This window comes from Genypterus blacodes, unplaced genomic scaffold, assembly GCF_046128005.1.
Source record: "Genypterus blacodes isolate CSIRO-AG114 ecotype Tasmania unplaced genomic scaffold, CSIRO-AGI_Gbla_v1 ptg000067l_1, whole genome shotgun sequence".
Lineage (NCBI taxonomy): Eukaryota > Metazoa > Chordata > Actinopteri > Ophidiiformes > Ophidiidae > Genypterus > Genypterus blacodes.
The window spans coordinates 10,127,223-10,271,401 of record NW_027466879.1 but is presented as its reverse complement, the minus strand read 5'-3'; the positions used below and the strand labels follow the sequence as shown (position 1 = coordinate 10,271,401).

The following is a 144,179-nucleotide window of genomic DNA, read 5'->3' as shown; positions in this document are numbered from 1 at the left end:
AAGTATTACGGATAAAATTCATCATCAATAAAAATACTCCCTCTCAGTGGTCAATTAATCCTAATTAACACATTAATTGTAACTGACATATTTTATGCATTGATATTGAATAATGCCCAAATTGCACACAAAATCTTTCCTGCAAACAGCGTGAATTACCTCACACCGTCAGATTTACAGGTCAGCTGAATGCTTACATGCTTCTACAACAGATGAGAAAAAATTCTCAGACCTATTTTCCTTTTTTAAAACTCCTGAGGTCATTTTTGACTTGATAAAACCGATTAAGAACAATCAGTGTACAACCACGAGAACAACTAAAAACCTTTTAAAGTGGAGTTTCATCAATATCTGTAACTATGAAGCAAAGGAAAGAAAAACAGGCTTTATAAACGAGAGAAGAAAAGCACACGTGAAGATGGAGAGCTGCTGTATGTTGTGACGTGCATTGTTTGTGAAAGAGAGAAACAGATTGGCCCTTTCTTTGGCAATACAAATAAAACTCTAAAAAGGCCCATCTGCCTTATTGAATTGCAACACACCCAACACACACTCGCCCCAACCTGTGCTCCATATTAAATATCACACACACAAACACACATCCGCACACATGCATACGCTGAAGGGCTACTCCACAGCTGTGTTTCCTCATTCATAAATGTCACTGACACTGTGCTTAGTATGATAAATCCCAAATGTGTCCCTCATTTGCATAATAAATTATCAACATGCAGGATCAGAGGTTAACAAAAATGACTTGTATCCAGCCGAATGGAAAAGAAGAAGTTGAAGCTCGCCAAAGTACAGCAAAGACCTCTACATTTGATCTTGAGTGTGCTTGTAGGTAGTATCTTCTTCCCTGTGATGCCATCAGACAGTGAGACATGACCAAATTACTAATCGGAGAGAAAGAATGGTGCTAAATATAACGATGTGATAGCAAATCAATCCATGAAATGTCCTGTGCGGCACAACTTGTCTCTTTTTTGATTAATTGAACGCAACTACTGTCTTTGCTTTAATACTGCGGAGGGAGCAGCACCTGGAGGAGACGACGGCGGCGCTGAACACGCTCAGTACAATACATTCTGTCTGAGTTATGGACATACACAAAGGATCAATACACACTCATCAATTAAAAAACTGAACTTTGCTGCCAGGGAATACAAAGACTTCTGGCAAAAAAACAAACAACCCAGCCTGTCATTTATTAATTGTAGTAAATGCTTAATTAAAAGTCCGACTGATTGATTAAGTAATATTTCATAGGTATTATTAACTGATTGAAGTTGCATCACCTCATATATAACAAAGACTAAAGATTATAAGCACAATATATTTTCATGTCATATACGTGCTGTTTTCCTATTTTGCATATCGATTTAAGGAAAATTAATTCTCCTCTTTTTCCTCAATGAGAATTCCAGAATCAATGAATATGCAAATACGCCCCTGCCCCTGTCTGGTTATACATTCTTTACATGATAAAGCTGAAACAGCAATACATCCACACACACACACACACACACACACACACACACACACACAGATCTAAAAGAAGTCACCCATCCTGTCAAGCCAATTCATCACCAAGATTGGTTTCCACTGATTTGGGGGTTTTTGATGTCAGAAACTGCGCTCGCATCTGCAGATTAGCATCAGATTCCTGCAGAGCAATGTGAAACCCCTTTTTCACTTGTCTGCTCTTCCCTGATGACAATGAAATGAGCATCAAAGTCAAAGGAAACTGTCCCCCGATTTCCTTTCTTTAGCTAGCTTTCTTTAGCTTTAGCTAGAGTCGCGAGAAACTGCTTCTCATCCTATAAACTTCAACCAATACAAGAAGATTTGCATCAACTCGAGCATGGTTACATTGCCGTTAGCGTTAGTGATGCAACTCAGCAGCATTGAGCCTGTAAAACACCAGTATGTTTGCCAACAGTGGCTAATGGCTGCAAAATGTATGCTACATAAGCTACATACATCTTTGTTTATCTTTTGTGTCTTTTGGTGGTAATTATGTAGTTATCCTTGATAATGTGTTTCATTATTTCACAAATAGACGCAAACAGATGTTGAATTAAATAATTAATTTGTTCTGAATTCCTCTCCACTTGCGAGCTGCCCTCCCATATTTTGCTTCTATCTCCGTCTCTGCAGATGTTTCTCCATTCTTTGTTCATCTTCAGGGCATTCTGGTGCCATTTCCTTCGTAAACATCTTATTTTCAATACAATAATAGTGTCCTCCCTACAGTGGTTAGCGCTTGCTGAATTAATGCTACTGTCTAAATTAATGCCATATGCAAATTTCTGCTTAAACAAAAATAAGTCATTAATCATTTTAATACGCTTATTGGGAGTAATGTGGCTCTCATTCTTTCTGTCTCTCTGCCACTGGTGTGTGTTTGTATGTGTGTGTCTACTGTATAGACAACATAAGGTGGCCCCTACACACACTCCCACTTACTTTTACAGTTACGTTTGCATTCATTTCAAGGTGACTTGAGTGTCATTCTCCTCTACATATTTACAAAATAAATTTTTTAACATATCTATTATTCAAAACTAAAATCGATGATACACACTCCAATATGAAGGTGTTTTTGAACAGACAGCTATAGCGACTTCAACCCCGTTTTCCATTTCTTTAAGGTACATTTACCTTAAGATCTGTCCTCTCTACCAGAAGGATAACCGATTGTGCTTCGGACTTTTAAGCATCATTAATTTTTTTTTTCATTTCAAAATCACAAAGCAATGGTGGGTAGAGACTGATGAGACGAGCCAAATAGAGGCACCTTGGTGGGCCTCATTTCCTGAGTGTATGAAACACTTTCCTTCTCCTTGAACCATTACATCTCATTTTGTTGCCCATCTCAAGGTCCCCGACCACTGAATGATGTCATCTCTGGCTCTGTGGCCATGGACAGACCCCAAAGTCAGCCAAGCGTGCCACCACATCTGCTTTAATCCACCTCGCCATAAAAGAAGAACACAATTATTCATAAGATTTCTGCTTATTTCCATAATGAAGGGGTTAATTATTCTCATGAGACGCCCCAACGCTCTTGTCTTGAGCGTCCGGGACACAGCTGTACGTCTGCAAGCTAAATCATGCGCTAAATATGTCACCTAGAATCAAAGCCATTTGGCCAGGGCTGGCGGTGGGCTGTTGGAAGTGCGGCGGCCCGGGCGGAGGCTGGCTGTAGGTGTGTTGGACGGGAGTGGGGGTGGGTGGATATCAGTCATTACCCACTGGCCCGGACAAGATGCAGCAAGTCAAGCAGAGCTCCAACTGTGTCTTAAAGATCAGCTGGACAATAAAATTTTACGCAGCCATGAACAACAGGAGCATATTTCTCTTTAAGTACGGCATCAGATGTGTATGATGATCAGTTTTACGAGACATGTTTTACCTGTCGTAGGCACGTGAGTCAAACTGCTTGCCTTCATAAAAAATGTGTGGAAATTTGATTGTCACCTATTTTACAGCCAAATTAACCGATCATTTACAGTTGTATGACTTTAAGTGACCCCTATGTATTAGTAAGTCAAAATGGCTTCAACCAGACCTGGACGTTTGCCATGTTCTCCGACTTTACTTTTGGATCAGATCACAGTTAGCCAGGTGTAAAGTGCAGTCCATACATCAGGGACACATTTGTGGGATAAGATCCTCTCAGAAGTGGAAAACATCACCTTGTCTGGTCTTTACAGCTCCACTTGGTCTCATTCATGAAGTTATTTTGAATCAGGAGCATAGAAAATAATGGGAGTGTGATCTCATATGTGAAATGTTCCTGATTCCTGACACAATTTCATGCAGCTCCTTTAATTTAGCCATATGCTTCTTATTCAGCTCCCTGATGCATTTTCTCCCATCATTAACCTTGGAGGTACGTTATATATTATTAAATGTTGGCCTCCGATGTCATATTTTCGACACTTATTGAAGATTGTCTCCACAGCATTATATGATACATCGAATTGATTTAGCTTTTCGGATTGTTTCCTTATAACAATGAGCTCCTGTAGGAAAAAAATTGCAGAATGCAGGTGAAAATAACAAAAATCGATGGCTATCTTGGAGTTAATCCAAAAGACAATCATTGATAGGTGAATGCTAATTAATGTGATTGTTTAACTCTAAACACAGGTGCAGCCTTGTTGTCGTCCAGGACACCAGGCAGGGATTTGCAACAGTAAGACATTGAGCAAAAATACAAGAAACCATTACTACAAAACCCTAATAAGTCACTGTGAAGCTTTAATTGGTTGCATCTTATTTGCATGCATAACGAGCCACAGCTCCACATTTTATTTTTGTTTTCCAGCTGAGTAGATTCAAGCTAAGAAGCAAATACATGGAGTGACTGTTGTGATTTATCATCTAGAAAGCTTTGGGCGATGTCTCCCTGTTTCCATTTTGATTTTATTCAGCTTGGAATTTTGTTTCAGTCTAGGCAGGGAACAACAGAGTTACATTTTGTGTTCCTCGTTGTATTGCAAGTTAACATTCATTTGGATCAAAAGTAAACTGTACCTGGAAGCATTTGCTGATTAATATGTCACCAGTTACTACTTTGTATGCACACAACCCTCTTGACAATTGATACGACATAGAACCAAAACAACAACCCACGAGGCTCTTTATTTTTGTGATCTGGGCTCAAAACACGCAGAATTTTCACTTAGTCTTTGCCATTCCCTATCCCTTGCAAACATGAAAGGATCTGTTTCCCTGTCGAGGATGTTAGAAAATCACAGAATTATGTTTGTGACTAATTAAAGGAAATTGAACTGAATGAAGTTATTTCTCCAAGGATAAAGCTTAAGCATTTGTCTGATGACAAACACCAGCGAAAATCCTCTGACACTGTGAAAGATCACAGAGGGAGAAATTAAATCAGCGCCTTTGTAATATCAAAGCGCTAAATAACTGCATACAATTGTCATATAAGCGTTAAGAGGTTATTACGCTCTAATTCACCATTAACAGTGGCCCACTTTGTAAAAAAAAATGTTTTCGAGAAAATCACTGAAGTGCTTACAAGAAAGACAGATTTGGGCTATTTCTTTTGCTATCATCGTCCTTTATGTGACTTTTCGCCATATCTGCATGGGACTCATTTTTGCTGAGAATAATAGTTTTTGACAGTTGCAAATGTCGTCAGTGAGATACATGCCCATAATTTAAAAGCTGGTTACATGCTGTATTCTTTTACAGAAAAGATATGTTGCATATTCCAGTAGCTCATACAATTCATGCATTTTCTATAGCTGCTTATTTCTTTTTTGGGTCATGCGGCGGCTGTGGCCTGAACCAACAAGAAGGGATGTTTTATTTCGAGCACTGTTTTTTGTTTTTGTGTCTTTTATGATTAAAAAAAATCAAATTACCTTTCTCCTCTCTCTGTCTACTCAACATCCATGGAGAGATTTGAAAGCACTTTGACAAGCCGCTATAATGCATCACAACATGACACAGACAGGCAAAAAGGTCTCTGAGAGGAATGGAGAGGAGTTTTGCAGAATAAGTGGATGACAAGAAATAGATCTCAAGTGGCTATTTCTCATAAGTGGGAGATCTTTTGATAAAAGTAATATTTTACGAGCACTGTTAAGGCTCCAAATAAGTCAAAAGGGGAGTCATACACGGTATAACATGAACCCAGTGCAACAATTCAACAGCACTGAAATAACATTTCCAAGCTTCTAATGTTATAATTTTTATCTGTAACTATATTGGTGTTTTATTCAGGTCTTTATTCAACTCTCGGGCATCTTTTCATGCTTTTTTTCTGTGGTTGTGTTCACAATAACCCACACTCTCCCCTGTATGGACCATTTGGGACCATTTGGGACCATGAGGTCAGAAATTTTTTCCCATTCTAAACAGGACCTTCCAGTTCTTCGTTTGAACTGAACACTTAATAAATGTGGCTTAAAAAACAATTCCAGTCAATGTTTAAGTACATGTGCTAAGATATTGCAGCCAAACCCTGAAGCTTCAGAAACGCTTAAAAACGACGCCACCGAGCCCAATAACCTCGTTTCTATTGTTACCCACAGAAGTTTCTATAAAATAACTTCACTACATTGTTACTCGTGAACAAAAAGAACTAAACCTGTGCCACCTTCATACAAGAGTCACTGTGGTCACAGGAAGCTTAGACAGCCTGGGTTTAAATTAAGATTAAGTGTCACACCTGAGCTGAGTGTTCTAGTTATAACTTCCCTGTAGGTCAGAGGTCACACCTGGAGCATTCTTTCTCTGCTCGGGCTCTGTGTCACTGCTTCCACTGAGGTCAGTCCCGCAAGGGCTTGTGTCAACACCGGGTCTGGCTGTGCCACGGTCACCCTGATCCAGCAGTTTGGGTCCCAAGATACAGCATTTGGTTCTTTTAGCTGATGGCAAAAAAAGGATTCAGTTCAGTTATTGTGTCATGCAGTTATATGATGAATTGTTTTGCTGGTAGAAGCAGTGAAAGGTTCTGTCCGCCTGCTTATTATGCAGACGATGATTACTAATGTTTGCCAAACACACACCGACAGGCTCTATCTTAGTATTTTCATTCTTCTTCATCAGAGAAGAAAATGGATCAAACACATTTTTTTTTAAAGAATAAAAATAGCTAAAAAAAAGTCTGGAGCATTGTGTGTTTTCAGTAAGTAGCTAGCCAGCTTTAATTTAGAAGTAAAAACAAGCATTTGACTTTTATTTAAAATGTCAACATGTTTTTAATAAATCTGTCCCAAAGTAGAATCAGGGAGGAGTGGAATGAAAAGAGGCAGAAGGCTGATAATGGAGAACTGTAAAGACTGTGCTGCGTCTTTGCACAACAATAACCATAATGTAGGGAGCCAGACTGTCAAGAGATGATCTATTAAAGAAAGAAATCAGACACTGCTGAGCTTTCCATACAGAAATGTGTCTCCCTGTCACCACGGATTGAAATAAAGGTCTGCAAAACAACCATTGGTGGTTTGTATTCGATGAAGTATTTTCAGTGGTTTTTGGTGAAACGTGGAAAGTACTATCAGTCAGTCAAAAGCATTGTTGTAGCACAGCCTTTGGGATTTGAACATCTCTCCTTGTTGTCATGTATATAGAGCATTGTTTTGTAGAAATGTAAAAAAAAACTCGCCTCTCCTGCACGTCTGGACATTGTGTGTCTACATGTGCTCACGGACAAGCACGAGCGCAGACTACAAAGGCGCATACAACTCATCTGAAGGGAGTCTGAAGGGAACGGAAGAGGTTCTCTCAAGTGAGTTGCTTGAAAAGAAGTGCACACTGCATGTCCTTCTCCATCAATGGTTCCTACAGCAGACACACACACACACACACACACACACACACACACACACACTCTTTCTCTCCTCTGGCTAACCCTTCTGAGAGGGGCTGTTGCATATGCATAGAAGTCAATATGTTCAAACCTACCTCCTTGGCGGGTCATCCAGAGTCTAATCTGCAAAAGGATGTTATGGCAGGCAAGGGGAATCCAATTGTATATTACAAAGTCACAGACGATTGACTGGCTGCCAACCAGACACTGAGGCCAGAGAAAAAGAGGATCACTTCTCTTGGTGGCTTCCATCATTCTGTCCACTCTGGCCATTGGAGCGGAAGATGTTTCCTCGCTCAGCCTTGTGTCAGTGCTGTTTGGTGGGAGGTATTCATGGCCTCTCCTCAGATAAACGGGCAGATTGCTTTGCAGGGCAGCAGAGGTCAACCGGTGAGCGACATTAAGCCAGTCTGGCAGAGTCAAACATCAATAGTTTGCTTTCTGTTATGGGTGTTATCGAAATGAGAGCTGAGACAATGACACAAAGAGAAACAGGCTGCCAGGACATGAATTAAATGAATTGTGTTTGGTCCTGGACATTTATTAATGACTACAGGGTTCAATTCCCCAATGAGAACAATATTTCATTCCCCAATGAAGTATTTGCTTAGTAATTAGCAAATCTCTTTGGCAGCCTTTACCATTTAGGGGACCATTTCATAAACTAGGCCCTCCAACAACTTATGTCACATCACAAGCATTTGCTTTGGACAGCAAAATGGGAAAATATATCGATAAGTATTTAATACTACAATGAACAAGAGCCAAAGTGAAACTAACAGCTGAGAAATTATGCATCAGCAATGACTTTGACTAAGTTTCAACAAAATATTTTTTGCAGCCTTTTGGAAGTTGGAATTTTAGCTTTTCAAAAGTAATTAGCAACATTTATTGTTTAAAACAACTGCAAGGAATGTGACTTTCGATTTGATAAACATTTGGCATGGGACATGTTATGTATTGTAATCAAGATGAGGCCCAGTCTGCTCTTCTGAAACATAGCAAAGCGGCTTAGGCCAATCCCTTACATTAAGCTACGCCAAGGTGTTATGGTTGGCTAATCTTAAACATAACATTTCAGACTGTAAAGCAAAACAGTCTGATTTAGCTGAGATCTTTGCAGCGTGTTTCAAGCAGATTCTACAGCTTTTCCACAATTCTACTTCTGCCTTTTCTTCCACCTCACAACATTCTGTCTCCTCAGCTGGCTACCTTCCTCCCTTCTCCCCTGCACCTCTCAGTACGTGGACACTCCCCACACGGGGCCCTGTGCTAGTGCTCCGACTGCGCCCTGCACTCCCCCTTCCCTGCAGCTACCTGGCCATTGCTCCACTTTCAGAACTTGTCTCCCTCCTGGCTGCCCAACACTGGAATGACCTTCCCTGCTCCAGCCAGGACAGCAGCTTTAACACTTCTTTTTCTGCAATGAAGTTAAAAATATCACTCTTGTTGAAAAATACTTTACGTTCTCCTGCTTCTCTTCCTGAATCATTCAGGATTTCTCCATGTCCTCCTCCACTTGTTTTAAGTTCTATGTTCCTATCCCTTCCTATCCCTTCTGTGTTCTCTCTATGTCTAACATAATATAAATGGGATCAAAAGAGTAGGATCCCTTGCTCTGTCTTCCTTTGTTGTTATTTGTTTTACTTATTAATGAGGATGTTGCTTTTTTGATACACGCTGAAATTTACCTTCACCAGTGATTCACCTGTGAATTGCAAAGATAAACTAAAAATCATGTAGCTTTAAAAATTCATATGGAATATCCCCTGAAATAGATAAATAATAAAAATGATGTGGATGTCCGATGCAAGTTTACTTCTATGAATGATCTTATGAACAGGATGAGATTATGAACAAGAACAGAATATACAGGAGCATAATGGCAGGGCTGACTGACTGGGCTGGCGTGCAAAGTGGATGAAAAAGGGTAAAGACCAATTTATGTTTCCAATCTTATTTTTCTGATTGAAGCTTTTAATCATAAAATAAAGTCAGACAAATGTCAAACGTGGGCTCACTTCCTCACACTACGTTGCTGGCATCAAGGCTCATTAGCCCTGAACTACACAAAGTATTGACCAATGTTATGAACACGATCTATTGCATCCAAACAAAGGCCCTGAATGCTTAGCTGCCATCAGCGTTTCACAGATGTGGAGCTGATGATTCGACTGTGTTCTTTCACAAGATAAAGCCTTGACCCGTTCTAAGTCACACTCCACTCAAGATTTTGGCAAAAAACACATTAAACACTTAAATTTGTCAAATGGTGTTGAAAACCAATAGGAGACAATATTATAATGTGAACGATTTGCTTGCAAAACCAAATTTTGACCTTTTGGAAGTAATAAGCTCCTACTCAAACTCAGCTTCACAGAGCCAGACTGTTTAACACCGCTGTGCACACGCTCTAGAATATGGATGAACATAAGACCACCATTTATCCATAAAAGATGTTGGTGCCTGGAGCAGATACACCGGAATTCATACATCTTAAACCTTGATATTGTGTGTGATTAGACGTGTTCTGATCAGTTTGCCTGACCGGTTTGCAGTCCTGTAGTGTCTTCCATGTTCAATAACTCCATATGGCTTCATCCTGCTAGCCTAGACAATAATGCATCAGCAGCTTTTGACAAGTTATTGATCCTCAACTCAGTATGCATTAAATTCACAGTAACTGTATGACAGAAGGCATAATTCAATTCTCTTTGCACAGAGAGCTCTTTAGTCATGACTATACAGCTGCAGAATGGCAGTGCACTGGGCTATGTTATTATACCTATCAAGCACACTAATGATCTACCTTAGGGGCACAGGTATACAGCTGAGTAATTTATTGGGGCTGGCAGAAATCTACAGGTTAATACCCTCCATCAAACCCCCACAGAGTAATACAGACTGCTGCCTTCTGTATGCAGATCTCATGTTGCTCTCTAAACAATCCCATTTTATGGTATTTTTGGAAAGATCTCTCTGTAATCCCATTTTTTCCAAACAATAATCACACGCTGCTTTGCTGTAAAGCAAACAACATGTTGCTGGGTTGTGTGCGAGGGTTTCTGTCAGTTTGTTGTTGGCATCTTGAGTGTGAAACAACTGATCTTTGGAGCCATCTTCACTGTGGCAGATAACACAATAACCTTCTCTCTGTCTCTCTCACACACTCTCTCCCTCCACCTCTCTTGTTAATTCTCCTTGCTGTGGCACGGTTGAACGGACAAAATCCCTGGACAGATTGATACATCGTGCTCAGAGGAATGACGTGAAGAGGCCCCCCCCCCCACCCTTCACAGCCCAAGCCCCTCTCAACAACCCCCCCACCCCCATTACCGTCTTCTTCTTCTTCCTCCTCCTCTCCTCCCTCCCATACCCAAGAGCTGCCGAGGTGACAGGTCATAAATCCCTACAGACACGAGCATCGGAGGGGGTGGAGGGTAGGAAGGGGTGTGTGGAGGTGGGAAGGAAGGGTGATGAAGATGATGGTGGAGGGGGTTGGGGGGGGTGCATGGACGGGGGGTGCTGCAACACAAACCTGAAGGAGATTTCTCCTCATGCATAGAAAGCTGTTTCCCCCTCACAGACAATGTATCCCTCAGGGTTTGCGACTGCCAACTCATTGCATGCAAAGTAGTCCCTTTCTCCCTCCCTCTCTCTCCCTCTCTCTCTCTCTCTCTCTCTCTCTCTCTCTCTCTCTCACCCTCTCTCTCTCTCTCGCAGTCTCTCGGCCTCTCTGTGTAAATGGGGTACAGGTCGTGAGGAACTTTGTAACGGGGGATAAAAGGCGAGTGGGGGAGTGCGATGGGAGCAGCATCTCATGGAATTCGCCACCCTTCCTATCACCCAGATGATCCTGAATGCCAATTACCCTCCCCGGTTCTGCAGGGAGCTGCCTGTCACTCAGGATGCGGCTCGTGTGTGTCGGGCATTGAGGAGTCGGCCGCCACAAAGTTTGCCAGTGGAGCAGTCAAAAGCTACACTGTGGTTCTGGTTCTGCTATACTGGGCCAACAGCAGGACACACCACCAACCCACACCGATGTTTGTACACAATTTGCCTGACATTGGTTGGCAACATAGGCAGAGCACGGAAAGTTTGGCTTTGAGTCTAGATTCCACTGGTAACTTTTCGATTAGAAAGATGATGGGATGATGATGAATGATGAAAATGATCTATATATAATACAATATACTGATTGATGTTGATTTAGAACACTATGGTTGATGGACACAACAAGCTCACAGCATGACACTGCCCCTTCACCTGACCTGCCCCTTCAATGGCACACAGATAAAGGCACCAAGTGGCTGGTGAAGAAATGGGAACATCAAGCAGCATGCAGATGTTTTCGTCAGTTGGTGGAGAACAATGCTCTCTCTCCATATTTGACAGAAAACATTACTCTAGATACAGATGCGTAACTGTGCCTTTTGGTTATCTTAATATACAATTGTTTGGTAAAACACAAGACAATAAAACTGGATGGTAGTTTTTCAGTCCCTTATGGTCATAAATGTGTTTCTGCTTCCAGTTAAACACATATCATTTCTATGCAGTCTTATTAAAAAAGGATTCCTAACAGCGGTATTACATGCGATTGAACTGCATATACTGGTGTTTCTAGTCAAGTGGCCATTGAGTGTATTTCTAAACGATAGGCAAAACAATGCTGGGCAGGTGTAATAAGAAGCGGTGGAGAAATCACAAAGGGATGAGCATCACAAAAGCAATTCATGCTTTTGACCTAAGAGCCGTTGAGTTGACATTTCCTTCCCCAGGCTTATATTTGGATGGCCTGTGTTATCTCTCCCTTATCATTTTTTTCAACCACTTTTTGATGAATCAAGCGCCGAGGTGCTATCGCTCATTCCTGTGAGCAGATGCTGTCCAGATCCCTCAATGTATTGCCATTTCGTCTTTATTGCCATCCAGCTTATCCAGCGCTGATGGAATTGTTAAAAAGCAGATATGAGCAGAATCTAGGAGGGCCCACCTTTGTCAGAGCATGCGTTCCCATCAGATGAGAGCATGACGATAAGAATCAGAGCAACGCCTGCAGGTCATGTCACTCTATGCATAACAATCTGGAGCTCTGTGGCTGGAAGAAAAACACTTTGAGGCAGGAGAGACGGCTGCAGAAAAGGGCTGTTTTGGTAATAAATATGCATAAGGTGCTTTTTCTCTCCTTTTTGACAAACCCCAAATGATCGATACCGCACGGCACTTTCACGAAGAAAAATCAAGGACTTGTTTGTACATTATCCTGCTTTTGGTTGATAAAGTATTCTTTTGTCTGTTCACTTTTGTTTTCAAGTCAGAATTGGATGATACAAAGCTCACTCCAGAAGTTGTAATTGATGTTTAATGTCCTGTGAAGACAGCTCGGAACAAAGTAGAGTTAAATGCATTTTAAGAAAATATATTGATGTGGTCTTGATATTGTGTAAGCATGATATATTTGTTTTTGTTTACTGGCATTTTAAAATTCATTACTCATACTTTACTGTAACAATATACCATAGATACATTAGGTTTCATATAACACTGTCATTAGTGGTGAGTGGTTGCAATGTAATAGTACAATGAGAAGAAAATACAAATTCCATGTTGTAAATTAAATTTGCCAAAAATATGCAATATTTGAGAATGGATAAACAGTTACATAAAGTCTCTTCATCACAATAGAGAAGGGCACTGAGCCGAGACAGGCACTTTACAGCAATAAACAAATCAAGTAAAGCATTACTCTAATCTGATCTGAACAAATGGAGAATATGGAATAGAAAAGCTTTGGTAGCATTTGGATTCCGCCCTATAAACCATTGATGTTCAACATTTTGAAACATCGGTAATGGCATTCCGACCTTTTCGCTCAAATCGCACTCGCCATCTTGCGCCACATTCGGGCAGAACTCCGCTTGAAGGAGAATATGAGCCGGCATGCTGAACACCCCTTGACAAAGAGGGCTTCGAGGGTTGTGACAGGATGCACACATGATCAATAGAGACAGGTGCTTGTAAAGGTCAGGCAGCTATGTTGGTAAACACTGAGGGAGATCCTGTAATGAGAATTGACTTTACCTGATCTGCCCCAAACACTCAACCGGGTGACCTGCGTCTGGACAAGCAGTTGGGAGAGTTTCTGGATGGTTGTTTGGGTTCTTTTACTGCCTGCCCGTCAGCTATGAACACAAAGCTGATTAGTTGATGACGATGTATAAATATAGTATATTTGATAAATCTACAATCACTATCAAGCCCCTGATGTGTAAATAATAATGAAATGTAGTCGTCATTCAAGGCCAACTTTGCTTCCCTATAGCTGATAATCTAATCAATGATCTATCTTAACCATTGTTTACTATGATAGTTCAAGTACTGATATGATGTTAAGTTAAGTTATATGGTTTTATTTCTAGAACTGTATTGTACTAGAACCAACACAAACTCCTCTACACTTCCTTTTGTCGTATTTGTCATATCTGTTGTATCTTACTTTGTTAATTAGACAGTTATGCACACATTTATTCATTAACTTTTCAACAACCAGGCATTGTTTCGACTCCGCACATGGAGGACAACTCTGCCTCTGTACCAAGCAAACCTACACATTTTGTTTTCCTCCTTTAAAACATCACATATCTTCTGCATACATACAGTGCCTAATACTCCAAACTTAATAAGACAGTTTGTCAGGGGCTCGTTTGACCCTTTATGGTCTTGCGGGCGAGTCTGACACTGTGGTGTCTTTGTGAGGAGTCTGAGTAACTGTGGTGTGTGAGTGTGTGTTCGCCTCCATTGTGCTGTTGTCAGTGCACTCACCCTCCTGTGTTTCCTGCTGCTCATGGATTGTCTCCTGTCTCACTTCATTCCCTCTGTGTTTCTTCACAAAGGTGTTTCTAGCATAGTGTGCTGCTGCCGGCGACTCCGTGACTTGACGACTTCCTGTCTTGCTGATGACTTAGTGCTTTGGTGTATGGAAAGGTGTTGAGAGGTTGTCAGCTTTATCTTGTCGCATGAGTTCTGTGTCACTGATGTCTATTTCTGACTCTTGGACTCTTTGCCTTTTGTTCTGTCTGACGGTCACGTACCTGCTGGTCGGCACAGTTCACTGAGTTCTGTCAACCTTCCCCTCGCGTTGAACAGTCCCTCGGCAGGGCTTTTACCTGTTTGTGGCGTGGTCATTGCGCCAGTATATTGTCACAAACTTCCATCTGGTGGTGGTGTGGGTCTCAACGGTTCTGGATGATCAGGTCTGGACACTATTTGGCAACCGTACCGTGGCGTGTTTTGCAATGTCTCTCAGCTGCCTTATTCACAGGAGGCCACCACACCTTTGTTCTAAGGTGTCCACCTTTGTCTCCACTATACCCAAATGTCTCTCATGAGGGTATGCCGGCACCTCGTCGTAGGGCCTGGGTTCGCACTGGGCATGTGCTGTGGAGAACCAGGTATCCTACTGTAATGAAGACATTTTTAACGATTGCATTCTGTTGGCATTTCTCAAAATGTCCAGTTGCGACTGCTTTGTGTACCTGAACAAAATGAACTGTAAATATAAATGTCAATTGCATAAATGTAAATCCTAAAAAAAATCCAGATATAAACATCATATCTCATGATTGTATCAGCAAAACACATTTTATCATGTACACAAATCTCTTTACCCACAGGTAAGCAGCGGTTCCCCTGGAGGAAAAGTATTAGTCAGCAGTAAGTGAACCTTGTGTATCTGCCATAATGGCTGAATTTTAATAGCTGAGTATGGATATGTGGTCAGTGATGAATATATTAAGGAATAAGAGGTTGTGGAAGTGCAATAGTCCCCAGCTCCAGACAGAATGTGAGTGTTGAGGGGGCTGGTGATCAATGATTAGGATTGCTGTCTGGTTGCTAGATGTATGGGTCTGGTAAGTCTCTGGTAAGGGAAACGCTGTGGAAATGACAAATGTTTCTCAAAACGTTTAACTTACAAGTCTTTATTTTCAGTGAAGACATTCTACTTTTACTCAAGTAAGTTAATATTTCATTATATAACCACTGCTTGGAATAGAAGAAGCGCCAAACTGAAAATGAACGTTCACAAATGCAGCATTCACGGTGCGAATGCTGGAAGATCTAGAGCGTTGTTTTCTTACCATACATCCCCACCTCACACTTTGCTGCCTGCCAGCCTGTAGCAAGAACATAAGCAGGACATTCACAGCCAACCTGTCCATGTAAACACAGGAATGCATGTGGCAATGAGCATTTTGTCAAGCTGTTTATTCTCTTCCTTCCATGTCACAGCACTGTGTGCCGTGAGGCAGTTTGCTGCAGGCGAGGAAGGCGTGCAGTAGTGGGTCCTGTGTGCTTTTCGACATGGCAGTGCCACACGCAGGTTAATATAATAGTCTGCTACCTTATCTAATGTGACGAGGGGTCTTTCTTGGCTGTGCCACAAAGCTGCTTTGAAGCATCTGTCAATGCCCTCCCCAGGATAAATGTCATGTGTGGAATATCTCAGGTGGCAGCTGTGCCATTCCAGTGGGGAGGGCAAGAAGCCAGAAAGCCTGAAGCATCACAACCCTACACTAAAGGACAAGATTCATTTATTTTTGTATCTTTCTATCGAAATTGGCAAGGTCATGACACATCAGCAAAACTACTTTAGGTTTATCAGAATACACTTATCACATTTTATTGATGAAATGATAAATATATATATGAAATGAACATGTCTACAAAAGCTAACACTACTATCAACACAAACAATCAGATATCTTCATCTTCTTAGAACCTATGTGAATCACTGGGCATTCACATCATGTCCTATACAAGGGGAAAAGCCTTTCTCATGATACCAATGCCTGCTTAGCCTCTTGTGGCATTGCAGCTCACTGAGCCTTCGATGCTTATTGTTGTCTTTGTTACCAGCTAGACCAAGTTTGAAAAACGAAGGAAGCGCTGAGATTCCAATCTGTCGTACTATCTCATCAAAGGATAAGTGCCTTTTGTGGCTTGGAATCATTCAGTTATGGAGTTTTCCACTTTTCTCTCCTTTCAACCTTCATACAGTATCTTGGGTATGAATGATTCAGCTTTCTCGGGTACATAAGGTCATCCCCATCATTGCCCACAACTCGGAAATCGGCCCAGTGGCTTTAAAATCGGTGGATGTCCTAAAAGAAGAAGAAGCTACTATACAGTTGTATTCCTGTGTTGAATTGTTCTTGGGTCTGTTGTTGTGCTGTTTCTCCTAAACACTTCCTCTTCCCTTCTTCTCTTCTCTTTCATCCGCATTTCCTGGTTTGGGTTACTTTATTCCCTTATTTTTTTCATTTTTGGTTTTCCTTTACATTCACTCAGCTGTTGCAACTGTAACTGTAATGGTAACAGGTCATGTTTATAATTTACTCCCCCTTCATATAATTTCAATTGTCAGTTTCATTTACAGTGCCATTCGTATTATTGGAGTCGGACAAAATAAACATAATGTCCATATTTGGGTGTGATATTTTGTCATTCTTACAGGTATGTAAAAGGAAGATGATATCCCTGTCATGTTAATGTCATTCATATGGCTTGCATGGCTCTAATTGTGGCTTTTGTTGATATGATGTCATTGTGAATTAAAGAAACTAGCCTACTATTGTAAATAATGTTCATGTTTCCCCAAAAAATAGGGTTTGTAGATGAGGTCTTTACTTATTACATAGTACAATGTATTACAAACATATTACTTTTCATGTATTCATGTTTCATTGACGCAAATTGACAACCCGGCCTATTTACAATTTATATAGAAGACAAGGTAGTTATTGTGATAATCACACACAGTTTAACCAGTGATTTTTCATTATGGTTTAATAATAATAATAATAATAATAATAATAATAATAATAATAATAATAATAAGGGTAATATATTACAGTAAGCATCGGATTTATTATCACACTTCTGCCGTGTAGGACTCTCTAACCCTGAGTGTATGTGTGTAAAAGAAGCAGTGACACACAAATCTGTGCTGCTAAAATGGATCTGACAAACACCGACTGATCATTCCTGAGGCAAAGAGACACCATCTTCCACAAGTGAGGGAAGTAAATGGATTTGGACTTTTACTGTCCAAATGTATTTTTTTGCACTGGATCACATTTGAACTGCTTCCCAGAACAAACATTTCGGGAATCAGCATCAAGTAAATCTGATTACGGACAGCAATAATGTGTAACACAATGAAATGTAGAGAGCACTACAGCAGCACAGAAGAAGGAGTTCCGTGGAGCGAGTACAGAGCAGTCGGTTGATTTCAGCTCTGCCTGTGTGTGTGTGTATGTGTGTGTGTGGATTGGTGTTGTTCTACTTATCCAGCAAGGATGGAGAAGCCAATTCTTTCCACTCCAGTAAAGACTTGGATAATTGGAGTTTTGTATTAAGATTGACACCAGATGAAAGTTGGTTATTAACGCGGGGTGAAGCGTGGCAGATTGTTTATTAGAATCCTGTCACTATTTACAACCCAAAATGGCAGTGCCTTGACATTGAGAGTTCAATTGAAAGTGAGGTATCAAATTGATACCCAAGTAAAAGACAATTTGTTTCTCTACTGGTTTAAAGCTGAATTTAAATCAAAAGTGTGATTGCCCGTATTTAACATCTAATTGGCGGCACCATCCACCAACAGAGGTTCTGAAAACCTTTATATTTTATATATTTGAACCTTCATTATTTGGAATTCCAATGTGGGTGTGTAATAACTGCCATCACAAACAAATGCCAATGACATCTGGAGTTAGAGAATAAGGTTTATTTGCAAAGGGAAAGTTTAAGTGAAACATTATCTTTGCTTGATGAAAAAGTCCAAGGGGAGCTTTGTTTGCATACTGAAAGATATTAAGAATAAATCAAAAAGAAAAAAGGATCTTCTGTTGCTGCTTCATGACTTATTGCGTTATTTTCAAAGATAATATGCATCTTCAATAAAAAAAGACATTATTCAGTTCAATTATAATCAGTCCTAGTGGAAAATTGAAGACCAAAGGAAGCGTTTAGGTGCACTTCATACGGGATAAGAGCTTTTATTTATCTGCATGTTTACCCAGGGGAACTGTCAACCGTGTCCAAAAGTTTTGCAGACCGCTGTACCTCAAACAAGAGATTAATCGCAACTATCTGCTGTGGAGCTCTTCCTTTCCTTTGCATGCCAAATGATCAGTGAAACGTCTTGTTAGGATCCACTGCTTTGCCACGTTAATGAAGCTCTGCACAGCAAGCAGCTCCGATCTCTAAACTGCTATAAACAGAGTCAGATTTGTTCCCATTAGGTGCTGTTTAATTTAAGGTAAAGCTTTATTACTTTGTGTGTAAAAGTCAGAGAGACAGATGATTAAACAGGTGGCAACTGTACCATGCTGCCCAACATTGGACATGCGACAATATATAGCATTTAATAAACCAGCTTTAAGAATGATAAATTTATTTGACATTCAGCAAATGCGCATGCAATATATGTGTTGGCTCTTTTGCTAAACAAGGAAATCCTGAGAAATCTGGAATGTTCACTGTGACAGTTGCACTCTCTATAACTCTTTGATATAAGGCTTAAATGCATTGTGTCATCTAGCGACAACAAGCCTGAGATGAAAGGTTTTACCCAACAACAACATCTTATCAGCTGATGTCATGTTGAGAATAAAATGTAAATGAACTTCAAAAAGATCTGGGCTTTAGAGGTACAAATTATCAAAACAAAAATTCAAAAATTGTTCTCCAGTAATCCTCATCATCACAGAGATGAGCGACTGATCTCATCTTCAGGTTGTGCCAGCCTGCTTATCTGACCAAATGGTACACAGCCAGGGTTCTCAACTTTCTTTGAGATGAAAGTTGACATGGACCCATCGCATGCAGTATGTCTGGCTGAATCATTTGTTCCATGAAACTCAGGCTTAGAAGAGGTTCAGATTTCTGTTACCCCACTCCAAAGATTAGTGTTTTCCTTTGTCTGTACAATAAGTTTATTTTCAAACTAAATGAAAACACCTGATTACATGCAAGCAGTTTGAAGGCACGACATGAATACATTTGTACCCTGCTGGCGGAGTTGAGCTTTACTTCTCAACCTTGAATAATACCCAAGTTCAAGAACATCCACTTCATCCATGCTCAATGTTCAGCCAAAGCTGACTTTGACTCATCTGCCACCTTTCCAACTTGCAGACAATGAGGGACAAGCTTCATGTGGTATTGGCAGAAGCAGCAATGTGATCTTGGCTGGTTTGCAAGCAGCCTCGGTGTGTGTGTGTGCAGATGGGACTGGAAGCTGGTGCACATGGTGGCGATGGTGGTCGAGTGTCAGATTTAGTGCCTGAATGTGGCTGCTTTACCCCTCAGTAAGTCCGTGTGCAGTAATCTGCTCCTGGGTAAGCCATGTCTGATTCAGTTCTCACTCTGGTACTTACTCCCTTTCTCATTCTTAATCTCTGTCTGTCTCTTCCTCCCTCACACACGCACACACACAAACATATCGCAGTCGCACACAGACAAAATACTTGGACGTTATCTAAAGCACCTCCTGAAGACACAGGAACACACCTAATGAACCTGTGTGCAGTTACAGCGATGCAAAACCTGCTCGTGTGAAACCTCCTCTCTTGACGCATTTAGTATTTCCCCAGTTCAATATTTTAGCGCCTAGGCTTCAGCCCGACAGCTTTATTTGCTCATAAACATACAGTACATGCAGTAGCTACAGTAGATACAAGATACTACTCTATTCAGTACAGGTGTGTAAAAAAAAAGTCCATTCCAACCCTCATGTATCTCTTTCTCTGGTCTTCGGTAATGTATAGCGAGATTCCCTCTGAAGCCTGGTGAATAGAAATGGGAGCAGCACTAAATTATGTACAATGGGGTAACTACTTTCCTGTTTTCTCACAAGATAACGGCCTGTTGTTCTTCTCGTTTGTTATGGACGGTGCGTGCCCATGGGATGATTAGTAGAACAAAGGATGGAAGAAAGCAAACCTGCTCGTAGTTCAAAACAAGTTCTCTGCTCCTTTGAAGACGCACACTTAGTACAGCCCAAAGTGAGCACACACGCACATGTTTGGTAACAACCAAGACTGTTGACCGTTTTGATCCTCACCTTGGCCCTAGGAGAAGTGTGTGTGAAGAAAGTGCACACCGTGACGGTTGAGGATATCAGAATGCTGTTTAGCAAAGAGATATTTGATCCATTATACATTGTTTGTGTCTACAGCTGCTTCAACGAGAACAATAAATATTGTATTAGCCCTGAGACCTCCATCTCAGTCTCCCAGACAAGTTCATAACATTCTCAGCGGGGAAGGGCGGGACCTCCTGTGGCTTTTTCCAGTCTTCTTCTGTTCTTTCCCCCCCTTGCTGACAAAGATCAGTCGAAGAAAAGCCTCCTTACATCGCGCAACATGTGCCACGCGCCGAGGCAATTGTTGCATTTTTCATGTGGCCAATAAGCAACCGGAATACAGGCATCAGCACTCCAATCACTTTGTCACAGAACAAAGCACCGATGTTCTTTTTGTCTCTTCCGTTGCACTGAGGTTCTGCCATTTGGCGTTTTGTTGTGCGCATTATGTAAGAACTCACTTACTCACGCAACACACACACACACACACGCGCACACACACACACACACACACACACACACACACACACACACACACACACACACACACTCGCACACACACACACACACACACATACACACATTGTTTGTGCTCCCATGCTCCACCAGATGTGGGATGCAAGGTCGACGCACTCAGGACTGGCAAATGTTCTCAACTTCTACCTTCATTACAATCAAACACAATGCAGACAGACAGACAGACAGACAGACAGACAGACAGACAGACAGACAGACAGACAGACAGACAGACAGATATGCGGGCGGGCGGGCAGGCAGGCAGACAGACAGGCAGGCAGGCAGACAGACAGACAGACAGACAGACAGACAGCTGTGGGTGGCCTTGACTTTAATTAACAACAAAAATACTACATAATAATACAAAAAAGATATTTCTTTCATTCTTAAATGTAAACTTGAGCTCTATTATGAGGTTGGAATGAGAAGATGTCGCTTCTTTCATTATAAAACCTCAACGTTATTTGGAAAGTAAACAAATTTAATAATAGTTGAAATGATTGAACACCACAGTTGTCATAACATATGCAGTAACTCAACCACAATGTAAGCATCAACGCTTGGAAAGTTTTACGTCATTCCAATTTCAATATGAACATAACAACAGTAGGTGATTGCTGAAGCTGAAATGAAAAAAAAAACTGAAATGGTGTTTTGTAATTTTCTGCTATATTTGTCTGAACGTCGGCTGAATAAAACAAGGCAATTACAGATTTAAATAGAGATGCAAAAGTGAGGTCTGCGTCTCTTAAATAGACGAAGAAGTGGGAACATGTCAGAATCTGGCTAATAGTGACCGTCTCTCTTGCTGTTGCCTTTCAAAGTAAACATTCCTGCTTGGGCATCTGACCAGCTGAGATAAAGTGTGCAGTGAGTGGGATTTAGCACAAGCTCACACTCAATCTCCACGCTGGGCTGAGGGGAGGTGGGAGGAGGTGGGAGGCGAACGTTCTACTTCTGTTGTCCTTCAAACTTATTTTCTGCAGCTTTTTTTGGGGGTGGATGGGAGTTTGAGATGTGGCTCTTAATGCTTAAAGCGTAATTGTTTTTTTTTGCTTATGATGTTTTTTAGCCATTCACTGTAATGATCATCACATTTTCATCCAACAGTACTGCAGTAATTATAAATCATGAATGCATGTCATATTCTGTTGACTTGTAGAATTTAAAAGTATAATATACTGTATCTGGGTTGGTGGTGAAAAAAACCTCTGGCCCCAGCTGTAACAGACCCGTGGGAAATCGAGCATTTTCAGGAAAAACGAAACCTCGACTCGAAAAAACACCAGAGGACAGTTGGACTCCATCTGAAATAGACGCGAGGATAAACTGATCCAAAATGTGATTGACCTGAACAGACACAGAGAGTAAACACACAGACTTCAGCAGCAGCGCGATGATCCACCAATTCACCAGCAGCTTTACAGTCAACTTATTTCTTAACATCTAAAAAGAACGCTGCAATTTTCCCTCAAGGCTCCGTCTCACCTCAAAAGCGTAAATTCTCCTGTGGTGATTATGACACATATGAGGAGTTTTCAGATAAGGAACAGTAGTTGAACCAACCTGACCCTTTAAGACTGATCAACCTGGACCAGAACAGATTCATGTGCTGGGTTTGAATTTTGGAACAGATTCACACCGTGGCATATAAACCAAGTGGGTTTAAGGTAACTTAAGGTAACCAAACAGGAAATTTCCTTAAAGTTTCCATGTGTAGATAATATAACTTCAGATAAAAAACTCACTAGATTAGATTTGTTCATGTCGACATTTTATTCGGGAAAGATAATCTGACAATAATACTTTTACCCAAATAAATCTGATACATATATAGGAGGAGGGGCTACAATCCGATATCTGTCTTTTGAGCAGTAGACCTGTAAAAGAGAAAGAAGACAGAGAATGTTAATGTTCATGTTTCAATATCCAAGGGAAAATCCAGGAATTTAGTATTTACCTGTGGTCTGCGACTATATACGATAAGTAAAATGTAATTTCCCTGTGCAAATATGTGTGAAATTAAATACACAAAAAAGGATAGCTTTACAGGACCGGGATTTATTCTGACCATATTTATATAGTATTCCATGGCATGTTCAGTTTAAGGCAGAGAAATATCACAAATGAGTTTATGACATTTCATGTCTGGGTGGTTCCGCATTTCTGTGTGGATGCAGCTAGGATGGAGATACTGGGTGAGTATCACTTTATTGGCAGTGATACACTCAGGTTGACGGAGGGTTATGATCAAAACAAGCCACAAATCCTCTTAAAGTACTTTTTTATATCTCCGATAAGTTGTAGTTGATAACCACATTGGCTCATCCGTGGCTGGGCACAGAGGTTTCAGAGGCGCTTTCCGTTTACTTACATGCATTACAAGTGGAGCCGCTTGCATGCCAACCTCTCCTGGTTTCAAATCCATTTTCAGAGTTAGTCACATTTCTAAAACTAGATCAGCTTATCACCCTGAGACTTTGCCAAATACAATAAACACATTTTCAATTTAACTACTTTTAGAAACTTCTATATGAAATGATGAACCTTCAAAAAGTGAGTGAATTTCACATATTTTTTAAACGCCCAACAGCTAAGCCAGTTCAGCACAGACAGTAGTTGGCATGCAGTAATCAGTCCTGATATGCTGAAGCAATGCTGTGGGTGGCTTAACGTGAAGAATTATGAAAAGCATGGCATCCAACAAATACAAGCAGTTAAATGCAGCACAAATGGTTCATGGTAGAGGGCAAGCTTTCAAACCAAAATCACTGCCTGAAGTGGTGGATAAAATCAATGCTCTCTGAAGCTCTCTGTGCCAAAGAAAAAACATCCAAAAGGCTGAGAGAGTTCAATTAGGAGAATGTCACTTTGCATCTCTGTAAATTCCTTGTTGTTAGGCTAAAAAAATCTGGGTTTTAGAAAATGAATAGACAAACAGCCTGATATCACAAACCAGACAATACATGACACATGTAAACAAACAGAGCCACATTTACAATAGCCAGGATGGTTAATAAGTATTTAATTGTCGACAGCATAGTGTATATCTTAAAAATTGAAATAATACATCTGCAATTCCCAGATTAAAGCAGTGCAATAAACAATGATTATAGACTGAATTTCCTCAGAGAACCTTATGTAGTGCCGTGAATATATTGACTTGACTTGATTGATCAGTCGGAATAAACACAAAACTAATCAAACTGTGAATAATGTTGAATAACTCCCCTGTGGAGCCGTCAATTGAATCAAGTTTGTGTATTTCCTCACACACCCGCACTTTTACAGCACATGCCTCTACGTGGGGCTGTGAATGAAAGGATCTCATGCCCCAAATGTATCAGAATAAAACATATTATGAAAAGTTCAAACTCCTCTTTGGAAAAAAAAACTTTTAAACTTCACCTTTAGGAGACATGCGCTAGAATCATTTGAGTGAAGTGACCTCTGCAAATAGTGACGATAGCCCCACAAAACGTTCATAGAATTAAGCAAGAATACCTGTGTGGGTGTGCAGAGATGTTAAGAATCGAGATCTAAGCGACTTCAAAAAGGTCCAAGGCAAAGTCACAGCACACAGAATCTGTTGTGTAAAATCAATGCTGGAATAAAGATCAGGAAGTATTGTGGGAAACGGCAGTCCTTTGCATTCAACCATGTAACGAGAACAGGAAATCATTCACGATCTTATACTATTCTTTAGTATGGTAGCACTAGTGGTAGTATTTGCAGCATTTCTATGTGTGCATGTGTGTGTGCGTGCGTGCGTGCGTGCGTGCGTGCGTGCGTGCGTGCGTGCGTGCGCGCGTGCGTGCGTGCGCGCGCGCGCGCGTGCGTGCGTGCGTGTGTGTGTGTTTGCCCTGTGATGGGCTGGCGTCCTATCCTTAAAATCATCAAGCAGAAATTATAGCAAGCTATTAACCTAAATGGCTTGTGTGTTAATGTTTTAAATGTAATATTTGGGATGAAACCAAAATACGTGTTCATGACAGTGATCAAGTACAAAATCAACAGTGTATCTTTAGTTTGCACTTCATTTTAATTAATCATATACTGAATTGATAAGAAATGATCTAAACATGTCAGAGTTAGTAAATGTCAAATGATTTTACCATTTTTGTTTATTATTTTGCATCAACCAATTCTGATTGTAATGAGGGATACTAAAGGTTTTGCACACATAATGCATTCAGCAATTATATGAAGTAAGGCGGTCGAAGATGATGCCAAATCTAAAGCGGCAATCCAAACGGCAGCCATTTTCATATCTACACTGCTTGAAGGGACAGGGTAAGGGACAAAGAACGAGAGAGCGATTTGTCCGTCTCCGTCTCCGCCCTGAGCGATGCCAGCAGATCTGTACGGGGTGCAGGGAGGTTGGGGGGCGGGGAGAGGGCCACTCACCTGCTCGCTCTGCCTGGGCTGTGCCCTTTCTGTCTCGCTGCACCTGTTTCACCACATTAAACACTTCACAAGTTCCTCAGGGTCCCAGCACCACACACAGGTCCATACACTCATACAAGACAGTTTTGCAAATACACACACACACACACACACGTACACACAAAAGAAATCTCAGACATATTCGTAAACACTCACACAGACTCACACACAACACTGGGCGGCTATAAAATGGTGTGGGGATGAAGGTCGCGAATAATAAAGATGATGTATTGGGTAAAGGTTATCCTGTCTCTAAGATGCTAATTGTTCTGTCAACAGTATTCATTTTCCAGGACTCCCAAAGGGCATGCGTCCATTTTGTTTGTTCCAAGCAGATGGGTTCTCTCCCACCATTTAAGTGTGTGTGTGTGTGTGTGTGTGCCATGTTGATATGTGCCTTTATGTGTATGTATATTAAGACTGCAAGGGTAATCTGAACAATATGTGATGATGTACAGCGTGTCATAAACGTGAGGGTGCAGCATCCACAGGCCAGTGAGGAGGACACATCCGCCAGTCACAGTCTTTATGTATGTGTTCTTCCACTCAGACAAGTATCCAGTGTGTGTCCTCCCGCTGCCTCGCCACAGACGCAACATGAGAAAATATCCGCACCGATAGAAATCCAAATACTCCCAATCAAAGTCGCTCTCAGCAATCACAACACAGACTTTCACCAGCAGGCAGAAAGGACTTCGAGGGCGTTTTTCACCCTACATTTAATCTCTCAGGCGACTTCCACACCCAACCAGTGGGGGATTGTAACCACTAAAGCAATATTTTACAAACGTAAATTCCATTTACGCTATTGTACTTTCAATATAAGTGATTAATTTGAAGTTTGTTTTATTTCCCTCTACCCCCCCCCCCCTTGTCTCTCTCTCTTGCTATCCAAATTACTAATTCAACTGTAAAACACACTTGAAGCAACGGCACAAAGCAGAAACATTAATAAGTTATAACAGTAATAACACAATGAGACAGGTAATTACAATACTTTACTGCCCAACTGAGCCATATATGCAAATGTCGTACTTCTTTACTTTAGTCTTCTCTGCGATTTTAGTCAACATAAATTCTATTTGCATGGGATTGCTATTACCTGGGGGGGGGGGAAGGAAGGGGGGGGCTTATGGTACGGCTCCATCGTGTGTTACGCATTTCACAATTATTGAGTCTGACATTAAAAGCTTCCTTCCCCGCGTGTGGAGTCGCTGCTGGTGTTTGATCTTGACAGATTTTTGTTTCGTATTTCAGACTGGCTGCTTCTCCAAATGGGTCCGTGGCCTTGAATAATACATGTATTTGTAAGCCCAAAACCTCGTTGCCTAAAAGAAGAAGCTCGATTTTGTCATTGCAACATGCGGGAAAAGACAATCTTCCAACACTCTCAGATATATTACATTAGTAAACTGAAAACTACTTTTTAAACAGACGCCGCTCTGTGTGTGTGGATGTGTGGGAATCTTGGAGTGTACTTAGTGGAACTGGATGTTACCTTGAAGTGTGTTGTGCTGCTATATTCTCCCCCCGCTCTGCTATATGGGCTCATTAGACTGTATGGTTTTGAAACTGCATCCCTTTGTGGGAGTTTGTCTCTGATAACCGTATAACAACCTGACACATATCTTTACTTTATTATTGTCAGGCTTTGTGACTGGTAGCCCCTGCATAACAAGTCACATGATCTGCCTTCCTCCATCTTTAATCCTCTGGTGCATCTTTTCCCCCTTTCTTCATCCCCTTTAAAGCTAAGCCATCAGTTCTGTTGTTATTGTTGTACTGCTGTTCCCAAAGATCATGGGTCAATCAAACAATGCTGACTGTGATGTCTATTTAATTGGACATTTTTGTGTGTGTGTTTGTGTGTGTGTGTATGTGTGTGTCAGTGTGGCTATAGCAAACTATCCTGCTGTAGATTATTAGTCATTATGTGTTCATCTATGGAGGCGGCGAGTTCTGTCTGTTTTTCATCATGTTATGTCATTCATTTGTTTCCTGTTTTATTTTGTCATACTCACCTCTCCTCTCCTTTCAGATACTTCACTTCCTGTCCTTGTGTTTGTGATTGTCTGTCCCGCCCTGATTAGTTTCACCTGTCCCTCATTATCCTTCCCTCCCTTGTGTATTTACTCTCTCTCACTATGTTCCCCTCTCTCTGTGTCAAGCCTTTAAGCAATCTTCCTCGTGTTTACTGTTCCTGGTTTTCTGATCTTTGCTTTTGTTTCTCACAGCCTCGGCTTGCAGGATTGTTTGCCTGATCTCTTGACTGATTACCTGTGAACAAACCCCTTTTTTGGTAAGTTAAGACTGTTTTGAATCGAGTTCTTGTGTCTGAGCCGTGCAGTTGAATCCTTTCTCCTGTCTTTTTGCTCCTGTTGGATTACTATACGTTTTTTTTCACGATTGTCCATTTTTTTCATATTTTTATCACTACTGCTTAAATTATGCAATGCGTAGTGTCCGATAAATTGAAACAAATGTATCAAAACATGTTATGCATACAATTTATAGGAGGTTTTGTGATTAATTCTACAATATCACCATCTACACAAACTCCAACCCATCATGCACATGAACTAGCGTTCTGCCTATATCAAGCTAATACAGATGATTGACAGTCAGTTGCCGTACGGCTGAATCTTCAATCGGCCCAGCGGGTTTTTCAGGATCGGGTTTGGAGCAAATGGCTCTCAGTGGGAACAGTGGGCTCGACCCTTTTGCCAGACTGGCTTTCACTTAAAGGGACCACTCTGTCAGGGAGAGAGGGCGGTAATGGGGGCACACAGCGACACAGCCCGGACTTCCACTGTACAGTCTTAAGGTTAAATTATATGACAGTCACTAACTAAGTCTTTTTTGCCTTAAAGGTCAGCTGAATATTTTATTGCCAGCCGGGCTGACAGTGTATTGAAATGGTAATGCAAATACCACTACAGGACAGCCTCAGTAAGGGAGGTCTCCAGAAAGGTCAGTCAGTCTCCCCACTGCTCCCTCACACTCACTCACACACACACACACACACACACATATAAAGACAAAGGCAAATACTGACTTGGATGCATATGAGCTTGCGCACAGTGACTCTCTCTCTCTCACTCACTCACTCACTCACTCACACATAAACACACACACGGTTCCATGCTTCCATATCTGACTATTGCTTATTAGCTTTGCCTTCTTTCTATTACAATGCTTATGGGAGTTCACTTGATTTATTTTGTAGCATCATTAGAGACACAAGACAATTTCCTGGTCACAGTCGAGTCATGGACACGAAATGAAAACGACTCTGATTGGCTGATGAGAACTGAGGTTTGCGACGGGCGAGGCGCATTTCTCCTTTCATGCAGGAGGAAAGGGGGCAGTGTGTGTAATCTTAAAAGCCTCATTTCATCACTGGGAATGTTTCAATAATCGCTGGAGCCAAACATAACACAATGCTAATTTCAGATCAAAGTCCTTGGCTGTAGGAGTTTCTGAAATGCTATTTTTTCTTCTTCTCCTACTTCTGGTGCGGGTGTTAACTGAACGGCTGCCAAAATAAGGTATGACAAGCCTTCGGCGTAAGGGATCACTGTGTGGATTAAAATGAAATAAAAAGGATCAGAGGAATGGAACATGCTGATATTGGCTGGCAATGATTGATGACAGCTCCTCTCCATTCATTACCGTTACACTTATCCAGCTCTGGGTCACAGAGGCAGCGCAGCTAAGCAAAATAGACCCATTGTCCCTCTCCCTGGACACTTCCTCCAGCGCTTCCATATGGGATCCAAAGGCATTCCCAGACCTGATGGGAATGTATAATCCCTCCAACACATACTGGGTCTGCCTCGTGGTCTTCTCCCAGTTGGACATGCCCAGAATACCTCCCCCGAGAAGTGTCCAGAGAGAGACATCCTGATTTAATGGGTAAGTAACTTTGCTGGGTTGGCAGTAGCTCTATTTTGAGCTCCTTCCTGGTGTCCGATATCTTCACACTGCCCCTCAGGGTGAGGAGCTTTTTCCCCAAACTAACTCCATCTATTAACAATGTGAATTGTTAGATGTAGAGTTTGATTTGTACCACTATAAGATAATATGTCCACATGTACTAGCCCCAAAGCTGTGGTGTATTGAAAGCCTGGTGAATTGCGATTTTATTTAAAAATTACTTATTTGGAAATGTCTCGGTGCCTAAATACAGTATCGGGCAAAAGAAAATGAATATGATCTCTTCTTAATGAGCTTTGAGTACAAGCCAAATAACAAATTGGGCCGCTGTCTTTTAAGTGCATTGATTGCATCTTAATCAGTGGTTTCTTGATTAAAAGTCTACGCAAGTGTAACAAACTAAATAATCTAAATACCTTTTCATTGTTTTTCTACTCGAATAGACTTACTTGTTCTCAGACACTGTCAGTTGTAATATGTATTACTCGGGTGTAATATTGTTATACAGAACGTAGCCAGGGAGTCTGTCTGGTTATCTCAATAGTGTCTGATAACGTGAAAGGTTATTGAGTGATTCTGGTTGGATATGCTGAAACTGCTAGTGTAACCAAACTTGGTGGACATGTGCACTCGCTACATCAATCGACCTGATGGTGACGATATGAGATCTAAATTGTGCCTTAATTTTGACTTTGGAACCAGTAATGGTACAATTTAGAGTTGTTTTGCTTTCTCAGTGTTTGTTAACCCGTTAATTTCATCATTGAGAATCATAATTGGACTGGCTGCTATATCGAAGTCCAAGTTTCTCCAAAGCAGAGATGATGTAGTAGCACAGGTCATACGTATGCTGCAGGTCAGCATTGTTGATGTGTCAGGGAACCACTGCACATGGTGTCATGAGTGACATACTGTGTTGAGTAGTGTCCTAATAGTAAAAGGTTTTGCGTAGTAGTAGCACGCAGTGAAAATACACCGGTAATCATGAAAGTTTTACAAGCACATTTTACTCCTCTTAAAATGGGAGCTCCCCTCTATCTATTTTACCTATCTGTGTGGGTAAAATACACACACACTCTCCTGATTTAAAGCCTGAGTATAAGATGGGACCAAAGAACAGGCACCTGTTTCCGGAGGTGTCCGTGAAAGGGGCTTATAGTAGGAGATGGTGCTGAAGATGGAGAAATACAGCAAAGGAGGAGGAGGTGAGTGAGGCCAAAACAAAAGCCAGGCTCTGACCGCTGATCCTTCACAGCTGACGCAAACAGCTACGCCCTTTGTGCCCTCAAAGTTATATTTACCATGAAACATACTGCAGAGAATCCATCTCAGTGATAGCATGGAGAGCCTGGTTTCTCTAGGTTGTGTGTCCACTGGTTTCTAATCGTGGAAGCTTCGTGTTAGGACTCAAATAAATATGTTAATAACTAATCAAGAAACAAGACACACATCCCCAATCCTTCACAAAACAGAACCCTCCTCTTGCAAATCAGTTTTTTGTGGCTACCATGCATTCATTCATATGCCCAATAACTCAATTTGAGTTATGCCATAATATGTTGCATTTGTAAGCTTTTCTGCCACGAACAATTACTCTGTCTTCTTTGTCTTATTTGTTGTAATTAATTGCTCAACTGCATCTCTGAACGTGTGTGTGTGAGATATGTGGGAAGTGGATGCTAAAAGAGGGTTGAGAGAATTGCTTTCACTATATTGAGGGAGTCATTACCAAACACCTTTTTAATCCTCTGAACGTAGAAGTGCACACACACACACACACACACACACACACACACACACACACACACACACACACACACACACACACACACACACACACACACACACACACACACACACACACACACACACACACCCTTCACCTCCCTCCATTGGATTTTGCCTGGGGTCAGCAAAGCTTCCTCTGCTCTCCTCCTCGTGGAAGCGTTCCAGGCTGAGTTTCCACATATGCTAGGTGGCTGGGAAAAGTTGCTGACGCCGGTGTAACAATGCGGAGCCCTGTAGAGCACATCTGTGGTTTCAGCCCTCGCTGAGATCATGCAGCACAGCAGAAATTAACATACTAGTAGACACGGGGAGTAAGTTAGCATACTAAATCAATGTCTCACAAATATCACTGTGTTTAGTTTCTTAACTGATCTATTAAGCTGCACAAAGAAAAGCTCCGTTCTGCACTAACATTGTATTTTACTGTATTGGTTGTCTCGGCTCGGAACACTTTCCCCTACATGTCATTTAAAGTTGGAAGTGAAATACAGTCTTCATATGTTCAGATGTCTCCAAGAACCGAGGCTGCACTACCAAATGTCTCTCCTCTCTGCCGTCCCTTTGGTGTCCTCTGATTTACAGAGACATTTGTAAACGGTAATTATATCTCAGTTACTGGCCACTGCTGCATTACACATAAAACTTCCTCAGAGTCACTGCGAATGGAAACTAGTTGGCCTCAGCTAATTTTTTTCAGGTGTGTGTGTGTGTGTGTGTGTGTGTGTGTGTGTGTGTGTGTGTGTGTGTGTGTGTGTGTGTGTGTGTGTGTGTGTGTGTGTGTGTGTGTGTGTGTGTGTGTGTATTTGTGTGTGAGAGAGAGAGAGAGAGAGAGATGATGGCAGAGGCGGAGCTTTTATTAAACTGATACTGACATGCTGTAAAAATAGCATAACCACCATAAAATGCACATGTCGTTTCCAATAGTGACTCCAACACTGAGTGCAACAATAAATCATATCTTGCTATTAAAGGAAAATTCTGGTTCTAGAATCTGAAAGTTGATCCGTTTTAATCATCTATGTCACTGTAAAACTGTGTGTGAGTACGACTAGTTGAATATGAAAACTCCGTCACCACCAGTCTTTTAGCCATAGACATCCACTTACTGCTTGTCCTGTGTTAACATTAGGATACCTCTAGATGGTAGCAGAGCCCTCAAAGCAAAGCACTCACTACCATTAAATCTGGATTGCTGAGGGCCTAAATGGCGAAAATAGGCAAATACAACAGTGATCTAGCTGAGATTGTACTGATTCAGGAAACTACTCATTCCACCCAGAGCCGTTCCACCATTATCACATTATTGATTCACATTGATATCTATTAAACAAATAAAGATGTAGATATTGAAATTACTCTGAGTTGGTTTTCAAGGTCAAGGAGTCGGATTGTAAAAGTCAAATGTACACAGAGATGCAGGTTCTGGCTGAGATCACAAGTTGGAGAGAAATGTTTGGGACTGAGTGCTTTGTTGTGTACATGCAGATCACAAATAGCTTAAAAGCTTTAAAATGGGATTGTGTGTGTGTGTGTGTGTGTGTGCTGTGGAGGAATGATGGGAATTCTTATTTCAACTCTGATGTTTGTATGAGAGGTTGCAAAACACATCCTTAACCAAGATGGTACACCAATGAACAGGAGACAAAGGAAACATTCTCAGCAAATATGACATAATACACACAGACATTAGAATATAATACAATACGCCTTAGATAAAGTTATTCTAGCATACAGTCAATAAATGTTGCTGAAGAAACCAGATTAGACATAGAAGCAACACCAACCCATATTTCCAGCCATGCCCTCCAAGCAGCAGCGCCGTGGCCGCACATATTCAGATCAATAAGACAAATAGGGATAGTCTGAAAACAAAGAGTGTGCCGCCCAAGAACTCCATGAGCCTATTTATAACTGAGGCTTTGTCCATCGGAATAATGATCCCACAGTGCGGCTGAGACATCTCCCCAGGCTGGGATCCATATTCCTGTTAACACTGCCACTGCTGCAACCAAACACATACCATGAGAGAAGGAAATAACCCCTGGCAGCGGCCTTTGTCACGGCTTAACCATTATTCAGACGAGCGGCACGAGCTTCATCAACCGTCTGAATGATGAAGAGGCCGTTGGTCTGTTTGAAACACACAAATTCGCCTCGATCAAACCCGATAATCCCCTTAACTCTGAGAAAACATTTATGAGAGAGAGCGCTCAGTCCAGCGGAGACAGTGATTGGGTTATTGGGGAAATAAATTCCTAAACATCTAATTCATGTGGGCTAAGTAAAGTAAAAGGCAAATTCATTTTAGGGGAACGCTGCAATGCAAATGTTTCATTTGTGCACAGAGTAATGTGGTTTTCAGGAAAGACGAGGCACTTAAATATTAGTAAATTTGATAGTGTGGTCATCCAGCGTGGTCCCTATGAGAAACCAAACACAAGGAAATTGAATTACATACTGTAGGTTTTGTCTTTATTTCCATAATGTAGACCTTTAATGGAATTACTTCGCTAAGAGTAGAATTTTCATTTATCATTTGAAATTCAGATGGCGCACGGAGGGGAAACTTGCTGACAATACTGAAACACATAAAAGTGAAACACAAGGCCGGTTTCACCCCATTTAATTAGAGACAGCAAAGGAGAGAGAGAGTGGGAGAGAGAGAGAGATTCAGACTGGAAGGATAATTAATAATCTTTTTCTTGTTTTGTTTTCTTTACAGTGCTGCGGGAAATTAAGACCGAATACTGATATTGCTTGATCTCTGTTATGTCACCATCATTTACACAGGAGCAAACACACTAAAGGACAAAGTCATTGGATTTATAATACATCAAGCTAATATGCCAGCACAGTGGAATCGTTAAAGCCAAGGCCAAAGCTGTGACATACTGTTCATCCAAGTATAATTCAGGGTTAATGTGCTTGTTTTTCCTGGAGCATTTTGTATTTGTAGCTTTTCAAGCACACTGTGAAGAAGGATTTGATTTTAAGGTGCCTGTTTTTCATTTACTGAGATGTTTACTGGTGCTGCATTCTCTTTGACAAGTATAGGAAAGGATTCTTTAATGCAAAAGTGAATATAGTATCTTTAGTCCTTTTTGATTTGTTGTTAAGGACAAAACCGTATCAGTATTTTCAAAATGACGGGCACTCAACTGAAACACATTGCACGTCCCACAAAAGTTTACCTTCGGAACCCACCTGTGCAGTTCACACTCACGCTGCACACATACGTCCCAGGCGGACGCGGCAACATGAAAACTGTTTCCATTGTGAAAGCAGTAATGTTTGGAGGACAGCACATTACAGAGACTAAGGCACTTTGCATACTTATCCAATCAGTGGACACTCACTTCAGTTCTGCTCTGCTGCCTGGTGCTCCAATTGGCAGCACATTCTGCAGTAATCTATGTAATCAGTTAGCGCTTTCAGTCTCCACATCTTCCCTGAGCTGCATTTAGACAAAGTGCAGCATTTAGGTCTCCAAGAATACAATTAAAATTAAAATGTGACGCTAAACTCTTTGTGCCATTTATGTGTCACTTACCCTTGTGCAATGATCACAGTGATGAACACTGTAATTCAGCCTGGAATCAGTGTTTATTAGAGCTTTCCTCTCTTTGCCAAGATCGGAACTATCGTGAGAGTAATTTCTTTTACATGTCAAACTTCAATTATCACAGGTTCAGGCCAAGTTCCAGTGACATTGTAGATACATCCAGAGAATTCAGGTTGAAATTCACTATTTATAAGTAAGTGGACTATCCCAGAAATCCAAACATCCTATGTCTTGCCTGCTCATTCACAGCTGCAATTGCATTGTTTTACATCTCAGAAGTTCTCCTTTCATCATGATATTGTTTGAATTTTAGTCTACATCTAAAATATGTGTCTATCCTTGGAAATGTTCTGTCTGGTTTCATCTTTGTCATCTCCCTTCAAATTGTGTTCTATAGCAGCACAACAATAAAACTGTGTCCAAATTCCATAGATGTTTCAGGTTGTTTGCAGAGGTGAGATGAGGATCAGCCTGATGCAGAACCTGCCAGCCAATCACGGCGGAGTCCTCTCAACTTTCTGAAGTGTTCTCCAGAACAGTGTGTCACCACATAGGTTTCATGTTCATACAAAGTGATCATAATCATCACACTCTTGTTGCATGCGACCCTGTGCGTCTTTGGCAGCTTTTGAGTTGGCTCGCTCCTTTCTGAAGTTTAGACAGGCTGCGTTACTGCAGCCCTGAGCTGGAAAGCAGAGAGCACGTTTTATTTAGATTTCAGACTGAGGTGCAATCTGGTTCCCTTCACTTCCATCTGCAGCTGAGAGATAGCCAGGGATTGATGCACAATCAAGGAAAAGGGTTTCAGTGTAGTGGAAATCATCTCTCTCTCTCTCTCTCTCTCTCTCTCTCTCTCTCTCTCTCTCTCACTTTTTCTCCCAAAAATCAGCAACGTTCATGTAGTTTTCTTCTGCCTGCCTGCCTGCCTGTACTTACTCCCCCGTGTTATTTCTGTGTTCTACTACACAGACGTACGCACGCACATACACATACACACACACAACACAGTTAATGGTTCATAGCTGATTTTGGGTATTTGGGCAAAATATCCATGTAGTTCAGGTTGAAAGCAAAGGGAATCCTTTTATTAGAGAGAGAGGTCGAAGGAGGAAAAGGGAGGAAAAAAGGTTTTTGAGCCAAGAAGAGGAGAGGAGTCATGTCATCCCCAGGGACATAATTAGGTCTAAGAAGGCTAATCATTGGACATAAAATACAACCTCTCTTCCTGTATTAACACATAACCTCTTCCCTTCGCTGCCGGGGGGATGGAGCATTCCATAATCATTTATCCAGTGTCGCGTCACTTCCAAAGAGCCAATGCGGAGCACTGGGACACTCTGCTTTGAGGCAAAGTCATCCGCATCAAACGCTTCCAAGAATCAAATGCATTTCCATGGGAAGGCAGCTCCTCACTGAAGTGCACTTTCCATCTAAGCATGCCGCTATTAGAGGGGGAAGCAATGGTGGAGGTAGAGGTAGAGATGGAGAGATTAAATGTGGGGCAAAAAGAGAGAAAGAAGCAAAGCAAAGCACAAGCAAACCTATATATCTGACAAATTAGTGATCTTCATTTGCTGTGTCTTTCTAATTTCCAGTATGAATGAGATTCATATCAGGCTTCAACTTCTGCTCCCGTGGCCCCCCCGCTGTTCTGGTAAGTATTGGTACCAGCCCTTTGCCGGCTCAGCAGGGCGTCTTCAGATACGTGTCCCAGCGGCCACATGGGAAAAGAAATGGGATCTTGGGATGAGAAAGATATTTGTAATGATTAAAACATGCAGTAGATACAGAAAAGATTCAAATCCATTTTGATTTAACCTTCCATTCCACCCCCCCCCCCCAAATAGTTCCCTGTCCATGGCCCACCCTTCCCACTATCTCACCTCCCGCTGACTCCGGTGTCCCTCGGTACCTTTGTGTCTTCTCTCTCTCCTTCTCGTAAAATACAATATTTATCTGGGCCTGTTTGAGTTCACTCACCCTTATCATTGGGTGCGCTCCCCCTGGCTCTGAGGTGGATTAGTCTAGGACTCATTGACATTACGCCGGTCATGAAATATGCATACCACGATCAAAGGTGATGGCAAGAGAGATGGCATCTCCACAGGAGCCCACTAGCTGAAGCTGATGTGTCGAGTGTCTGTTGGTTCATCATATTTTGGAAAGCTGCAAATGAATGACTGGGGTGTAGCTTAATTTCAGTGTGTGTGTGTGTGTGTGTGTGTGTGTGTGTGTTTCAAGGATAGAGTGAGGAAAAATTTTACTAAAGTGGATCAATTTATCCATTACTGATCCACATTCACAGACTATCCATGTTCATTTGCACAGCATATGATTTGAATTTAATGGCATTGATGGTTCATAACAGAGCCCAGCAGGAGGTCGGTTGCAGTCACTTTACCTGAGGGTTCGGACAGAAACGCATGCCAAACCTTTCATTTTCCCAGATCAAAAGCGTCTTGCTGGGTGAATAATATATTTGGGATGAAAGAATATTAGATACGAAGGGGCAGAATGATGAGGCAGTGGACTGAAATCAACAAAAAGGCCTTTGTTACACGGTCAATGTTTTGCATGCATCTTCAGTGGCGTGTGTGTGTGTGTGTGTGTGTGTGTGTACCTTACATAAACCGACGACCCCGAGGAAGTTCACAGTTTGTTCTGTAAGGCTTTTCATATTCTGTCTTTATTTTCCTGCTACAGACATATTAATGATAGCATGGCCAATTAAGCATAAATGCTTTAATTCTAGGTCTTGTTTGTGTAATTATCAGCCTTGAAGCCTGATTGTCTATCAGTGTATCAACGTGTGTGTTGCTTCAGGTTACAGCCTCAGAAGATGAGTTTGTCCTAACTGACTGCCTTCTATTTCATTATGCGATAAAGCAATTAATGAGAGCGTTGCATACAGTGTGTCCAATAAAAGCTTTCTCTTGCATTTGAGTTGGACATTTATGGATGATAAAAGCTCACGGAGAGGAAAAGGCCCAGGCTCAGTATTGATGTTCTCTGTGGAGGAGAAGGTGATGAGATGCAAAGAAGGCCTCCATGATGCAGCTGTGAAATAATTTGACGAGCTGTAATGACCTCCACTGGGGTGTGAAAGAAGAATAAACTCAACCCGACGCCAGGCATCTGCATGACCCATGCACAAGACTCGCTTTGTAGTCCAGCAGGGCCGAGCTGAACCTCTCCTCCCCACCAGCAGCTGCGAGGGGACCGGGCGGCTCCGGAACTTATTTATGCTCCAGCATTTATTTGGCTGCAGCGGGGACAGCGGTGCACAGTAGGAACGGCAGGGCGGGTACGTGGCAATTCTGCTGGCTGTGCTATCCACCAACAGAGGTGCTAATTAATGCTAATTGCAAGAGGGGGTCGATTATACACTCCACAGTGCATGATTAGTACCACCATGTAAGCTGCTAACCAATCAAAACCACTATCATCTCTCTGCTCAGAATCATGACAGCACCAACATCAACACAGAACAATACCACAGCAATATACCACAGATCTATACAATGTCTATATGTCAACAGCTATCTATCTATCTATCTATCTATCTATCTATCTATCTATCTATCTATCTATCTATCTTTCTATTACTAGTAGACAGACAGACGGACAGATAATTGAATATAGTGAGTTGGTTGGTAGACAGGGAGTTTTTATGAAAAATATCGATGCAACAAACCTGCTGACAAGCCGTGCTCGTGTTTTGGAACAATAACTTTTCACCCCTCTGGAGTTTCTGAGACGATGAAGTTCTACCTGCTCAGCAACTCCGACGTTAAGACAGCGTGACTGGCATTACAAATTGTGTCACCTTATTCCAAAACATAAAAAAAGAGAGACATGAGAGTATTTCACATGCATGTAGACTGTTTCTGTTTCTTCATCAGGCAAGTTAAGACGGTGAGAAGACCTCTACCTCCTCCTCCTCCTCCTCCTCCTACACGGTTGAAAATGTGACTGGAGTGTTGTTTTCCAAATACAGGCCATAGTAGATCGAGATGAAATGAACCGGATATGATAATTTTCCCAGTTATTTTTGGCCCTCTAGTCACTCATGTCAACAAAAGTTGGAGAAGTGGCAGCAGAATGAATTAGAGCAGCAGCAGGGAGCATATGGTGTTTGTGTGGTTTGGCGGTTCAGTGACCACTGGTAAAAACACAAGACCGGTCGGACCATGAGTGTGATTCTTTTCCTGCATAGAACACGGAATGGGCCCTGAACGCATCATCATCCACTCCAAGTTTGATGCTTGCCTTTAATCTTCATATAGCTGCTCACCTGATCACACAGCCCACTTTGCTGTTTGTTTGTAGTGATGCATTCATCTACCCAACCTCAGAACATCAAAGTGGTCTAAATTAGGCACCCTCTGATGAAACTTAATTAAAATGTTACTGTTAAGGTTATCTTGCACAAATAAATTCAATCATAATTAAGGAATAATTTAATATAACAAAGCAATGTGGTGTTTTGTTAATTCTGTCAGGATTTTGTTATTGGGACGACAAGTACGAAACTCCTTTGCTAAACAGAAACTTTGCTTTTGTTGTGTTTGGTGTATGTGGAAAGTTAGATAGTTTATTAATAAAGCACGCTTATTGAACTTGGGTGTTTGCCAAAACAGTTTTCTGAAAACTTCAGGAAATTGTTTCATATTCCAGCAACTTGAGGCAAAAACAAATACAGCTTTGAAAAAATCAAGGAAAATACCTTACAAGTAAGATCAAAACCCATGATACTCATATCTCAAAAGCCAGAAATGAAAAATGTTTCCTACTTTATATGCACCAAAGTTTGTTTGTAATTGAGGGCATCTCTGCCGGGCGACAGTAATTACAGTTTCCCCAGCACGCGATGCTGAGGCAAAGGCCTGCCTTATAAAATCTGCCACATATCAGCAGGGAACAACGAGTGCAAGGTTGTCACCTGAGGGACACTTCCATTACGTGACAAAAGTGAGAAGATAATTTGATTTACTGTTTAGTTAGGCAACCTCTGTCAGACCCGCAGCCGTTCACAGCGGTAGGGGTGCATGAAGATTGACTACAAATGAGTCTGCTGACCCGCTGGGGTCACACATTCCGGAAAACAATTTCTGCTGTCATTTAGCAGCGATATCAGCCTGTAAAATGTGCTCCACGTCTGATTGTTGACTAATGGATCAGCTGCATAAAGATACTGCGGCTGTCTGCAGGTTTTATGTTGCATCCAAGCAAAAATATTGGAATGGCAAATTCAGTAAAGGACATTAATGTGGAATCAGATGATAAGATTTATATTTCAGATCAAAAGTATCCAATCTTTGTGATTCGTTCCCTCCCATGACAGAATCCTGACGTGTGTGTGTGTGTGTGCGTGTGTGTGTGTATGTGTGTGTGTGTGTGTGTGTGTGTGCTACAAGATCTATTTATAGTCACAGAGTGTAGTGTGATGTTGTGCCTTTGAGATCAGTGAGGCACAGTCAGTAATTGATAAGATCAAAATCTTTTGTTATTCATGAGGAACCTTAATATCAGATAAAACTGAACAAAAGTCTAATCTTGCAACAAGATTAACAAAAAAAATGTAGAAAAGAGGCATTTGAACAACGTGTAATCGTCTTTGCTCAGGGAAAGAAAGGCAGAGGAGTATTACAGTAACACAATACACCAATATCCCAGTATAATTAATATAATGAAGGTCATTCTCATGGAAAGCCTTTATCTGGCTAAGCACACACTGACAAATTATCGAAGCATGTAGTTCATGTGTTATGCCTTTTCCCTGTATAAGAAATTGACTATTTATAAGCTACAAATTGTGTGCTGTTGATCCATTGTTGGTTTGTGTCACAGTTTATATAACGGAGGAGATTCACCAGAATAAACGGCACATCGTGTGTTTGCTGCATCTTTTGCATTCATGCTGCATCTAAACAGATTCTGCGTTCAAAGCTGGAAGAGACACATTCAGTCTTTTTTCTTTCTTTGGACAGGACAGAATATCCTTTTTTAAAAGCGTAACTGTCCAAACTTCATAATGTCAAACTGATAAAACACTTTCCTTAAGACAGTATATTTTCTGAGGACGCAAACCGGCAACGTTTAGGAATAAAAAGGTTGCCTTCAACATCAGAGATGTTTTCAAGCAGAGGAGCTGCTGGGAGGAGGAGAATTGATAAGCATTTGACATTTTTGTTTAACCTGTTGATGTGTTTTTCTGTCTTGAAGCGGCTTTTTGAGTGTGGCTGCCAAACTGCAATAAGAAAATGTGGAGTGAAGTGGGTCACGAGTCCGTGCCTGCTTTCACAAGAAAACAGACTTATGTTAGTTTGAAACATGTCCGATGACGAAACAGAAAAGTTGAGATATATAATGAAATAGCAAGAAGGTTGTGGGTTAGACTTCCAATGAAGAGCACAAATCAAATACATAAATAAAACTCTAATATAACAAGATGCACTATGTTCAGTCTTTTTTTTTTTTTATAGTTGCTAAATCTTAACTCTGGCTTCAGTTCGGGAATTCCCACAAAAGAAGCATAAAATGGACCACAAAACATGACAAAATGTACACACTATACTAACACCTGCTTCGCACTGCGTTTGCGTAAGAAAACCACACCCATTCGGCAATATTTATAAAAATATATTTCACAAAGTAGGAAACAATACAGGGTATCTTAGATTACAGTACAGGGAGTAAATAATTGAACATACACATTTATAAGCATCAAAGCACAGTAGAAAATATGATCTGCATGTAGGACTATTTCATATATATTGTTTAGTCTACTGAGAACTGTCATAATACTGTATCAGTACAAACTGAGTATGCACGCAGCTGTAGTGCCATTGAAATTCTTGTTATGTGCAAGAGCTAACGTGCAGAGACAAAACCTACCACCTCATTGAAAGCTAGTGATGTTAGCAGTAACTCTATGTACAGTACATGTCTTTTTTGTCGATATCATACAGTGTAAGCACACGACACGTAAGCTTCAGATTTGTTGTCCTCGTTTTCTCGGGCCGATGAGATCTGCTTTTACTAAATGAGATTTGACGTTTTGGAAGGAAGTTGGGGTCTTCACAGATTCAATTCATCTATTGTGCTCAGACAGTCACTGGCTGTATTTTAGAGAGTACGATCATGTGATCTACCAAATCAGCAGACTCATCTGCATTGTTGGAGTAACTTAAGAGTTCTTATGTTTCCTGCTTGTCTCTTGTATATTTCACCAAATGCAGTAAATTCATTACATGGGTTTGGCTGATATGAAACAGATTTCAAGTGATTGAAAAACAGCTGAATGTGAAATCATCTAAACACACTCACTTCGTAGATTCAACAATGATTTAAGAACGGATATACAAAAACTCATAGAACAATAATGAAGAATCAACACGTTTTGTTGTCAAAAAACAGTAGGTTACAATTGTATTTAATGTTGCTTCTGTAAAAAGAAGGCCTCAGAGTTTCTACATTTCTCTTTTTTGTCTTCACTTCAGTCTTTTATAGGCTAGTAACACTTGCAACCCACACCTGTAGCGTGTAAATACAAAGGTTTGTATAAAGCAAAGCCCTCCTGGCTTTAGAGAGTTTATAAATGTGGCCACCCGAGAACATATCAAACAATAACAAATTCACCTTAAAGCCAATACTTGTAGTGGTTTGTCTTTTTTTTCAAATCATACATACATTCATTGTTGTAATGTAGAACACGTATTGCTTTTACATTTTTGATTTCGTCTCAGATCACCGATTCGCTGGGTGGCTCCGGGAAACGTTGGAAACCCCCCCCCCCCCCCCCCCCCCCCCCCGCCGCAGCTCCTGTGGTTCAGCTCGCTGTCCAATGTAGCGTGGTGGCTTCCAACCAGGCCTCAGAGAACTTAACAACGTCCCGCTTTTCCGTCCACTGGGTACTGCAACTACCAGCAAACCAGGATTCTTCTGCTACTGGCAGTCATAGCAAATGACTAACACCCAAAATACTGCTAAACACTCCACAAAGGAATCTAAGTTACACTCCACAAGAATCATAGGCCGCCTAATAAAGACATTGTTTGGCTCAACAATTACAATGCGCTTGACGTAGTGGATGACGACTGCTATAACTCACTCTAAGAAGAATACAAAAAAGTGGCCTCCCTTGTTATTAACTTTTTTCTTTTTAAACAGCTGTTTCTAAAAGCCAGCAAACCCTCTAGCGTTTAATACACAAGTATGTGGACAGAAAAGAAAAATCTGAAAGGTCTGTTTTTTTCTTCTACCAAACCATCGGTCAGGTCTCGCGGTCGCTCTCGCCCACAGCGTACAGCTCCCCAAGTCTTCTGAAGCGCGGGCCCCACTCTCTAAGATAGTCATAGTTCTGGTCCGAGTCCGACGATGCCGTCTCCAATGAGCTGAGCGAGCCGGCCATGGATCCTCGGCCCTCGTACCCGTAGATCTGGATGGAGTCGTAGGGTGGCGCCGTGGGGTCATTGTCTGCTTCGTGGAGCCGCACGTTGATGAACTCATCCACGTCCACGCCGTTGGGGCCCGAGTGCTGCCCGGCCCGGGGCATAAACTGCAGGTCGGGCTTGATGTCCTTGCGGGGGAGGTAGCCGTTGATGCCGTCCGGGTTCTGCAGCGTGGCGATGTCGAAGGCCTCCGTGTCCTCCTCGCCGCCGCCTTCGTCATCGTAACGGATGATGTTTTCCCTCACATCTTCATCGTCCTTGATAATCAGAGGCTCATTCTTGTGTCTCCTTAGCGTCACAAACAGGACTACTATTACTGTCGAAAGAGAGAGAGAAGGAAAGAAAGAGAAGGAGAGAGAGAGACAGAAAGAAGATGAGGTCAGTTTTTTTGCTCTCAAGAAATAGAGAAAATCATTCTCACTCTGTGGCAGTTCAGTTTTATATGTCTTCAAAAGTAGAAACACCTCACCTAACAGCAGTATAATGCAGGCCAGGATGGCGATAAGCGCTCCCATGCTGAGGCCGATGGGCAGCACGTAGGCCTCCACATTGCAGGACTGGACGATGCCATCCTTGCTGCAGCCGCACACTCGGATGGTTAAAGTGTTGGTGCTGCTCATCGCCGGATTCCCGTTGTCGGTCACGATAATTGGGAGGAAGTACATCTCCTGTTTCTGTCGTCGGAAGGTATCATGCTTGGCTAGAACGCTGATTGAATTGTCTGGAGGAGGAGTAAAAGCAAAGATGAATTTGAGTTTTTGCAAGGGTGAGTGAAAAAGCCATTATTATTCATGACGGCAACAGACTGAAGTTCTATTATTAAATTGTGTGAAGATCAGTGCAGCATGAGGGTAAACTAATTTCACATCAATCGTCTCAAAGGTTTGAAGGATTCTCACATTCCAATACTGTTGATGGATTTCCGACACTTTCCCTTTTTTTTTTTTTCTCTGACTCGCCAATTTGGGGAAATTTGAATGAAGGCGAGCCGGCTGCGTGTGTCATCTCCTTTGAAATCTGGGCAAATGAAGAGACCACTACAGGCGACTGTGACTTAGAAAATGGCACATGTCGACCCAGAAAGGTGCCAGCTGCTCCTTGACGACACTTCTGTGAAGCTGTCTGCTCATTAGCCGGCTCTTCTTACCCTGCGCGCATTATCAAACACTTGCATTCCCATAAGAATCTACTCCCGCTGGTCTTATGGAAGATTCACAAGATTCCTGGTAGGACTAACCTTTGCCTCGCTGCTCAAGTATGAGGGGGAAGATGGAGAGAGACAGGCGATGTTGAGACATCAAACTTTTCAAAAGAAGCAGTATTGCTCCGCAGTGGAATCATTTGCTTTGCACACTTTGTAATTGATGCGATGCTCATATTTTTCCTTGCGAGTAGGAAGTAGGACTCGGTTGCTTTGAGAACGCCAGCAGGGTCTGAGTCATTTGGAACTGTCAAGTACAGTAAGTCTTGTCAAAAGCACAGGATCACATGGGATCATTTGCATCTTTTACATTTACATTTCTGATACAAACTCTATACGCACTGCTGAAGGAGTCACCTTGACAAAATCAAAACATCGTTATTTCATTTAGTTTCACTGGGAATTACACCGATGGCAGAGAAATGAACACCAAAGCTTTTAGAAAGAAATATGTTTAACTTCAGCTGACCTAACAAGTGTATTCAAGTAAGTAAGTAATGCTGAAGAATGCCTGCTGGAAAACATCTTCAAAAAGTTTCTCAACAACCAAGATTCATTGGTTGAAGATTCAGGCATTGTGCAAACTGATGATAACTTTATATTATGTGTAATATAAAGACTAATATTAAAATCAGCTGAAGGGTTGAACAGGATATTTTAATACACACCTGATAAAGTTCGCTGGCTGGTTCATACTTGTGTGTCGTACACACTCAAAGCTGAGGAGATGACACACATCTGAACTCTGAGTGCAGTCGGCTCAGAACTCATTAAGTTTGTTTTATTTATTTGTCCTTCTTCTTTTTGAAAATAAATTACATTTCTTAAATTTGATTTTATTTTGGGGGGAAAAACTGTGAATCTATTATGTCTCAGTTGCTAAGGAACTTTATGGTTTAGTCTCACAGAACAAAACACATGTATGGAACGAAACGCTCCAGCATACAGCAGTAGCGTCGGTATGCATGGTATGTAAGGCGGTATGTAAAGCTTCTTTGCATCGGTCAGAACCTTCCAGCGTTCCTCTCCCTGGAGTGGCCTCCTCACCATTATGAATCCCCTACAATTACACTCCTCAGCAAAAACAAAAGCGGCACACAAAGGCTCGCGGGAGCCCGACACTCTTCACTCAAGTGTCTCCCACAGCTGCCCGTTCGGAAAGAAACGGCGGCTGAAGTGCTCAGCGGACAACGAGATCCACCTCCTTCTCTCCTCGCAAGGAATTAGCGACGCCGCTGACAAGATGTCTGATTCATCTATGATATCGTTTGAGAGAATTTACCCAGATCCCCCGGGCGGCAAAGGAACAGGGTTCCTGTTTGCTGCCTGTAGCTTTGGGGTGTGAGTGCGTGTTCTGCATTGTTTGTGTCTCTTGACAGAAGTTAAGGGAATATTAAACAGCACATTACCCAAAAATCATGTTGGATTTGCACTTCATCAGGGAAGTGTTTGATCATTTCTTTAATTCCTTTAATCTTTAACGTGCCAGTGGGCTGTTCTGGAGCTTTTGTCACATTCACAGATATTAGCTGTTGCTCAAATTTGGTGTTACTATTGAAGAACGGCAGAGTTATTCAATAATTATGTTATTTAATGTTTGTGTTAGTAAAGTTTTAAAGTTCTATACACTGTAGATTGCAGGCATCTTCATACATTCATACAAGAGGCTAAGAATAAGCTAGTCTGGTAATGTTTTGATTGAATGAATCAGAACAAACAAATCCAGGAGTAAGTCACTTTAGATTGAACCCTAACTCACAGCTAAGACACAGACAGCTGTCAAAGATCACATCGATTTGAAATGGAGGAAGATGGAGACGCGAAGAGACGGCTGTGGCGTTCAAGGCCAACGAGCAGCTCCGAAGAAAGATTAAATATATGCCGGGGGAGAAAGTATTTTTACACCATAATACTTTTACCACTCCGCTAAAGAAAGTTGAAGAGGAGGGAATCGCATGCAGTGAATCAGCTGTATGCGTAGGCTCTGACACAAGCGCTGATGGAGTCTGTACAGCAGAAGCTCAGACTGCTGAAGCCATTAATCGTCTCCCATCCTCTGCGTCAATGCTTCTTCTTCTTCTTCTATTTTTGCAAATGTTGACAATTAACACGCACATGGAACAAAACACAAATATGACAAATATGCCACTTAAAAATTCTACGAAATAAAAAGTCCCTCCAGGCTGGTTGTGTAGCATAATATTTCTATTAAGAACACATATTTACTTGATAATTATATTGAAAAATTGGACCAAATGATGTAAATGCTGCTCTCATTGAGTTGAATTAAAATGATCAAGTAGCCTAAAGCAGTAAAGTTCCTCTCAGACACACACACCCGGGCGACTGATGGGGAATGCGGAGGCTTTAAATCGATTCTGAGCTCTACATTTTAAGCCCGCTGTCACAAAATTTCCTATATTAATTTAGAAATCATAATATTTATTCTCTATCTGGCTGTGATTTATGAGCGTGGTGCAGCACTAATGAGGAGCTGCTGCAGAGAACAATTTGGGGAGAAAGTTTTGTGTTTCACTCTGGTTGAAATATTAACGCGGCGGTTAGCTGGAGGTGAGGCTCCTTTAAATAGAGAGAGACTGTACAGGATTATCGTCTAAGAGCTGTGACTCGGCACAAAATGTACATGGACACAAACACGTGGATGGAACTGATGTCATACATTGTTTGCTGAACAGTACTTATACAGCTTTTACTTATAAAGCTGTGATTTATACAGTATAAGTCACAGCTTAATTCGATTTACGGGGAGGAAGTGAATCATTACACTTATTTGATTCAATACTGTGATGTCACTTTTGTCCTACACCAAATTTTCCAAGTTCAGTTAAGTTCAGTTCAGTTCAGTTCAGTTCAGTTCAGTTTTGACACACATTCAAAGTCCTAGCACGAAGAACTTAACACTTCAGAGATGTGAAATGTGAACTCTACCTTTATAATGAACTTCCTGTCTTCTCATAGACGACAACACCTGATTTTGTCTGTTATTTATTGCGTAATGTGATACATGAGGTCTGAATATACACACAAGGACGAGCATATATTTCATATCTATTCCTCTCTGTCTAATGTGTTGTTTGCCGTTATTACTCCGGGGCTTTGTGTTCGCCTGATAATGCTCCCATTTCCGTCGGAGACAGCTTTTTATTTTATGAGGGAGCGAGTCCGTTCTGATCGCACGATGACCCTGACATTTACGGAACCCTTTCCTCCGCAGCAACAACAAAGAGAACAGAACCGTGTGAAGTTCCAGAGCGACTTACTTTGAGAAGGAAGGATGCAGGGGGAATAACCACAAATAAACCAATCAGAGTATTTAGCAAATAAATTTAGCGCCATCTGCCATGCTTGCAACGTCTCGGAGGAAGTCACCCTACATTGAGCGGAGAGACTACCAGGAAAAGCCATTTGGATCCCATTCATTTAGTTTCCCTCAAAACGCACTGGGGAGTAAAAAGTAGCTGGTGTCCAGACAATTTCACATCTGCTAACTGTGAGCTACACTGATCCACCACATTTCATCTCCAGCGTGGCTAACACGCCGCGGGTTAGAGATTAGACTGGAAAGCCATTGGAGAAATTTGCAGAAACTTCAGTCATGTTGAACAAAATACTAACACACCCTCTCTTCCTCCCTCCTTCTCCTCCTCCCTCCTCCCCCACTGTTCCTTTTGTTTCTCACCTGCATTGTTTTTAATGGTGAAATTGGGATTGTTGAGCATCTCAGGGACCAGACGGTAGTCAAAGTAGTGTCCCTGTATTGGATCATCTTTGTCCACCGCGCTGACAGTCTGGATCACCTGTGTTGAAAACAAAGAGGCAAAGAGAAAGAAGAGGAGGGCTCAGAGCCATTAGAGGAGGCAGGTTATTCATTACTTTGTTTGTCGCTGCCGCAGATTGTCTCAGCCCCATAATACTGGCTGGCTCACACACACACCTGATGAAATATAGGGCCTATTCATTCCTGGAGTTTTGAGATTATTATCAATGAGGTCCTGTCTAGTCTGGCACACTTTCAGGCTGCTGGCTCTATCTGTTAATCTGTCGTCATAGGTCTTATCACGCTGTACGTCTTTATGATTGATTAGAAATTAGAATCCAGGGGCCCCATGCACGATGGTTTCTCTTTTTTCTCCAACTTCTCTCCCCCCCTCCCGCGCCACTTTCAATAACGCTCCCTATTGTCCGTCGGGCTCCTGAATGAGCGCCGATTGATAAGAAGGAGAATGCTAAGTAGTGGTCTGGGATTTTTTTTTTGGCTGGGGCAAGCATTGTGCCATCTGGAGGAGGACATGAAAGACAGTCTTGAGTTATGATCCACTCTGATCAATCCTGACTGCTCTCATTTCCCCTTCGCTCCCCACACACACAAACACACACACACACATACACTGTGTCAGGGGAGGACTGTTGCAGGGGGAAAGGATCGTACTCCCACCTCCGTAGTTTCCCCCGGTGAAATAAATAGGCTATAATTCACTGTGGGCAATCATTACAGGGGAGGAGAGAGGGAGAGAGACACAGGGGGAGAGAAACGGAGCGAGCAGGAGAAAGTGATCTATCACTGCTTTGATGAATTAGGTGCTTCTCTTCTCTTACCTGTCCAGGTTTTCCATTTTCACATAGAAAGGCCTCATATTCGGTGGCAAATTCGGGGGCATTGTCGTTAATGTCCATTACTCTGATGGCCACGATCGCCCTTGATATCTGACTGTGGTTTCCTAATAAGAGAAAGAGAGAGGGAGAGAGAGAGAGGGAAGGAGAAGCAGGGGAGAGATGAATAAGAGCAAGAGAGATGATGTCAACAGCTAAGAAAAGACATTAAACAAAGTGTAAGAGGATATATCACAGCGTTGCACATTTAATGCCAGGTAATCATGATGACCTAGTTTTAATTTCCTTTATTTCCATCTTTATTTCTCTGCTCATTTCCTGGGCTGATGGGAGGACGAGGCGATAAGCCACATCAACCTGCATCTCTCCTGGTATCATCCATGCGAACCAGGAGTCAAGGCAACGGGACCACCCAAAACACACACACACACACACACACACACACACACACACACACACACCCTATTCAAAGTGGTTTTGAAATCCCCTGTACACTGTCATGTTTAAAACATGAGGACTTAAACATGCATATTAATGAGTCACTGGTCACTGAAGTCTAAAAAAGACAATAAAAGCCAGGTTTAATTAGATTAGATTTTGATTGGAATTATTCATCACTTGTAATTGACAGTCCCTTTCGAGAACCCCGTAAATGATTGTATTTATTAATCAGTGGCGCAAGCACCAACTTTTAAAGCAATTATCTATTAATTTGGCCCCTCGAGGCTCGCGACTGTGTGACCGATGACACCTGTTGTGGCCTCGCAGCTTCACTCGCATGATGGAAATGTGAATGGCAAGCAAGTTAAATGTTTGCTGTTAGTGGAGAATGTTTGGTTTTTAACAGATTTGTATTTGTTTATGTTAATTTGCACTTCTTTTTTACTCTGGAGCATTGAGCGGTGGAAAGGATGCCCCGGAAATAAATGTCCACCGGCCAGTCCGGGAAATGTGTTAAGAAAAGAAAGGAGTAAAGCAGTGAGAAGGGTGGAAATTGACAGTTTGATAGACAGTGATAGATGGATTTAGTAGGGCAGAGGTAGAAAGAAAAAGCTCCCTACAAAGTGACTTTCCCTCGGCAGCAGACGGGGAATAGAATCTGATTAGTCAGATGTCAACTGGTGCGAGGCGGCAGAACGCGCCTCCGTTTGGGTGGCAAATGGCATTGGGATAGAACTGGGAACACATCTATTTCTCTTCACGCCTCACAACACACTGCCTTCCCCTCCCCGTCACTGCGAAGAATAGCAAAACTGCCATATTTATTTTGGCAAACTCCTATTAGGTGAGCTCAGAGATGCCACTATCTTTGAGCCACAGTTACTTTGCCAACAGGCATGAAAAAGCAGTTTAAATATACGGGCGCCAGACGTGACAAGACACGCGGCTTATCAAATGAGACACATTCAATTCCTCCAACAGGCTGTTTTGATGGCGGGATTTGTCTGCGCCACACGGCCTAAACATTACAACAGTGTTTGCGCCTTTCATTTACCTTAACAATTAATGTGTGTTTCCTTTGATTATGAGAAGAAAAGGACGCAGAGAGAGAAAGAGAGAGGACGAGAGAGAGAGAGAGAGAGAGAGAGAGAGAAAGAGACAGAAAAAAAGTTACAAGCTGTGTAAATTTCTATTCCAATAGCTTTAAGGGGTACATTAAGCTTTATCACAACATACACCCCCCCGAAACAATCTGTATGCAAATAAAGCCTTACATATGGTTTGAGCTGTTTGCAGCGCTGCCTGCAAGATTTTCTACGTCGTCAGTGAGTTTTGAGGTTTCGCAGATGTTCTTTAATCTGTAATGGATGCCGGCGTCGGAGCGATCCACTCTGAAGCATGTCTTAAAACTGTTTATTTGATACGTCTTAATGTTCTTGCACTTCCACAAATTGACTACTGAGCTGTTTAATTCAATCAAAACTCAGCAAATTAACATATTTAATGCCTCCGTGGATTCAAACGCTAATTGTTTGTGCCACAGTCTTGGGGACGATTAAAAGTGTTGGTTTACAAAGCGCTAAGCTGGTGAACAGAGGGCCGCGTTCAGCAGGTCAGCGATGCCTTTGACTGAGACAAACCAATGAAGCCGCACCACAACAGGACACACGTGTTGCTCTCAGTTCTTATTTTTAATTGCTGGTTACTAATTAATGACTAACGCTGCTTCACTAAAACAGTCAATGAGGGAGGACCAGACGACACACTGCTGTGACGCCATTGGAGCTTTACAACAATTGTTTCTTGCAAATCAAAGTTTAAAGATGTAGTTTTGAGGTTGCTGGAGTTGAATTCGCAAAAATATTATATGATGTGATTTTAATTTAATTTTTGAGATGCAAGATTTGACGTTCTAAACTTCAAAATGGCGATGATTTATTTACAAATCCAATCAACAATTGATTTGTAGACAGTATTCGTAGATATACTAGAGCTCCAGTTCTTAAGTTAAGTATAGTTTAAATGTTTTTAAAAGTTATTCTGACATTTGCAACATTCAACAAAGAAAATGTGATCATAGAAAATCATCTCTCTTCCCACTTTCTTACTCACTTAGACCTACTGAGTAAAACACTTTGTGAAGATTGGATTAAAATTGCATGCTCTGAGTAGGATTTTGGTGTTTTGGATAATGGCCAACAACAGAAAGATGCTGTTGTCATCCCTGGCAGTGATGTGGTTGTGTAGCAGTGGCGGCCTTTCATGTGCTCTATGCTGCTCGAGGTGAGCAGCTCAGACTTTAAGCCCACCACTTTGCTTCCCGTAGGTGTTGCCGTCTCTGAGAACCTGATCCTCTGTCCGGAAGAGGAACCCGCGATATTACGATCCAAGCATTCTCAAGAGGGTTCCAGATCCCTCACAATGGCTGCACACCCAGGGAGGATAGAAAGAGCATCTCTTCCAGGGGGGAAGGTTACTTACTGACTTCTGTCGCCGTCACTGTGATGTTGTGCCACAAGTCCGTCTCCCGGTCCAGCGGTTTAGCCAGCGTGATCTTCCCGTCGTCCACATTGATGTTGAACTGCCTCTCTAAGTCTGTGTGCCGATCAATGGAGTACCTGCAAAGATAACCAATCGTGTGAAACTTTAAACAGCACCAGACTGAAAACGACACCACTGGCGCTGTGCTTGTGATCCTCTGAGAGTTGAGACTAATGGGGCCTTATCCATCAAGAGAGGCCTGAAGATGAATGCACATGAAAACAGAAGGAAATCAATGATTATCATCGGAGGACTGATTATAGCCTTCACGAGCAGCAGGGGGCATTAAAACCCAAAAAGGTCCGAGAGGCTCTTCCTGGCGATACCTCCCCTCTGTAAACAGACCATTAGCACATGTGATGTCAGGGTAAGAGATGGGCTGTTGTTAACCCTGTTTGGAATCTGTCAACATGCAATGGCTCCCAGAGGCTTTGCATTAATGAGTTAGAGCAGTGCTGTGTGAGTGTGTGTGTATGTGTGTGGGGGGAACTGGTATGGGGTGAGAGGGGGGATAATGAATGAACCGATGACCAACCTTGTGGAGTGTAACCTTGTGTGATGATGTTTTCAGTTTTTCTCTTTTTTGGACATTTTCACAAAAAACAACGTGCTGAAGAAGGAGGAAATCCATTTTCACCTGGATTTCATGATTACACGCAGACTAAAGTAGTTGGAGTGTGCTCACTGCAGCGTACATGTGCATTGTGTTGTGCTTCACAATAACTTTCAAGTGCTGGTTAAATGTTACAGAATCCCAGAAGGTCATCATGCTTTTCTTGTGCGCTTTTGTTTGTCAGACAGATTCCTCTAACCTGTATTGAGTGGATGAGCAACAGACAGGATTCAGGATTCTGTGAACTTATTCAAATGTAAAACAAAAAAATAACCTTAATGAAAAACACACCAGGAGCAATTACCCCTCAGCAGATCAGGTCTGTCTCTTCAATGCACGGCAGACTGACAACGATTAGCACAGTAGTCTCAAAACAAGAATTCTATGCAGAGGTTATAATGATGTAATATGTTTTTGGTTAGAAAATATGTTGAAAATGAAAAGAAGTATTTAAGAGTTCCATTTGAATGATGCATTCATTGCATTCATGTGGCATTGGGTTAAATCAATAAATAGAAGCATTAATCTTCTTCAGAATCATTTGAAAACAGGCCTCATAGAGATGAACATGAAAAAGCTGCTAATTATGTGCCAGAGTTGCTCAATGTAAGAAACATTAACAAATTACTGAGCGCGGCAAAGTTTCTTAAAATCCAATTTCCAATGTCTTTTCTATTATAAACTGAAAAAAATAATAAAAAAAACACATTTCTATACTCTAATATATAGATCTATAAATTTGTAAAATAGCCAGACTAAACTGGACCTGCTCCATGTTTTGAGTTCTTGTCAGTCAAGAAGGACACTTTTTAAATTGAATTTGATGAAAATACAAAACTTCCTGTATCCCTCATTGTGTTCCTCTGCTGCTCGTCTCCGACATGCTGACTCCTGCCTAAAATTCCACTCGCACAGTTTTAAAAATACAGCGCAGAGCCCCTAAAACTCTCCAGAAAATCTGCAGCAGCGGGTATGAAATTGGGAGTGCACATAAAAGAGAATTTTTCAGATGTCACTTGAAACTGTGAAATCGCTCTTTCATGTTGCAGCATGCACAGTTCCAATCCTTGGGACAAGCCCACACACAAGTGAGGGAAAAGAGAAGCTGTCATTATGGGTCATCTTTGTCTTTGACACATTTCATTAGCTATTATTCCTGCCTGTCATAAACATCCTACTCACCTCCAAACACCAGGCCGCAGTGATTCATGTGAGCTCATTCCACTGAGCACAGAGCTCTGCAGATACCTTCAGGACAAACTGTCCCCCCCCCCCTTCTCTCTCTCACTTTCTCCCTCATCGCGTTCTCTCCCACTTTCGCTAAAACTGTTAGTACAAGTCACAAAGGTTTTTCCCCCATCCAGCTGGTGCTCGAGCTATTCCTAATCCAATCCTCCTATCCAATTCCCAGAGGTGCTTTTTGCTCGACCCTCTCTGCACACAGACGTCCCTCCACCACCAGGAGCCTCGCTCGCTCCCCGTCTGCCTTCCCGTCCTCATCCTACGTCTCACACAGCCTCACAGTGGAAACGCTCGACCCTATCAGTGGAGACCTGTTGACAAGACCCCCCGCAGTACCGCAGTATTTATATGAAAAAAGAAGAGGGAGGGAGGAAAGGAGAGACAGAGAGAGAAAGGAGGCACCACCAAACTCAAAGACAGAGTCAGAACAATGATTTATATGAAGGAGGTTGCCGCTTGCAAAAGAAAAGTGAGAAATTAAATAAATAAACCACTGCCCCAGATTCCAATTGTTGGGGAGATGTACTGAGCCATGACATTTCCATTTTTGAGATGAAATGGTGTAAAATCCTCCAGACGCTGGGCTGGAAGAGGTCCATGAGGACCCCCCCGCCCCTTTCTCCTGCCCTGCAGACGCAGAGCACTTTCAAGACAGGCAGACAGCAGCAAAACCACCTGGGAGTCGCCGCTCCTCCTGCAGACTGAGTGGATCCCAGTCAAACTCTGACAGCCTCACGTGAAGCCGAGGAGACAGACCCTGAAATGTTCTGCCACCTGTCACTCAAACTGACAACGTGATGTGAAAAGAATTAAAAGCAAATAAAAAATGATATCCAGCATGGTGCGTGCACACTTCTCCTCAGTGTGATGTGAGATTGTGTGTAAACGCTTGTGTGTGTCGCATGCATGTGTGCGTCTGTGTGATATCATTGGTACCGTTGCATTCCAGCATTCCTGTATTTTCAAAAGCCATTAAATGACATTGGACTGACCTCTGTCTAATGGTTAAGATACAAGCTGTATGCACCAAATGTGTAGCAGCTTGCAGAGGCAGCAACACACGCCACTAATATTCTGCCTGTGCATGAGTAAAACAGAATGCAATCATCTATATGTGTCATTCACACATCACAGTGACAGTAGGTGTGCTGCACTGTGCATATTAATGCACAAAGAACTGAGAAACATAATTGAAATCTGTGAGATTCTCTCCCTTTATGTTGTCAGCAGTCAGTGGTTGTACCTGTGCTGCCAGCGTGGGCCAGAATCAGTCCATGCTGCACTTCAATGCAACACATTTAAACATTTCGAAAATGTCAAAGGTTATGAAAACAGCAGAGAAGAGATTCAAATTGTATTCCTCATAGATTGACATGATTCCCAGCCCAGCAAGTAATCCAACATGAACACTCCCACAGTGAAGGAGAGTTTGTCAATCAGCCATAACAGCAGTAGAGATGACAGAATGAGGAAACTGCTGTATCAATAATATAACAAGAGACCATATGTTTCAATATGAAGCACATCATTTAATGTAAACATCATTCTAAACTGTAATGTTGTAGTTTTAGTACACAGTATGTATTTGTTTTTATCTGCTTTTATCCTTTGTGTTAAGCACTTTGAATGATCCTGAATGTGAAATGCACAATATAGATACATACTACTCGCTTTACCTTATAAACTCTTGTCTGTCCTTTAATTGTCTTTAAATAAAGAAAACAGATTTATTAGCTTTAATTTAGAGATTTAAAGTGGGACGCTTCCAAATTAAATCAAATATTTCCCTTGTAAGGAATGAAACGCTGTGATGTGGGTGTGGTTAGAGTGTGTTTGGAGACTGCTGGTTGATAATCAGGCAGAGCTGCACTGGATTGTGTAATCAAGACCTCATCTATTTACCCTCAATTACAGTGAAGCCGTCGCCTCAGACGCAGACAGAGAAACACATGCAGGGACAGAGAAAGTCTGCTTCCATTTCCCTGTGCGTTGCTCTGAACTCGTCACAAACACAGACCACAAGCACAATGCAGTGAGCCACGACATCATCCACCGTCTACAAGCCCTAACAGCCGTCTAGGTGCTGCCGACTGTGATTCAGTCGAGTGCCAAGGCAGCCAATCAACCACCAGCAAGAATTCCTCTGTGACCTCTTAGTTCTAAGGCATAATGTCAATAATGGACACTAAAGGTCAAGCAGCCATTGAAAGCTTTCTGTGTGTGTGCCTGTCAAGAGGATGCAAGCTTCTCGGTGTGTGTGTGCGTGTGTGAGTGCGTGAGTGTGTGCTACGGAGTGTGTCTGTATGTGTTGGTTAAAAACACACAGAACAAATGCTTTCTTTTTGTTTCCACCAAGAGAACAAAACGCCTCAGTGACATCCCTGCTTGTTATTGGGTCAGTAATTCCACTGGGAAGATCACAGATGTGGGACTAATTTCGCAGCCCCTTGAATGCTGACCAGTTATGTTGTAACACTGTGTTTTACCAGGCTGGACTCTCGCTTTACCTTGCAGGCACTTTCTCCGCTGAAAAACACGATTTCTATTCACTACAATCACTGTGGCAGAAATGAGGTTCTACGCCTCCATTCATTTGATGAACCACCTCCTTTACGTGACTCTCAGCGTTCTCCTTGTGTTCCCATATGCAACATGTCATCTGTCAGCTGTGGTTAAAATAAGAACAAAGAGAGAAGCTTTACAGCATTACAGCTCTCAAACATGAAGCGCGGCTAATTCCCCCTCAGTGTTGTGATACACCATCCTGGCAAAACCCGTTATGTTTATGCAGATTCCCTCAACACAAAGGAGAAGAAACGAAGGAAAATGTGCAAAAATGCAGTTGAACGGTTATCTCTTATCATCATCATCATCATCATCCTCGTGTGGGCACCACTTTCAGATATCAGTGAAACAATATTTGCATAACAACTCTTACATTTACTGTGACCTGCACGGAATAATCACTGATATTACATCTGAGACACAGGGAAAAGGAAAATATGAGCAATTTGAAGAAATATATTCATATTTTAATGGTATAATGTGTTTTTTTCTTTATTTTGTGATTACTGCGGCCCAAACTGACATGACAGAATAATTGTGAAGATATTTACTTTCTTTTCCAATGTTGCAGTAATGCTTGGGAAAAAAAGCTGCCACACCACAGGATTTTAAAAATAAATATATCACAGATAGCAATAATATGTAGTTAAAATGATGGTTGGCCCAGCTGGTCTTCCTCATATAATAACATAAGCAACAAAGTCTCAGGAAAGCAGCAAACTTTGGTCAGAGCAGCAGACTGTATGACCTTGAAGCAGCTCCATCTGCTCTCAACCATTGAAATAACATCAATGTGTGAAGAAATACAAATAAAATAAAATGTGAAACCATAACAAGCAACATAATTAAACCTTTTATGCCTTTTGTGAATCTATGCCATTAGCTACTATAGCATAATTTCCATTCATTTAAATTGTAAATCGCTGCAGAAATTCCAAAGTCATGTGGCGGCTTACAACAAGGCGGTTTCAAAGTTTGAAACAGTTTGCTGGGATTGAACTGGATCGCCTGGAAGTTACAAAGTGTATTTGTATAGAAGTTGGCTCACTGGGGGTTGTTGTTTGTTGGGCCTCATTGCAACAGATATGACTTCAAGGCGTGCCAAGCTGGTTTATTATACAATTACTGTGTATCGTGTACAAAGATATAATTTCTGCATTATGGTTGAATTCTCATGTCGAAAATTATAATTATCCATTTCTGATAATAACAGGACGCGCATCTATTGGCAATTTCTATTAAAAAAAATACTGTTGTGACTGCCAGATGTTGTTGGCTTTTTGTTTGTGATCAGTCAGGTAGAAAACAAGAGCAGAGTTTACAGAGCAGAATGCAGAGAGAGGAAGAGAGACAGAGCGGGCAGGAGGAAGGAGACAGAGAAACAGTGGGCTGATGGTGAGTAAGTAACAGCCTGAAACTTTTGACTGACCTTAAACAAGACTTAAAAAGCAAAATAAACACATATACACAATCATATGATAATGGATTTGCATAATACCTGCCCCGAATCAGCGAGTACAGTGCAGATTTTCTATTATTTAGAAGATACTTCTGATCTTGTAAGAGGCATTATTGGAGCTAGTATATATCTGCGAGGATTAAAATCTCTCAGTCTGTAATCACTTCATCAGCCCAAAGCTCAGATTTACAGGCCAATACAAACCATGGCTGGGAGGAAAATCAAACAGTCTTTGGCGAGAGTAATACATCATATTAAGCCCACCGTGGTTTGCTTCATCTCTCTCATCCCCACCCACACAGAAAGAAAACACTTGACAACAGTGATGGATCACACACACACAACACACACACACACACACACACACACACACACACACACACACACACACACACACACACACACACACACACACACACACACACACACACACACACATCTTGGAAGATTTGCAGCGGGGAAAATATAATGGAGTTCAAAGACAATCACATGTTTAGGTGTGGTTGTGTGTCCAGAGGGGGGAAATGGGACTTAAACTCTTTGCCTGTGATTAGTAGCCGCACAGGCCGTGGCAAGTTATTAAGGCAGGACTCTATTTAACCACTTATGTTTTGTATTTCTCTTCAGAGAATAAAATGGTGAGTGTGAGAATAAGCCTTACAAAAGTCTTAAGCAATCACGGGGACATTTTGAAAGGCTTCACGCTGTCTCTTTGACTGCGGCGTATCGTTTTTAGTCTGACAGCCGCACAAAGCCTCCGAGCAACAGTTCATTTTCCAAATAATAACTTGGTGATTAAAACACATAGTATTCAGCAAGTGCCCACATGATAGAAAAAGAAGGAACCAGACTGCAGGAGGACAAATGAAATTGACCTGGTGCATAAAGACATCAGCCTCCTGAAACACATCAAAGCTCCAAATACTTGATATTATTGATATTGCAAGACAAAGGGAAAGGGCAGTTAAGTCTCTGTTTTAAAAATGCCTAAATAAAACTAAAAGACTAAAAGACCAATCAAGCCTGGACAAAAAATGTATCTGTCTTGTTCTAGAGATAAACTAGCTTAAGGATCTTTAATTCAGATGGGTATATTAAGTCTGATGAAATGGAGAAAAACGCAGAAAATCTTGTTATGTTAAAAATCATTCATCCTCCCAGATCCTCCCCTGCATCCAAATCCATCCAAGTCTCATCAAACCACAAAAAACATTCAGAAAGCAATTTAATATGGATGAAAATTTATAAAGCACTGGACTTACTGGACTTACAATCAACCTCTAAAAAATTGCTAAACTGAATTGATGAAATCCCCCCATTGCAGTGGTACGACAGGAAATAAGGACAGAGAGTGAGCAAATTATGTCATTATACATAAAATATACTTCTCTTTTAACCAGCTGAGGGACACCAGGCAACCCCAGGGCTCAATTCCCGCTGGCAATCTCATCACTAAACATTAGAATGCCACCAGAAAGAGAAAAAAGAAGAAGATAAAGGTCCAATGAACTGGCCGCGCTCTTGCCTGAGCCAATCTACCAAACCCAGCCTGCTCTCTGCTCGCCATGCAATTACACACAACCTGTTGAATGTTGTCCCGGGAATGCGGTCGACAAGTCGCTGGAGAATTAATGAAATGCCAAGATGGAGGGAGAGAAATTGCCTGTATAACCTATCCTCAAGGTGCCCTTGTGGTATTTCTGAGAATAAGTCACACAAACAGAGAGCAGAGCAGACTGGCAGCCTTGTGCTGGAGGAGAAAGTTGAGGTGCCTCCAACTCAACATTTCTTTCTTGAGGAATGTGTGGCGAACTCACCTAGTTGCCGGCTCAGACACTCTTGTGGTCTCCAAAGGTTACAGGCATGAAGAAATTTAATTGCATAGCTCAGTGTCAACTCTTTTTATTCAAACAACTCATTATAGCCTGGAAAAGACAGGGATTGTTAACCTATTCTCTCATCACTGCTTCCAGGTAAAATCCCAAGAATGGCACCAAAAACAGCAAAGGGTTCCAGTGGTCTCTTACCTCACCAGGCTCCCAGAGGCGTCCGGATCTCTGCCGTTGACTGTTCCTATGGCTGTGTTGACGGGGGCGTTCTCGTTCACTTCCAGCAAGTACACAGGCTTGGTGAAAATAGGCGGTTCATCCGAGTCCTCCACCACAATCTTCACCGTGGCTGTGTCTTTGAAGGGCCCGCCGCCGTTGGGCTCAAACACGATGTTGGTGGCTTCAACTTTCAGTGTGTAGGTTTTCTTGGATTCAAAGTCTAGAGGCTGCAGGCGGAAGAGAGAGAGAGAGAGAGAGAGAGAGAGAGAGAGAGAGAGGGAGAGAGAGAAACTGTGAGTTGTTACCTCGGCCTCTTCAGCTGTCCAAATCAAAAATGGACAACGTGCTGTAGAAATAAGCCTGGAAATGTGGACGCACAGATACTCCAACTCAAACCTTGACAATATGTAATGTGTAAGCGTATTATTACAACTAATAATAACTGAGGGACAAAGTTTAATGAGCGGCTAAGAAAGAAGAAAACGTGGTTCAGAAAATTTGAGGAACACACAGCTGAAGAGCCAAACACTTCTTTTCTCAGGCGATCATGGACACTAAAACTGTCGAGCCCAGCAGGGGATATAAGGACAAAATAAAATTGGTGTTTTAGAGTTGGCACACCTACACCTTAATTCCTTCCCATAATTTACAAATGTCTAATATAATTTGTGAGCATCAGATACCCTCAGGAATGATGTTCCCTCAATTTGTCCCATCCTTGCGCAAATGACAGCTGGTGCTGCTTGTGTTCTGCAGACCTTTATATCATAGGTTACAATGTTGCGAGAATGGATGGGGATCTGTTTGTATGAGTTGTGGTGGCATCAGGGCATCTATTAATAATGTTGTTGTATATCAGGCAAATACTTTTATATTACATAGTGGGATAAAATCATTGTTGGCTTTTGGGAGAATATTGCTATTATAATAATACAACAATTCGGAGTGTTTGATTTAAATTGATCAGTCAAAACTTTATTTCTTATTCAACATTGAAAAGTTGTCCAACCTTCATAGCCAGAATACAAACACTGATCTTCCTGCTAACTCCCTCAGTGAAAGCGGATTATTACTAGTTTCAAACTGATATTGTAGACCATCCTTGGAACGTCTAATTATCAACAGACAAACAGCATTTGGTCTGGACATGTAATTTCACAAAGACTTGTTATGTGTAATTATAGGTTGTTTACTTTGCTGATGATTAATCATTTTCAAATTAAAACAATGAAACATTTTGACTCTGTAAAAATCTCCAAGGACACAGTCATAGTTTCATTCTGAATCACCTCTGGCTCCTCTTATACTCTTAGAATAATGGGATCAAGTCACTTCCTCACTCCATAACCAGGATTTATAGGGAAATCAAAAGTGGGTCTTCCCGCTTGAGGGGAAAGGCGCTAACATGGAAAGAGAGGAGGACTAAGAGGAGAGAGATGAGCAAATGAGAAATATATTCAGTCAGAGACAGAAAGGATTGATCCCTAAGGTCACAGTGGGTTTGTGCTGGTGTCTGGGGGTCCAGCTATGAGACAGTACCAGGAGCTGGGGGGGACGAGGTGGCGACCTGGGGCTTTGACTTCCTCTCCTGCCATCGGACCGTGAGCAGAGACACAGAAGCGCCCTGCAGCCTCTCAAAACCCCACTCCTTCACGCATGGAGAAGCTATTTGGAACACTTTTATTATTAACCTGCCCCTCTTATCCTCCCTCTCTCTCTGCCTCTCTCTCCATGTGCCATCTGGGCAGGGAAAGCGCATAGAGTGGCTGAACTTTGAGCCAGAGGATCACACTTTAATACAGAGGGAGAGACAGAAGGGACAGGGAGAGTCTATATGAGGTTGTGGCTGGATAGTCAAAATGATTACATGGAAATGAAGAGAGACGAAAGGAAGCTCTTCACTTAAATGTGAATTATTATTTCAAATTCAGTATTGGGCACAAGCACTGGTTTGACTGACTGACTGCCAGCAGAAGTACAAGTAATGCATTTTTTCGGGCAAGGAGGTTCCAATCCGAATGCAACCAATTTGATGTCCTTTCCGTGTGAAGTTTCCTCTAAGTAGGTGACTTCTCTCTAAATTGCTCCTTGATGAATGAGTTGGTCTGTGTAGATGGGGACCTCTAGGACAGGTTCCAGCCTGCAGTGGTTTTAGAGAATTCATGGATGGAAAGTATCGGCTCTCAATTTTTACATTTCTAAAGACATGACTTGAGAAAAAGACCCCAACACAAAAGAAAAGCACTTCAGCTGAGTTGTTTTCGCTGCCTTTTTCCTCATTAAAAGTATTCCAAATGTATCCTACTTGCGAAGAGGCAATATCTCACTATTTAGATTGTGCTACACTGTTGCGAGCACACATGCATTCTAATTAAATGAAAAATAAAAAAACAACCTTTGTATGTGTGTATCTCTGATTGTTCATTTGAATCTAATCAAATCATACAAGTTGCTTAAGTAAAAAAGTATGTGGTGCTGATCAATAATTAATAATTCAATTTTAAATACGCTTTGACCGAGTGGTCCAGAGAGAGACATTTATTTCATTAGCATGGATCTTGATGCTCAATGCGAGCAGTTCATTTTCCAACCCGAATGTTATGAATAAACGGTATGATTGAAAACATTTAGCGAATACAATTTTCAAAATGTTGTTGACATCATTATGTTATGGTTTAACAACAACCCACCGCTGTCACATCCCAGCCCAGCCTGCTGTGTCATTCTGTCTCGTTGAAGCATTAGCGTCAAATCAGTATGTATACACAAGCCATTTACAGACTTCAAAGTTCAATGTTGGCTGCAGGGGTGAAAGCTCAGCATCCCACCAACATCCCCCGACAGGCCTGGGGGCCCGCAGATAAAAAGCTTAACAGCCAAACAGCAAAGATTCTCTACCCTGGGTTTGTGCCTTTGCAGCCTCAGTTGGATCAATATGTTTTAACCTTGCCGCAAAGGATCTTTAATAATTTGAATTCCATGTTAGATTGCGGTTTATGGATCGGCGCTGTTGACGAGGACAGGGTGTTTTGTGAAAAAGTTACATTTTCTTCTGTCATCTCAGTGGATAAAACAAACAAAAGAGCAAACTGAACTTTTTTTTTCTCTCTTAACTCATCACAACTCGACTTGAAAAGACAGAAAAAAACGCATTGCGTTCCGCCTTCACCCAGCACAGCGACGCGCATTATCATTCATCTCTCGTTCACTGATGTAGGCAACTAATTCAAGCTACAGAGGGAAAGCTGAGTAGACATAAGAGGAGCGCGGCTCTCCCCGGGACATGGAAGTGGAGGTTGCCTAAAAGACTAACACATTTGACATTTGCTTTGTCAACAGTTAGAGATTTTATGACTTTGTGCCGAGTTTGTTCACCAGCACTGATGTTTTCTTTAGTGCCAGTGAATTTCTGTCCCAGCAGATTGCCTGAGTGCTTATACATTCCACCTCCTACACAGTTCATTGTTCACAGTTTGACAAAGTCACACCACATGTCCTTGGGGTAATGTCATTTTACATCACAACACGATGGCGTTCCACATTTGAGTGATGTATAGCGTCCGTCTCCAGAGATTGAACCAACCATGACTCAAGACTTAGGGATATCCATCCATCAATCATACGCATGATTCAATATATGCAAACATCCACAACCGCCAAGCAGATAATATATAGATTTAAAATATAGAATACATACATAAATAAATAGCTTGGAGTTGCTATCTTTGAAACCGTGTGTTCAAATCTCTACTTGATTTTCTGCCGACGTCCTTGAGACACAGCGATGTCGAAACTTGCAGGTCGAGGCGTTATTAAAATGCAACGGGGATTTCAAATGTAAATTCCAAATGCCTCACAACTGAGAAAAATATGGAGTCGAGTGTTCTAAATGTCTGCAGGCGAGAAATGATATCCTGGCCCAAAACTCTTACAGCTTTTATCATTGGGAAAATATTTGCACTGCATATCTAAAAATGGATTACACTGTTGTTATCAATGAGGTTCTGGCATAATATTCCTATCTGCAGCAGTGTACGGGTCTTAGCCTGTGCCATACGTTTTTTTAAAAGCGATCAGATGAAAGCCGTTATTGATTCGAACACTCCAGCATCGTCACGTCGCGCTCAGCCATTATGCAGTGAGGTGCTTGCCTCTAGGCTCCCGAATCAGGATTTGTGACAAGAATTTTGCGAGCTTATTTTCCCACGCCATCTGGGAATATCTTGATCAACACGTTTAATGAGCAATTTCTTCCCTTCCAGATCAACTACTGTCAATATACCCTTGAGCAAGGCAATTAACCGGCAACTGCTTCGGTTTAGTTGCCTAGGGCACCGGCAGTAGACGTGTTAGATTGTGCCGTCACATGCAGATTTGTAGGTAAGTAACATTTGGGTGCTACTATATGCAGCTTTAGTTTGGTTCCACCTGCTTTAATGGGGAAAGTAGCAGTGAAACGGAATTTAACTAAAGCCTGAACATTGTCAGTGTTGTATAGCCGCAAAACAAAGCAGAAGTGTGTGATGTGGGACATGGTTAAGCATGGTCTGAGGGTGTGTTTAGCGGTGGCCGGTTGTTTGATTCTGACAGCTGATTGATAATGAAGCACTCGGCTGCATGCGGTTCGGTAATCAAGCGCTCATCTCTATATCTCCTTGTTTCAGGGAGACTGGAGCCTCACACGTGCTTGGAGGCACAAACAGGCAGACTGGAGATGAGAGGAGAAGAGCAGAAAAGCCAGATTTTAGTTTTAACTGGCCTGTTTGAGTTTAAATATAAGACTTTTGCTCTGTTTTGGAGTTATTTCTTGCCTCACTTGCCTGTATGTGTGTGTGTGTGTGTATACAGATATTGATCCTGACACACAATAAGGGAGGTTTGATGAGCATCCTGATCTAATTGTTAATCCAACTGCATTTTTACTCAATAATATATAGTGAGGGAAACTAGCAACTAGCACTTGCTATAGTATAAGTAAGGACACAATGGAGTCTGTTTTGGTGTGTGATTATGATGGAACGAGATGGAGCTGCACACAATGAAAAATTTAGGTAGAAAATGGAGTCTATCTCCGCTCCTCGGCGCTCCGCTCTGATTTATAAATGTAAACAACACCAGTAGGCGGGAGCGTCGGCGACGTCTCTGCTGTCTCTGAGTGGATGACTGATACGATAAGTTTACACACTCAGCTTGTATGATCATATGTCTGTGAATGAACATTTTCAAGTAGTTATCTGTCTTGCTTTGAGTTGGCACAGCATCAGCCATCTTGGGTGTCGGTGGAGTCGGGCTAGAGGTGACAAGATACTTAGTAATGATCTCGTGGTCACAAGTATTTATCTTGTTTCCCAACGCATATTTAAGTATTTTTGTAGCAGTGAAAGTTTGTCGACTGGCTCAAACAACACACTCACGAATTGTGCAACAGATTTTATGTCTTCAAATTTTTAGACAGTGGCAAAGCATTTCCCAAACCAATTGTATTGCACAGGCCAGATGATGCTTGGAACGTCACTGGTGATGTCAGTCTCACAAAATGAGACCAAGCTTGATACGGAGCTTCCAGCACTTACTGCCCCATATACCACATGCACACTTCCCTGATACACATAGAACATCACTGCTATCTATTTTTTGCTCACAACACATTGCAGCCTGGTGACTTGAATAACTGTAATTCAAATTCCATGGCTCTGATTGGTCATGTTTTGTTCACAATTTGTGTGCTCCATTTGGTCTTGCTGTGAGGGCTCATGTTGCAAAGCAGCAACGCCAAAATAGAGCGCAGGCTGCAGGTATTACGCCAAAGCCGTTTCAGATGATGGTCAAACAATGGCAGGCAGTAACTCAAGCTGTGACACTTCTCTTTGTTGCATCAACGTGTGCAACAAAAATTGGTATACTATCTTAAACCTGAGGGAGAGATTACGTGCTGTATCCTAATTTTTCCAAAAAATGTTTGCTGAGATAACAATAAATAAGCAAAGAAAGGTTTGCTCTCAAACTCTCCATTCTGAGAGAGAGAGAGAGAGAGAGAGAGAGAGAGAGAGAGAGAGAGAGAGAGAGAGAGAGAGAGAGAGAGAGAGAGAGAGAGAGAGAGAGAGAGAGAGAGAGAGAGAGAGAGAGAGAGAGAGAGAGAGAGAGAGAGAGAGAGAGAGAGAGAGAGAGAGAGAGAGAGAGAGAGAGCAGGTGTTGGCTAATGCCACTGCTGACAGATAAAGATGTTGGATGCAACAACACCTTCCTGCATCTGGTATTGTTCCCAACACTGTGCATTTACATTTAACTAAACTGATCAATCAACTGAGTGGACTTATATGTTGTTTTTATTCACCAACATGTGTGAGCCAAATGCAGTTTCATGAATCACCCAGATTTCAATAGCTGATAGTCGCCATCAGATTGGAACAGGTTCGTCATCAGGACACCGTAGTAGTGCCCCTTTTTTGGTGCTAAATAAAGATCTGTGACTGCTGCCAATGACTGAGGGAATTTGGTCGCATGATGCAATTTGCCCTTTTACCCTGTGTGTGCATTTGTTCCCGTAGCCATGCTGTGTGTACATATGGCACTTTGTTTTCTTGTTGAGCTACATGCATTAGGCAGGTGTCGTGTGCCAAACTGTATAGAATGAAAACCCCCAAAACATCCCTGAGAGGTTCCAAAGCTAACTGTGGTGTTCAGTTTAGACAAAAGTATAAAATGTTCTCCGTCGGCGTGGATTGATAATTTGTAGGCTGCTCAGAAACCAAGATAATGTCAATCACTCCCTTTTGTGTTGTTTTTGTTGTGAAAGAGGCCTTTTGGTGCGCTCATCCCTTTGTTAGTGAAGCGATATTAACAAGCTGGGCTGGTAAACATTAGCAGTCTGTGTGACGTTTACTGATGTTATCATTTCATTACAGACCACTGATGAGCAAAGCTTTCAATTTCCACTGGATGATATCCGTACCCACCAGTGTGTAAACTTTCTTTGTGTTGTTCGAAGAGGCCGGGGGGAGTATATAAGTAAAATTAGCAATTTCCTGTTATTTTACAGGTCCTACCTTCTTCAACCGCAGAATCCCCTCTTGAGTTTGTGCATCTGTAGCAATTTCAAACACGCCTCTGTCGTCTCCCTCGATGATGTTGTATGTCGACTTGGCATTATCGCCGATGTCTCTGTCATTCGCTTTCACCTTGCCACCGGTTTTCCCGATCGGCAGGTCCTCCGGGATGACAAAATCGTACAAACCTGGGGAAGGAGAGGGGGGTGCAATCGACCGTTTACTTTGGAGAAATGCAAGAATAAAGAAGGAATGCGATGAACGGAAGTTTGTTTTTAAATTTCGAAAGCTGTCTTACTTTTGGAGAACTTTGGCGGATTATCATTGATGTCTGTTAGTGTGACCGTAACAGTTGTGGTCCCAGACAAGCCGCCCATGTGACCTCCCATGTCCTTCGCCTGAATGACAACCAGGTACTCCTCTCTCATCTCTCGGTCCATCTCATGCAGAGCAATCTTTATGGTTGCTGAAAGGTGGAAACAGGTCACAACACATTAAAACACATGAATGCCAAAGGGTAAACATGACTTACTGTATGTACTCTGTGTGTCACGTTAATGCTACACACATCATCATGCACGAACAAGCACAAGCAAAAGCAAAGCATATGGTAACTGCAGCCTTACTTTCATTCACACTGATAGCATACATTAGTTGAGACCATGACTTTACAAAACAGCGTCTCCATACTAAGTAGAGGCAAAGCATTCACAGCACATTCCTCCCTCAGAGAACGTAGCCCCGGCGTGAGCGTGCTAAGGTGTTCATCGCTGAGCACTGAAAGTCAGCTGTGCTTGTTTTCCACTGTGTTGTCTGCAGTCATTTGTATTCTGATTGAGTGTGAATTATGCTGTCTGTCTTGTATAATCTTGAATATTGTATGCAGAATGGACCTTATTGACTCTGCCACGGTGCTGAATATAAAAAGGGCTCAGTGCTGGCATATACGGATAATCCACTCAGGAAACACAGGCCCGCAGGATCATCAAATGAATATAAAACCCCTCATAAAAGCTCGGCTTTGGCATGACACCCTGCCTTAGTCCTGAGTTGCCTCAGACATTGAGAAAATGCAAACATATGATAGAAACACGGGAGGGGTTAGGATGCTGTCTGCGCCTGCATTTCCTGTTCTACAGATACATTTTCCTTTGAGATGTAGCACAATTTCGGTCACATCCAATACTGATTATCAGAACAACCACAGAACACACACAACAAAAAAGCTTCTGTCCTGGTGGAACAATAACGCCGCTTCTCCCAGAATGCTTATAAATGTTTTTTTACAAATCCTTTTGCTGATAAGGTCATTGGTGTTGAGAACACCATGTCCCTCCTTTTCAACCACTGTAATATAAAACACCACATTTCCCTTTGTTTTAAAAAGATTAACTTCTAAGAACCGAATAAATAAATTTCTTTGACCAACACTGCGATTCTCAAGAGGAAATGGATGAATAGAGACATTGGTGCCGTTGTCCCATTCACTGATTTATTTCCACTCTTTGTCTCAACCTTGCATTTCCTGAATATCTGAATCTCATTTGTATGAATGGATGTTTGAGCGTATTACACATAGTCAAGGTCTAATTGGTCATGTTGTCGAGCTGTCTGCTACCAATGTCAGTCAATTTCATTCCATAATCTCCAGTTTCCTTCCATATTCGCAGGTTCTCACTCCATCTTCTCGTGATTTATGTCAAAACACACATATATCGTTTGTCTTTAGCAATTCAAGAGGTGGGTCTCTTCCTCTCTTTGTGTCGCACAAACAAATGAGGCTCCGATTGGCAACACAATACACGACACTCTAGTTGCTTGTGCTCAATCTAACATGCACACAAACACACGCTTCAGTCATCCGGCTTGAAGAAACACTCATCTCTGTTGATCGTCGTTAATTATTCAAATTAATTCCTAATCATTGAAAAGAGAGGATAGACAAACACTCATTTCCATTAATATTTGCCTCAACTTTTTTCACCGACTATGAACCGAGTGATGAATTAGAGCGCCATGTTTATTTATTTATCGGAGGCTTTTGAATTCCAATGTGGCGTTGTAAGTGTCAAAAGCATTCTAATGGTTGTTTCCCCCTTACCTTTTATTTTTCATTAACATTCATTAAAACATCTGGCTCCCTCCAATGAGCCATCTGTACGTGCTCCATAATCACACCAAGCACCGGCGCTAATCCTTAAATTGTCCGTTCGCTGCACGTTCCGCGGCTACATTCATTCTTCTTGATTTCGTAACACCTATTGCACAGCGGACGAGTTGAGTCTGAATATTTCTCCTGATTATGTGCATACATGGTGACACTTTTCACTTCTTGAAGCTTGTTTATTGGACGCCCATTTTCCAAACTGTGAGCAGTCAATTTCCATCTCATTTCTTATTAATGCAATTTCCCCATTATTTAATCACATTGCTTAGAGACACATGCTAAAAAGTCATCTGGAGAAAGCAATTAACGATAGAAGATATCAAACCAATCTGGAATGCGTCTCCAGATAACTTAATGCATGGTGGCATTGTTAAAGAGGTTCCTATTTGGAAGAAAGAGGTTATTTTCTTATGACATAGGGATACTATACATCACGTACACTATAGGACTCCCGCTGATATAAATAAGCAAGTAGCGCTGCATAGATTCAAAAACTCCACTGATGTTTTCCTGCTTATATAATTTTGAATTTCTAATAATTTCTTTGTAGTCTTATAGATGGCAACCCAGCTGTGACATCCAGCTGAACCAGCCGTGAGAATAGAACTAAGCAGAGTGTGTGTCGGGTTGGAGTGTGAGTGGATGTGCTCACTCATAATGCATCATATCATGTTAAATTAAAGGCACGCCCCCTCGGTTGCATTCTGCTGCGCCCAGAAACCCAGATTTCTGTCTCGGCGTATTTATATTTTTGAAAACATGAAAGGAGAATCAGCAGAGGAGGGAGCCAGTCAGGAGATATAGCAGCAGAGATCTCCATGTACAGTGATAAATCTACACCCGCTCCAATAGACAGATGGGCTGCGTCACCGCTGGCCCTGATATTACATAGCTTTTAAGTTGTAGTCGACATTGTCACGTCCCTGTTACGACTGTTACTCTTTGATAATCTTAGCCCCTTCAGGCTTGTTGAAATGGAATGAGGGAATAAGATGCAACTGCTTCCCCACCTGCTGTCCACTTCTTCAGCCTGTGCAACCTGTAGCCTGTGGAACCTCGCAGTAAAAGAAGCTTCTGTCACTCTCTGTCTGATCTGATCTGTCGAGAGGATTTTACAACTTTTTAAACTTAAATTAAACCCTGCAATCCTGCGAGTTAACTAGGAGAGACTCATGTTGTCATGTTGCATCAGCTCATTTTATTCAAAACAAAGGAGAGTGGAAAGGACCAATGTTTAAATTCGACAATCCACCTGTGTCATCTATAATAACTGTTACAATCTGGTCATTTTGTGTGCATTTTTATGGAAAACAGAACAGGGATAAATGAGGGCCAATCTGTTTTCTGTGTCAAAGTCTATGGCTGTTATCATGTAGGTATAGAGGAAGTGACTTGGCTGTGCTGCCTGTGTGTCTACCGGCGCCAATTTGTGAAGCTGTGCTCAAAAACAGCCATCAGTTTAAATGATTTGCCATCATAATGCAATTCATTCAAGGTGGAGCATCCTCATTTTAGCTGTACTAACCTGAATTGGGGTCGACAGAGAAATATGGTTGTCCTTCCAGTATGCTGTAGACCAGTTTAGCACTGTTTCCGTATACTGGATCGTCGGCGTCTGTCGCTGTTACCCGTGTGACCGGAGTACCTGCAGGGCAGAAAGAGAGAGATGTACATCAGAACTATTAGTTAGTTCCGTTAGTTCTCCACACACGTATGGGTCACAGACTGATAATTATACCCCTTGGCTGTGACACAACAACATGATGATGTCAGAGGTAATCAAACAGTGATCAGCCATACATAACACATTTGTCATTCTACTCAGCAGGAGGTCAGAGCAGGCAAAAAAGAGAGAAAAGTGTGAAAGTGTAGCTAACTTGCAAAATGCCAGAATAATGCATCATATCCCACCAATCCTGCAGCCTGAAACAGTACTTTTTATTCTGAACAGTGAAATCTGTTACACCTTCAGAGCTCAAGAATCCATCAGTGATATAAATCTGGCCCACAACAAACCTCCATTCAAAAGAGCTTTATTCTCGATGCAAAGACCAGATCCGTGGGCCACATCTTACTTCTCCTCCTTCTCCGAGGGAGGAAGTGGGGTCCTAAAGTGTAACATTTCCCCAGAGGCTTTAACAGTGGAAGTCTCTCGCTCACTTTTCTTTTTTTAAATCACAAACACAGACCCAGACAAAGATCTGAACCCCTAACAGGTCAGCCTAACATGTCTGTTACACCTCAGCTGCCTTCAGTCTGTCAGGAGATGAGCATTACAAGGTCACACAACAGCCACCAGCCTCGACAGGGAGCCTCATCCATCCTGTTAGGGACACGGTTATAAATGGCTGCGTGTATACATGAGGCTGTGATGTGTCTCAGAGATATGACCATAATAATACACACTGTCACCTATATATGATAAGGCTGATTTGTTCATGAAGTTGTTAGATTAAATGTGTTTCCCTAGATCCATCCAGCCAAGAGTTTGGTTTAACCTTTGTGAGCAACCTACCTCTCTAATCTAATGGATTATTCCACATTCCTCTGCTACCAGGTGTACTGGGTGTATGACTCTTTTGCTTCACCATTCACTTGCTGTCCCTGTCACATACATGTATAAATGTAACATATAAGCTAATATCTATCTATAACTGCAAGTCACTGCTCCTTTATCTAGTTCTAGAGGTTTACTGGATCTTTGTCAATATCTGAAATCTGCCAAATGCAAATCAGAAAACACACCGTTTCAACCACAATGAGGTCACAAAAAAGGCCTTGATTACCCTCAAATCAACACAGTTAAACTCATCCATTTTGATTCACGTAGGCTGATGTTTTTGTCAGTCTCACGTGTAAAGGAATGTGTGAGAAAGTGAGAAACGGTGAGGAGAGGGGGAGCAAAGGAAAGGGAGAGAAAGGTGCTGACACGCTGACAATGAGCAACACGCTGGCACAAAACTACAGATGGTATGGTAATTGTTTGTATGAAAGATGTACAAAGGTGTTCTGACAACACAGGGAGGTGTACGTCCCTCGTCTCAAAGGCATTAGGTCGCCTAAATGAATGAAACATGAATTGCAATGGCAAAAAAGACATTGAAGATCCTATTCTACGAGATAGTCTAAACCAATCTAGGAATATTTCACACAGAATTTCGGTAAAGTACTAACTCTAACTTACTATGATTGCCAGTTGGGGCACTCAGTAAGTGTGAACGCCTGCCAGGAACCTGAACAACCTGGTTAATAGAGTTTCTGCCACATCTCTGAAACCGATGCAGTAGGTTGACCAAAGTATATGAGGAGTTTCAGGCGAAGACATGGGAATAGATACTGTGGAGGCCATACTGTATGTGCACCCAGAACCATAAGGCAGAGAGAAGATGATTCATTCTTTAAAGCGGAAAAACATCATAATAGCACTGGACTAACATCTAACATGTGTCTCACATCCACATGCGGCAGGTTTTGAACTTATTTCCCTTTGCATGCCATCAGCGAAGCATGTCTGCAATTGATTTATAGTTAGAACCGTGTCTGTGGTCTTGTAACAGCAAAACAAAGCAAAAGCCACCTTTTCACTCTCACCAGAGAAGCAGTTTCACTGTTGCAACCCAATTATTTCACAGTGAGGAAGCTTCAAGTGCTCCTCTGAGACAGAGGTGTTCAAGTAATTCATAGTCTTATGATGACCCACGCTGTTGTGTTGCCAAAGCTTACCTTGTAAATTTCATACCTCTTGTTACACCTCAAGCCTTTTGCAGTGTTTAAATCATAGATGATGAACGATCTCACTACCCCTCTCTCTCCCTCTCTCCCTCTTCCTGTGACAGCACTTGCAAAACTCTGTGTTGCTACTCTCTGATGGCTGCAGATAGAATTTTTTTCTATTTGACTCCACTGAGCTGCCAGTCACATCGCACAGCCTCAATTTACAACAAAGCCTTTTCAAGGACTATGTTTGTATGGAAGTACATTTGCTCATGTAATGTACTTTTGAGGTACTTTTACGTCACTAGATTTGACTGGATCTTTAAATTCAGAATTAATGAAGAAAAAGAAAACAATAAATTGAAGGGAGAAACCAGTTCATTCTATTTTACATAAAATACATTGTGTCTCAATATATTTTATTGTTTATTCCAGTGTTCATGACAAAACGGTCCTAAAAATGTTTATATTTAACAATTTTGTAGGGATTTTAATTTATTTCATCATCATGGCCTGTAAACAGTACATTAACAGCACATGCTTTGACAAATATTGATTCTTCTCTGATTATGGTATTAAACCTATTAATGAAAACATCATGTTTGACATAGACATTGAAACACCAAAGCAACAAAGCAAAAATCAAATCTGAGTGATGGACTACATAAGATATTATGCTACTATAAATCAAATTTATCAATGACACAACCCTATTGATTCTATCTGTATTTCCATAGCTCAGAAGTATCAATGTTAAAGCTGTTGCAGGGCCATTGTTGCTAATCAGTACATTTGCTTTGAGTATTTAAGTTAATTTTACCAATGATACCAATACATGTGACTTTTAAGCTTCAGAATGAAGGATGTATACAGTCTTGGTATTATAGGTTGTTGTACTAGGACTCTTTGTATTGTAAAGGATATTGTACTTTTCCCACCACTGTGTTCCAGTTTACCCATTTCCATAGCCTTCAACACTAATTGGATTGATTTTATTTAGTACAAGTGCATTGTGGATGGAAACTACAACACGACACATCACATCAACACAACGTATAGAATAACACCTCTGCATGTGGTTATCCCCCATCTTCTATTCACACCTCCGGTTTCCTCCTCCACATGAGCCTGAGGGATTTCACGTGGGATATTTCATTGTGTTTGATAAGTAAATAAAATATCAAACAAATTGGTTGACAGAATGCATGGAAATATAATTATATGTATCATATCCCACAGATGTATGCAATAATCCGAGCAGTGCTCATGCAGTGCTGCTTGGAGGCGAGTTATATCACATATGCCTTCGGTGTTTGCCAATTGTCAAATGAATAAAATGAGAGACAGCTGAGGAAATTGCACCCCCCCCCCCCCCCCCCCCACCCCCCCTTACACAAACACACACACACACACACACACACACACACACCAGAGATACAGAGCCTTATCTTCCACAAAGTTAAATTACTACTACTACTACTACAGAGGGAGCCATCTACAGCCTAATTATGAAAAGTACTTCTAAAAGGTGTCTAACTACTGCAAACAGACTTCCATAAATTCAGTTATGGATTGGACTGCAGGAAGAAGCGGGGAGGGAGGAATCTTCATGAAAACAGTGGAGCTGGTAGAGCATGAAATAGCTCCCTCTTTCTTTCCCTCCCACAGGGCTAAAATGCGCCGCACCACCCCTGATAAAAAAATGAGGGATTAGGAAAGCCTGTGTTTTGGTCCTGTTTCAAATCAGCCGCAGATTAGCTCATCCTTCCTCCCTTGATAATGCACAGGAATTTTTTCGGGGACACTGCAGAAAGTGGATGCAGCTCTCGGGCCAGGCAACAGGCGAAGAGACAATAATGGAGGGATGTTGCATGTGGGCTTTTATTTGAAGCCTGTAGCATTGTGGCGATAACAATGGCAAAAGCAAGGCCTGTAAACCACCAGGGATGAACGGAGCCGGATGGTTTCTAGAAACAAACATCAACCGGGGAGGAATCGCTCGTCTAAAAAGGCCGTAATGATGATTATTCATCCGGAATGTAGGCGATTTTAGGCAACTTTACCAAAAAACACATCAACAAAACAAAAAAAAGGCAGAGAATCAGATAAAATCACACTGTCTGAATGGATTTGTCTAATTTTTCTGGTGCCCAAATGATGAAACGTTGAGTAGAAGTTAATGTAGCATGCTAACGGTTAGCTAAATCCAAATGTTCTTCGGTTCAGTATACAGAGGTTGTGAACATCCAGAGCGCCACACGATTAAGACGTGAGGGCATCGGTTTATAGTTTATCAACTGAAAGAAATAATAGGACACGCACTTCCTATTTACTGGGCACACTGGCTCAGTGATAGGAAATCAATAGGACTCTTCCCTGAACCATAGCGGGGGATAAATTGGGGGACGTGCTCTGTTATGACACACAATAGCTGTAGATGGTTCACTGAAGCATATTTTCGTACATAAAGGATTATCCTGAATCGGCATGGCAACGCTTAACCGAGATGTATCGCAGGAGTAACCAAAGGCTGGACGGTGGTGGAGATGTAGCTTTGGGACTGTAGCTAAAAGCTCATTAGTAGCATTTGTAGCATTAGTAGCATTAGCACTGTGTTGCAACCCACAGGAATTAGACAGAAAAAGTACCCAATTTCCAGCTGGCACACACCAAGAAAAACACACAAGTATGATTAAGTGGAAAAACATCTTAATTTAATGAGTTTATTTATCCTTGCTGATGGTATAAAAGCACGCCGGCTCTGTTGGGTGACAAAGTGTAAAATGATAAATGCTGCATTCTCTTGTTTGACAAATTAACACCATTCATTGAGAGTGTGATATGGGATAGCTCCTCATTAAAGGGGCAAAATTGGATGTGTACCATTGACGTGCAGCTCTCTGTGCGGGATATTCTGTGAAACATGCAAGCACAGGATGATTACAAAGCCCTCATTATCAATTATGCACGTATACATACTGTTAACACACAGAGAGCTTGCTATTTTCCAGTTGATCTAACAGGAACACGAGCAGCTTCTTCCATTCACTGTCCAGAATTCGCCCTCGGCATGCTGGCAAGCTCGCTACCACCCGACAAATAGCGCGGTCGGGAAGCGCACTCAGCTCAAGTACCATCATACCTATAATCACTTTAAAAAGAATGTATTGTCTGTTTGTTGCTGCTGGAATGCTGCACTTCTTCTTCTTCATCTCCCCTCCTTTCCGACGAGGATGGCAGCTGTGCAACATCTCAGATCTGCTCAGCTTGGACCAGCACAGAAGCGTGAAGGGTAGAAGACAGGGGGCATTCATATGTATGCGGGCGCCGAGCCATAGAGGAGGGATATCACTGAGGCATGGGGAGAGCTGTGGGCTGCATGATGCACGAGGCTAACAGTACCCTGCTGTGAGCCCTGCCCGAGTAAAACAATGCTGTTTATGTCTGACTGGCTTTACACTGTGGGGGTCGAGAGAAAGAGCAAGAAACACCAGATAAAGAGAGAGAGAGAGAGAGAGAGAGAGAGAGAGAGAGGGGAGTTATTCGGCACAGGTTTAATATGGTTTAATGCTGCGGTTAAGGCCAGTTAGAAATTTAAAGGCACAGACATCTTGTAGGGGGGAACTTATTTGTCTTTTGTCCCCTATATATGACCTAGCTGGTCGGGCCACCAGAAGGTATCTGCTACAAAGCTGTTTATGATGCTGTTTGATCAGGTACAACAGAGCTGCAGTTTCCTCAAACAGCCTTTAAATATTCCATTACGCTCATAATGATGTTCATAAAGCATTAGAAGGCCAAATCTAGTAAATGTACATAAATAGTGCATCAAATGAAGTCTATATATTCATAAAGGTCATGTTGTGCATTTGTCATTGGCTTGACATTGAGTGAAGTGCAACGGGTTTCCATGAAAGTGATAAATAAATAAAACAAATCGATGCAATTATTTTTTTCTGATTCATCGTCACTGAACTGAGACATTAGAAGAAATGATCACATCATTATCTTACAAAACACAGAAAGTGAGTGTCAGTGCCAGTAAAATAATTTCTAAAAAGTTCATGTTGGATTATGTTTAAGAGTAACATAAATTTAAAATGTCAAATTGTCATTGTGATGTAAATAAATTCAGAAACATTATTGTTCAGCCTTTGACGGATGTAAATAATAAGAACACAAGAAGACCCTCACATCGCTTTTTCCTCTTTTTCCGCTTGTTTTCAGTAAATCATTTGGTTAATGTCAACAAAACTGATATGATTGAATGTAATAAAGGTCGATCCTTAAAATAAACAAAGACAAGATGCACTCCAATCAGAGGCTAATGAATAATTTTATAGGTAAACGTATGCGTTGCTTGGCTGCAATTTGCTGCGTCGATCAGTTTGTCTCCTTTCATTCACTTTCTCATAATAGCATATTGCAGCTAATGTAATAAACCAGAGCGCAGCAATAATGCAGTAATGCATTTTATGGAGATGAAGTTTAGATGAGCCCAAGCTTTGCTTTTGATGCTGCCACCTCCCCCGCCCCCCTCCTGCATTTCTAGGTCAGAAAGCTGGCATGTCGGGCCCTTTTCCTAAAATGGCTGGTGTGTGAGGCTGGACTGTCCCCTGATAGTGCCATTGCGGTGACAGGAAAGTGATTATGTATTGATCATGATCACATAGTCACCGGTGTAGCTCTCTCTCTGCTGTCTGTGGGCAGAGAGGATAATAGCTCATGATCAGACAGGGAGACTGACAGCCCGTCTCTCCAGGCAGCGCCGACAGCACTATTTTTGGACAGCACCACCTATTTGATTGAAATGCATGCACACGGACGGGGAATAATGCGAGAATTAAGAGGCGATTAGCAATGCGAGGCAGACTATTGTCAAATACAAGCTCAGCTCTGTGGTGGAGCAAGCCAGAGCTCTTGATAGCACAGAAACGACTGTAACAAGGTGGAGAAAACAAGCGTGTCGAGGCATCCTTTCATCCATCCATCCATCCCCTTCCGTCTATTCTCTCCAAGGACTAGATGACACACTTGGAGCACTGCCAGTTGATTTTCCTACAGTAGTCAAAGCCAGTTTTATTTTCCTGGGCTGCAGACGGCCGTTTATGGCATCGATGCAGATGATTGCAGGGAAACCCTTAAACACATAAGCATCTGGAATGAATGAACTTTCTGGTCCTTTTTCGGTGCAGCTTCAAACACCGATTTCATCTACTGGCTGGGTTTTCCTTCATATATTAACTAGAACTATTTCAAATCCCAGGGAGAGACGATAAATAATTACAAGGCCAGAAAAAAAGATGCCTACCCCCCCTCAGCCCATCATTCCTTATAACAGGACTAATGTGTACTCATGAAAATGTGTTGCAGCAAGGCCACAGAGAGCAAATGAAGGAACACGCCTATGAGACAGGCACAACCAGGATATATGCGCTTACATGGGGCCATAACACACTTTTAGAAACACCAAATTAGAATCAGCCAAATACAACATGGGCCAGAGGAGGAAAAACTCTCTAGGAGATGAGATATGGTTGTCAGCATCCAAGAAATTGTTCCCCTGAGCCAATGATGGATAAGGGATGTTGAGCTTTTGAAGAGTAAGGGGACCGTCACACTTAAGCACCTACGCTGTCATTGTTGTAGTACAATTAATACTCTTTTATAAGACGGAGAGGGAGCCGTCACACAGAAACTGAGGATAGTGTTTGTGTGTGTGTGTCTGTGTGTGTGTGTGTGTGTGTGTGTGTGTGTGTGTGTGTGTGTGTGTGTGTGTGTGTGTGTGTTTGTGTGTGTGTGTGTGTGTGTGTGTGTGTGTGTGTGTGTGTGTGTGTGTGTGTGAGAGAGTACGCCATATATGTCAGTGTGTGTCTGTGTGACATCCTTTATTCACGGAGTCAGTTACTGTGTCTGGTGCCTTGACAAGCCGTTTACGGGAACAGCGGGAACAAAATAATTAAGAGGGTCCTTTGTTCCCTGCTGATGGCCGTGACATATACCGCCATTTTAAAGGGTTGTGTCATTGATTCACTTTAATTAGTTCTTAGGAAATGTGTGCAACATGCAGATAGAGTTCAAGACTGCAAGCCGAGGACGGAAAATTGGGCACTTCACATGTTTAATTGCTCCCAAGGCATTTACAATGGCAAGGTAATAACAACGAATAAGGCAAAGTATATTGTCTAATGAACAACTTTATCATGTGCAAATGAACAAAATGTTGCTTAAATTGAGAACTCTGCCACAGGGATAAGAGTCTTTAATGTAAATTATGCTTCCTTAATACAAAAAAAGAAAGAAACAGAGAGGAAAAAATGCAGCATAATCTGAAAATGAACATGTAGTTCATATTTTTGCTGCATTACATCAGCACCAAGTCCATGAAACCAGAGATCAAAGTTATTACATAATAATAGAAATGAATTACTTACGTATACACTCCTGCCAAAATAGCTTTAAAAAGGCACACTGCCCAGTAATGTTCCAGTTGAGCTGCTCGGCAGCCAAATGTGTATGAAAATGTGTGTGTGTGTGTGTATGTGTAACCGTATAAATATGTATGCCTGTGTGTGTGTGTGTGTGTGTGTGTGTGTGTGTGTGTGTGTGTCATGTGTGTGTGCACTAAGGCAGCATCAGTCATGGCATTGTACACATATTTTTGTGTTTCTATGTTTGTATCTGTTTCTGTTCATCTCTGTCATTGTGTGTGTGTGTGTGTGTGTGTGTGTGTGTGTATGTGTGTGTGTGTGTGTGTGTGTGTTTGCTGGATGATATACGAGGAGGTATTTCAGGCACTGGGATAAAACAAATCCAATGCCAAAGACGATGAAAAAACAATAAAACATACAGTTTATATCAAAACTGTATTTTTTTAAATAATAGTAAACCACAATTACTGCAGACTTTATCAAATTGGAGGTGTGTTTCCTGGATTCTGCAGTCATACTAGAGATGATGTTGCTCTAAAAACTAAAGCACTGAGTTGAAGCGATATTGCCATCTGTCCCCAAAGACTGATAAACACGAAATTGTGTCCTCTCACAATTACATATTTTCAATGTTTTACCCTGCAGAGGTAGCTAACAAAATCTCAATCGTCTCCATGACAGCAGAAGCACACCGCCCATACTCCTAAACCGCTACAACTGGTAAATCTAAACGCAACACATGACCAAAGTCTTCCACCTCCCCTACACTAACATTAAGACACTGAAGTGCCCTGAATCCAGCAGGAAAGCCGGTTTTAGCGGTGAGCACCTTCTAAGTAATGTACTCCAGCCGTCATGGAGTGAGAAGGGTTAAAGTGTTTCCCAGAGGAATGTTAAAACGTAGCAAGTCTATGTGACTGGCGACTTAATGTCTCTGTCAGCCCGTAAGAGTGGTGCTATGCATCTGACAACCAATCCATCACAGAGCACACACAGACAGAAAGCTGCATGGCTGCACGTAAACTGTCCACCTGTCGTGAAAACACACACAGGGACATTTACACACACACACATCTATGCACCGGCACAGAGATGGACACAAATAAATGCACTTGTTAAAACAGTTTACGTCATAAAACACAGATGCATGCAGTGTAAGAGAGATTCTCCACACACACACACACACACACACACACACACACACACACACACACACACACACACACACACACAGACACACACACACTTAAACTAAACTCGTAAAGCTGATGAGCTTCGGAGCAGGACAGGGAAATGACAGGAGCAAGCACAGAAAACAGCTAAATGTGGATTGGAATCCCTCATCATCCTAAGGTTTATTTACACTCCCAGAAGTGAAGTGAAAATGTTTAAAGGGGCCGTCTCCAGTCTGTAGCATGCTGGAGAGCAGATTCACCCAATTACACAGCAGCCCCCAGTGTGACATAGCAAACCTGCTGTAGGATTGACTGGAATACATGCGTGTTTGTGTGACAGTGTGTTTGTACGTGCAGATCCCAGACTGTGACGGTTGTAAAACCACAAACTGGCTGAATCCATAGTACAGTGAGCGCAGTGCAGCTGCCAAGCTCGGATCAGAGGGAGGAAGGGCGTGACGGGTTGTTTAATGACACAAATCAAGAGCGAAACATAAAGGGGAAAAGATAAAAAACATCTACATTTGTGTTTTAGAATTTGAAGTCACCACCAAAGCAATGATATACTCTGATTCCTCCTCTTACATGGTATCAGAGCGCTGAGGCCTGGTGGGTGGTTGAGACTGTACTTGCCAGGGGACAGACTATAGTTAATGGGGACAGGCATCCAGAGGAGGGCCTCAGCATACAGGAGATTTGATCCCTTTCGTCTTATCAGCTTCTTTTTCCAATGACCTTGCCGTGTGGACTTTTATGCCTCTCCCCTTTATTCTCTGCCGGTGATTGGATGGGCCTCTCTAGTCTCAAATCTCTGCCACCTTGATGAATGTGTTCCGCCCCCGTTTATGTTGCATTGAACAATCCCCCACGCGACCAACGCCGCTACATGAATTCTCCTCTTTTAGTCGCTTTGGGAAGTGCTTATGGCCTTACATACCCGAAATAGGATTCATGTTAAACATACAGTGGGAGCAAGATATAGAATTTCAACCATAAGGAGTATAGTAGCACAAGCTGTAGTTAATGGCTGCGTTAATAGTTGATAAATCTTGCCTGTTTTAATTGAATTATAATAAGCAACGACTATAATACCAACAACGTTTAGGTTGCCTGCCTGTGAAAGAGTCATTCATCAAAACAATTTATTTAATTACTACATTTGCTGCAGACTCACTGGATTATTTAAGTGACAGAACCCTTGAATAATGACTTCTATCATTTATAATTCTACACCAAGTCTACAGTTTTAAATGGTATTAAGTCATAGCAGTAAAGGGTCAGGGGTTCCTCGTTTGATAATACGTCTGCAGCAATAAATGTTAAGTTTTTAATAAACTGATTTTAATTCATTATACTTTGGGTGGTGAGTAATATGCAGTTGAGGGTTTATATTTCCTCACCTGGTAACCCAACATTTTTAATCAAGGGCTTCTATCTGCAAAATATTTCCAGTTAATAAAGCAAATGGTCATGAGCTTCTTTGTAAAAAAATATTGTCCTATAAATCATAATGAACAGTATCAGTGCTAATAATGAGCTGCAGTTTTAATAAGCGCTTACACTTTGCATGTATTCACTGAGAAATCTGATAAGGACTTATTGTGTTTCTTGTTCTCCTCCTCACTTAATATGTGCTTTCATGTCATCTTTGTTTTCTTCCTCTTTGTGGTCTACAGTGTTCTTTGAGAACAAATGCTATTTATGTGTTTTTAAAGACTGTTATTTTGTCTTTCCATGGGATGCAATCAGTGCTTTTAATTTTAGGGACTGAGTGCTATGTGGGTGCCTGCAGGGTCCAAATAGCCACGTCTGGTACTCAGACAATTAATAATGCAGACGTGGAGGGATGAGAGTGCAGGGGATCCTGTTCTTGCTGCTCAATACTGTAAAACCACCTGGAGGAAGGAAAAGGCCACACTCAAATGCACACACACACACACACACACGAACAAACAAACACAATGACTTTTGGTAGAGTCATAAAGCTTCATGAAAAAGTCTCAGTCTAAGTGGGAATGACGTGCAGGGGTTAAATACAGGTCAGGAAAGTGCAAAGAAAAAGTCCCTACAACCAAACATGAAATATCCACAACCGTCCTCATGAATAATTAATTGCAAAACTGAAAAATACTGTATGTATGAGCGAGCATCCTGGCACCTCTGCCCATGTAAGTAAGCATTTGCCAAGTCTGAGGTGTGAATTGGAACCCTGGATCGTCCTGCAACGATGCATAGAGGACTTCCCACTCACCAACATGACTCCAAACACTCCCTTGTCACTTCTGCCTGATATATTATACTGACATTTCACACACACACGCTCACACACTCACACACACGGAAAAGTTCAGTATTTTCTGCACTTTCCAAATCATGTTAACACGTTTCAAGTGAGTGCCGTATTAGAGGGTTGATCTATTTCCTTAAAAAAAAAAAAAACCCATAAAAAAACAGAACTCCCCTGCCAACCACTAGCAGAGTAGATTTTCATAAAATTGAACTCCAACAGTCTTATTTGTTCAAAGGTTAATAACAGTTTCCTCCTCTACAACATTCACATTTTATTCCATTCAAATTTCCCAAATGGAAGGTGAGCAGAGGATGATTTGGAGAAGGGCCGTCGTTTCTTCAAGAGCTGTGACTTTGCCCTTTTCTCAGAATTTTAACCGATCTTAGACTAAACCTGTAAAGTCACACAGCTGTGTTCTGTACACATGAATGATGAAGTAGCGAAACAGGAGGCAGACAGAAGTTGAGCAAATCATCCCAATCCGCCGTGTCATCTGCAGTGTATGGGGAACTGATATGCAGCTGGAGTATGAGAAGGAATATGTGAGTGTGTAAATGAATATTTCACCCCAAAGCTACATCAGAACAATCTGCAGTGAGATATGATACGGATGCAACGAACCTAATGACTGCAGCGAGCTGAACCAGTTGTTTTTGCAGGTAAACTGTGTGTTTAACAGATGTAAAATACTAGTAGAGTCATGATGGAAAGCTTAAAATCAAAAAGCATTAATCTACTTTGCTGGGTGACACATTTAGGTTCATGATCGAAATTTTTTATATATAGACGGTCGCCCATATATTTGGAACAAACAATTATTTCAACCCTACAGTTTAAATATATAGTGCTGCCCGTAAGGTTGTCGACCATGTATGTGTAAATTAATCTACACGTATAGGAGCATGGAGGAAGACGGGAACATATTCACCCCTGCTACAGAAACTGATTCTTTTCATAGTGCATCGCCCTATGAAATGTATAATTAATTGCCATAGAGGTATGAACTTCACACCTGTGATTCTTAGCTAATCGATATTTCACATCACATAGCGAGTGGGAAAATATAATACGTGGATTTGATTTGATTCCTGTAGTTTGTGACTCTAACATACATACAGAGGATTGCATTGGTTGACTCCATTTTACCATAAACAAGAATCCTCCCTGCATCAAATACCTTCGAAATTACTCCTGATTAACCTGCCTGTTTGTAGCTGGTGGAGCTCTCCTTCCCTGACACCAAATGCGGAAACATGAATGCTTTATCTGAAAGAATCAAAATGTAATACAATCACTCAAGGTTGCACTATACTATACTATAGTACCAAATCACTACCGCCAGCCATCAGGGTGCACTGCAGTGTGCATCAATGCCACGCTGAGCCCGGCCTCCTCTGCAATCCTGCAGAAGTTAGGCTGCTGCGTCCCACTCTGGGCTGATTATCTGACCTTGGCACAGTGATCGCCAGTGTGTGACAGCGTGACAGCGAAAGATGAGTGTTCTGTGCATTTCAAGGCCGCTAAACCCATGCACAGCGTTTCTTCACTAAGAGCAGGACTTTTACCTGAAACTTTTACCTGAAGTTCCCCTTTTCACATTTAAATCAAACCTTTCAGCAGCCACTGCAGTGACACAAACAAGCTGCATTAGGACAAATAAATTACTTTTACAAACTTTGCTTCATTCCTTATGCTTTGTGCTGTACTGTTGACCCTGTTGCATGAAATCCATTTAATAACATCCACTCAGTGTGACAGCACAGAGGGCATTAGCGACAGCCTTGGCTATTCAAATCTGTCTCCTCCTCATCATTACAAAAACAGGCACGCGCCAGCTTGTAGGCATACGTGCACACAGAAACACACAGACCTCCTCTCATTTACCTTCCCTTTCAATAACTTTGTTTGTCATTTACCTCACCTCTTTAGGTTTCATTTTTCTTCCCTTTCTACTTCATGGGCACAGCATAAGAAAAAAAAGGGGTGACTTTGTTTGAGAAATGACACTGTGGGTAAGGAGAAGGCTGCTTTTTGTCCTTAGTCTCATTGAGAGTCTTTTGCTATTCATCGGGGCTAGGCAGCCAGGCCAGCAAGGGAGGCAATCTTATGCAGATCACATTGAAGGGCTTCATTACCTAGAAGCCAGCTACTTTTTGTTCTGCCTCAAGGGAAGAGCGAGAGGGAGCATTAGCTCTGCAAAAGAGAAGCATGCAAGGAAAGAGAAGGAGGAAGGGGGAAATACAGAGAGGGAGAGAGAAAGACGGCAAGGGAGAAGAGAAAGGGAGGCACAAAGAGAGCGAGTATGAGTCTCTGTGGGCTGCACGGGGACAAATTACGTCGACACAATAGCATCTTTACAAGCACGCTGGATTTATGTTAACAAAGACGGTGCGTCGGAAAGGTATGTGTTCTAGCACATATTGTGTATGCGTGCACTTATATGCTCTTGTGTCTGTGTGATCTATGTGTGCACATGAGACACACTGGAATGTGCGTGCTTTCACACACACGGGGGTGTGTACTGCTACAGAGGCCTGCCTGCATTTGCCAGAAAAAAATAAATGCCCCTGGAGGCTCTAAAGGTCTTACATTACCGCAGCTGAACATGACTGATGATGTTACATACATAATGCAGAGGTACATTGGATAATAAATAACATTTGATGAATTAGTAATGTGTGTTTTGTGTCTGATAGCAGAGAATGTATGTGCATGTTTTCTTTTTGGGTGTTTTGTTTTGCTTTTTACCTCTGAACGTCATATGTCCCTCCTGGTGGATAATCTGACTGTTTTCATCATATATGCACAGTGTTTGTGCTACACACACCCACACATTGGTGCACATGCACACCAGGGCAGATGCTGTTGCCAAATGAGGTGAGATAGATAGGACTCAAAGGTTATTTACAACTCCAGCGTGTCAGTTAAACCCTTTCAGCCTTGGAGGCCTGTCCTATCCCCATTTAGCACGGCCACAGAAAGGGCAGGCTGGCACACAAGCAGCCTGGCACTTAGACAGGCTTGAGAGCATCAGAGGCCTGGCCAGGTTCACCACTCTGACCCCCCTCACCTCAGCCCAGACTGTGAGCCACCCACCACTATCACCACAGCCCCCGGCCTGCCCGTCCCTGCCCAGCTCGGGAGCCTGCTCATCAGATGTGCCCTGGCCCAACACTGGCCAGGCTCTGGCCCGACTGCCCACCGTGTGAAAGGGCCAGGGGCCCCCTGCCACTCGGCCCATCTGCCAAGCTGCAGAGCAGAGTTTATCATGAGAGAGGAGAGAGACACAAACACCAGACGCCCTGGTTCTTACTCCACAGACAGCACCAGATAAAACATGGACTATAAATGTGCTTCTTTTACATGTGGGATGCTGTGACCCTGAAATGGTGCTGGGGGTTTGTCCATGTTAAACTGCATTTCATACACTCACACTCCAACTTTCCAAGACCAAGATTTACAGTAAGATCAGCAAATACAACAATATTCTTGAGTATATCAAGGAAGGTTTTTTTATAGCACATCTGGCCCAAGTGGAGCATGAAATGCTCTTGAAATAGCACCGCTTTCCTTGTATTGATCTGAAAAAAATGCAACGTGTAGAAAAAAATAGAGCGAAAGTGCTGGAAGTATAAAGGTACACTAATTAGGCACTCTGGCCTCTCATATATGTGATATGAGATATTATAGTTGGTGGAGCGAAATTGCTAATATAATATACTGCGTTTGAATTCTGCTTTAAATCATTTTCTGATGTTTATTCCAGTGTTAGTGAGCAAATCCCAAGAGGTTGCAGTTAAAACCTTAAGATCTGCCGGGACAACTACAGCAAATCATATTATTGACTTTTCGACTTACATCAGGGAATTTTATTTACTGACAGACACACACACACACCCTCACACGCTCACACACATGCACACAGACACGCTAACACACACACATGCATACACACACACACAGACACACTTCGATGACATTCAGCAATGGTTAGCAATGCAATGTCTCATGTATTATTATGTATCGCTTTTAAAAATCTATACAGGCTTTAATTCATCTGTGAGCACGCTGAGGGTTCTGCTGTATGTTGGCAGCACAAGCTGATAAGCTCTGATAAAGTTCTGCATCTCGCTGATTTGCATATGTCTCCCCTTGATCGAGTCTGTTCATTTATCGTCCAAATGTGTGATGACAAGCCTTTACTTATTTTCCCAGCTGCCGGCAGTGATGAGAGCGTAATCAGAAACATCATTAAGGCCCTACATGGACGGCTGTGCCTGTTAGTCCTGTTACCCACGACCATAATAACTCTGAAAATGCAAATCAACTGCAGGTAATCTATTAATGTCACTTCAATTTTATGTCTGCGCACCAATTTAGCAGATCTTGACACATTTGGCGAGGCCCCACGCTTCCGTACAGGTATTCATTTTGCTGGGTTTCAGAGAGCAGGGCCTGTGTGAGGACGAGACGCGCCATCTGTCTACACGCCCGTTTATTAATCGGCCTGATAATGAAGCGCAGGCACAGCCAAAGCCTCCAGGGACGCCACGCGCACCAGTTCCATCCGGCTAAACAACTTTCAGCAAGTTTGCTTCACAGTGTGGCAATTATTGTCACTCGCACCCCCTCTCAGCATTGGGAGGAGGGTCTCACAACCTCCACCTAATTACCTGAATTGTCACTTCAAGCTGAATTTTCAACTACATCACAACCCCCTTGTTAGCTGCCGAAGGGTAACAGAGCCTCATAATTCCGGCATATGGTCGACAGACATACAGGGGGAATTAGTCAGCTTGTAGTGGCCTTAAAGTCGAAGACCCCATTAACAGGAAAACGGGATCCGCTAATCCTGTGAGATTTGTGCAATCCATGCAAATGAATTATAATCAGAGGCAGAATTCCACAATGTGCTCACTTTGAACGGAAATGACACTGAAACATAATTACGTTTTGAATATATTAATATTACAAACAGTATAGAGGGAACGTGGAGACGTGTAGAGTATAAGAAGAAGAGATCACATATTAACTTGGATAATGATTTCACATCATTATCCTTCAATTAAAATAATTTGCTTAAAGGATATAGAGGCAGGATTTCTGCAACTCTTGGTTAAGTAAGGGTAAGGGTGCAGGGACTGGTTACTTTGCAGACTCAGTCGACCTGGTAAGTCGCTGCTGTTGCCAGATGAAAGCGCTCTTAGCTCAGCCTGGTTTTGGCTGGTTGGCACATCGAAGCGTTTCGGAGAGAGGCGATGTTCAGACAGCACTGACTCACCAGCTAAAGCGAAGCAAAAACCTTTAAAATCCAAAGGGTTTTCATCACTTTTTATGGATCAAATAATTGGACGATGTTGCATCTCCATTTCCCGGATTTACATTTTTAATTCCAATTTTTTTATGTTGTTTTTATGTTTTATCTCTCCACAGATGGAGGTTTACACTGTAAAACAGCTAAATTTAGGATTTTCATTAGTGCACATGTAACAAATGCATGTAAATACACCAGCGCTTGAACACTCTGACAGGGTTAGTCTTCAAAATAAGTACTTTGGCTACTTGAATACCTCTGGGTGTAATGTCCTTCACCCCTCACAAATATGTGTTGACAACAGCGCCACCTTGCCTGGTTACACTACAAATGAGATCAAACCGCCTTGTGATAGTGCCATCAGCCCCGTGGCACCACCTTTGCCCGCCACTTCCTGTCACCGCGGACACTGTAGCACGGTGAGAAACAATCCATTAAACAATTAAAAGGCTGGACACTGTGTTTCTTTCAGTAAAAGGAAAGTCAGAGAAAAGTCAGAGGCAGCCACACGTCTTATCCGACTGGGCCTTTTAAAGGAAGAACAAAAGGTCTCTCTCCTTCATTTCCCATTAACCTCGATGCTCCTCCGCACACAGGAAACATGGCGACCTCAGTGGCCCATGTCACATATCTCATCCGGCTGTGGGGACCGGCTTCCTATGGGGGATGGTGACATTCAATGAGGGGGATTCTATCTAGCTGTAGTCCTTGACAGATAAAAGGTGGCTGTTGATATTTGTTCCCGAGTCTCGCTGATGCCACACAAATACACGCTCGATAGCAGCGAGGAGCCGCCAAGACACTGATCAAGTCGGGAATGAAGCTGACGAGCTCTGCGAGTGGATAAGGCCGCCCAGAGATCCCGGCTTGTTACGCTCCGAGTTTGATATTTGATTATTTGATGCAGGTGGCTTCACGCTGTGCATAAATACTGCACACTCAGCATTGGATGAACCGGCGGCCAGGCGTATTGCGGCATCAGTCACGTACCGTAATTACTTTTTAATGCTTTTCAGTTCCGTGTTATTATTGAGATTTGCTCATACGCAGCAGACCTCACATCAAGGTTTTTTTTCCTCGGCCATTCCTGCAGACTTTATTAGTCACTCACTGCTCAACACACTTTCAGTAATCCACCGCACAAATTCTCATTTTACTGTGATAAAGTCTAACCTCCTCTGTAAAAAAAAAGAGGGAACTCATGATTTATGGATCTGAAGGTCACAGTAGAATGACGCTAGAAACGCTGCTTGTTTGTCCGAAGCTTTGGTTTCATTCCATAAATCTGCACATGTAAAAAGTTAACAAGATGAAAATAACTCATGGAAAGAAAATTCTTTCATGCAAACAACTGGGCGCTCGTGAATATTTAATTAATCAGCAGTGACAAAAAGGGAACAACAATCAACAAAGAGATGCCGACTTCTATTTCCTATGCAGCATTCCCACTGGCAAATTATAGAGTGCTGTCAACCACCACTTTGCTCTCTACTGCATCAGGATGCTCTGTTCCTGCACTGCACTGACAAAGCCCTTAGAGGGCTGCATTACAGCTGAGATCCAAACAATGAGCAGTGGGGATCAAATAAGCGAGTTCACACAAGAGTTCACTGTTTGTCTTTGTTTGTGTGGTTACTTTTGCATTTGTGTTTTGCTCCTCTGCTCCTTTCTACCGCAGCTAATAAGAACAAGTCCAAACGAACGCAGAGAGCTGAAGAAATGATGCAAAAGCTGCAACCTACAGATGGGATTCACCAAACAGATTCCACTACATACTGAACACCATCTGCCCTGGTGCGTTATGTCAGCTTCACGACAGGTAACAAGAGGAAACTGGATGAGGAATCATAATAACAAGCTGATGCCGCCCAACAACAGACCCCAACCTCGCTGAACTCCTCCAATGTCAAAATGGCATAAAGACAATCTCTGATCTCCTTCCTGCCACCGTTGGAAACATTTTCTACAAGACTCCTGCTGCTTGGAGGTCAGCGGCGAGACTCCCTTGAAAAAGATGCAGTGTATAGATGCAGTCGCAGGCTCCTGCCACTCCTGGATGAGCTGCACGCTTGAATTATGTGATCACGCCGTGGTTATTAAAATCCATAGACGGGGTAAGAATGTGAATACATGAATACATCAGCATACTGCTAAATGCAAAGTGTTTGCTATAGTTTTTGTGTCAGTTTGTGAGGGCTAGAGAGTGAAAAAAGGAATATTAGAGGTTGTTGCAATTAGTAGCAGTCAGTGTTCCCAGAATAACAGACAACGTGGTGCTAATAGGTTGTGAAAGTACATGCAAATGATGTATATGCTTTTAATTGAGTTTTCTACTGCCTCTTGCAATTCACTAAAACACATTTTCTGATTCAAATCTCCAGCATGTGCAAAGACGTTTTCCACCGTGACGGATATTAAGCCTCTCTGCTGTGTTATGTTTTTGTTGTTTTTTTCTGTAATTTATGTAAGTATTATTAGTTTCCTGGATGCGACTGCAGTTCTTTGCGTAGCTCAGCTCTGTGAGAGTGGTGGACATACAGCGGAGGCACGTAGCTGGAGCTCTGTGAGTGTGAGTGTCCTCAGACAACATCCTCAAGATCCTCTGAGTCATAGCCAAAGGTGCTCAGCTGGATGGAACACGAACGCAGGAGGATATATTCGGATCATCCTCTACATACATACGTTTTTTAAGGTTGGGATCAAAGGCTTGGACTATTGTCTCATCATCCCAGATCTGATGAAAATGTTCACAGATACAATTCTGTTTTGTATAGTTTGTTATGGCATAGTTTGCATTGCTGCTTTGGTAACTCATCTATTGTGTGACACATGTGATGTCACTAAGTGCTTTGATGCTGATCCACCTTGTGAAGAGTCATTAGTGAGCTAAGGGAAACGCTTTAGTGATTCATCAGTCTTGTGTTTTCATTTGAGATGCATTGTGTAAGCAGGCATATAAATAGGCACACCAATCTCCTCCTGCTCTTATTCTCTCATTATTCTCATGCAATAGCCCGTTAGAGATCACCCATCTCTGAAATACCCCACACTCATTTGAGTACGGTGCAGGAGAGACCAAGAAATGGAGTGAGGCGCAGTGTGACTCACCGACGGCAGACATTTCTGGAATGGAGGCGCGGTACGGGCCTTCGATGAACTGCGGCGGATTGTCGTTGATGTCCTGAACTTTGATGATGAATTCGGACGGCGGCTCCAAAGGCTCGTCAGTGTCGGCGTTTACGACCTGGGCGGTGAGTGTGTACTCTGCCTTCTCTTCGCGGTCCAGCCTCTTCATCGCGTGGATGTCGCCTGTTAGCTCGTTGATGGCGAAGATGGTTCCCGCTCCTTCGCCAGCGAGGACATACTTTATGCGCTTGCCGCCCACATCCAAATCTGTGTGAAGCTGGAACGGAGAAGAAGAAAAAGAAGGGGTTAAAGTTAAGAGGTGGCAGCAGAGTCGTGAGTTTGATCTAATGACAGATCTAACGAATGCAGGCATATTCGCTCAGCAGATTTTTAGATGTCTTCACAGGATAAATGCAGATAAGTGTACAATATGACTCTAATGTGAGGACACTGCAGTTTGGACAAGAGGGCTCTATGTGTTTCTGCAGCAAGTGGAGTAGCAGGGATACAAAACGTGGCTCAACATAGCCCTACACTTTGCTAAATGAGGCCCACTGGGGACAATAACTTTGTAAGTAGCACAGGAAATGGACCTTAGCCTACATAGTTCCTCGTTATACATCACAAATACATCACGCCGATATGCATTCGTGGTAGATATTGCTCCCTGCAGTACGAAATTCACAAAACTACAAAGCTGGAAGTGCTTTAAAATGTGTGTTCCATAGCATGGCTAAAGCAGAGAAGCATCAGGATCCATAAAATATTCAAGAGGAAACGCTGCTCACTGTGATTCATGCTCACAAATAAACTAGCCTCCAAAGTTACTGGACGACACTGCGTGTTTCTCATTACAATTGTAATTACAGTTTCATTAGTTCACCAAAAGCGGCATTATGCGCTAGGCTGAGCGTTCGGCTGCCTCTCGCTGCACGGACTGAGTATAACTAATGACTCTGACAATGCTACAGGAGGACCACTGCAACATCTGCAGACACAAAGAACCGAGGGGGGAAACCTGTCGGCTGTTTAAAGTGGTTTCAGGGAAAGAGGGAGGCGATGATAAAAGGTAAAGAGAAACAAAGGGCAGGAGGATGGCCGGAGGAGGGGAAGATGGTCTGAGGGAGGGATGCCGGCGTGAGGGAAGCAGACGACTACCAGAGAAGCGCTTCTTCTTCTACTGTTAGTCACCTCTCGGATCAACCTCCTGATCCTCCTGCTGAGGCGCTTTGAACATTTGTTGAATTTGTGCCGCTTTCTCATTTCCGTCTGGCTGACGTGACACCGGCTGGCAGCCCCCCGTTTCTTTCAGGTTTATATTTATTTTTGTTAATGTACTCGCCTCTCCCAAACACGCAGTGCCGAGCAAGCAAGGAAGCACGCATGCATGCATGCATACACACACACACACACACACACACACACACACACACACACACACACACACACACAGAACTATGCACACAGGCACAGATCAAAACATCTGTATTCAGCAGCTTTAATTTCAATTTCCTGCCACGGTGTTTCTCCTGAGATACCCTTGGGAGTGTGGTTATGGTGCAGAATGGGAAGGCAAAAAATCTGTCCACGAAAACACCCCCGACCTCTAAACCCCCAACACCCCCACACCCCGCCCCACACACCCCTGCTATGTTTTTATAAGATGCCTTTTATGCATATACTGTCTCGAAGGTGTTGTTTGCAGACACTGACAAAGCACATTCACTTAAATTGTCACACCTTGCACTTTTGTTTTCCTAATTGTGCCATCATTTTACATGAATGATGTAGCTCATTAACACAAATGCCTCGCAACATCCTGCACACTGTGAAACTCTTTAAATGAGACCAGAATTAATGATGGTCTGTCATTTTTTTTCGAGTCCTACGTTTGACTCTCGGTGGGTATCAGCATGCGTAGAAGTGAGACACATATGACTGTTTATCTTTGTGTTTGCCTGTGTTTTACGTGTGTATATACAGTAGATGTGTGCGGTTGCGTTATTCCTCTTTCGAGTGTTACATTCTCAGAACAGATAGTCAGGATGCAGTTATCAATCCGACAAGTGCATGCAATTCGATCTACAAATGCATACCCTTATAATGTCAATGTAAAAGCCTTAACGAAGACATAGTTAGAGGTGTTTCAGCATCATCAAGTGGTGAAATCTGCGAGTTAACAACAGAATAAAAACTCTCACGAAAGTACAAGACGGGACAAGCGAGTGTTTTCCAGCATCTGATGCGTTAAAGAGACAGTACCTCAAATAATAGGCCTGTTTTCACTCAGTGTGCACCAATGTTGGTAGTGGTTCAGTGAGATGTTTTTCTATTTCAAGTTAAAATGTCACATTGGTTAAATTTAAATGAGGAATTTTAAGTCTTTACATTACCCCTTTGGAATATCATGTTGGCGTTCTCAGTGTGAATGGAGGTGCAGTCCTGTGTTTGTTCAATTGACGAAAAAACTTAGATTCTGCTTTAGATTTTATCGTTATTGAAATAATACATTGGTCACGTGATAAATTCCATCAGCATAAACTTTTTTTCGAACAAATCCACCGCTCAGTTTCGGAGCATCTCCCTCTTCCATCTGATTCAATGGTAAAACAGTCATTGATTGTTGGGAGGTTGCATAGGCTTTTGTAGAGGCTTAATAGTGGTGTGTCCTCTAAATAACCAATCACCCAATTCTTCCACCACCTTTAACACCAGAGTGCCAAAATGGTCTTCGATGACTACAATTACCGAAGGCGGAGAAAGAAAACTCTCTCTGTCTGCAGTCCCCTTTCATTAACCGAGTTGCCCGGGCAACTAAAATAACACCAACAATTGTGACGGTGGCATTGAGGACACGAGCAGATAATGGATAACAACACAGCCGTCATCATACGCAGACAGTGGTTACAAAACAGCAGCGCACTATTCTTCAGCCCATTAACGGAGGGTCAGACACGTGCCAATCATGCACCAACCTCCCACCGACTCATACACTGTCTGCAGGGTTGTTAATGAATCCAAATTAAAGGTATGACATTTCAAAATAAAGGCTGTAATTGCTATACTGGATGGCTATAGAGCAAATTCCGCCACATACCGTATAGGAAATACCGGCATGGTTGAGCAGAGTGTAAAGACTGAGAGAGTTATGACAGCGCATTCTCAGCGTTGTACATCTGCTTTATATATTCTGAAGCTGCAGTTCAAGAATGATGAAGAAAAACCCTGGTTGACTGGAGAAGTTATTCTGTGGCAGTACATTTGCCACGTTCTCAGCTTGGTGCCGGTTCTGTCATGCGCACACCCCCACATACACACACACACACACACACACACACACACATATACATGTGCACATCTCCATTTGCCAACCACAGCTCCCAATCAGGGCTGAATGGGACTGCTTATCCTGTCAGCGGAGGAGGAAATATGTCAGTCCCCGTTGAAGATGAGCTTTTACGGCAATCACTTGAACAATCACTGTGTCCTAATGAGGAAGATTCTACGGATTCTACTCCTCCAACACGCCAGCCTCAGCCCGAGGTTCCACATACTTAAGTGTAGCCCTACAGAGGGAACTAATGATTCTGCGCCTTGTCAGGGCAAATGGTAGATAGGACATGTGCTCCTCCTGTGTCTGTGTGTGTGTGTGTGTGTACCAGCAGGAGCGGAGAGAGAGAGAGAGAGACGGAAACAAGGGAAGAGAGGGAGGGGATCCTGTCACTGTGATGCAGCTTGTCAGCCGTCGTCCACCCACAGTGCGTCCACAATGTCTTGCCTAAATCTGCCTTCAGTTCGTCCTTGGTAAGGGTCAAAGATGGTCTTTTCTACCATTAGAACTGTGAAAATTCAGGGGCAAGCACCTCCAGTACACAGGAAAATTAGTAACTTAGAAGTAAAGTAAGTCCTGCTTTCAGAATTAATGTCAACCAGCAGCAAAGAGTACAAAAAGTAAATGTTTCCCAACTAAATAAATGATTGATACATTGGAATGTGGTATCTTGATATTAAAAAAATAAAAAAAATCCCCCCCAATTTTACACACATGTCGTTTTTTTACTCTCTTTTTGGCAGATATTGAAATAAAATATGTAATTTCGGGAACCTTTTTTTAAAACTTATAAATACTATAAACATGGATGCTATCTCTTTCTCTTTCTAAATTTCAGAAATAGCATCAAAGAACATTTATATCTGAGTTTTTGACTAAATATGATACTATACTATTACTATCATAATAGAATGTAACTTGATGCAGACAGGTAAAGACACAGAGCAGCATGAACACACCTTGTCCTTTATAATGTATCGCTGTGCTGCTTTGAAATGCTGTGCTTGTTCTTGTGAAGATGATGCATTTGTTCTTCCAAGGTTGCACGACCACGGCAAGCATTCATGCTGGTGGAAAATACCATGTTATGCATTAAATATGGAGTAGAATGCATGCTGTAATGTAAAATGTATGGGCGCCCCCCCACCTAAAGCCACGCCATCTATACATTTTACATACAGCGGCACCTTTGGTTAATAAACAGACGTTCGACCTTCTTCCAGAACGTCTTCAAACAGCTCAGCTGGTTATCATGGCCCAGTTATCCTCATAATGTGACCCAGTCTAACAGAACGAATCCGAAGAAGTCATTTAAAAGGGTTTCATGTGGTAATGAGGGATCAACAGGGGGTAATTCATTGCCAAAACTGGTAAAATTAGAGCCACCATTTTTCCCCATCTGTACACCCTGAGGCAAGCGTATCCTAAATAGTTACTGCAGACAGATTCTGCTCAAACGTATCTGGAAATTAATTGTTGCTTCCTCCAATTTGTTGGATTTCAACCCTGTTAATTACACCTACATGAATAATCTGTAATTCTAAATATTGCAATAACATTTTGAATGTAGGGAACAGATGGCGCCATGCATGATATATGATACACTTAGCTATTCTTGGGAACATTTTCCCTCCAGTCTGTCTTGTGGCGCGTAGCGTTTTATCAAATTGGACAGAAAAGTTCCCTTCTGGTGTGAACCACAACTGACTTTAGCGGAAGGAGACCGTAATGAGAACGAAGCATCCATCACACCCCAAAAGAAAAGCCCCGGTTGAAATGAAGAGTTTCATCCCAACCTTATGTCTGTTTTAAAGCACGGCACCTGTGATAGATTCCACAGATGAGAAATGTAAAGATAATCGCATTGAAACGACCTGGCGAAGATTTCTCCACACAGCTGCTGGTAAAGATATAACTCCAGATTCTATGCGAGCTATTGTTGTCCTCCTTTATTGGCCACAAAGGGATAAAGGCCATTGGGATTTGTTGGAATCCATTGAGAACATGCAGTAATCAATATAGCTCATCTGAGAGGTCAGACATAGTATTCATGCCGCCTCTCGTTCATTTATTACCACTTCAGTCAGTCTTCCTTTATTGAGACGATGGGATGGAGATGGTGTCGTGACCCCGTTAGTAGAGAAGGTGACGGTTGGTAATTGACTAAACTAAAGCTCAGAAAAGGCACAATCGTTCCAATCAAAGCATCTTAGCGTTGCGACTCCCCACGACTCTTTTATCCCTCACAGTGAGGAGCGAATACTCAGCACCGCTATTTCCTTTCGTATACTTTCATTAGGTTTTATTTTTACCCTGAAAAAATTGCAAATTAATGAGACAAACAAGAAAGGGACTCAGGATCGGTGTGTAATTTGAACAAAGGTCAATCAGGGCTAATGTGTTTGGTGTCCATCCGTGCTCTTTTTTTTGAGCGATGGCATGTGTGTTTTGCGTTTACTGCCCCCGGCGCAGCATTGCTGTGGAGATTAATTCAAAGTCAAAGCTGTTACCTTTAGAACACCAGGGCAGCACAATAAGATTTAGCCACCCATGAAAAGCCTTTTGTTTGCGAGCTGGGACGTATGGAAGGATGCATTTTAATCATCGCATGCTACGGTGTCACCACACACACACGCACAGAGAGAGAGAGAGAGAACGGGAAACAGTAAAACAAAACAATTCAGTGTCAGATCACACTTACTGGATTCTATATGCAACCCCGACTTCATTACTGCTGCCATTACGTCTGCTGTTTGCAAATTTCAATATTTAGCGCCTCTGTTTGTCCTCTGAAGTGTCCTGCCGCGCGAGTCGAGCCTTTTTTGTGTAAGAGACGCGGTGTGATTTGAGGTAAAACAAACAAGCAAACAAGAAAGAGAACTAAATGTGCAAAAACAACTCGGAGACGAGGTGTCTGCGAAAACATGCAAATGAGCTCGGCCACGGGGGGCACCGCCGTGCACGCTGTGTGTTAAAAAGAGGGAGATTTTTTCGGCATTAACCTGTGCAGCTGTCATTACCCTGCCTACCTGTGGGCTCCAAACTCATCGGTATACACAGCATGCTGAAAGGGTGTGTGTGTGTGTGTGTGTGTGTGTGTGTGAGGGATGGGGGGGTGGGTGCTGCGAAACAAAACAAGCATAATCAAGGTGCACAACAGTTTTCTCTCTCTTCTATGCGACTGACCTAATCAAATCAAAGAATGAGATTGATTTCATGAGGTGCAGATGGATCCCGTAGCAAGTCTAATTCAATGTGCCGGCTCGCCGATATGATGTGTGTTTTCTCTGTCCAGATGGTGCTGCTCGAGTTTGTAATTCATATTTCAATGTTTAAACCCTCCCAGTTCTCTCGCTGTCTTTCTTTCGATCTCTCTCAAGGCCCTGCTTCTGCCTCTTCCTCTTCTTTCCTCCTTCCTCGCGTGCGACTGAACCGACGGGAGTAAACGAACGTCGTCACAATCTCATCTGTCTAACATGCGATCCTGTGATCTTGTTAAACGTCACCGGCAACACAAGCCAACTGGTGAATTTGTCAGGATAAATTTGCTTCAGCTGGAAATGGAAAGAAGCGGTTAAGTCGTGTGATGAAGGAGAGATCACGCCAAGTTTCTGTGTGAATCTGGTAAAAATGTGATTCGAAGTGATTTCCAGGAAAAAAGAAAGAATAAATAAAAATTAGCGAACAAACCCTGCAGAGGATAGACATGAATTTTGAATTTCTTTGCATTCCCAATCACCGTTTCTCCCAGGGTTGTTCAGTGAAGTTGTTTCATATATATGTATATGCACACACATTTCCATAATTGGGAGACATGCGGTGCCAGAGTCGTTCTTTCGGGCGCATTCCTGCAGTAAAATGCAGATGTGCTTCACAGTGCCTGTTGGAGCTGTCAGAGTCATTGTTCTCAACCTGAGAAGCCTTGCAAATTAGCCACTTTCAATGCCAACTGCCGGCGTCACAGAGCCATGCATTGCTGCTGTAGAAATCCGTGCAGGCATAAGTTTTCCGGGCTGAGGCTGGAATAATGGGCTCCTTCTGCTTTAGCTAAGCACTTTTGTTTGTCTCAGCGGGTTCTTACTGTATCGGCCTTATATGCTGTATAGCGGGCCGTGATCGATAAAGTATTTGTGGTTTAAAATGCCAAAATCCGCTCCTACGGGTAATTTACAATACAGGAATAAGTAGTGCGGCGAGACAAACTGATGCCAAAAAACAAAACAGGATCATGATCTGTGCGTGGAACACCTCTCAGAATAGGCGAAGCGATGTCGTGCTCAGAAGGATCAATCAAGTGCAACTTTATTTTTGGTTTTATTTTATTTTATTCTATTCTTTGGTTCTTCAGTTGCTTATTCCGGCATCCCAAACTGGAAAAGACGTAGCGGCTGCACTTTCTTTCCATATCCAAGCCAGCAAATCCTCTCAGTGGGATGCAGCTTTTAATAGGCAGGTATTGGAAAGCAGTATTTGCTCACGCCTAAGAACAACAGGCACTATAAACGAGGGCTTTATTGGCGATATTAATAATCATCTGTGCCTTCTCCTTTGAGAGGCTGGCGATATCGGGTATCATTAGACATGCAAATAACAGCTCCATTTTCCTTTCCCTGGGATTAGGAAGGAAAGAGAGAAAAATGAAGCAGAAGCATGGCTGTGGCAGAAACAATTAAGCAATTTTCTCTGTAGAAGAAGCACTTGGCAATTGGCTTCAGACCGGTGAAAGCAACAGGAGGGGTCCTTTGGCGAAACGCGCCGCCTTCCGTGCTTGTCTGAATGCATGTGCAAATGCGCAGAGCATCGCTTTGAGCTGTCAAATCACCTTGGAGGTGGACGGCGACTGCAAGCTCTCTCTCTCTCTCTCACACGCTCTCTCTCTCTCTCTCTCTCTCTCTCTCGCAGTGTTTGATACGCATAATGCGGCATCATGTCTGCGACACACAGACCCAGAGACGAGAGAGGGTGGGCGAGCGGGAGCAAGCGAGAACAAAGGAGGTGAAGGTAGCAGAAAGAGAGCCGTAGACAGAGTCATCTCAGCACACAGAGTGATGACACCTTCCCTTTCATCCCTTCTTTCACACTCACTCTGGCGACCATCGAGCGCTTTTCGGCGTCGCTCACAGACAAAAAATCTTCCCCACGTTTCCTCCGCCACATTAGCCAAATATCGGAGGCCTCTTTTCACTTACATAATCATATCTGCTGGCTAGATCTGTGAACTTTTGCAGCACGGAAACCGAAGCGCAGCGAGAGAAACTGATGCAAAACCCCTTCTGGATTGCTGTACTTGAGATGAAGTTCAACTAAATATTTTCAAAAGTCATTTACTCTTCCCCGTGGTGCTGGGAGAGGGGGTGTGGGCATGGAAATTGGCTTTCATAACCCATTTCCCTGATTCCCTTGTTACCTTCACTTCATTTCCAAGTTATCCTCATCGTTCCGCCGCTCGCTATCACATAACAAAGCTTGCAGAGCTGTGAAAATCGATCTTAGTCTGTTAAAAGGTTACCTTACGAAAAGTAAGAAAACAGGTTAGGCCTTCCGGGTATTAAAGAATGTCCCAGTATGTGTCGGAGGCAAAACCCATCAGAACTAGGTGTGTAAGAATTAGAATAGAGATGAAAGCGTTCAGTCCAACAGACTGGGCGGTGGAGAAAAGGAAATCAAAAACTGAAGAAGTCAAAAAGTCACGTCTTAAATGTTTTCATCTCCGTCGTTCCTCCCTTCTACACCGCTGTCCTCCTCTCTGCCGCTCTCCGCCGGTGTCTTCTTCCCCCGAATTGCCCGTCAGTAACGTCAACAGAGATTTCACGGCACGGTGCCAGTGCATCAAGCCAGGCTCACATTTCCCCTACCTGTGATTTACATCAGAAGAAGAAGAGGCTCATGGGGGTATTTTTTTTGGTCATTTTTTTTTTTACCGTGCCAGCTGAAGGGATGAGGGATGCGTGGGGTTGGATGGTGGAGCCGGTCAGCCTCGGGCTTGACGCAGTAAAGGCTCTCTTACGACGGTGGCACGGGGCCTCTCTTGCCTGGAGAGAAGCTTTTACTGCGGAACACAACGTGCATGACTGCATCCCTCAAATGTCAACATCGCTCCAGACAGACGACCAGACTCCCGAATCCTCTTGTATTTTGCCATATAAATGTCTGCTTTGATGTATATTATGTATGCATGTACGTGTGTTATTGCCGACAGCTTTACTACAGAGTTGTGTGTGTGTTGGACATTTTAAGAGACACGATGGTGAATTGACAGTCAGGGCTGGAAAGTAACGGAATAAATCTACTTGGCTACTACACTTAAATACATTTTTGAAGTACTTCAGTACACGTACACGCAAAACTACATTTAGTCAATCATGGGTCACAAAAAACATTATATGTAATATTGTAGTATTAGAAACTCAGATCGCAGATGGATAGGAAAAGTTGATGTTGATGTACAGATTGTTTATAAACTGAATGAATGAATGTGCTAATCGTTCCACGTCTGGCTTCTGCTTGGTGTGTAGCGGTTGATCAGTGAGGAAGTTTGACTTCCCATCAGATGCTGACTGGCTGAAGCAGAATGTTGGCCTGATATGTTTGCAAATCTATGCACTGGTGGCGGTGTGAGTGTTTCTAGTGTGTTCAGCCAACAGAGCAGCGCGCCGTTAACTGGAAACGTGTTGCTTGTCATGTCCGGAGCTAACAAGTCTGGAACATGGCACTGGTGCGACGTGCCATTTGTCATCCATAATAAGACATGAGGGCTCGCAGACATTTGAAGAAGGAAGTCAGGGACGCAAGATTACTCCTTCCTGGAAAGATGCACAGCGGAGCTTGCCAGGAAAGCTCTGCATGCATGTGTGTGTGTGTGTATAAGTGTGTGTGTGTGTGGGGGGGTATGTGTGTGTATGGCTGCCTGAATGAATACATGCGTGTGCCTGCATTGATGTTTATGCATGGAAATTATTACAAGGAAAATACAGGCACCGGTGCTTGTGTGTGTGTGTGTGTTAACATTTACGTGCGTGTGCGTGCATCTGTGCGTGTGAGTCCCTGCACAAATGCCCCCCTCCCCATTACAGCTGACTAGTAGATGGATGCTGGCTGTCACACCTGCCTGACTTTGTTCCTGCCAGATGCGGTGGGGTCACAGGGAAAGCGCCCAAACACTCATCAATCTCAACCATTGTCCAACGCTCATTCAGCTCCGGCAACAGCTTCCAATATCCATTTAGTCACTCCAGATGCTGGCGAAAATGCTTACACACACAGAAATCGGGGTGGCCGAACCTATTGACCCGCAGTGTCTGTATGGTTGGATGGAAAAACAAAGGATATAACAAGATCAAGAATAATCTCTAACGGCTTCTGACAGGCAAAACTTTAACTCTGCATTTAATCTGTGGGCTCTCGCAGTTATTTAATCGTCCCCACAGCGGCCAGATGCTCCGAACAAAATGGAAGATTTCGATTTTCGACACTGAGGAAATATCGGGAGAACTCAGATGACTGGAGGTCTGCTGAGGCCAACGGAGACGCTTTCAAATCAGCTTTGGGAGGAGAGACCAAAGGACAAAATGGAAAATATAAAAGCAATCATATTATACTTTATGCTTACACATGCAGAGCAGATTGGGACTTTCAGAATAAAACATCTTGTCTTTAACTTAACATTCGTCTCACATTTTGGAGCGACGTCATGTAGACATCGTTTTAACTTTCATTTAAATTTTAGTTTTTGTACATTTATGTTTTTGTTAGTTTTATTTAGGTCTGAAAATGCAAAGTACACAAGTTATTAGGAATAGAAACAAATCTATTAAAAGCTTTCTTTCAGAGATCTATTTTGTATAGCTTTTGCTCGATTAATGCTGTGCTGTGATTCAAAAACAGTAGATAAAAAAAGGAAATTCAAATTTGATGAATATGTATATAAATGAAAAATTTGGAATTTGTATTCAGAAAGAATGTCGATGAAACACTCCTAACAACTTTCAAGGCAAGTCGGTGTGTACTCTGTGTGTGTGTGTGTGTGTGTGTGTGTGTGTGTGTGTGTGTGTGTGTGTATGTCTGTGTGTGTGTGTCTGTGTGTCTGTGTGTGTGTGTGTGTGTGGCCCTCAGACAACTATTGAACCATTAAACTCATCACACACCAGAACAGCGACAGTAGACACCACTTTGGAGTGAAAAAGGCTCAAAATTTGAGTAGGTTAACCCTAACCCTAACCCTCAAGCTTAAAATGATTTCATTGACTCAAGACAAATTCCAAAATAAATTAGTTTGATTGAAATGTTCCTTGTGTTGCAGTGGTTGTGACCTCATCTCACATTCCTCTGCTGTGAAAACACAACATGGGTCTACATTAAGAAATACACTCCTGGTGTTTTTACAAGCTGCAAAACAAAACAGAGAGAAGCTTGAAAAGTGATTCTCCTCATCCTGGCTCGTGCTGGCTTTTGCAGTTCCCCTGACAGGAAAACAGCACTGGAGTAGCCAATCTGCTAATGGGAAGGAGGAGAATGAAGACAGAAAGTATAAAACTGACAAATAAATTTCACCCTCGCCGAGACTTTGCTACTTACACTGGAAATGTTTTTGATGAGCATGCAGCCGATGAAATATTTATGAAAAATAAATAAATGGGGGGGAAAAATACATAACAGCAGATGGATTGAAAGAGTGCAAAGCGTTCTGGTGTCACAGAGCAAAGTCAAGCTTTCCCAGGATGCTTTGCTGCTTAAGCAAAGTGAAAAATTATTAGAGTTGGTGTTTTCAGTTTCTTTGGTCAGCTGCCTGCTTTGAGTCAAGCTGACATATCTGGAAAAATACTTTTTTTAATGCAGTGGGCCGCCATTTTTCCAATGCGTAATGCGGTAACACACTCTCTCTGGGTGCTAAAGGGCTCCACAGACAGGAAACGGCGTGAAATACAGCGCATCTCTCTCGCTCTTTCTCTGTCATTTCTCTCAAAAGCTCCTCTACATCTTTTTCCCTCCACATTCACCCTTCAGCTCTCTCTTTCTCTCTTCCTCTCTCTCTCTCTCTCTCTCTCTCTCTCTCTCTCTCTCTCTCCCTCTCTCTCTCTCCTCCTCAGGACCTCCTGAGGGTTTAAACATAATGCACAGAGACATAGCAGGCGAGTTGGAAGTAGGTGGTCGTTGTCTGTGTGAATGGTGCCGGGAGTGGGAGAAATCATCCCAGGGTGCGTTTGCATCCTCACGGCCACTTTAATTGTGAAGGAATCATAAAGTTGGGTATATTCCTCGCCTTATATACAGTACATGCAGATGCACTTTGATGCCGTCGCTCGCGCTGTGTGGGGGCTTTTGATTAGGCCTCGTTTCTGCACTGGAGGCTCATGACCACACTTGGCAAGCAGGCGCCATTAAAATCACAACAACTCTGGGCTCCCCTCTTTCGTCTCTGCGTCTCTGTTCGTCACCCGCTGGGAGCGACTGTAGGGGTAACACCGCTAACAACCTGCGCATGTAAAAGAGTATTGGAGAATTGGTGGAATTCTGCAGAGGAAAAACTCGATATCCACGCGCGCACGTTTGCAGTGTGACAGCGAGCAAAGTAGATAAGTGAAAGCAAGGATGTGACGTGTGCGCGAGACAGACGGATAGGCAACCAGAGACGGAGTGACACTTACAGAGAGGATGACACTTCCACTCTGCCGCCCACTCCTCCGCCACGACGGCCACACTTCCTTCCTTGCCGCCTTTGCCGAGTCCTGGGGACATCTTCCACGCACACTGGGTGTCACAGCAGACGGATGACTATAGCTCTAGCACCGCCGTGCCATTTTCCCCCCCACCCATCCTCCTCCTCCTCTTCCTCACACTAAACTGTCACACCCCTCCTCCTCCTCCTCCATAGTTGTCGGGGGCCTCACAGCGTCTTCTTCCTCTCGGTCCGGAGCGATGACAAACTCGCTACCCATGCAAGTGTGCAAACAATGAAGGAGTAATTCACACGCACTCACACGGACGCATTTCCATGGCGGCCGTGTGATTTACACTCGGTGGGAAAGTGTGCGGCCAATCACAATCATCCCACTAACTCCCCAGAAGAGCCTCTTCTCCCAGGCTAAGTGAGTAACTCCAGCAGATTGGCTTCACACTGTAATACGAAAGGTCACAGCACTAGATCTTCGCACACAGCCCACATGACGCACAGCCACAGACTTTGGTTTTCACTGTCGCTATGTGGAAGAATGATGGTAAATTGGACTGGAAGTTTTGCGAAACTACAAAGCAGTCAAAGAGTCCATAACTCTACTGAGGCTGCTCAAACCCTCTGAATGCGTTTAAGGAGCAGAAGAGAATATACAATTTAAATATATTATACAATAATGCATGTGAATTCAGATGGAAGAAAGGAAGGAAATTAACATATAGAATCTGACTGGCTGATGGTTGTTTGGATGCAAATCTAAGAGTGTTTATGAGTGTTTCAGATGTAAGATGACATCCTGTTGAAGCGCCGCCTATTGGCCCAGGACGTAACCTGGTTCATAAGATGTGATGATTGAACTCACTTACAAGAATTCAGCAAAGGTTACAAGAAAGCTATAGATTATCCTCAGGCAATCTATAACATGTTATGTCACACGTTTAATTAGAATGTGACAACAACAAGCGCACACAACACAACATTCAACAGAGATTCACCAACATTTCACAAAAAAGCCCTCACAAATGATTCTGAAGTACAAATAATATAAGGATTTGTAGAGAGACGACTGGATGAGTGAGTGAAACACAGCGACTACAAACAGATGATGAGCGCCACACGCAGACACACACACACACACACACACACAAACCCATGAGCTGTGTGCCAAGCTTCACTCTATCAGTAATTATTAGGACAGTTGCAAGCAGTGCCAGGAAATTATCATAAGCAGCCTACTGCTGTTTTTTTCTGTCTTCCAATGGTTGGAGAATAAACTGGAAAAACACAAACCGAGCATAAAACAAATGCAACCCCCAAGACAGAGCACAACAAACAGAATATTCAAGAGGAGACAACTATGGGATGAAAATGTCTTGCCTGGAGAAATCAAGATTTGCCAAAATGAAAGCAACACGCTCTTACAAATCAAAATTCACCACCAATTTACTCTTGTTGAGATTTGCGGGGAGTCGCGGGTGCTTGTTTGTGTCCCCTGTCAATGTCTGACACTCTAAGCACTATGAAATTAAGCCCAGGACCAAACACACACAGTGGCTTTGTTGGAAAGGATGCAGGGTGGCTCTGCAGTGTGCCATTTATTCTTATCAATGCTCGTACATTAGACCCCATTTGCAGAACTGCATTAACGCCTCAAGTAAGAAAAAATGCCAAACCTTCTGTCTCTCTCTTAAATCTCTCATAAATCTCACAGCATCCCTTCCTCCACCAACACCATCTCACAGACCCACACTTTTCAATTTCTGGAGTGAGAAAAGGACAGGGGGTAAAAAGCCTCTTCCACTATTACATCTTTTCTACTTTATTACCAGTCTTCTGGGAAAATGGGGGCAGCTTTGCAGCCAGGCTATCTGTTTACATTTTCTTTACAAGACTATATTGGAATTATAATTGTGTTCTATGGTGCCTTCTTTTGGTGCCTTGCTCTGTTTAAAGGTCCTGTGGACCTGGGGAGATGAAGAAAAATGGACCCCTTTTGAGGGATTCGATTACTGAGGAAGAAAATGCAGCTGCACACCGGCCCTTTTTTATTCTCCCTTTTCTGTTTTCCTCCAGGTGCCAATCTCGCGGGATACTTGATATTAGAGCTGGAATGGCGCTGACGCAAACACACAGGCATCAGCGCACTGGGAAACAATTTCTCTCTGCAATTAAGGTGGATACAAAGTACAGAGTTGAGATAGATTATGATGAATGTGATGATTGAAAAGAGGCATAATGGTTCTCAGACAGATAAAGACCTAAGCAGGATGATATTAATTGCTTTATTGACACTGGTGACTGGTGTATTTCAAGGTAAGCAGGGATCACTCTGGTGCATGTTTTTTGAAAAGGCTTAATGTTGTTTAAGACTCCCATTAGGGGACAAAAAACTGAAAAGCATTGGCACAGTATGTGAAGCAAACGTTTGATTTATAATTCAATAGAGGGCAGATTTGTTGAAACAAACTGAACAAGGCTGTGATTTTCAATCCAAATTAGTGGAAATTGATGTGGAGGAGGCTGGAATGTCACAAATGTTCACTATTGCATCAGAAAACTGAATGGAATAACATGAATATACACGCAGAGCACATTAAAAAAAATGGAGAAAATAAATCTCTTCTAATTTGACGTCTCTTTGCGTTTGGGTTGCTCGCTGCGAGAGTACGAGAACGGAGAGGAAGCTTTATCGCTCATTGCAACCCACTGTGACATGGAAGATACGCACGGCATAAATATTCCATTGCAACATGGATCATCTCTGATATCTCTCCAGCTTGACTTCACTGTGCCGTGCAGTGAGGTGAGACGCTGCATGTGTAACTTTAATAATGTTTGCGCTTCATTAATATGCTGAGCCACCAGCCACAACAGGTGGTGGTAAAGTGGTAAGATCTTCCGTCCCATCGCATGTCTATTCAACGTTTTCTAAATTCCATTGTAGTTATTATTATTTTTGTCATTTATAAGAGACAACTTTGCCATTTTATGCACCATTTTCCTGTGTAATATTATTCTGTCAATAAGTAATTACTTGCTTGGGAAATTGCTGTGCAAAATGTTCATCGGAGTGGAGAAGATCCATATCAATTGTTCATTTGCATAATGCAAATGAATCGACAGAGAGGAAAAAACAACTTTGCTGCCATGTCTGACAGTGGGATGCCAGCACTTCTGCTGGAAAAGCTTAAGTGGCTTCGCTAGAAACACGAACAAAGGTCTCCGCGTTTTGCTATTAGGAGCAGGAAAGTAAACGCACGCCAAACCTCAAGATGATAGACAATTCTTATATTTCTTAATTTTTTTTCAGATACAATTTCATCCAGAGGAACAGAATGTTACGAGTGTTTGACATGTGCAGGGTGATGTGAGCAGTTGCCCGTTGGTTGTGGCTCAGACATTAGCAGAGGATGAGCTCTCTGCCACTCCATTAGGCTTTCCACTGATAAAGCAACACCATTTTAGACCCCCGTTTACTTAATATGCAGGATCCGGCCCCCCGTCTATTTGCTTCTAATCAACTGATAAGACGAAGGGCCTTTTTCTGAAGCCCCTGGAGGATGAAAACCAAACTCCTAATGGTCATTAGTAGCAATTACGTTCCGTAACTGGCACACCCTCTGCTTTCTGCTGCGTTGGCTGTGGATCCGCTCTGGACACAGGGGACCTTAGAGCGCCGCTCCTCCGTATTTCAGGATTCAACTTCCATTCCAAAGAGGAGCTGAGCCTGACTCTCTTCTTCCGCAGAGCGATGACTTTAGTTTCCGATGCGATTGCTGCTGTGATAGCCGATTATTGCTGTTGCCATCTGAGCTCCTCCACACACAGGACTTGGTCTGTCAGAGTCTCTCTTAGAGTGTATGCTATGTTTGAAAGTGCGGTTACAATGTGCCATTACAGGAAAGAATCTTTCTTCTCATGCACTCTGAGAGCATCATTAACAGCACTCTGGCTGTAAAGTAATTGCGGCACAGTCAAAGGCATCTTGAGGACAGTGAATGAAACGACTGTGTTGGTCCGCTCCGTCATGCAGCAGCACCTCCCATTTAGCTAGCTCAGCTTCTTTTCTGCTCGATTCAGGAAACTTGTGATTTTATGCAAAACCGCTAAGATCAAACGGCCTCTGGTCTAAACCCCTCCCCAGAGTCCCACCTGGGGAGTGTGATCCTTATCGACACACACTGAGCCTGATCCCATCACGTATGCACAGAGACCTTTGTGACAAGCTTTCTCTCCCCCACTGCTCTACCTTAGCGTCCTAGATGTTAGGAGGCGTATTGCGCTCGAGACACCTGATCCAGATTCTTACCTCGACTTGATGTGGAATAATACAGCGAACTCGGGGAAAAGGAGTTAAATCCTACTCAATCCTATATTCATCTGTTGGTAGGACTGGTTTGGATCAGTTTATGAGCCCCATGAGATCATTTCCAAGAAGCTCCTGAAGATGAATAACATGATAGGAAATGGGATATTGTGGAGCTAAACTGACATAAATACAAGCTACATTACACAGGGAACACTGAATCCATTGTCTTTATCAGATGAGCACCGGCATTCTCTCTCTCTCTCTCTCTCTCTCGCTCTCCTCAACCCCCTCCCTCTTTCTCTCTCTACGAGTGTGTATAGTATGACTGCTGGATGACTGTTGAGTGTCTCATCTTCAACAAGAACATTACGTACTATATTTTTTTTAGGTATTTTGAATATTTCAGAGGCCTTCATTTGCATTTTAAGTTAATTTGGATAGTTCTGCTTTTTCCTCAGACAAGACTCCGCCGCTGACAGATATACATCTAAACATATACACCTGTATTCATACACACAAACACCTCCACACGCTGTGCAAGAGTGACGAGACAGCCATCGTCAGAAACCTAATAAAGAGTCAGCATGTTGCTGTGCTGCAGTAATTACACATCTCAGGATATCAGCCCAGGATTTATAAAAACACGGCGGCATCAACAAAAGTGGAAAAGGTCATCAAGACAGATATGACATTAGCATTTAGACTGCATACATAATGAGCCAGCACACACACACACACACACAATCTAACACAAATATAGTCACTATGAGTGTACGTGTGTGTGTGTGTGTGTGTGTGTGTGTGTGTGTGTGTGTGTGTGTGTACGTGTGTGTGTGTGTGTGTGTGTACATGTGTGTGTGTGTGTGTGTGTGTGTGTGTGTGTATATGTGTGTGTGTGTGTGTGTGTGTGTGTGTGTGTGCATACAGATACCCAGACATACCAAGCAAAAAAAAAAAAGATAATGTCACGTTTTCTTATCTGTCCACTCAGTGAGACACAGACAGAGTGAGTTTGTGTTTGTGTTTACATATGCATGTGTGTGCATCTGTGTTGACACATATGTACGCCTGCGTATTCGCCTGTGTGAGACGCTCTGATAAACGCGCTGCATCTCAGCTGCAGGCGACTCCAGCGGGCAGCGGCTCCTGTATTGAGACGCAGGAGAGCGAGGACCCGCGTGGCTGCTTCCACCCGCACGGAGGTTACGGTGGTTTTTGCTCTAGGGTCGACAACCCATTGAGAGATCTGCGATGCCATTAAAATATTGCTGTCTCACCACAGCTGCTGCTCGTCTCCCTCCGCTGGCAGTAGCGAACAGCTTCATGCTGAAGATAAAGCTCAGGAAAAAAGTAACATAAAAGGGCACTGTGCCATTTGGCAAAGCCTGCACATCTTCTAGGAGCGAGGAGAGTCATCTCATGAGACTCCAGGGGGGTTTCCCTCCAAGTCACAGCTCCTTGTTTTTGCAAAAATTTAAATATCTTTATCTCCTTTAGACTGCTCAGCATTTAAAGCTTCACTCATTGCTCACCACATTCTGTCTGAAGCCTGTGGCTCTGTGACGATTCCAGGCTCTTTCAGCTTCTTCACTTACATGTACTGCATGTCAGTGACGCTCTCTGATCCCTGATGTTTCAAAACCGTCGGCAGCAAATGCTCAATCTACACAACCTGCTCGGGGAGAAAAGACTGAGCTGCTGAAGAAGGATGATGATTTACTTCTTCTATTTAATTTATCTGTTTATTTAAGTGGAGAGAGTGCAGTGTTCATTTTAAATAGTAAAAGTAGGAATAAAGGATCTACGGCAGACTGAGATTATAGCATGAACTCATTTCTATCCAAGGTCCTCATTTCGGCTTTTGGAAGAAGCAGAGAAAAAACAGCAAAAAAAAGAATAACAACGCATAGAGCATAACAACAAAGTACAGATCAAGATATTTCTCTCAGGAGTTGGCAGAGACCAAAACAAACTCAAAGGACAAGCAGACTCTGGACTTACACTCATTAGGTGCACAGAAACATAAACTCCCCATTTAGTCAAACACAAACATGTGCATGGAAATAGTAACGTAAATAAAGTAACATATAAGTAAGAAGAATTGGTGCCTTTGCTCCCTATTGATTAAAACTGTTATTGTTCAAAAGCAATCAAAGTCAGAAACTAAATCAGTCACAACATTTTTTTTGGTATTGACCTTCTTGTATGTTTAACACTTTGATCACTAAATGTTCACACTGCTTAACATTACGCCGCCGGTGTTTCGTCAAACTCATCCCCTTCGCTGTAACACTGTTACACTAATTGGATCTTCTATTATTTATAGTAGCTGAAGTTTTTCTTGGACTTCAACATTTCATTAAAGCACAATAGAGACGCTAGCAAAGATGTTTTAATATTTCATGGTATCTCATCGTCACTGTGTGTCCGATCCACAAGAACGACACAGGATTGTGCTTAGAATAAAAGCAATTAGACAGACTTTGATAACAGATGGCCTTTAATGCCCTAAAAAGCTTTTAGCATGTTCCTGGCATCTCCTATTCAGCTTCTATCAAAGCATTGTTTTCATGTCCTCCAGAGAGGCGAGAGCCACTGATCAGAGACGACGTTTACATCATCGAGCCACATCTCACATGGCGCACGGGGCGGCGGATTGCGCGCATGCTCCCGGCTTCTGTTGAGAACAATTTCAACATCCACTGTGTTCAGATTCTGATTCCCATTAAGCATTCATGACTCATCTGGACTTTATATTATAACGTTCTAAATTTTTTATGTGTTCACCACCTCCCATCCAAGAGAGAGAGGGGGAAAAAAAATAATTAATCAAACATTGAAAGCGGGAAAGAACAAATCCGTGGTGTCACTTTTGCACAAAGACAGAAACACGCCGGAGGAGAACACACACACACACACTCACACACAAGAAGAGGTGTTGTTACAGGGATACAAGTGTCTTCACAGGTTGCAAATAAGTACGGATGAAGAAGAAAAAAAAAGTCTGAAATGTGGGTGTTGCCCTTTTACTCACACACACTGCAACACACACACACACACAGACACACAGAGACACAATCCTCCTCCCTCGGCTATTATTTCAGCTATCTTTTTGTTCTTTCTGCAGAAGGGATCATTAAACCGAAATAATTCATTTGTGAGAAAGGTCAATGCCACAATCTGCTGGCATCCAGATACCTGCGTTAGGAGTGGTCGCCTAGAAAGGGAAAGGGTGAGAGAGAGAGAGAGAGAGAGAGAGAGAGAGAGAGAGAGCGCAAGAGCAAGAGCAAGAGCAAGGGGGGCTGATGGGGGGTAGAGTAATTCATCCTTAATAGCAGATTCCTCTTGTTTTTTGTCAACTCAGTGATTGAGGTCAGCAACCCGTCTCTTTCCCACTCGGCAGTGATGGTAATCATCACTCTTTAACAGCCGTTATAGGTGATGACACCGATCTTCAAGTAAATGTCAAAGCCGGGTGTTTACTGTAGGTGCTTTGTTGTTGTTTTGCTTGTGCGAGTAGGGGAGGAGGGAGAGCAAGAAGAGGAGAGGAAGGTGCCAGGAAAGCAGTGAAAAAGAGACATGGGGAGGAGAGAGAGGGAGAGGGGTTGAGGACTGTCATCTTTAAGTGCCAGAAATAGTCATAGGCAACCCACCCTCCCACCTCCCACAACCAAACATCCTCCCCATTGTCTCCCTGCTCCCAGCCCACGTGCGATCCCCACTAACCGTGAAGCCAAAATGCACATCCAGTCGCACAATAACAACATCCATTCTTAACAAGATTACTCCGGCAGCCCCAGTTTTGGCTGATGGGGCATGCATGGAGGCTGAGGTGCAGGGATAAGCCGCCTGCAGCTGCTTGCAGTGTTTCATATGTTCTCGGGCTCCACTCGTAGCACAGGAGCTGCCTGGGGAGCTGAGCCAAACATGTAGCTCACACCAGCACACTGGCACAGGGAGCAGGCATCTTCACTGCTGCTGCTGCTGCTTATGCTTATGCCCAAAACTACTACTACAGTAAGTCACAGGCAAGGCAAGGGCTGGTTGGCAAGCCTGGGATAATTAGAATCGTTCAAATAATAAGATTTGAATAATTGTAACCTCATTTGCCGCTGCTGAGGCATGCCCAGTGTTTTGACTCAACAACACGATCCAGATCTATTAGTAAGCATTCCATAAAGCAGAATATCCAACAAGCTGTTTAAAGCTTCTCTAATTTACTGAGCTGCCATTGCCTGTTTGAAAAAGTGATTTTACAGGGGCCTATATGTTGTCTAGGTCATCAAAAACAGTTGAAATATCAATGTTAGACAAAGGTCAAAAAGGCTTCAACCTGTCAAATTGTGATTGTCCCTTGCTGCTTTGACAAAGATATAGGCCAAAACCAAAACAAACCCGCCATTTCCCCAGAAATAAAAAATGACTAATCCACAAGCCAAGCATTAGAGGTGAGGCGCTTTAATTCCTATAAATTAGTTAGAGCAAAGTTCAAGGCAGAGTGCCAGATGATTTAGCCTACTAAGCGCTCCACCTCCGCACAGTCAGCCCCAGCCGAGCCTGGAGAGTCAGGGAGGAGGAGTTACAAGGGGTGTGGGGGGTGAGAATAAGAGATGGACGTAATTGGGCGTGTGTGTGTGAGTGGGGGGAGGTGGTGGGGGTTCCACTAGAGTGTGACATCACAGGTCAACTGACAAACACAGAGATGGGAGAGAGCTAATCACAGAGATGCAGTCCAAGGTGAAGCCATAAAGGGCCATTTGCGGTGAATTAGTGCTGATGTAGGAATGCAGGCGAAGTGGCCCCCCGCGTGAGCACCTCACTGTACAACACGGCTTTAATCACGCCACAGAGCCACAGATGTGAGTGATGGCGGCGAGCTTGTTATTTTGCTCAGGGACTCTGACGCTGTGTGAATGAGCGAACGAGCTTCCCCCATTAAATTCTTATTGCAGCTGATGCGCGCGCACACACACCTACATACACACACAACACACACACACACACACACCTAACACACACACACACACACACACACACACACATACAAGCAGAGAGCTCCCAGGGATAGTCATGTTTCTCCACATGATACACTGAACTGGAATGTGATTTAATTTCCCTCAAGAAAATACACAAAAAGAAAGAAAGAAAGAAAGAAAGAAAGAAAGAAAGAAAGAAAGAAAGTTTGTGATTTAATCTGTGTGCTAAACAGCGTTAGGTACATGTGAGAGAGGCGAGGGGGGATTATGCGTGTGTGTGTTGAACAGGGAAACACAGAACGAGTCATCCTCCGTCGGTGAGAACACGACGATCCATTGCACTAATGTTCATGTGAAAAGACAGAAAAAAAGGGCAATAACGTTTTCACTTCTAAGCTGTGTGAAGACATTTGCTTTAAAAAAGTAATAATGTCAGAGAGAATGAGGTCACCTGTAAAGACGGAGCGCTATGGCGAGGATTTCAGCCGGCAACTTGGTTCCCCCCCTAAAGCCGATGTAGAGTAATATGACACCAAACCTTTGGCTGCTTTTGAAGTCCAGACAAATGTTTGCACCACTTTTCAAACCCTCACAAAGTGTATTTGCTGTTGCCGATATGAGAAGCGTATCTTAATATACCATGTCGCCAAGTCACATTTTTAGTCTATAACAATACCGAATGACAATACCGTACAACACATACACATACACACACACACACACAGCTTGTTAATGGCAAACAGGACAGCAACGCACAGCCATAGAAAACCTGTCAGGCTCTTGGAGGGCACGGCTAATGTGATCCCACAGCTCTATCAGAGGCACCGGCGGGCCCAGTGTTTTATTACAGACCGGGAGGGATAGACAGAGGGAGAGATTGGAAAGGAAGAGAGCGACTGTGACCATGGCCCATTGATATAACGACCCTGCCGGCATTAGTGATATACTGTACAGGTGAGCCTCAGGGAGACGACAAGAGAGATGGAGAAGTGAGAGAGAAAGAGAGAGAGAGGGAGAGAGAGAAGAATGGAGAGGAGGACAGAGAGCTGTTGCCATGTTTTTGTTTCTATCTTGATTACACAAGATGATGGAATGAAGATCTAAAGGCTGCCACAAGCGACGTAATAACCCCGATCGAAAAAAAATAAGTTTGCAGGGTGGGTAGAATCGCAACACTCATCCTCCTGCTCCTCCTCTTCCTCCTCCTCCTCGTCCTTTCCTACCTGGTGCACCTCGGCGCTGCCTTCACAGCTCCTCCCACTCCAGAATGCGGGACAGGCCTGACAATCTCGGTCTCATCGTGGTAAATGCATTGAGGTGGCCTCAAATGTTTTTCGCCCTTAATCAGATCTCATCAATAGGAGGCGCTCGGGAGACATGAAGGATTCAAGGATTTCAGCAATTTCTACAGGTGTTTTGGAAAAAGTGAAATGCTGTCCCATTAAATTCTGTTGGCAGTAAACGATGCTCCGGAGTCAAACGTTACAGCTCTTTAACTACATGAAACTTCCTGAAATTGTATTTTTTCAGCTTTCATTTCACTTTTTTATTTCCAAAACTCAATAAAATATGGAAAAACTATCTGAAAAGCAAAATATGGAAGGCGGATTATGAGGTATCTGCTTGTATTTGACTATTTCCTGCTCTCACATGTACATATTAGACACTTTAAAGTACCAAGCAAGCACAGCAAAGTACGAAGAGGCATAAAATGGAAAATACTTACTTCCCACCTCTGGCTGCTGGACTGCAGCTCGATACAGATCTATGTGGAGCCCCCTAAAGACGGGATTACAGATCTGTGCTTCATAGTGTTGTGGGTGTGAGAAACCAAAATGCAGCAAATTGAAAATTCAAACAAGCTCTGGCTGTCGATCATTCCTTCCTGCAATGAATAAAAGCTTCAACATTCAGCCTCCTCGCTGCCTCGTTGGAACCTATGTCTCATTTGGGCTGTATTTCAGAATTTATTACACCCCGAGCTAATGCTGATAATTTATGTGTCATAATGGCTATCAATCACTGGCAATAATTCGGCTAATACTCTCATTAACTCCCACTCTTTATCCATCAATCAAAGGCAGAGCTGGATATCCACTCAAATCATTGACGATGGGGTCAAAGTGAACCAGTTGAGATGCAGATGAAGGTAGATCCGCTTTAATCAGAGGCCACATCGGCTCAAACCATCCCGAGAGGCGGGATCAACGGGGGGTCGACCTTTGATGCGTTTTTAAACAGCAACAAGCCGCGGGAACTCGCGCCGCCGCCGGAGGCAAACACTCGGAGGGAATCTAACAATGTCACTGCACCACACCCACCGGCCCTGGAGGTGAGATTTACTCCGGCTCAAGAGCGAGTCGCTCCCTAATCACAGGGAGACGGAGAGGGTGCGGGACAGAGACGCCGAGCAGGAGAAGCTTACATCAGTATTTATAGACTGATGTCTTACGTCTTGCAGTATATGTGGAAAGAGCAAAGCAATAACAACCAAAACAAAAGAGCTGGAGTGAATTTTGCAACTGGCTTAGATCTTTTGCGCTCGGGTCAAGATCGTCACGCCAAATGAGGCGAATTTTAAGTTTTTGTATTAAGATGGATGATGCTTCTTTAGAGAATACAAGAATGCTATCATCTACTTTAAAACGAGGTCATCTTGGAGATACGAATCCAGCTTTAACAAATCAACAACTAAAACCTAGATTTTGTTCTTTTAAGTTGAATCTGCAAGGAAACTGTGGTATGGTGTTGATTGGATCTGTGTCATAAAGGTGCTGGGGGCCTCAGTGAGCTTTGTCTCTTCTTCAGTACGTAACAATCTTACTTCTGCTCCTACGTTTCCACTCTCTGCTTCCGAGCTGAAACCACTGTGGCCTCAGTGTTAGAAATCATGTCAAACATCTTGTTTTGGTAGAAGGGAAATTGTGTTTCCTTCCCTCGGCTCACGCAAACACACACACATACACGTGCACACACACAAAGATGCTGATATTTTTACGGACATATCCATTTTCTTTTGCTGCATAAATAATCAAAGCATTTTTCTTTCCCTATCACTGTCTGTGCAATCTTGCAGTTCAGCCTGAATTGATGAATATTAATGGATAGTTTTCAATTCTCTTTGTGCAATAACACACATGCACGCACACACACACACACGCACACAATGCTGTGGCAGATAAAAGTGACGGACAATAAGATGGGAGATCAGTCAGTTTACCACATCTGCGCTACGATTCCGCAGCCTGGAATCCATCATTATCAATGCTCACACACTTCACATATGAGCACAGTGTGTGTGTATATGTGTGTGTGTGTGTGTGTGTGTATGTGTGTGTGTGTATGTGTGTGTGTGTGTGTGTGTGTGTGTGTGTGTGTGTGTGTGTGTGTGTGTGTGTGTGTGTGTGTGTGTGTGTGTGTGTGTGTGTTTGAGAGAGACACAGGAGTCAAGGAAAGTTATGTCGGAAATGCTACTGTAAATTCTGAACGGCTGACTGCAATCGAGCTACTGAGTAAACACACCCTGATTCACACTCTGATTCCCCGCCCCCCCTTTGGTGCAAACGCAGCAATTTGTTGACTGTTTGTGTTTTGTTCCGAGGCAATGTGTTTCCTTTAATGGCCGCATGCAAATGAGCTGCTACTTTGTAACTTTGAAATATTGAAATAGCTTGGAAAGCGCAGGCGAAATGGACAACATTACATCACACGCTGCACTCTTTACCCCATCAGAACTGAGGAGCCGTCTTCAAAATGATTACTGGAACCGCATGCACTTAACTGCATTCCTCCATTATGGCTGTGCAATGGTAAATCAAGAGCTGCTTTGACTAAAATTACCCTCGACTTGCCTTCCGTGGGTCTAAGAGTCTCACGTGTTGAAGTGGTAGCGTGCCTCGTCTTCAACACAACGTCCCCCCGCCACAATTTATGTGAGACGCTACGTGCAATCCACCTTCCACGCTCCCCTTGCTTATTACTGTTCTTAATGAGAGTTATTTCTGAACCTTCCCAGGCTCATGATGAGTAATCCCTAAAATCCCTTCCAACACCATGTACGTTTTTAAAGCTGTAGCCGAGCAACACGCTTTCACAGCTGTCTCCCCTGCTTGGTTTCAACATGTGCCTGTCTGCCGCCTGTGTCCGCCCTCCCCGGGAGTGACGGCGGGCTGACGAACACGCGCCGCTCAGAGAATCACAATGTCAAGAAGCGACACGGCGCGAGGAACAGCGAAAGGGAAGGTTGCTGTCACGCCTTGTGGTCGTCCTTCTCGCTCTCGCACACCTCTCGCCTGTGTCTCGCCCTCCCTCAATGCTTTTTTTTTTTTTGTGTTTATGCTAAACGCCTCTGCTGAGAGAGAAGACCTAGAATGACACGCTGTTAAAGATCGATGGTACGATCAGTCTCTCTCTCTCTCTCTCACACACACAAGCACACACACACACACACATACCCCTCACTCTCGGTCTGGATAAAGGTGTAGTGAGCAAAGACCCTGAGATGCAGGCGTAATTACACCTCAGAGTGTCCTGTGACAACCTGCAGGATGGACAGAGTCTTATAGTCCTGGCTTGGGGTTGCTTGAAAATCAGCCCACCAATACAAACACAGACGGACTCACACACGCACCAATCCAAGGATATTTGGACACACACACACGCACCAGAGAGAGTGAGCTGTATGATCCATTTGCATTACATCTCCCACCCGTTCGATTCATTTTTTAAATTAAGCGTAAGCAATGAAGAGAAAGGGCAAGAAAAGGAGGCAGAGGGAGTGGAGGAGTGGGAGGGAGGAAGATTTATAGTTTTAAACCAACACGGTGCCATCTTGGTTTAACACAGGACTTATCTTAGCTCTGCCAGGCATACTCATGAGCACTTAACCTTGGAGTGAACGCAACCCATCATCATCACCTTGCAAAGGCGAGCCGCATTCTACTTCACCCAGAAGAGCGACACCCCACCCGCCCCCGTACACACACACACACACACGCACACACACACACGCACACGCGTATGAACCCCCTGCCCGCTCTGTCCTTCAGCACATCCTGGTGCCTCTGACTAACCTGTCCATGAGTCGCGTTAGTTGTGAAAGGAGTCCATGGGAGAGCAAATCCTTCAGCACGGGAAACTCGACTGGATATTGTGCCACCACCGCCGCCGCTGCTGCTGCTTGTCTGTGACAGCAGCTCTCTAACAATCTGGAGCACATTTCACACTTGGGCAAATACACTACACGCTGTAACACCAGAACAGGAAAGCGCCTCTTCAGGATTCAAATTTTTACCCGGGTAAAAGCAGAGATATCTGCAGTAAAAAGATCTGATATCAGAAATTGCTCATTGTGACAAGAAACTAAAGAAATGTAAAGACCTGGTTTCTCCTGTTTCTCCATGACAACAGCAACAACATAGAATAATCTCACACTATGGTGAGTTTGAAGTGTAAATCTACAACGCAACAACAACAACAAAGTTTGATAATGGAGTAAAAGAAATATCTTTGTAGCACAAAACTGTAAACACTCAAGTTTAAGTAAAAGCACCAAAGGATTGTTTGGTGCTTGTGTGTGATGAGTTTCTTGCTTCAGACACAACATCGTTGCTTTGTGTGAGCTGGGAGTTTTTGAATCAAAGCTCTCTCATCAGCACAGCCCTGTTCTTTGAGATGTACCTCTTGTTTACTAGTCTTCTGTATTTCATTCTTAGAAACATTTTTCCCGCTCCTCTTCATATCTACCAAATGAGAATGACGCATACTCATTATTTGCCAGGTGTTGTTTCAGATCTCAGCACTCACACAGCTGCACTGCCCTGATCTAACCTTTAAATCCCCAGCTCGCGTATACGGTCACCGTCGCTCCGCCGCCGTGTGGAGTGTTTGTTTGTTTCAGAATTCAGATGAGCATCCATGGCAGAATCCAGCAGAGACTGACTAATTGACTCGCTTGAAAAATTAATGCATCACTTAACAGCATTTTTGTGTTCGTATGGCATTTAGAAAACACAGGTGCAAATCCCACATGGTGGCAAATGTTTAATTGACGGAGCCATATGATCGCACGAGACCAGAGATAAGAGGGACTGCTGTTAAAGTGTGGCAGACAAATACATCTACTCTCTCACAAAAAACATAAGCCTCCTGTTTTTTTGCTGAACTAAAAGAGTAGAAACAATCCAATCCTGTCATATATTAGAGATCAATACGCCGTCTTCAAAAGTCAGCTTTCTATTCTGCCCTGGCCAGAGTGTCTGGGTGATAATCTATGAGTGTGAGAGTGAGTGCCAGGCTGACTCTCCCTAGGTGAGACCCGGCAATGAGCTGTGAACAAGCTGCTTTGGCCGGTCCGGGCCGGGCAGCCTTCTCTTCCCGAAAACCTGCCTGCCACCTCGGCGCAGGCCAGGGAGCAGGTGGCCCTTAGCTGCAGGATTAGCTCGCAGCAATTCTGTTCATTATACACCCGTCATGAGGAGGAAACAAACCAAACAAATCCACATGTAAACAAAACAAAAAATAGCTCTGCCTCTGTGTGTTTGATCTTTTTTTTCATGTTTTGGGAAATTGTGCTTCTGTAGGGAGAAATGGACGCAGGTGAGCCGGTGTAACAAAAACATGGGATGAGAAAAAAGAGGGAGAGTTCTCGTGCTATTGTGTTTGAAGTCGATGATAGTGGTCAAAAAGAAAAATGTGTGTGCAGACTTACATGGTATTCAAGAACATCTAACGCAGCAAAAACGTTGCCACCATTATTTGATGGAGGTTTAATTATTTCCAAAAGCATTTCATGCCCCCCCCCTCTCTCCCTTCTTTCCTCTTCCTCATTCCCATATCTCTCCTTCTCTCCCTCCCGCCCTCAACTACTAAAATCCTCCCACTGCCCATGGGAAGAAGGGAGAAAAAAATGGAGGGAGCATTCAAATGGCCGAATTAATGTTTCCACACGATAAGCGAGCTTAATATAATGCTGACAATCACAGCACTCACCCTGCCAACTAGGATTGGATCGGGTCCAGAAAATTCCTCCAGCACAAACATTTGATTCCAAACCCATCCTCTCTTGGCGCGGCTCAGTAATCTTTGTCCTTCGCCAAGACCGCTCGCTGCTGCTGTGGACCCACCAGTTTGTGTACTTTTGGACTGGCCTATGAGAGGAGTCATGGATACACACGGAGCACAAGTAATCCACACCAGCAGCAAGGACGTCCACAGATCCACCAGCATCTCCTTGGACCGTTTTGGCATCCTGTCGTATTGCGTTTGGTTTGTTTGTTTGTTTGTTTGCTTTACGCGGCTCCTCGCTCGCTGTCTCTTGTTTCCTCCTCTCTCTTCAGATCAAGCGCTCTTTCTTAGATAACAAGAAAAGGTTACTCGTGTCCTCTTTGAGCTGTGGCGCTTGCGTTCATGGTGCGATAAAGGTCACTTGCATGGCTTGGCATGCCTCCATGGCAGTTGGGAAGGGGGTGAGGAGCTCAGCGCAGCATCCATTTGCCGTTATTCCGTCGGGGAGTCCTATGAGGGAGCAATCACAGATAGTTAGTTGTGTAGCGGTCTTGGGAGGAATTGTCAGGAGGTGGAGAAGAGAGAGGGAGGCAGGGATAAGAAGGTAGAGTCGAATTAATGTCTGTTTGTTAGACGAGACAGCGAGAATGAGTGAAGAAAGAGGGGATGAATCTGTTATAGAGACAGACAATAAGATTAAAAAAAAGGGGATTAAAACCTCAGCAGGAAAATTGTCATTTAAGGATTACGAGTCAAAATGTCACTTCTTCTTTATTGCAAAGGATCCATCTGCAACAGACATGACCCTTTATTTCAATCTTGTTTTCTTATTATGCTGCTACAATTGACCAACTAATGGGGATGTCTGTCCTCTAAGGCTATATGCAGCACCAGACCGCCTCGCTTCAATCTGCTGTTCTGGGGATTATCCTGGAAAGTAGCGAGCATTACACTTACCTAATTAGAAAATAAAACACATTTTTGGGGGGTGAAATGTAACTATTGCAGAGAGCTCCATGTTTTCCCATCACATCCCTTTGTTGTATCGCCCTCAGTGTCAGATGTGCACCGAGTGACTGGCTGCAGGTGAGCTCTACAATGTCAATAGCGCCGCAGCTCTTCTGTGTGATAGTAATCCAAATGATATCACAGCAAATGTTTTAAACGTTGACTAAAGGCTATACAACGGGGCGTTTTAGATTCCCTCATTTTGATATAATCACATCCTAATCGTGAAAGATAATCAGCGGGCAACCAGCTCATAACTCTCAGTTTACAACGTATTGATGTGCTTTGTTGATTAAAGGTGAAAAAGGAAACGCACAATAGGTTGACTTTCATTTAGTCCCTGTTCAAACTGCCGTGCGGTATATGTGGACATGCTGTACTACAGTTCCAACTGGTTTGCTCTAAGCACAGTGTCAGTGGTACTTTGTGTAACTTTTACAACACACAGTTTATCACTGTCGTCATCCGCTGTGTAGACTAATACATGCATGCATGCAAGCCCAAGGACAATAAGCTGTTATGTATTCCACCTCTGGCCAAATGCAATATCACAAAGTGTGGAGTGATTCGACTTGCTGTGACATTCTCCAACGACCTGGGAGAGTGAAGGATGCAGACGCCGATCCATTAAGAAAAGGGGGGATATTAACCTGGAAAGCTTGGAACAAGGACGGAGTCGTGCCAAAAAAATGCAGTTTTTGATAGGAAATAAAAAAAACTGAAGTATATGGCGTGACAAAATGTTTCCCCTCCCGTCGTTTCTGTCTTTTTTAGAGCCAAATCAAGTCGGTGCGGTGCGTGACTAGGCAGGCAGGCAAGATTCAGCACCACGGGGGGAAGAGACAGCTCCCCGCCAGAAAGCACAGCCGGTCCGGGCGAAGAGCGAGCCCCGGCCGCGGAAAGAGCGCGGAGTGAGAGCGGAGGGAGAGCGGGGGTAAAGAGCGGAGGGAGCGCGGTAGGAGAGCGGAGGGAGCGCGGAAGGAGCTGTCCATGGTGGAGACGAGCCGAACGCAGCAGCAGCAGCAGCAGCAGTCATACATTATAGGAATATTTAGGAACCAAGTAAATAAATAAAAGCACAAATACACCAGCAAAGTTTGAAGGTGCTTACTTGCCTGTGTCACAGACGGACGCAGCAGTCTGCAGCAGAGGTCCCGATTACCCGATTTCTCCCTCTCTCCCTCTCTCTCTCTCCTCTCTCTGTGTTTCTCTCTCTCCTTCTCGCTTTCTCTCTCTGAAGTTTTTTCCCTGTGACGAGGCGCCGTTTTCGTCCTCCAACGCGTTAAATCTCAGACTTGGAATCCACGAAGAGAGACGCGATTTACTACCACTGAGCCACACGCAGTCGGCATAATAAGCACCCCCAAAACAGGCGAGAGGAGCCAAGAGGGAATCGCGACTAAACGGAACGATGAATGAAGGTTCGAGATGAGTTGCAGACCTTCTCTGTTCGACTTAACTCGCTCAGTTTCGTCTCACTCCTCTCGACTCGCCGTCCAAAACGGAACACAGAGAAGAAGTCCCGTTCAACCCTCACGACGCAACCGCACAGGAGTACCTGTTAGGTGTGTGTGTGCGTGTGTGTGTTGTGTGTTGTGCATGTATTTCGTGCTGGTGGATCGGTACTTACTAGTGAGACTTGCTTGCTCCTGTTCGCTGCTGCATCATTTCCAGTTGTTGTTCTGTTGTTGTTCTCTTCCAAAATACGCAACAACAACAAACAAACAAACAAAACAAAAAAAAGTCCATGCACTCCGGCTCGTTCAGTTCGGGAAAATGAGCAAAATCCCCGCGTGCAGTTGTGTCAAGGCGAAATGACGCTGTGTGGGTTTGTGTGTGTTATGAGTGTGTGTTGTGCGTGTATGTGTGTGTGTGTATGTGGGGAGGGAGAGGGAGGACGGAGGGGGGAGTTCTGTAGTTGGGAGCTCCGACAGGCTCGCTGGCTGACTGGGGAAGTGAGGAGGAGACGGAGGAGCGGCGCGCGGCGGCAGGAGGGCGAGAGAGAGAGAGAGAGAGGGGGGTGGGGGGGAGAGAGAGAGAGAGAGAGAGAGAGAGAGAGAGAGAGAGAGAGAGAGAGAGAGAGAGAGATCCCCGCGCGCGCCGCTCATTGGGTTAATGAGGCGCCGGGTCAACAGGCGCGCAAGCGAACGCGCGTGCAGGGGCTTATCCGTCCACATACTACATAGGTGTGTGTGTGTGTGTGTGTGTGTGTGTGTGTGTGTGTGCGCGCGCGTGCGTGTGTGAGTGTGTGCGGAATTCCAGTATCAACAATGTTTTGTTCATTTCACCGTTATGCACTGAGCGAACGCGGAGAGAGCGCGTGCTCTCCCGGTGAAATGAGCGAGGCCAGGCCGCCGGTGATGCCGGGCCGAGCCGCTCGTTCAGCCGAGAGGGTTAACGGGACAATGCCGCTCCACTCACTCACTCACTCACTCACTCACGGTAATTACGCCTGTCAGGAGTAACGCGTAGCCTAATCATCCTGGTTTATGTTTTTAATCTAGTCAGAAAGTAAATGATTAACTGTATCATACATTTTAACATGTTATGGCTTTTTATCTTTTATACTGTGTAAATATATACATATGTGGAAAGATAGAGAGTTAAAAAACACAAGTGTCACACAGGCCCCGGTTTCTTTAAAGGTCATGTTAATCATGGCAAAGTTGAAACGTGTGTGTGCGTCTGTGTGGTCTTCCTGAGCTGTGTTAAGTGTGTGAGTGACAGCAGAGCGGATCCACGCTGCCGTCCACGGCAGAGCGCCCTCTAGTGTTCGTGAGGCTACTTGGCAGCACTTTGCAGCGCCTATAAGCAGGGGGGAGGGGGGCGAGGGGGAACAGCAGACGTGAGAAGACTCAACAGGAGAGAATGGGTCACCTCCCAACACACTGTCTCACACACTCTCACAGACACACACGTAGGGCTCCAATAGGGAGAGAGTGGCTCAGTGGGTAGTGCTTCCGCTTGGGAACCGGAGGGTGGCCGGTACAAGCCCCTGCCGAGGTGCCCCTGAGCAAGGCACTGAACCCTCAATTGCTCCCCTCTCTGCAAAGGGTGGTAATGTAATGTAAGTCGCTTTGGATAAAAGCGCCTGCCAAATGATCGTAATGTAATAGCTTCTTTGTCCCCGTTTCACCCTTTTTTAAAAAAAAGGGTGAAATATCCTTTTGAGAACCTTCATGTCAGAACTCAAAATGCATCACACCGAGCCTCATTGTCACCATGACGCTAAAGCGGTCAGAATCTAGAATTGCTGCTGCCGTCTACCTTCCAAGAACATCCACAGTGTGAATTTGCATCATTAAAAAGAGCAAGAGTTTGAGTTGAGAGAGGTTAATATGTTATTTTACCTCTCCATCAAAATCACAACAGAGCCTTTTCTCCTCTCCCAGGCTTCACTGTCAGGGACCTTTTGACCCCAACGCCACACATCCCAATTAGCAAAGACATCAAGTCTACCATTATTTATTTCTGTACTATTTAATTTTCCTCCCACTCAGGCTTTGATGTTGCAGCTGTACTTCATAAGGGAATTCTCCAATCATCTTTTTTTTTTAAAGCATCTGCTGAATAATACATGAGTCTGTAAACGTTGAGCCATGTTACTTTTGCTGCAAATGAATGAGGTTGTAATTGATTGACGTTGTGGGTTTGTATGCTATAGATGAACGTATACGATAACTGATGGGGTCTATAAATGTATGAAACGTGGACAGCATGTGAAAGCAGCAGAACCTGTTGATTTGTTTTCATCCCTCTCTCTCTCTCTCACTCTCTCTCTCTCTCTCTCTCACACACACACACACAAACACACATACACACCTCTCTCTCTGCCCACCCATCAGTGTTCTTTGACATTTGTGTTGTGGGTAAGTGATTAATATGCATCTGAGTGTATAATAAAACTAGTCAGAGTTGTTTATTGCAGTGTGTGTGAATCTATATGTCTTCTTATTTTGTAGAGTTTGGAATGAAACAACACTGTAAAACGTTAACCCCCCCAAAAAGGAGTTAAATGGTATTTCACACCTTTAAGCCTAAAACCTTTTATCCCCATTTTTGCGCAGTAATCTTTATCTGATATACATTTAATTACATTTACTGACGGCTTTGCCTTTCAATAGCTTCTGAAATAATATCAAAAGGAATAGTTCCACCGAGCTAAACGTTTCTATTTGACAGTAATATTTGATCATTTTAGTGCTTTGTTTAATTTAATGTTCATATAAATATGCAAAGTACAGCCACGAGATTAATAGAAATGAGAAAACATACAGAATTGAAATACTCAATTAACTATACATATCAAAAAAAGCATTTAGGTAGAGTACTGGAGCCGTTCAGTTACTTTCCACATCTGCCACACAGACCCGCTCTCTCTCACACACACTCACACACACACTCAAGAACACACTTGTGCCGCTATAAGATGTGTTGACATTAATATTATTGATGGCGTATATTTGAAAGGGTTGGGTAAGCACTGCATTGACATCAGGTGAATCTCAAACTCACTAATCACTCAACATCTCCTTCCTTGAGTGGAGTTTTGTGCAAATGAGAAGGTTCCAGCTTTAAATTAGTGATTAATTCCACTGACACGGCTCTTGCCGGTGATCAAAATATCAGATGGCTTTGAAAAAGGCAAAGTAAGTGAAGGGGAAATGGTCTTTAGAGCCCAAGCATCCTCAATCGATCATTAGTTACTGCTTTGTCAGTGGTATTAATCACAGAGCTGTTGCAGTGTGAGCCACAGTCTTCCCCATCTGAAACTCTCTACAAGTCACCACCGCTAAGCCTATTAAATGGAATTTTTATTGCTTGGTTTCGATTTTCCTTTATGCTTTTTGTGTCCAGGGTATAAGCTTACTGACCGCTCATCTTAAGCAAAAACCTGCAAGCCATTATGGATATTCACATTGTTGTAGCGCCAGCTCAGCGAACCTCTTGCAGGTTTGAACGTCTTGCTCAAAGACGCTTTTAGCAGTTACGCTGCCATAATCTTGCCAGGGTTCCCTTGTCAACATTTATCACTTGTGTTGATTTACAGTCTATACTTGAAACTGCTGAGATAACCAGCGTTCATAAAAGCAACTTTAGCGTCTCTGTTGCCTCTTTGCTGATAAGACTTTTATGTTTTGTGGCCACGGGCCTTGATAGCCACTACATGGCTCGAAGCTCATCCAGCACATCCAGTATATGAAAAAGGTTTTATGCTTAAGAATCACTATTTCCATAGAGAAAGGAATGGATAAAAAAAGGAAATAAAGTTTAAATCGTTCTTAGCCTGACACATCCTTAGGTTTTCCATTCAAAGGACTTTTTTGCATTTTTGTGTAGTTGCAAGTGAGGTCATTTTAAGGCAAGTACAGCTCAGATTTGGTTATGCTAACGTTTTAAAAACACAGACAAAAGGAGCATTTTTGAAGCATTTACCATTTCTAACAATCACTTCATTTTAACCTCCTACTTTCACCTTTTGTTAAATATTCAAAGTCAACACTGTATTAAATCACAGACTGGATTTTTCCATTAGTGAAAGAAAACAATAGGGTCTATTTATAAAAATGTCTTCATAGTTGAAACAATTAGCTTGGGACAATTAAATATGATTTAGAGACGCACGTGCGGAACTAGAAACACACACTCGTATTCCTACTGTCCAATCAATCAATCTGATGTGGTGCTGCTTTATGATGAAAGAAATGAGACACTACAGTTTGAAAAGGGAAGTGGGACCACTGGGAACAATACACATCCACTTCTCCCCCACTCAAGAATTCCCAGGTGGTCCTCATCTTAAAGAGACTGCAGTGAGCCTCTGATCATGAGCTTGCTTCACTAATGTTCATATACCGCTGCGATTACCAGATCATAAGTGATGGTGAGCTAGAAATGTGTATGTGTGTGTGTGTGCGTTGGTGGATAATATATAACATTTGACATAAAGTAGTACAATCGACATGTGTCTGGTGGACATGAAAAGCTTTGGAAATACTAATTGTTCCTCATTGTCTGGAGCTGCCCTCTACGTTTGACAGTATAATATTAACAGCCAGTCTGCTTCCTTCATTTCCGCTCCTTGAAACCCGCTGTGGCTGATTTCAGGCAGGTGCTTAAGACACTTATGCAGCCACAGTGAATTGTTTCAAATGTCAGAATATGCAAATCACTCCTGACCCCTTGCGAGATGTAAAACGCTGCATAAAATCAAACTTAAAAATCAAGTTGAGTAGAACTGTGAGATGAGTACAGGTGCACAAAAAAGTGGGCTTATACACCAAAGAGAGTTACTGTTCTGACAACTTGAGGAGGAATGTTTGGGCTGACGTCTGCAGTATGTTGAAGCGTGCCAAAATATGAAATAGACCATGTGGCATATTAGTATTCCTAAAAGTCACACATTAATTGGTTGAAGATTACAGTTAATTGATTTAGCGGATATTTTTAAAGCTCTGGAAGATAATTAAGTGCAGTGTTGAGAATTCTGATATGTTGACATTTTGAGAATGAACAACCTGTAACGTGTGGCCACAACATCACGTTAACTAACATCTTAATCATGCAAATTGAAAAACACGGCAGATTTAATTATCACCGGTCAAATCATTGGTCCTCATTAATTACAGTGAGCTTATTTATTCACATTCGCATATCTATTCCACTTATTTCCCAATTATGCAGGACAGTCCTCAGACCCCCACTGATATAACAAACAGTAATTCCATTCCTGCTTCATTAAGGAACGCATGTAATAGGACGCCGAGGGGATGCAGAGACAAATAAGGATTCAAGGTTGCAACGCTGCGTGAGAACAAGAATCCAGAGCGCCGGAACAGATGAGGAGACGAGTCTAAGCAGGCTGCTGTCCCATCACTTGTTTGAGCTGTACCAGAATAAAAGGATTCTGGTTGAGCGAGCGAACCATAGAAGACCAAAACGGTGTCAGTGTCAGCAGCTCATCGACAAAAGAAAAAGACATGTTTTGTAGGGAATTTTGAAGATTTGATTCTTTGACATTGAAAAATTGCGGATGCTCAGTTACACAAATACATGAAGTGAAGGTGGAGTGCTCAGGTATGTAACAGAGCTTGAACCAGAGCTTGAACCACATACATACCACATACCATCATATTTTGGAATCTGAACCCACTCCTGCATCTAAACTTGTGCAGACACAGAGCAGAGAGTTTTTTAATCAAACTTTGACTGTAATGTGACAACATTTTGTTCCAGTAGGCTTTTGAACAAAACGGCTTCGGAACAAAACCTTGACATTCCTCACACCACATCACTTTCTCAGTATTCGAGAGAGTGTGAAGTCTCTCTTCTCTCTTAAGTGCGATACGTGGACTCCACCATTGCCATGTTGTGGAACCTGAACATGGCATTTTGAAGTGCAACCAAGCCTGACGTGAACAATATCTGAAACTGATCCAAGAACAACACAAACAGGTGGGTCCCGTCAAGTTTGGAACACTTACTAAAGCTCTCATAGTGAATATTTGGTGGTGAATATTTTTCCTTCATCTCTGAATTCTTAGCCACAAATCAAACACACTGGAGATTACAAGTTCAGAAGCTGATAACCAGGCAGCGGCTGTAAATTGAAATCGACAAACATGTTTGTACATATTGATTTGATTAAAGGTCAGCTCCGCTGGATTCCATCTAGTAGTTTTTTGTTTTTACAGTGTGAAATATTCAAGCCAGTCTTTTGGATAAACTGCCACTGAGAGAGAATTACATCAGAATTTCCTGCGAGTAAATGAGCTCCACAGTGTTTAGCGTCTGGCTGTCTCTTCCACCTTTGTCCCTCTCTGACAGCTGCGATATGCTGTGGGCAGAAAGACGCGGTGGCAAACGTGAACAAGGTATAAAAAAACTGAAACTGAAAAGAAAGTAATATGACATTAATCTGATGTAATGTGAGCGGGAGGTTATAGATGAAGACAAGTGTTCGCAGAAGAGTCCTATGATTAGATGAAGACAGACATCAATAGACGTTGATGGTTGTAATGAATAGACAGAGTGCTGCAGTAATGACACTTTACCTTTAATAGTGCTCATTAAGGAGACTAGCCACTTGGTTAACAAGGATGAGAGATGAGCGCTGCCATTTTGTTGGCAGGCCACCGACACAGGAAGGCTTTTATGAATTTCCCTGCTGATAAGAGGCTGGGGGGGGGGGGGACTTCAGAAGTGGCTCAGTACTTAATTGTGATGCAAAAAGGTGATATTCAAGCACAACCAACAACATGGTACTGTTATGGACAAAGTATGAGGGATTTCACGAGAGAAATGATAGATTTTGAAGGTCAAGGAGCAACCCAGAAAGTCATTTTATAAACTTTTCCAACATTTTGTGTGTGACTGACTGAAAGACTGATCAGAAAGACTGGTTTTCTGAGAATGGGACCTGAAGGGGGCATTTAAAATCACTACAGCTACTATTATGAGCCAACACAAAGCCCCGGATGACTTTAAAACTATCAAAATGGTGCATAACTTCACCTCTTCTACTCTTTTTCTCAGTCATTTTGGTACATTTCTCAAATCATCCTAACATTTGCAAAACAGTGAGTGCATTTCTCAAAACAATTCATACAAACAGCACAACACCATGGATTACCTGCAAAAGCCAGGTAACTTGCTCAAAATCCTTAGTTTAAATAGTTACATATACATAAACGGGAAGTGTTCAACCTATGATCAATCAGGTCCCTAAAATAGCGAGCTGCATAGAGTTGCATATATTTATAGCCTTTTATATATGAAAGGATGCAGCCCAATGTTTTTCTCCTAACATCTTTCTGCACCCTTCAACCAGCCAACGTCATTGTAAGGCAATGATGGAGAACATGGTCCACAGTTGTGGCCCTTATTTAATGGGGAATGTGTCTATGTCCTTGACCTTCTCTACCTCTTCCTCTGTTTTGCCTCCTCCCCCCTCTTCTTCTTCTTCCAGGTTGTTGACCCTGTTCATTTCCTTGTCCTTCCATTGTAAAACTGCTGCGCTCCATCTATATATGCTTGCCAATTGAAGGTTCACGACATCCAACTTTTTTGGGGGGCATTTTTTTGGGGACACTTTCCCTTCATTAGTGAAAGCCAAACCTCATCTGTGAACAATTCATGAATTTTACAAGAAAAAAGTAATAGAAATTTATAAAAAAACATGCTTGACAGATTATGACAACTTGTTCACCCATTTTGCATGTAATTACTTAAACAATGAACTAATGCCTAAATGTTTTGGGGGCTGAGACAGAGAACCAGTAAAATACATTTTGATCAACATGACAGAAGCAATTGATAATGTAGGAAACAAGATAATGTACATCATTTGCATGAATGTAAGAAAGCATTTTCAATTTGTTCAAAAGTATGATGCTTTTGCTGCTTTTATGATGTGCATACTGTGTGTGACTGGATGACGTGGAGGTTGAAGAAATAGTTTTGAGACCTTAAATTCTGATCTGAGAAATGTACCGACTGAGAAAAACTAATGGAACGATATTGAAAGTTTAAAATCACATAGCTATATTGCCGTGCAGGGATGACTCTATGTTACTAAGTCTTATCAAGTTCATGGAAAGTTGTGATATATCTTAGTGACATGGCATTAGATAGCAATACTGTTAGCAACATAATCACTACAGATCTGCATTTTGTGTTCATTAATTAAAACTGACAGAATAACCTCATTATTAAAGCAGTTTTCAAATCAAAAGCTGGAATTAGTGAATGAACACCATGGTGTCATTTTCATCGTCGACAAAAAAAAAAAACACATTATGACTTTAATTATCAAATGTGAAAAAGTAATGACGGAAACATTTATGTTGACCGGAAACTTGTGAAACTTCTCACATAGATTATTCTTAGCTATTGGCAGACTTAACAGATCAGCCACATTCAAGGGCCAACAAATCCAGGCTTGCCACATCTTGTTTTTGAATAATGTTGCAAGTCTAATAAAACAGTAGGTTGCTCTCACTGGAATCAGCGGGAAAGGGACACTGTGAAAATATAATTAAAAACAGAAGCAAAGTGAAGGTGCGGTTTGTTTTGTATTCAAAAAAAAGACAGACCTTTTGTAGGAAGTGTTTCCTAATAAACAACCTATTTAAAAATGACATTTGAGACGTGACATGAAATTCAGGCACTTCCTCGGAAGTATTCAGAAATGCCAAAAGAGAGAAACAATGATTTCTTTAAAATCCTAAAAAACAGCCAAGCCAGAGCACAAAGAAGTCCTTACATAAATGTGTCCCTATCGATATGTATTATATAATCTGTGTCGGGATGTTCTGATTTATCTTTCTGTGCATCTCATGCAGATTTGAACAGAGACTTCAGATGTCTTTGCTGCTTGGCAACGACAGGACTACCAAATTCTTCATCTCGTTTGATTTTTTTTCCCCTATAAGAGGCACCGGTGGGATTTCCGGTTTCTAATTAATAACTGGAGAATGAGGATGACACTCGACAAGATTATTTGAAGTCATTAGAAAACGCCCCTTCCTGGGGATCTTCTTAGAGAATGAAGGCAACCAGTAATCCTGCAGGGACAGCACAGTGTTTTGTTCAAGAAATTTAATTGCAGCATCTACAAAGTTGTTCCTATGAGTATTGCAAAATAATGACTCTCTTCTAACGTGAAATTAAAAGCATAAAGGCCTTTTTTTCCTCCAGGCTGGAATAATCTTAATGGGAAAATATGAATGCTTACAGCCCGAGTCCTGTTGTTCTCAGTGTCTAACTTTATTGTTTGGTGATAAATTGCCACTTGTCCCGACTCTCAATCAAACTGCCTGAGCGTTTGGTTTCCCACATCTTGTAGCTTTCATGTTACAAATTGGGTTCTCCCCTTGGTGCTGCATGCAGAAACTTTCCTCTGTTCTCTGTAAATTTAACCAAAACAGACAGGCGAGTGAGCAGTACTGTTTGATGACCACCAGTAAGATATGCTATGAAATACTATATAGTGACAAATTAGCAGACAGTGCAATTTGCAACAGCTTTTAGATCATATTTAACAAACGAGACTAAAAATAGGCTGTAAAGAGAGAACAAAAGGATATGAATATCAATGGTAATTAGTGAGGAATGGCAGGAGGAAAGGAACGTACTTGAGGAGGGGAGCAGGGCTTTGGGAGAATAGAAAGCACCAGGACAAACACATCCAGCCTATTGATTTATTGGAGGGTATAGTCTTAGAGACGGGTGCAGGATTGATCAAATGGAAGGTTATCCTTACTCACAGAGCCAAGCTGTTTGCCAATATCCATCACCGGAAACTCAAAATGGTTCAAAGGATCCTGACATTTCCCAACACTGCATCAGAGCAGCTTCAGCCGCTTATGTTTGGAAAATGCGTGTGAGTGCAGATTGTTTCAAGTGCCAGACTGAAGAGCTCCAAGGGAAGTTAAACCCAGAACAAGGTCGGTACCTTTGCAGTAACAGAGACATATGTGTTTGTAGTAGCTTTGTAACTATGTATACATTAGTATTTATCCTATTTATATGCATTTGACACTTATTATACAAATTAAATTATATTCAACCCGCATTTTATATTGAGTCTTTGTTGTGACTTCTACAAGATATTGTATTATCAACGAAGAAAAAGAGAGAAACAAGCACACAAACATATGGAACTCTACTTTATACTCTATATACGTATTTGTATCAACTGGAGTAACCACAGACAAAAGGACTAAATTGCAGCACAACACAGAGACAGAAACTTCATTCAAAAAACAGTCTTTACCTACCAAAAAAAAAGGGTTTGTTTCACAAGTAATCAGTCAAGAGATCAGACAAACAGAATCCGGCAAGGAGAAGGCAAAAGCAAGGTCCAGGGAAACAAAGCAAAGAAAACCAGGAACAGTAAACACAAGGAAGATTGAGGAGAACGCAGAGTAAATACATAAGGAAGGAAAGAAGGAAGGACGACGAGGGACAGGTGCAACTCATCAGAACAGGTGAAAGTAATCAGGGCACCACACACAAAAGGGCAGGGACTGAAGTATGTGAATCAGTGTATAACAAAATAAAACAGGAAATGATGAATTTATGACACAATAATAAACATAACCTGAGGAACAGATGGGATATGACAAAAATCTGCAAGCCAGGTTTGGGAAAAAACAGATCCTCTCTTGGTATATATTTAATTTTGATCTAATTTGAGATCAGATCACTCATTCACTCTGCATGCGTGGGTGAGGATTTGTCATAGTGTAGTAATGTTGAATTCATGTTAAAGTGGCAGTAGTGCAGAAGACATCATGCATTACAATTCAGGCACAGACTTCAAAACAATAACCAGTAAATTAAGAAGAAATAGGTTGTAATTACGCTCATTTGCATCACCAAATTATATTATTTTAACCTTGTATCACCCATGTGTATTTTGGAGCAGAAAATGAATTGCAATTTTTTTACACTTGTATTATATAACCCTCAGGTATTACTCACAAAAAAGTAACATAATTATTATCCAGACATCCAAAACAACATTTGGATTTTATCCTCAAAAGTTATTAAGCAAATGATTAAAGGGGAAAGCCAACAACATTTACCATTACACTAAAAAGCCTTTGTTTATATCTCAAACCTCCTCAAACTGCTCTCTGGAGCTGTGTCTCGTTGATCGTCCATTAATTTGCCTCTGCACCAATGTTGACAAGAATGACCACCAGGTTTACTGCCCTCAATGCTTCATCTGTTGAGGTTTAGTGATAACATGGGACATGTTATCACTAACATGGGACACAATTAATCCCTGTGAACCAAAATCCACCCTGTCCATTAATCTTATAATTATAACACAGCAAAGGGAAGCATGTTTGTCGGTTATCAGTTGGAAAGGTGGATGGTGGAAATTTCAACACTACTCTGATCTTCTGAAAAATAAGCAAAATATAATTGCTTGTTAATTCTGGTTTGTTGCACATCTGTTGTATCAGAAAAATAGCTTCATGATTGTGATCGTGATCTTATTATGTTTTCACCTCCTTGTATAGCCTCTTGGTTTGTTGGCTTGCGAGGAGGATTGATCAAAGAACTACAAACCCAGTTTGACAGGCTTTGTGGAGGGGAAGAGGAGGTCCATACAATTTCGGTTTAAATCAGGATCCAGAAACACAAGGCATTTTCCAATTTTTGGTCAATTCTTGCAAAAATAACAAACCAATCTCAATGAAAAGACGATCAATAGGTGAGCTGATTTGGGTATGGATAAGATTTAGATGATGAGACAAACAATGAGGGGCCTTCTTCTTCTTTTCACATTTTTGTCGCTGGTTGTGGTTATTTCCAACATTGCTGAAAAGTTATCCTAAAATGTGATTGTATCAAAATAAAAACAATTATTTCCGAAAAGCTTAAATCACAACATTCTAGATTATAAACGGTGTGGCACATTGTGCTTGTCTTGTCTAGTTGGTAACTGGATGCAGCTGTGTCTAACTGCCACGGCTGCAGCTGACTGATCAAGCAGGCAGTAACCTACATACAGTATGTACGCTTCTCTCAGCTGAATGCACACACAGACAAGGCAGAAAGCTGAGGGGCCAGACTTTATTTAGGAAAGCTCAGAAGTTGTTGGTGTGTTAAAGTTAGGAAAGTTGAAACGCTCATCTTGTGTTTACCTAGAGCTCAGACGGTGTTCCAGTGCAGCACAATCGAGCGCTGGTGCAGAATGTGTAAACAGAATATCTGTGTATTCAAGTCTACAGCCCAACACATATCCATATGGTTTATTCTTTTGTTAACATCTTAATTTATGCAGATGTTTGGGTTGTTATACATACTTTACCACATTTAATGCAATGCACTTTTTTTTTTTTTCTGCACTCTGAATCTCCTCAAAGAGAAATGGCAGGTGTTTCATAGATAGCGTAATTTGTCATCTGGCGCGTTCCTGTTGGAGTGTAGGCCGCTATATCACAGGACAAGTCCCACAGTTTTCACTGCAGGCGCTTGTGTCACGCTCATCACATTTGACAGCTGTTCAAACTTCACCGCATCTGCTTATTTGGAGGAAAAGTCTGCTGCTATCATTAGCACATTCACAGCATTGCCATATTGGCCCTTTTTGCATCTGTGCTCAGAAGTAAACTGTAACTGATGGTATTATCTAAAGCCATGATTCAATAATCTTGCTAATCCCGCGGGACTTCTTACTGGATGTTGTAAGACTCAACACTTGCTGTGCTCTTGGAAAAGTACGGAGCCTTAAAGAGAAGAGTTAAAACTATGTTGTGCAGGATAAAACTATTTTTGGGTTCCCATTTGGAAAATCAATGAAAGCATGTAACGCTGGCATGAAGAGGAGACATGTTAAAACTCAAATTGATGCTTTTATTGAAAAATAGCAAGATTAATCCCACTAAACTTGGAACAATCATCAACATTTGAGTGTGACAGTGATAACAATGACATGATAAGGGGATGCAGTGGATTGGAGGGCTGCATAGTGTTTAGAGCGGTGCTATGTTTAGACCAAAGCAACACTAAGGTCATAAGAGGCTTTGGGGTATAAAAGAAACACACACATACACTCACACAACATCGCCCACTCCCAGCCCTTTATTCCTTCACAATTTACTGCAAACCCTGCTATTTCCAAGAATTATTAATAGTTTTAGTTGACTCCCGTCATCATGGCCCACTGTGTTTGAGTGGCGGTTGTCATAGGCAGTTTCGATCACTCTCTTTATAGAAGAAAGGCTTTTCGGCGAGGAGCAGAAAATTCCTCTTGATGAGACAAAAGTCTTAGTTGGTGGGGAAATTGGGGACAAAAATTGTGCTCTATTTTGAGAGAAATAGATAATAGTAATAGATAATAGATAGAATTGTTAAAAGCATAATAGATATTCCAGTTTTAGCCAAAATCTTGATCTGTCGAGTTACTATATCCACTTTCCTTTCAGGGGTTGTGAAATGCTGCTTGTCCTAGCATTGAGTGGGCGAGAGGCAGGTTAGGTCACCAGCATATCACACGGCTGAAAGGTCGATAAACCCATTCACATTCACATCTACAGGCAATTTCATGTTTTCCAATTCACCCAACGTACCTGGAAATGTAAAAATAAAAAGTCTGTAACAGAGCAGGGAACACATGGAGACCACAACCCAAAATGTGTCCGACCTGAGCCGACCCGAATAGAGTCTGACAACAGAATGATGAACCAATAATGAATGAGAAAAGATATTGAATCATTCTGGGCAAAAAGAGACGAAGAACCCAAACCCTAAAAATTGGAGAAACCAAACGATAATAATTGATATATGAGTCAAATCATCCGTCTTATACCTACTTCTTATCTCTTCTCATTGTGTCATATATCTACCTTACAGCAGAATCAAGCGTTGCTGAGGTGTCAATAAAAAGCATCAGCACATCTAATTGCCGAGAAGGTGTGACAGATCCTAAATAAAAACTTGAACGTATGCTTTACTGGGGGAGTCTATGCGGAAGCACAAACTGACAGGCATCAGTAGGAAAAGCAGCAGACAATGTTAAATGCCTTTAAGACGCAATAAATGATGTAATTGGCAGAAAACGTCTCGGGTCTGAAGCCGTGCCTTTTGCAGAAATCCGTCATTGGTTCTGACAGACAAGCAGAATTTAGACACATACTGCAATAAGTAAGAAATAGCCTTGACTTTGGGAGTGTTGCATGGATCTTTAGTCTGTTCTTGAGCCTTTTTGCCCGCAGGTCCTTGAGACACCTTGGGATCTATCATGCTCTAAGTTTGCTGCTCTGTATACTCGCAATACTGTTTTTTTTTTGCGTCCAATCACAGCAACAGTAATCATTATTTCTGGTCTATAAGTGCTGTATATCCGAGGATTAGGGCAGAAATTTTTTTCAAGCTGCCAACCTTACACATAATACATCCATTATGTCCCTGTTAATAAGGACAAATAATGAATTCAGGTGATGTGGCTCCTTTTTGTATTTTCAATGGGTTTGAAGTATTTTTGTGTAGTTTCTTTTCTGCCTCAGGCATCTCACATTTATCTGCTTCTGGCATTTCAGTCCACTCTGACCTCAAAATGATTTTACTCTTGATGCACTGTGAGCATAAAAGCACCCATAAGTTTCTGTCATTTCCTCTCAAATTGCAAAGAACAGAGGAGCATTTCTTCACATAGTGATGCAAACAAAGAAAATCATCTCCATGCAGTGAGTATATCATAGAATGGAATAATAACTTAGTGTCACATCTTAAATTGATGGTTAGTTTTTTTTTCTTCTTGTCTTTATTAATTATTTATAATAGCCACTTCATTAACAGCAGCTGACTGACAGTTTACAACAGAAAATAAACAAATTGCTCTTTTAACGGAACAAAATATGAATAGCAAGTGTATGATTGTGTAATGTGAGGGCACCAATTACTGATTGTGAAGAATAGTTTAGAAATAAAACCTGACTATAAGAGCTCAGTAACTTTAGAGCACTTTAGAGCTACAGAATGTATCAAATTGTCTTTGCAATTGTTTGTAGTAAGAGCTAAATACATTTGACATGAGCGAGAAAGAGAGAGAGAGAGAGACGGCACACCTTTGGAGAGAGGAGGAGATGAGGAACCCTTCATCATTATAAAGCTGTTGAAGAGATGGACGTCATGAAATATTTATATGGCTGCAAACAGAATACAGGCCGAGGGATATGAACTTTTCAGGGGCCTGACGATGACGTGCATGATGAAGGGCTGAGTCGAGTCTAATATGGACACGCTCAAGTAGTCTTCATGTAAACGGGATAATAAATGGACTGCTTATGAACACAGCTCATGTGAATGCCTTGGTTCGTCCCTCATTCCTGTGTGTGTGTGTGTGTGTGTGTGTGTGTGTGTGTGTGTGTGTGTGTGTGTGTGTGTGTGTGAGAGTGTGTGAGAGTGTGTGTGTGTGTACCTGTAGCTCCCAGTGGGAGAACATACAGGTTACACGGCATCTAACACAGCCTATTCAAGCCCACAAGGTAGAATAAGGTAACTGTATGCTGCCTTTTCAGCTGCAAAAATAGGTGAATGAAGGTGAATAAAGTTGTGTATTCAGTAGATTAAAGCTATTTTTTCAGGGATGTTGGCAGAGACCAAAACGATGGAAAGAAGAGTGAATATTGAACTTAGACGGGTGTTCTTTTCAAATCTTGTAAGAAAAACTATTTGGCAATAATGACAATATTCTCGTTTTAAGATGTTCGCTTCGATTTGATTTAAAATCTGTGAGGAGGCCTCATGTGGCATCTCCACTGTCACCATTGCCGCTGCTTCTTTCACTCTCATAACATAAGCAGAAGATCCAACAAAACACTAAAAGCAGGATGAATGCTGTCATCCTGTAGATACTGCGCCTGTGAGATCAACATGCTAGCAACACTGATGTCATTTGAGTCTCCACGGTTACATTGTCTTGTCATTTCAACACATCTCCTGGCTGTCGCTCTGTTTGTTATTCCTTTGCCTTCAATCACGTGTACATCACGCATCCTTGCTCTCTTCATTGTCTTCGTTCTCTTCTTTTTATTTTGTCTCTTGTTTTCTTTTCTTCCCTTCTGTATGTATAAAATAATCTAGAAATTTGTCCCATAACTGGATGCACATTGTAATGCAAGATGCTGTGACGAATACAAATATTCAGCAAGAAAAGAAAACACTAAAAACAAACATGTTAACAAAAGACGACTGGCCCTCCAAGTCTGTAAGGACAAAAAAAAACAAACAAAACACAACAAAAAACTCATCTTCTCAGCCCGCCAGCCCTTCAGAGTCTGACCCCCCCGCCCCCGAGCCTTTCATTTGGATCACTTGCTTCTTGTTAAAAGGACTCGGCCCTGGATGGAGCGGGGGTGGTGATACCCCCTAATGAAGATGAATATTCAGCTGCTTTAGAAAGGCTCCTGGAAGGCTGCCCGGCCTGCGCTCCTCAGCTCTTCCAGTCAAATTGGCGGCACGGCAACGGCGAGAGAGGGGGGCTGGAGGGGGGGTGAGGGGTTGACACGCAGGGGGCTGAAGTGGTACTGAAGGTGGTCGGAGTGGGGGTGATTGGAGATGACTGCCATGGCAGACATGGTGTGTGTGTGTGTGGGTGGGGAGGAGGGGGCAAGCGTGCCTCTTCACATCATCTGACAAATGAGCATAAATACACATACACACATACACACTGCAAGAAAAGAGCTCCATACTACAAACAAGCTGTGTTTTGTAATCTGGTGAAATGAGCTGGTATCAATTAAAACATTTGCCAGTTGGGTGAACAAAAATGTCTTAATAAGATTTTTTTATAGACTGATTCACAACAAAGCAATGTCTGCTCCTGTAATTCCAGCTCATTTTTCACCAGTTAATGTATTAAATGGAAATCTTTGGCTGAATTCAAGAAAGTCTTGCAACCTCAGTTTAAGTGGATTTAATTGCATTTGTGGCAATTAAAGAAAAATAATGTAATTACGCGTAATGTGCACTATATGATTGGACTATTTTTTAAAAGACCGTTTGCCTTGATTTGCATTTCATTCCATCTATTTCTCAGCGTCTGAAAAGAACATTGGACGTGCTAAACATAAAAAAAACATGAATAAACATGAATATCCCTAACATGTATTATTAGAATTATTATATTCTTAGAAATGTTTTGGGAAATATTGTAAGAATCAGATCAAGATGAAGGATTGATCTGAGTGTGAAGATCTAAAAATCAAGCAAAGTACTAGAAAACTCTTTGACTATCAAGTAATATATTTTATTCATTTACTCTTTCCCACTTTCTCCACAAATTGTGTTTTCTCATCATTTTAGCATAACAAATTCCAGTTTGTTTCATTAAATGAGCTGAATGAAGATAAATTCTATCTTCCATTTCATTGCTTTTATGAAGGAGCCTTAACCAGTTTACAACTGACCTCATTCTAGCAGTCAGTATTTCATATAATACGTCATTTTTGTGTCCCACCCAAAGACCCGGCCCAACCCAGCAGTCACACAACCCCATTTTCACACAACCCCGTCCTGGCCCACCTGGGATATGAAACAAAATGAAAAAATATTTAAAAAAGTGTTTGGTGTTCAGGTTTTCAGCCATTGGTCTGGCATAGACTGTAGATCTGTGAAGTAAGAGAGAAATGGTTGCCATCTCTGATAGAACTTATCAGTGTGACCCCTCATAATGTACTTCATTTCCTGATTTTAAGAAAATACATAGTATCCCTCAGCCATTGTCAAATAGAGGGACGAGTGAGGGATTTCCAGTGCAGAAGCAGGCGGCGTCTAGCAAGCAGAGAGGTGAACAATTTCCTTTTTGTGCAGTGTTAAATTTGCGTGAGTCAGAAGGGGTACCGAAGATGGCAATATGAGGGGAGGGTTGAACCTGTGTCCCCCAATGTGGTAGACAATGTGTTGAAGTAACCAGACCAGTAATTGTGCAGCCTAGGGCAGAGAAAAAACGTGTGGCTTGGGTTACAGTGAGGATTCGAACATCTTTTAAATTTGTCCTCTACTTCTGTGTACATTTCAGCCAATCTAGATTTAGAAAAATGGACCCTGTGCGAGACGAGCACAGTATATAGGTTGCGTATGACTTCGTCCCACCAGTCTATGTCTAGTTGGAGTTGGAGCTCAGCCTCCCTGGCGGCCCGTGTTTTGGAATTAGATAGCTCCCTGAGGTCCAGAATGCGGCAATAGATCTCAGAGATGGTCCCTCTTAGTTGTGTCTTGAACGTAAGCAGGTCTTCCCACACGAGTTGAGGGGGAGTGGAAGGGAAGTTTTGGAAATTCCTGGGGGCAAAGTGTCTGATTTGGAAGTACTTCAATAATTGATCAGCAGGTAGTCTATATTGAGTTGACAGATTGGAGAAGCTGTTAAAACTGCCGTCCGACTACAGGTCAAGGAAAATTAAATTATAGTTGTTGTGTGATGTAGTATAGAAACTACTTGTTCTTTGTCTGTTGACACACACACACACACACACACACACACACACACACACACACACACACACACACACACACACACACACTACACTCTTGCTTGTAAAAAGGAGGCAATCTGAGTCAGTAACTGTCGGTTGGTAGGTGCAGTGCTGTATTTAGAAGCTTAGTGCTGTGCCATGTGCTGTCATGGTTCAGACTACCTTTGGCTGTGACTGCAAGCACTCTCTTGTTGCCAGGTGGAGAGGGGAGATGGAAAGAGCCGCTGGCCATTAGCATTGCTGGCGATTGGAAGTGAAAAGAGAAGAAATGTGGGGCAGCTTTGCCACCCGTTTGAAGTAAGAACAGCTTGTTTGTGAAGTGGAGGCTGAGTGCTCCGGTTTCATGTTCTGCTCTCATATGACCTGTGTAGACCTCAACTTCATAAACCATATTGACTACATTGCCTGAAAAGAAAACACTGACACAATCCATTCCAGCACTTATGGGGCCCGAACGCCTGGAGCAGTGAGAAGTGCGCTGATTGAGAGAGTGCTGGGATTTTGACTGCCAGCTCCTTCACAAGGCTTACCAACAAACAGATCTTCCCTAGCACCTATTCATTACCCAAGTAATAAATAGAAGGTGTGAGAGAATGGTGTAATAGTGAGTTCCATGACAATATTGTGACATTTTTCACTGATGTCTTAATCAATATTGCATCAGCACCAACTCTGACCCTGTATACTGTGGTGTGATGAAGCACTAATATAGAGTGAAACCATGAAATTGCCCATCCGATCCCACCACCTTCTCTAAAGTTCACTTCTCGTCATCTTATGGACTTTTTGACACAAGTGCTGATCCAGCTCTCGAGGATGAGGGCTTGAGAGACTTAGACGTTTTTTTGTCATCTCTGCATTTCCTGGGAGGGGAATTGGCAGATTATTTGGTCAACCTCGATCAGTTCCACTACAGCTTAGGGGGGGATACAGTCTCACTGACTAATATGGCCCCGCAAATCCATCAAAGTCAGAAGGTTTGTCGCTCTTTTGAAACGGGTGTGTTGCAATCAAGCGCCACAGAGGCGATGCTGTCACAAACTGATGCTGAAATATCCCAGCATTAGTGTTAAAGCACCAACTGTATGGTCAAATCTTCCGATCGGTCCCTATACTGGGAAGCAATGTGGTTTACTATCCCAAAAATAAAGTTAAGATGCTTTCTACCCTGCTGAGGAGATACAAAACAAAATGTCTTCTTCTCTCCAAGTGTTCCATTGTTACACATTGTGGTTTGTCTGCATGCATCCACATGTTCCATGTTCACGTTCCTGTTTCGGAAATGCCTGGAGAGGTGGTTGCAATAAGTAAGGAAATAAAATAAGAATGTGAAATGCTTGTGAAATCGCTGAAATTTAGTTCAGTCTCGCAAGCAGCTTACATTCACTGGACTTTTAGGTGAGCTGAAGCTTTGATCAAAAAAGCAAAAGGGGGGGTTTTATTCAAAGACGCACAAATTTTGAGAGAGAAATGATGTAAAAGGCAGAGTTCTCAGTGTTCAGTCAAAGAATAATTCTCTTTATTACAGAGCTTTGACTTCTCACGTCTCCGATGCATTAACTATTCTCTTCTTACCTCCAGCCATTACAAATGTGAACGCTCTGCATTGCTCAGCAGACTGCTGAATACTCTCTCACACACACATACACACACACATACACATACACACGGAGAGACTTTTTTTCTACTTCCCTTTTTCAAATGCAGCACATGACAGAAGGAAAACAGTTATTCAGCACAGGTCCCCTGGGTTGACTGTCTGCTCGTTTGTTAATGACAAGCATTTGGGGGTAACCATCGATTTGCTGTGGCACTAATTAAGAGTAGACTCATTAAAACATTTGCAATACATCCTGAGTTAACTTTGCAGCTTGTTTTATTTTTTCTCACTTTTCATTCTGCTTTGACTGTTATTTGTCTTTTCTGCCATTTGAGTGAGCTCTCGTACGTTCACAGAGAGACGGATAGCAGTGAATAAAAGGAGACTGTTATCACAAAGCTAAAGAGCAGCTAATAAGTGGTGTTGTGCGCATAGACAGCAGATATTTTAAAAGGAACAGATTGCGTGGTGTTGATTTGGTGGATGCTTCACACAGAGGATAGCACATAATGACCAGTTCCTCTCCTACATTTGCCTGTAGGCTGAATCTGCTCATTCAATTTGGCGAAATGTTAGTAAACAGAGATAATTTGGTATGTTTTACCCAAATATCATGTACTCACCTGGGGGGCACTGCGGTGCTGGGGATTTAATACGAATGAGAGATAATGAGAGAAAACTCTTGGCTCTGATTCCAGGCAGGCTGACTAACACTGGGAGAGCAGACGATCACATCCATTTCAGAGTGCAATCTGTATTAAAAGCCCACTTCTTATTCTGAGTAGCCGTATTGATCCGTCCCACTGTCCTCCTCGTGTGTTTACGTCTGGTGCCAGGTTGGATATCTGTGCCTGGAGCCTGCTGACGTCCATGTGCTGCTGCCGGAGCAAAGTTCACAAGGTGATTTGTTTTAGGTTGGCAGAGGCTCCTTTTAAAGGATGAGCTCATTCTCATTAACTTCCTATTATCATTTCAGTTTATTATTTCAAATGTTTTACATACTTTGAATGAAACATGGGGCTTTGCATCACTGTCCTCAGTCAGGACCTAGAGGTTTGCATATTGCCCATCTC

The 144,179-nt window shown here is 42.4% G+C and overlaps 1 protein-coding gene across 2 annotated transcripts; it reads right to left on the bottom strand.

The window, feature by feature from the left end:
- Positions 1 to 43,030: 43,030 nt before the first annotated feature.
- cdh8 (cadherin 8) lies at positions 43,031 to 120,747 on the bottom strand. 2 transcript variants are annotated; one of them, XM_076155856.1, is made up of 11 exons: positions 120,490 to 120,747; positions 91,196 to 91,490; positions 70,689 to 70,808; positions 67,295 to 67,462; positions 66,997 to 67,184; positions 59,930 to 60,177; positions 51,964 to 52,100; positions 49,027 to 49,148; positions 48,110 to 48,227; positions 43,678 to 43,929; positions 43,031 to 43,524 (listed from the first exon to the last, which is right to left on the bottom strand). In XM_076155856.1, the coding sequence occupies exons 1-11, from the start codon at positions 120,745 to 120,747 to the stop codon at positions 43,031 to 43,033; spliced, it is 2,400 nt and encodes a 799-aa protein (XP_076011971.1). The 2 variants fall into 2 exon arrangements, with proteins under 2 accessions (XP_076011971.1, XP_076011970.1); XM_076155855.1 differs by having other exon boundaries at positions 43,031 to 43,518.
- Between the last annotated feature and the right edge of the window lie 23,432 nt (positions 120,748 to 144,179).

Bases quoted from the DNA above. Each gene is read 5' to 3' on its own strand.
- cdh8 (XM_076155856.1), bottom strand. From the start codon at position 120,747: ATGCCAAAACGGTCCAAGGAGATGCTGGTGGATCTGTGGACGTCCTTG. The intron at 70,809-91,195 runs GTGAGTCACACT...TCTGCCCTGCAG, and splicing joins TCCAGAAATGTCTGCCGTCG to GTACTCCGGTCACACGGGTA. The intron at 48,228-49,026 runs GTAAGAGAAGAG...TTTTCAACACAG, and splicing joins AAAATGGAAAACCTGGACAG to GTGATCCAGACTGTCAGCGC.